Source organism: Crassostrea angulata, chromosome 1 (assembly GCF_025612915.1).
Source record: "Crassostrea angulata isolate pt1a10 chromosome 1, ASM2561291v2, whole genome shotgun sequence".
Classification (NCBI taxonomy): domain Eukaryota; kingdom Metazoa; phylum Mollusca; class Bivalvia; order Ostreida; family Ostreidae; genus Magallana; species Magallana angulata.
Genome location: NC_069111.1, coordinates 25,978,064 through 26,088,645, shown reverse-complemented (window position 1 = coordinate 26,088,645; position 110,582 = coordinate 25,978,064). Strand labels below are relative to the sequence as shown.

The 110,582-nt window shown below is 33.3% G+C and overlaps 9 protein-coding genes and 2 long non-coding RNA genes across 13 annotated transcripts; 5 read left to right on the top strand and 6 right to left on the bottom strand.

Moving 5' to 3' along the window:
* The first annotated feature begins 7,393 nt into the window (after nt 1-7,393).
* Nucleotides 7,394-19,161, top strand: LOC128184395 (von Willebrand factor A domain-containing protein 7-like). 2 transcript variants are annotated; one of them, XM_052853850.1, is made up of 20 exons: nt 7,394-7,871; nt 10,417-10,527; nt 10,934-11,107; nt 11,390-11,453; nt 11,725-11,825; nt 12,075-12,269; nt 12,370-12,573; nt 12,931-13,050; nt 13,150-13,335; nt 13,438-13,550; nt 13,770-13,935; nt 14,039-14,121; nt 14,245-14,401; nt 14,844-15,013; nt 15,494-15,605; nt 15,867-16,068; nt 16,168-16,261; nt 16,836-17,074; nt 17,988-18,336; nt 18,515-19,161. In XM_052853850.1, the coding sequence occupies exons 1-20, from the start codon at nt 7,673-7,675 to the stop codon at nt 18,668-18,670; spliced, it is 3,195 nt and encodes a 1,064-aa protein (XP_052709810.1). In that variant the 5' UTR covers nt 7,394-7,672; the 3' UTR covers nt 18,671-19,161. The 2 variants fall into 2 exon arrangements, with proteins under 2 accessions (XP_052709810.1, XP_052709817.1); XM_052853857.1 differs by having other exon boundaries at nt 13,150-13,278; nt 18,515-19,160.
* Nucleotides 19,162-20,433: 1,272 nt separating this feature from the next.
* LOC128184431 (uncharacterized) lies at nt 20,434-22,697 on the bottom strand. Its single transcript, XR_008243734.1, has 3 exons — nt 21,422-22,697; nt 20,956-21,315; nt 20,434-20,774 (listed from the first exon to the last, which is right to left on the bottom strand). It is a non-coding gene; the product is annotated as an uncharacterized LOC128184431 (long non-coding RNA).
* A 1,439-nt stretch (nt 22,698-24,136) lies between these two features.
* LOC128184411 (von Willebrand factor A domain-containing protein 7-like) lies at nt 24,137-30,477 on the bottom strand. The gene is made up of 14 exons (XM_052853867.1): nt 30,169-30,477; nt 28,860-28,982; nt 28,306-28,479; nt 28,150-28,213; nt 27,879-27,973; nt 27,582-27,770; nt 27,258-27,449; nt 26,592-26,711; nt 26,286-26,444; nt 25,910-26,026; nt 25,637-25,791; nt 24,851-25,514; nt 24,409-24,710; nt 24,137-24,235 (listed from the first exon to the last, which is right to left on the bottom strand). The coding sequence occupies exons 1-12, from the start codon at nt 30,416-30,418 to the stop codon at nt 25,437-25,439; spliced, it is 1,716 nt and encodes a 571-aa protein (XP_052709827.1). The 5' UTR covers nt 30,419-30,477; the 3' UTR covers nt 24,137-24,235; nt 24,409-24,710; nt 24,851-25,436.
* A 525-nt stretch (nt 30,478-31,002) lies between these two features.
* On the top strand, nt 31,003-33,970 carry LOC128184422 (uncharacterized). The gene is made up of 4 exons (XM_052853877.1): nt 31,003-31,142; nt 31,300-31,400; nt 31,542-32,047; nt 33,326-33,970. Exons 2-4 carry the CDS (start codon nt 31,300-31,302, stop codon nt 33,376-33,378), a joined length of 660 nt encoding a protein of 219 aa, XP_052709837.1. The 5' UTR covers nt 31,003-31,142; the 3' UTR covers nt 33,379-33,970.
* A 3,943-nt stretch (nt 33,971-37,913) lies between these two features.
* LOC128168600 (protein eyes shut-like) lies at nt 37,914-44,412 on the bottom strand. The gene is made up of 5 exons (XM_052834773.1): nt 44,253-44,412; nt 42,280-42,461; nt 40,169-40,301; nt 39,916-39,978; nt 37,914-39,654 (listed from the first exon to the last, which is right to left on the bottom strand). Exons 1-5 carry the CDS (start codon nt 44,323-44,325, stop codon nt 38,759-38,761), a joined length of 1,347 nt encoding a protein of 448 aa, XP_052690733.1. The 5' UTR covers nt 44,326-44,412; the 3' UTR covers nt 37,914-38,758.
* A 3,438-nt stretch (nt 44,413-47,850) lies between these two features.
* On the top strand, nt 47,851-53,741 carry LOC128191871 (uncharacterized). Its single transcript, XM_052864217.1, has 3 exons — nt 47,851-48,509; nt 50,790-51,310; nt 51,727-53,741. Exons 1-3 carry the CDS (start codon nt 48,365-48,367, stop codon nt 52,402-52,404), a joined length of 1,344 nt encoding a protein of 447 aa, XP_052720177.1. The 5' UTR covers nt 47,851-48,364; the 3' UTR covers nt 52,405-53,741.
* Nucleotides 53,742-55,614: 1,873 nt separating this feature from the next.
* On the bottom strand, nt 55,615-58,329 carry LOC128183141 (uncharacterized). Its single transcript, XR_008243550.1, has 2 exons — nt 57,599-58,329; nt 55,615-56,907 (listed from the first exon to the last, which is right to left on the bottom strand). It is a non-coding gene; the product is annotated as an uncharacterized LOC128183141 (long non-coding RNA).
* Nucleotides 58,330-69,793: 11,464 nt separating this feature from the next.
* Nucleotides 69,794-73,847, top strand: LOC128183938 (leucine-rich repeat-containing protein 56-like). Its single transcript, XM_052853176.1, is given in 6 exon segments — nt 69,794-70,807; nt 70,994-71,040; nt 71,043-71,132; nt 71,134-71,478; nt 71,719-71,935; nt 72,404-73,847. Coding segments are annotated over 6 exon segments (2,037 nt in total). The 5' UTR covers nt 69,794-69,978; the 3' UTR covers nt 72,913-73,847.
* An 813-nt stretch (nt 73,848-74,660) lies between these two features.
* LOC128183945 (eIF5-mimic protein 2-like) lies at nt 74,661-81,864 on the bottom strand. Its single transcript, XM_052853190.1, has 14 exons — nt 81,762-81,864; nt 81,370-81,437; nt 81,077-81,159; nt 80,428-80,521; nt 80,207-80,313; nt 80,044-80,109; nt 79,319-79,454; nt 77,854-77,963; nt 77,422-77,508; nt 77,206-77,289; nt 76,762-76,827; nt 76,112-76,331; nt 75,866-75,988; nt 74,661-75,251 (listed from the first exon to the last, which is right to left on the bottom strand). Exons 2-14 carry the CDS (start codon nt 81,428-81,430, stop codon nt 75,229-75,231), a joined length of 1,260 nt encoding a protein of 419 aa, XP_052709150.1. The 5' UTR covers nt 81,431-81,437; nt 81,762-81,864; the 3' UTR covers nt 74,661-75,228.
* A 1,469-nt stretch (nt 81,865-83,333) lies between these two features.
* LOC128159854 (perlucin-like protein) lies at nt 83,334-85,062 on the top strand. The gene is made up of 5 exons (XM_052823071.1): nt 83,334-83,456; nt 83,807-83,907; nt 84,023-84,119; nt 84,243-84,459; nt 84,937-85,062. Exons 1-5 carry the CDS (start codon nt 83,417-83,419, stop codon nt 84,968-84,970), a joined length of 489 nt encoding a protein of 162 aa, XP_052679031.1. The 5' UTR covers nt 83,334-83,416; the 3' UTR covers nt 84,971-85,062.
* A 2,762-nt stretch (nt 85,063-87,824) lies between these two features.
* LOC128166542 (uncharacterized) lies at nt 87,825-109,416 on the bottom strand. 2 transcript variants are annotated; one of them, XM_052831784.1, is made up of 26 exons: nt 109,236-109,416; nt 103,622-103,875; nt 102,828-103,009; nt 102,122-102,228; nt 98,949-99,214; nt 98,676-98,837; nt 98,536-98,576; nt 98,274-98,365; nt 97,715-97,862; nt 96,559-96,606; nt 96,291-96,371; nt 95,729-95,992; nt 95,021-95,284; nt 94,591-94,851; nt 93,658-93,915; nt 93,305-93,565; nt 92,650-92,907; nt 92,252-92,509; nt 91,764-92,018; nt 91,296-91,411; nt 91,065-91,132; nt 89,981-90,201; nt 89,766-89,862; nt 89,648-89,664; nt 89,230-89,380; nt 87,825-88,134 (listed from the first exon to the last, which is right to left on the bottom strand). In XM_052831784.1, exons 1-26 carry the CDS (start codon nt 109,359-109,361, stop codon nt 88,062-88,064), a joined length of 4,329 nt encoding a protein of 1,442 aa, XP_052687744.1. In that variant the 5' UTR covers nt 109,362-109,416; the 3' UTR covers nt 87,825-88,061. The 2 variants fall into 2 exon arrangements, with proteins under 2 accessions (XP_052687744.1, XP_052687753.1); XM_052831793.1 differs by lacking the exon at nt 95,729-95,992 and having other exon boundaries at nt 109,236-109,411.
* Between the last annotated feature and the right edge of the window lie 1,166 nt (nt 109,417-110,582).

The window sequence follows — 110,582 nt, the reverse complement described above, 5'->3', positions numbered from 1 at the left end:
ATTGACACGATACAGAAACTTAAAGTAAATGTTCCATATTTAGCGTGTAGGATATTTGGCGAAAAATGATTTTTCAACAAGTTTGCGTGGATTTGAATTGGCATTTTTATGAGTGTGCTCATTCTAATGCATATATGAAAGGAATTTAGCGATATACTTGAATTAGCGGAAGCCTCTTTCCGCCAAAATACTAAAAAAAATACACAGCCAAATGTAATGCGTTTACAGTATAACAAGTGAGAGGTTTATGGAGGCCAAGAGCTGTAGCAGACTTCTCCAACAAAACAAATAGAAGTAAGTGATAGGTCTTGACAACATCATTTGCAGCACCTTCAAGACACAACCACCTAGTGTGGAAAGTTCTGTTAAATGAGTCCAGAAGCACACAACCTAAAATTTCTTTTGATAAATACAGAAGAGATTCATTCCTATCCCCCCCTCCACACACACAGGTGAGGGAGACACTAGAGAGGAAATGTATAAATTTCTACTATCCCAAGTCATATTTTTCAGTTGACATGATACTTAATTTACATACGTGATTTTTTGTGTGCCTTTATTGTTTAGTTCTACTTATCAATAAATTTTAAAAAGTTTAGTTCCTGGAGATTTTTAATCAATTTTTATAAATACGAGTATTATAATAGAGACTCGTTTTGGATAAAAGCATGAACATCATTTTTTAAAATATGCCTTTATATAGAAGCGAATATTTGCTATAAAAAAACAACAAATTAAATATTTTAAAGAATGATGTTATTTGAAACACTATAACACATTGTACATTTATTGCATGACTGTGACATCATATTTCCCGAGGGCAACGTCCGAAAGAAATATAATTTTTTTTGGGGGGGGGGGAGAAATCTTCATATCTCCCGAATATTCGTGCTATAAGTTGTTTATTATACCGACCAACAGGGATAATTTATAATATATCGGGTTTTAACCGTTTTTCAACTATTGTAAAGCAATAACGGGTTATAATGAAAAATATGACGATGAAAGGGAAATATGATTAATTAAGTTTAAGTGGAAATTATTTTATATTTCAGGTTAAGTATTATTTCTTATTAGTTTTAGCGAGCAGTTCCTGTGTTTAGGGAAACAGGGAAATATTTAAAGTTAAATGCCAAAAAAACACCATATTTTTGAAAATAGGGATTTGTTTTTTTGTTTTTGGATGGTTCAAGTTTTTCCGATGCATGGTCAAACAATTGTCTTACATCCATACATAAATAATAATTATCATTATGTTGAATACCAGGTACACAGTCAATGAACACAATGATATTCTGAGGAATGATTCCTTTTAGAAAATGGCAATGGTCTATGTGTAAACACACAGAGAGAGAGAGAGAGAGAGAGAGAGAGAGAGAGAGAGAGAGGGGGGGGGGATGGCGAGTGTTACATGTATAAGTATGTGTCTGATCTTTATTAATAAACTTCAAACGCATTGTCACTCAGAAATTTTACTCTCTTAATTAAGTTTAAGTGGAAATGAATTATTTTATTTTTCAGGTTTAGTATTATTTCTTATGAGTTTTAGTGAGCAGTTCCTGTATTAAGAGAAACAGGGACGAGTTTAATGCCAAAAAAACCCATATACTAGGATTGGTTTTATAGTTTTTCCGATGCATGTTCATACATTTCTACGTGCCCAATACAAACCCTGTTGCTATCATCGGTTTCCACAGATATGATCATGACTCCATTTTGAGTATTTTAAAATTCATCGCATTGTTACAGTAAACAATTATTGTATTGTGTGGAAATGCTGAAAGTGGCTGCTGAATATTGCATAGAAGGAACTAACAAGTCTTCAATGTATGAATGCTCCTGTTGGTACGAGATGTACAAAGTAAACCTCTATTAATTTATTATTAAGAATTTTTAGTTCCAGTTCTCCGTACCTCATGGACAGAATCAACAGGTGGAAGGTTTACTGTTTAGAAATCTGAGCCAGTCCAACCGAGTCTGTTCAATCCGTGCTATATCATCATAGCAAAAGTATTATTGCGATCACTAACGCCACAAATTATGATAAAAACTTTTGTTGGTATTTCAATTTTTTTTAATTTTTTCTACCTCAACACTATAATAATTAAGTCCTATGAAGGCAAGTCACAAGGATTTAAGCAATGCATATATTCTTAAGCGAAGAAATAGATTTAGTGGTAATGAAACCACGACCAGATACCAGGCCGGTAAGCAAGAAAATACTCTGTTAAGGTAAATGTGTATCAGTGAATGAGAGAGTGTTCTATTATCCAGCAAAGTGGTCTAGAGATTAAAGACTTTAATATAAATCAAACTCAACGTTCCAAATTTGCATGAATTAAACTGCGATTTTTTTACACCTAAAATAGCTAGTTTTAGTGAAAGAATTTTTTTAATTTATTCTACTAGAAAGTCGTCACAAATTAATTGTTACAGATTTCCTATACAAAACACTGTGCCAGATGATTATGCCACTGTCAAGGTGGCATTTTTTCACCCGTCTAAGCTGCATATATCGAAAATTCAAATGTGCCATATGATAGACCATGACTTAAAGAGTTAACAACCACCTTTAATTTGTTATCATTGTATCTCACCTGTCAGGTGAGATATTTACATTTCAAATATAAAGTTCTACAGGAAAAGAATTTTTCCTACAGGAAAAACAAAATTCCTATAGGAAATTTGAAATTTCCCATTGGAATACAAAAACTTCCTATAGAGAAAAACAACATGCCTGAATCAAATTTCTACAGGAAATATCATTCTCATACAGGAAATATAATTCCTGTAAGATTTTTAGAAAAAAAATTCTATAGGATTGTCTATATCTCCTGTTGGCGAATCATTTCTCCTATGGGAATTATCATTTTCCTACGCGAAATTAATTTTTAAAGGTAATTATCCCACCTGTCAGGTGAAACACACTAAAAACAAAAGTGGTTATATACTCTCTAAACAATGGTCTATCATTTGGTAAAAATGGATTTTTCCGACACTCCATTTTAAGCGGGTGCAGAAATGCCACCTCCACACTGGCATAATTATCCGGCACAGTGTTACTAGCTTGACTGTTTTTTTTTTAAATCAACATTCAGTGATGTGACTTAAGACGGGTACTCTATAGTAGATCCCCTCACAAATCAGGGTAACTAAGTTCTTATTATAATATGAAGATTACGTCATCGCTCGACATGAAATTAATCTGATATTTGACAAAGTTTACAAATATTGGAAAAACATTTCAATCCATACCCATTTGAGGGTAGAAAACAAACCACAACAGGTAGCAATCCCCCGAGCAGAAACAACAATATTCTTAATGTTAATCAGCACATTTGTTGACGGCAGACAATGGATCGACGCAAGGAAACACCTCGTGTAGGTCTGGCCGAAAGTCAGTTTAATTCCCCACAATGGAATTCTTTGATGTTCAAACGAAGCCCTGTTATGTTCTTGCTCGTTTACGTCGACGTCCTGGAGTAGCTTTTGCAAATGGATTCATTCAAAATTTTCGATTGATATGGCGTGGGTTTTTTATCAAATGTAACCAGATTTCCAACATATCAAGTTCACGGAATATAGATAAAAAAAAAATAAAAAATAAAAATGTGAGGTATGACTATCAATATTTGATTTCTTTCTTTAGATATTCAAAAAACCAACTGCTTTCTTATTGCTCCATGCGGGTTTAAAGATGGTTAGCATTGCAGGCAAAATGCCTAACCCGTGTAAGCCAGATATTAAATGTTTTTTTTTTTCCCTGCAACACTAGCTTCCGTCCTAGTCCAAAGAAAGCACGAAAGAAATAGCGGTATCTTTTACATTTACATTTATCTTTAAAACATTTAATTATCAATCATCCATCAAAAGTTAGTAAACGTTAGTTATTATTTTTGTCAATAACAACGTTAAACAAAAGAAATTGGCCATATATGTGAAGATTACTATGGTAACTACAGCTACTTTAAAATTTGAGGTCAGTCCATGCAGGTCTGTGGAGTTAGAGCTCTCAGTGAAGTTTTAGTTTCGATCGATCAAGAAACAATCCCCACAAAGTCAACAGCAAGAAATATTTATTAAAAGTATCAGAGTTAAAGTTATCATTTAAAAGGCTAAACACGGCATCTAAATGCAGTTTAGAAAGTGTATATTCTTATGCCTACATTGAAGATCATGTTCATTGTGTTGATATAGATCTGTCTTGTCATGAATGTATGAATTACAATCGATTCTCGTATAAAAATAAAGAAACATATTTAGAGGATTTATATATTTAATTATCTAACTACATTTGAGACTACTCACGCGCGAAAAGTTTTACATTACATATATATTTTAGTAGTTTGTTTGAAATTCAGAATTCGCAATATATCGGTAAGAGAATCAAACACTACTTGGATTTATCTTTTAAAGTTTACCAAAAGCTATTGTATAAACTACCCATAATTTAGCCTTAATAACTTAATGCTTACTAATATTAAAAGTAGTTTCAACTTTTTACTACGTGTATAAACATACAGACGTGCCTTCCTCCTGCATCTTTTACAGTCTGGTTTGAGTTCGACCATCGTCTCCTTCCACCGTCTATCTGCCCAGCCTGGATTTTACTACAACATTGTGCTTTTACCTTTGGATCACAGATCCTCGTGCGCATTGTCATGTACATGTAGCAACTCCTAAATCTGCTGTCTCATGGAGTTTCTGAATCATCTGTTTGAGGATCGGATTAATGGTAAAATGTGTGATATTTATTGTATTACACTGTTAATAGCTTTAATTAGAGTACCATTCAGTTGCAAATACGCAAACATGCACATCAATTATATATGGAGTGGCCGTGGAACTTTACACACGCAGGTACATAATTAAAATATGATTGATGTATGCCCACCATAGGCAAACGACTTAGTCACACAGTCATTCATCTGGCAAGTTTAAAACACAGATAACCCGATATAAGTAATCAAATGATGTAACGGCGAATTTTGAACAAAATCCTCTTAAATTTTGCCATTAACTTTAATGTAATAAGAGAATAAGAAATATTATATTTTTTATTAATGCTCATTTTCGGTAACTGATTTTGTCTCTAAGCATTAACTGTACAACAAAGGGTAATGAACAGGTGAAAGATAAAGAAAAAGAAATGCAATATGCATGTACTATTATACATCCCCGCAGTGAGGACGCTTTGATATCTGTGGACTGTGCACTGCTGATAGAGACTTCTGAAGACTGTTCGTAATGCAAGTCAAGTGCGCTCTTACTGGTCCGCTCTTGAGAACGAGGAAAAGTCGACACCGCGAGAAGAATGTTTAAACAACGATGTTTTACATACCCGCAATCTCCCGACATTGGTCCGAAATATTTGACTAAATGCGACACGGGAGGCCTATTTATTTCAAAATTAAGTGGAGTTGAAGGTTTCGTGTGCGGCTCTTGAGATGCCATAATTGAAACTGTCTGTAAGTCATTTATCAGTAAGTGAAAGCGGGCTACATCTCGAGACCTCTTCCTTGCCTTTTTTCGCAGCTTTCAGTGCGAAATATACTTTTGAGAAAGATTTCCAAGTGGCGGTAGCCATAACATTCTATCGGACAGCAATGGAGGTAATAACACTTTCATGTTCGACATCATCAACTCTGAAACGCGACAAATGTACAAGAAACACTTACAAGCTTTGTAAAGCCGAGAAAACTAGGCTCATTTATAAAAGATACCGGGCCATTTGACGATTTGCTCTTATGATGTGTCAGTTGGTCGAAGATGTAAAAAATAGGCTGTGATATCGAGATAGTGTTTGATCTGAGAATGAAAAAAATGAAATGAAGAACATTTGTTTATCCGGTTAATCTCATACTGATAATTCAGGTTGATTAATTCGATGTCAAGAAGATATCAAAATATTTTATTTATTAAATTGGCCGTTAATTAATATTCTTTTGAATTAGGTTTTTTTTAAAGAAAATAATTCAAAGGGTTTTCTTTCCCAATCTATACACATGTTTTAAAACATACAATTACGCAAAGTTATGAATTGTTTTTTGAATCATATTTTAGCAATGAAATAATGTGTATTATTGTGAAACATTTCTTCTACAAAAGATCTTACATATGCTTTTGGGTATTGCAAAAAATGTAATAAATAAATAGGAAAATATTGAATAAATAAAAAATACATAAAAGCCACGGAAACTTTATCAACAAAAATGGACAATTAGTTTTCTGCAGAAATGAATATTCATGTATCAAAATTCTGCCTGACTACCCTATGAATTTCTATCAAACAGTTATACAGAATGATTCAAAACGTACTTGTTGATGGCTTCTTTAATCAAACTCAAGATACCAGCAAGTCAAGAGGATTTTGTCTCGTTTAACGTAAACATTTTACTTTTATGTCTCGTCATATCTGATACAGTTTGAATTAACATGCCTAAAATAAAATAAAAATCAGACGTTAGTTTGGATGTTTTACGTTAGATTATTCTGTGTAAAGACAGTTTTTTTTTCGGAAAACGATATTTTAACACTCTCTGAAATTATAAAAGGAAGATATGAAGGTGCAGACATTTTAAGTGAAGTGACGGACGCTTTGCCACTAAGATATACATTTATCATACAAAGTCAAATGTTAAGCATGATCTTACAAAAGCAAGATTAAGATTTTTTATTTCATTAGTATATTGAAAAGTAGGATGGTCAAACCAAAAAAAAAAAAATCCTGCTTTTGATTCAAAATAAAAAAAGAGAAAATTGAATCTATTTTAATGAAGATATATATTTATATAATCATCATACTAAAAAAACATTTCTAAGAAAACAAAAATGTGTATGCGTTTTAAAAGTATTTAAAACTAATTTTGTTTTTGAAATTCAAAATTATTATATTCTTTTATTGTTTGTATAAATTTCCCCTACTTTGTTTATTTCATCCTTTATATTTGAAGGATTGTATAAAATTTCGTTATCTTCCTGGGATTTTTTTTTTTGAAAAAGTATATAAAATACGTCTTTTGGTACACGTAAATTCTGTGCTTTTTATAAATTGAATGATCAAACGTTTATCGCAATTATTTGTCTGAATGGTTGTTTCAAAAACAAATCAGTGTACAAACATCGCAAGTTTGGTTCCTGAAGTTATCAAAACTTATACGAGTTTATCAGAAACAGAAATTCTCTCACCAAATATTTTACGTTTTATTTGCCTAAACGTTCTTTATCGAAAGTTCGGAATCTGACGTAGGTGTCTCTATCAAGAAATGATAGATGATGATTATCTGATTACGGTCACTTCTGTGTTTGTTTTATTATAAATCTGCATTTGGGACCAGAGAAACCCATTAACATAAGTCACGTGATGTAGATATGGGCGGGCCACTGGAAGGGAACTTTTAGGTGTTGGAGCGGTTTTGGGGAATGAATGATTCGGTTATATATTTGACACCAATGAAAAAAAATTGACTGAAGAAGTCATAGTTTTTTTTATTATGTGAGTGACAGTTCGACCTATTACATAATACTTTTCACAGCAGCTTAAATAGACAAAAAGGGAACAGTCTTCATATAAAGAAAATTTTGAAGCAATTCCGACATTTTTCTCAGACGAGGATTTTGAAAGTTCGATTTTTTTTTTTCAACTGTTACATAAAAAAGAAGATATATCAAAATGAGATTCCACGTAAGAGTTCTACAATGGATAATGATTTTTATCATGGAAACGAATGCTTTTTACCCAAACTCTCTTGTGCCATTTTTGTCCGATGGAGATTATACACACGAAAGTATTACAGAGTTTGGAATATCGCGAGTTATACAGGAACTAAGGAACCAGGCAGGGAGAAGCTTCCCGGTACCTCACAATCGAGGTAAGGCTGCTCCAAGTTGTTTTAAAATAGCTAAAATGTTTCATCGCTGCAATCTAAAAGACTTAAGAATTTGCACATTTCTAAATCAAAACCAAACCGCACAAATATAGATAAACAAATTTGCACTTGAATTTCTGCTTTTTCTGTTAATCCTCAATTACCCAGATTTTTCAATTTGACGACCGAACGATTTCGACAACTCGTGGAAAGCAAGAGCCCAGTGCCGTCTCTCAGGCTAATTTTAACATGTAAACAGAAAGAGTGCATTAAGGTACCGGGATAAATATTCAGAATCGACCTATATTCAGAAAAATAAAAAAAATATACTCAATCCGTATCCCTAATTATAAAATGACAAATTCACTGATATCTATTCAATCTGAAGTTTAAAATTTTCCCTGAATATTTCTTTCGCAACAATATACAGATATTCTCATCCTCTAGATCTAGAACAAAATAGAATGCGTGCTTAAGGACAACAGGCGGTTGTTCCCGTTACCTTCCCAAATAATGTTTTGAAAGAAGCGGGGAATTTTCAAAGTCACTAAATCGATTTTTAAAAAGTTATAAAAAGTTGCCCAATCAAATGAAACAAAATCAAGTCTTTTTTTTTCCTATTTGGTGTTTCAGTTGGGTTTCATCCTGTATAAATGTGCTTATGAATTAGACTTTTCAACAATTTTGTGATTACTAAGTCATATGACAAAAAAAACACCCCAATATATAGGCAAGATATTTGCCACACAAAATTGGTCCTTTTGAAATTTTTTTCTTAAACAGAATTTTTACACTCTTTATGTGAATTAAATTGCGCTCATTTCTGCGTTCAAAAATCTCGAATGTTATCCGAGAACTTTTAAAATCATGAGACGATGGGGCCCTAATAACCAATAAAATCCTCTTCATTTGACGGTAGAACATCATTTAAATCTTTGGTATACAAAGTTTAACTACAAATTCTATTTGACCTGGATTAAATTCATATCAATATTTGTTCAGTATAATGCTGAACGAGGGAGATTTCGCTTCGCTGTCCCGAAATTGATTCATTCGATAGTGCACTAAAGAACTATACAGGAAATGAAAATAAAATTAAACATTTACATATCAAAAGATTTACTTAGTACTTTAATACATGTTTCTGTTCGTTTTAGATATTGAACATTTATAAACGTCTGCTACACAATATAAGAATCAAGACACTGCGTCGCTTATAGGATCGATAACTTTTTCAGAACATTGTTGAGGGGATGCAGTTAACAATACAGCCATTATTTGGGCTGTTGCAATGAAGTAAATTTATCACAGAACGTTAAGCTCTTTCTTAAAACAATATCAATAAACACGAGAGAGAGAGAGAGAGAGAGAGAGAGAGAGAGAGAGAGAGAGAGAGAGAGAGAGAGAGCAGAACAAAGTAGACAGGAAATCAAAACAATGTCGAATAGATTCAATAAAACATACATGGCCAGCACAAACGTTTCAGCAAACATTGCCATTAATAATTGTATAAGAGATGACAATTTTCGGAAGAAATTAATACGTAATACGAGTCAGCTAAGGAACTAAATCGCGTTATCTAGTTCGTTGTTCAGTCGTTGACTGCATAATATCGACGGGATAAACATTCTAACAGTTTCACAAATCATTTTGAATTTATAAAAGACAGCATTCAGCAAGTATCATTGTTATTGCGATGTAAATTGATTCCCCCACGTCGTAAAGAAAGCCCTTTACACTCTCTCCCCCTCAATTAAGTATTACCAAAATTTCAAGTGTGTTATGATATGTATCAGAATTTTAAATGGCTTTACTGTCTGTATCTGTTTTATTAAAAAGGTATAGATAGAACGCACTTCCGTCTCTTTAAGCGTTATCGGACAGAGAATTTGCACAAAACGGTTTCTTGGGATACACGGTAGATCCAAGTGTAATAGAAATAAAAATAGGACTTAAATACACCAAGACCAATTTTGAATGAAAATACCAAAACCAAGGAACGTGCAGTTTTAATTATTACAAAGATATATTTTTAACGCCATTGTGGTATTTCGCGGAACTACCAACTTAAAGATCCCCGGAAATCTTTTAACGAATTGGTTAGTCATAATAGATTTAGATTGTTTATTTTGGTATCGGTATCACATCCCAGTGTGTCTCAAAAAGGTGAATTGTGCAAACCAAGATAAAATTGTAAACTGCATAGCATACACAATTTTGTTAATATGAAATACATTTATATTTGAAGAAAATGATATACTATAAATCAGTATTATGCCTATTTTGTACGTAAGTAATTATACAATCTATTCCCATATCTGCTCTTCCTTCATGAATCTTGCTAACAAGAATTCTTCTCATTCTATTGAAATAACTGGACATGCTTTTCAAAGAATACATCTTTTTCGGTAATTTCTTTTCTTGTTTCATTCAATAAAATAATCTTTTGAAAAATAAGTTAAATAAAAACTTGTAAACGAAAAGTTAACCGACAATTAATATTTATGTTAAACGATAGGTAATCCAGTCATTTTACTTTTGCTTTTAGGATTTGTACCGAAGTTTTCCTTGGATGAAATCATGATGTCGATAAACAATGTCCATAAAAACTATAAGAATGACCCCATGTGGCATTTCAACAATGAACAGATTGTAGAAGGTAAGACTATTTTATCAATTTAATATGAATGAAATATCATTAAATTATATACATTTACAATGTACCGATAGAGAAATAGATAGAGGTTTATCATTTACGAATTTGTTCATGGTTGTTATGTCTATGTAAAATTAATGACATCTTTTTTATCTAAAATTAAAGGGATATGAAATTCTTCAAAAATATTGGATGAAATATGAAAAAAACGATTTATTAACATTTGTACATTTAAATCACTTTAATATAACGTCTCTCATATGACAATTTTTATGCACCTGGCGCTATTTCTTAACCAGATAGCATTTTTGTCTGGTCAAAACAAAATATCTATCTTGAAAATCGTAACCAGAGGATTAAATCAAGATTAAGAAAATAGCATTGAATCATCAATGTTGCTACATTTCAGCCAACGAAAAACTGAAGCACTATCGTCGCATTGTCTTAGATGTATTGCAATCTCCTAACCCAGACTTCTCCGAAGCGAGGAAATATTTTGGGTTTTGCCTGCACCTGTTACAATCTTTCTACAGCAACACGAACTGGGTAGAGCTAAATGGTCAGGCCCTTTACAGAGATTTGGGTAGGTATTATACATACAGGGATTAAGATAACAAACTTGACTGTAGTTTAATGTCTTTCAATATTCATGTAGACGTGTTTTCAGTATTCCCCTAAGCCGTCTGACATTTTCACCACACCTCGTCTTTTCCAATCTCCTTAGGTGAATTAAAAATGAATATTAGATACTTGCATTGAGAAGATTCCTTGTTTTAAAAGGTGTAAAATTAACGCAAGGTTTTCTTTAAATTTTCATTTTTTGTTTAGTAATTAAAATGAATGTTTTAAACCTATCTTTACCTAGGGTTACCCGGAAAACAACTTCTTCCCATTTCTCCAACAGAGAAGAGCACCTGTATAGCATGTAGGTAAGGTTAACCCTTAAAAAGAGGACCTTTCATTGAAGAAGTTTTTCCTCTTGACTATTTCGTAAAAGTCAAAATGAAAATCCTCAAAGATGCCTATCATGTAGATCCACGTCCTTTTATTCTTTGGTCTTTTTCAAGCAAAGTCGTATTCTTTCAAGAGTTAATTCAAATACATTCATGAATATGAGTACACATTGTTCACGCTTGGGTACGGTGTAAAGTACCACCAGTCAGTTCAAGTGTAGATGACGTCATTTTTTCATACCATCAGCACTGAAGAGGACATTGATGGGTGTGCTGACAATTTGATAGATAACGGAGATCTCCTCACCAGTGGCTATCGCTCAGACATAGACAGCAATGATCAAACAGGTAACAAACTTTTGTATTATTAAGTGAATATACTGGCATGATTTTGTGTTAGCAACTCATCAAATATTGTGTTGAATAAACATTGGCGAAATGTAATTGCCAAGTGATTATCGAGTAGTTAGTTTTAAATTTCATTTTAATTTAATTTATTATTTTCTCTCACATAATTTTGGTATAATTCTATAAAAAAGTGATTTTTTCACATCAAAAATACTGTTATTTTATATTTTATTTTATTCACAATATCAGGAAGTCAAATTGCACCTCGTTTCGGAAAATGTGGACACAGTGAAAGCTTATTTCGTACAACACAAAAACTTACCGTGGTCAATGGCGGTATCAACAAAGAGACAACAAACCCCCAGTTGTCGCCACATTTCCGTCTCCACAACTCTGCCGCCTCAGCCGCAATTGACCATACTTCATTCTTTCTTATTGACAAACGTAAGACAAAAGGTGTTTTTAATGTTATTGAATATTTTTACAGTAAGTGTTGTTGCAGATACCGGGCTTTGAATTATACTCATTTGTTTTCCATATGCAGAAAACGGCATTATAAAAGATATAGGACAGCGGAAACTCGAATTACTTCTTGGACTTATAAAAGAGGAAACGTTGGTTTTCATCATAGACACTTCTCCGGGAATGTCGACAGAAGTAGAGGCCTTAGACAAGTTCATACAATCTGTATCGAGATCATCAAGCCCTGCCAGTTACAAGTTTGTGTTGGCGACAGTAGGAAAAGATGGTAACAATCCTGAATAAACAAACATAAGTCTTAACCTTTATATATTGTAGATTAAATGTAACCAATTGATATCAAGTTTTATCAAACTGTCCATAACATAACATTAAATGAAAATGACAATGTGTTTGAAGTTTATTAATAAAGATCAGATACATACTTATAACATTCACCCTCTCTCTCTCTCTCACTCTCTCTCTCTCTTTCTCTCTCTCTCATAATTAATGTTTACATACATAAATACTAAAATACACATTTTACGGAATCCATTTCTCTCTATTGATTTTTTTTCTTGTGAAAAATCTTCTAAACACTTCGTGACTTGTAATAATATATAATCTCTTTTCTGTTTTTCTACAGTTGAAAACATTGATATTAATTACTTTTCAACGGTATTTGAAATGCGGAAAGCAGTATCTAAGATATTGTTTGATACTCAACCATACTGTGATAAGCCGATTCTAGAAGCAATTAACATGGGTAAGTATCAGTCCATAATATGCATTACAATGAAATAAGTTTCGCTGAGAACCGAAACATTTCTACAACTTCACAGTTCAATTTTGTTTCTTTTAACAGTATCCAAAGTTGTACCGAAACTCTCCAATGTATACATATTTACGGATTCTGTACCATCAGCGAGGAACGAAGAAAGTCCCGATTTGGAAGCCAAAAAACTTGTTATGAATTTCTATCTGAAGGAGACATGTAATGTTCCTTTAGTCAAGACTTTTAGACAAAAAATATCTCATAACATTAAGAAAGGTATATGTACATGCAATAATACAGATGTTAAATCCGATTTGTACATTTGTAATGTTGTATTAAACTGATATCTTAAATTTTAAGTATTGTAATGTTTTACAGTGTCTCGTCAACGTCGGAGTGCCTTTTCGGTTCCTATTAGCTTTTCTCAAATCGCCAGCAGCTCAGGGGGTCAGATATACACAGGCATATCATCGCTTAATTTGCTTAATATTGTAAGTCTCTGATTAATGATATGTCAAAACAAATATCATAAGATGCTGAAAATAAAAACTAAAGCTTTTCGTGATACACAATTTTGCCTCACTTGATTAAAAGGGTAATTCTTTGTTCAATTGTTGATACAAAGATCACACATGTAAGGAAAGATAGATACATCGTTCATCTTGCGTCATAACTTTTGAAAAATTAAACATACTGATTTATCCTTTTAGGGTTCCTCTTTGGATCCAGAGGTGACAATAGTGAAGCTTGATTTTCCCGGTGGCTTCGGTGGCTTTAGTACTTTGTCTGTACCGGCTGATTCAACGATTACAAAACTTATCATTAAAATTGATGGAATATCGGCTTTACCTACATCCAGAATAAAAGACCAAAATGGTAAAGAAACGGCAAGTCAGCTTAATGTGTGATAAGTTCGTTGCGTTGTTAACTGTAATATCTTTGAACATTTTTACGATTATTGAACTTTGTGAATTTTCAGGTAACCTTTTGTACGCCGGTGCCAATGGACAAACAAATATTACTGAATCCGATTTCGGGACCGTAACACTCATGGAAATAGTTGTACGCATGCATATATTGATGTTGAACATTGTTACAATATTATTTAATTTTCGTTGGGTTTTTTTTCACATTAATGGTATCGTCTCAATTTTGATATTGAAAGTTAACTTAATGTAATTACAGAATCCTACACCGGGTCTTTATTTCATTGAAAAAATAATAAACACCTACTGGAAAGTGGAAGTACGAGCAGTGAGTGAACTCGACTTTAGCGCTCAACTTATGATGTCGGACGCCAACAGCTATGCCCTGACGGAGATCGAGGGGAGACCAACCGTGGGTATGTACATGTATAAATGTATATGTTTGATCAACTTCTACTATTGCATTGCCAGTCATTTTAAGGAAAAAACGTTTGAAATATATAACTATTAATATGTAATGATATCTCAATTTAAAAAAAAAATGTAAACATCAATCATTTTAATAACAATGTATACCAATTCTTGTATACGGAGTTCGGAATTCCTTATTTGCATCTCATTAATGAATAACAAAGCCAAAAGAAAAAAACCTGGACGTGGAATTATTGTATGGATTTTTTTTAACTTAAGAATTAAAAAAGTTATGTAAACTAAAACTGTCAAAGATTTCTTCAACTAAGTCAACTTACATTTTGTATGTTTGACGACCAATCGTGTCCGTAAAACCACATATGAATTAGACACAGCATTTATGTTTCCTTTTGCTTCAAAATTTCATAAAGACTTACGTTTTATCAGGGGAAAACGTCACTGTTATTGTGACTGTGAGTTTACCCGAAAATGTCACTAGCGTGTCGGACCTGGTGCTCTTGAATAGCAAAGGAACCACATTGACCAACAGTAAATTACAGAAGTACTCTGGACACAAACAGGGGGTGTACTACTGCAACGTCATAATCCCGCCAGAAGTACGTCACTACAAATACTTTAAACTTGTTGTGTACATGTATATCATAACACATGAAATTCCGGCCCAGATTCATGAAAGAAATATTAAAATCGATATATTAAACATCTGAGAAATGCTTAATTACTTACTTAGTTTTTAGTTGCAGATAACAGAAATAGTCTCTCTGACATACATGTATTTTATTTAATTTCTTAATTATAATACGCATTATGACTATCTTAGAGAAATAAATTTGAAAGTTTTAGAAAAATAAAATGCATAAATAATTTGATGATTTTGGATATTAAGTGATCTTGCGTAATTATTCATTTAAGAAATAGAATATGTCAGAAAGAACAACATTATAATTAAGGGTTGAACATCAGTTTTATACTCAGTTTAAGATAAATCATAATTCTTCATTAAATAATTTTATTTTGAGTAGTTTTTCATCAAATGAAAGTACATGTAATACTTACACAGTTTCGATTGCTCTTAGGATTTTCAAATTGCTATTGATGGAGAGGATGGGCAAGCGACACAATTCAGACGACTTCATACTAAACTTATTTCCCCAGTGCTGATAAAACTAGATATCCACCCGTTTCCAAGTGAGTTTTTAATAGATCTGAGTAAGAAAATGTTATCAAAGTAGCTAAAAGAAGAAAACTGTACCCCTCACTATTGAGCAGATCATCTAAAATACTACATTCCCCTCCTTGATTATAATAGAGAAGAAGTACATGATATACGTGTAATAGCATAATTCATTTCTATATCAAAAATCGAAAATTATCTGCCTTTCAAAAGTTACTGTATAACAACGGTTATTGTTTCCTATTATTGTATTTAAACGTAAACCTTTATTGCAGATCCTTTGTACACGGGGAGAAATTTCATAATTCAGTACACAGTCACAAACTTGGGGGCCGGTCTGACTGAAATACTGACAAGCATTAGGGACAGCCAACATTTCGCCGTTAGTCCCTTCAATAAGACACACCAGCTGGCAGCAGGGGCCAACATTACGGACATGTTTGTGCTCCACGGGGGAGCTACCCCAGGGATAACCACGTATGTATCTTATTAAATTGAAGTGAAATAAACAATAAATAAAACACACATCTTATACTCAACTTAGTATATATAGAGCAACTCGGATTGTGATTGTAGATCGGTGACCATCACCGCTGAGCCGCTGACGTCAGGGAATTCAAACTTCCAATACTCTATATTCTCTCTTACAACAGAAGACCCGAGTAACAAGGTGAATGGTTATATATGTTAGTAGTAGTTTAGCATTGTTTTATAGAAAATAAAATTATCATGATGTACGCTTGTTTTCGTTTTGGCATTTTTGTCAGTTCAAGAGGAGGAACATTATTTTTTTTGTAAATGTTTAAAATTTTTTTAGAATAAGGCGTATTGTCGAAAGGATATGTTAATATACAAATCTCTAAATTTTACCAAAAATCGACTCTTTAAATGGTGAGTAGAAATAATGAAAACCCCTTCGCAATGACTTGATAGAAATACATATTTTGTTGTCCTCAAGGTGGTATGGGACACCTATTGATATTAATGTGAATCATACTTTCACCGGTTTAGAATTTTACAATGATTGACCCAAAAATATGTTTAATTTTTTTATGAACGATAGAATTTATGCTTTCATAAATTTACAGCCTCTACCCCACTGTGCTACGCGTTAGGTAACAACTTTGGGAAAGAAAAAAATATAAAACTATACTTGCATTTATTTTTTATTTCGTTAAGAAGTTTGTCACAATATGAAGGCGATCCATTTTACCTTAATTCTTTTATGATTCAATAAATTCTAGACTCCGGATACCACTCCACCGGATTGCAACGTTACGAAGGTCATCGGAAGCTGCAGTGGTGTCACGCAATGTGACTGCAACATGACAGTGGTCACAACGAAACTAGAGATCTTTGACATAGGAGAGGGCATCAAGACGATTTCCTACGGAGGGTCGGGAGGAAACGGTGTCAATTTTACACACAAACCATTCATCGCAGGACTTGAATTAAGCCAAGGAACTGTTATAGCAAAACTAGTGTAAGAAATTATCTTCCGTTATCTGTTTGTTTAAATTTATGTTACAGTACAGCTAGTATCTATAGTATCTATGTTCAACCACGCTCATATCAATATGAGGGGGGGTTCTATTCGTTTATGAGTTTAATACAAGTGCATGCACAAGTACATGTACATGTATCCAAATCAATTTTAGAGCTGATCAATCGTAAAATCATTTCCACCGAACCCGTCATCTAGATAGCAATCAAGATGAACGTTTAGATGAATATGGTGAAAGACCATTATCATCAATGCACTTAATAGTTAAATTTGATGTAACGCACAATGTACTTTTTATTCTGCTCGGTTTTTCATTCATCCAACAAATCATCCACAAGTCCAGGAAATTCCAGTTTTTCAAATGAAGGACCACGTCCTCTTTTAAGGAGAGGAGAGGCTCATATAGAATCAATGCATCCATACAAACCTATTCTAAAGAAAACATTTCATCACGAAAGACCAATCTTGTGTTGAAGCATTTTTTGGCTAGCGTAATTTCAATATTGCCCAGGAGATAGTTTTGGGGCCATTATGAAGGAACAAATTTTAAACAAAAAAACTACATATGAATATAACGGAATAAACATGATATTTGGCAATTTATGTATTGTTACAACCAGATTCCCCCGAACAATATTGCAACTTAAAGATGAGTTAAACATTTAGTTTGACATAGGTATATGTAGAATAATAAAATATCAAAACGTACATTTTGTTCTTTGTGATATGGTGCAAATTTTCAATGTTGTTTTCTCTCCTGAGGTCCAAATATTGTATAAAGAACACGTGTATTTCAAAAGAGATATGTATCATTTTGATACTTATGCTTAAGGAGGCTCTGACAGACTTCTATTTTTTTATGCAATTTTAAATTTGATTTGAATTTATCCAGTGCAGATTGTTGCCGGGCCTCGGAGGACATTACTTTGACTGACTGGACGTCCACAAGTACATGTACTGTCCCGGTGAATCCGTCATGGACCCCTGGACCATGCACAACGACCCCTCCCCCGACCACAACCACTGGTCCAACAACCGACTCCTCGACTTCTGTGACAACAGATTCCTCCACGTCTAATGCAGGAACTACAAGCGTCGGATCTAGTAACGGACAGACAGGCGGTGGAAGCGTGACGTCGACATTATCAGTAACACAGACAGGGTCAAATGCCGCTGCCTCCCAGAGTGGGAGTGTGTATCCAACTTCAGGTTCTTCAGTGGTTACCACGACTGTAACATCGGTATACTTAATATATACAAAATTTTAAAGTTGCATATCAAAATAAATAAAGAGGTTTAATTTTTTAAACCCAAACTTCAAATCATATCGAAATCTATAAATATTTACATTATTAAATCTTCACTGTTTTTTAAGTGTTATTAAAAAATTGATCTTATCTGATGTTAATTTTACTATAGGTTTCGTCCAGTTCCAATTCCAACGGAAGCGAAAATGGTTTGAGCACAACCTGGAAAATCGTCATTGCAACATCCGCCACAGCAATCTCTGTAGCGGCCTTGTTTACGGGAGGGATTCTATTGAGGAAAAAGTTCACCTCCGTGTCACCAAATTGATTTTTACATCCAGTTGAATTTTATTTATTTATTGTTGACATTTTCTCTATTTTGTAATCTGGTTTACGCTTAAATCTCTTGTGTTTTTCTTTATCATATTTCATATTGCCAGCGTTTTTGCTATTGTTCGTTTTATCGGTCAAATGTTTTAATTTAAAAAGGGGATACATGTATCACGAAATTAATCAAGTATATTGTCGCATTTATGGGCGTTGTTTTGTTCAATATCATAATAGTGCAAATATCTTCTTTATGTACATTACAACGCATTGGAAGATCGTTTTCTTGATAAAAAAAATAAGACTATTAAAGTAATAACGTTGATATAGGAAAATAAAAGGACATTGGTAAATTACATGTATTTATGTATTTTCCTCGTTTTTTCTACGATCCTGAAACACTTTTGTCGATTTTTAACTATTTATTATTGTTATATTTGTGCATCTTGAGAAGTTTTATTAAAATTCTTTACCATTATGCGTGATTCTATCCTTGTCTAAAAAGGTTTTGTTCATAAATTAAAAAGGGTAAGTGGTAAATTAAGAACACATTACAACAAATGCATGTTTCTTGATCCAATTACTTAACGAGTGACTTCTATATTAAGCCTTTACTTATTTATGATTAAAAAATTTTTAAAAATCTATTGAATTCCAATAATAGACATTTTATTTGCGATAAAAATATAAGAAAAAATTTAAGTTTTAAGAATGGACATAGAAATATCTATATGTATATTAAAGTGAGAGGAGACAGGTCTATTTATAGATTGTTTCGCTAGCTGTTGATATTATATGCAAAGGTAAAGGAATTTGTTTGGGAAAAGTCTTGTCGCATGAATAAATCACAACAATTAGCGTAAACAGTGATCATGACTGCTTTTAGTCCTGAGAGAAACACAAGAAATCCGGCATGCTTTTATACGATCCCTATTACAATTAATGCACGAATCTTATCATCAAAACTAAGACGAAGACAATACACACACACACACACACACACACACACACATTACATTTATACCAGGTATGTTTCCGAATATTGAGCTCTTTCATGATAAAACAAACACATATAAAAACACAACGATCACCAGATCAAACAACCATAAGTACTAGTATCATTTGTGTCTCTTGTTACCGTTCCTTTCTTTCTATGTGTTTAATCATTTAAACCTAAAAATTGAGATTTTTCGACAAATATAGCTCCCTGCAAATACAAATTTTTCGACAAATATAGCTCCCTCCAAATACAAAAATCTTTGATATGAATTTAGTATACTCATAAAAGAAATTAGTACACCGAATGACACGGTTAACTGTGGCTTCAAACTTCTACATAACAATAAATATGTATTAAAATGAAAATAACTTGGGGATTTTTTTATCCTGGGGATGATAGCATAATCGTTGATGCATAATTACAACGGTTTTCTCAGTGCTTTTGTCGTATAATTTAAGATTATCTGACACGCATGTATGTTTCAATTAACAGAGAAACAAAACCTTGTCGGTGCAATGATTTTTCTTGATTTTTACAATATTTATGGATATTTGTTAAAATAATAGCTTAGAAGCTATCGCTAAAGCTATTACTTGCTAAGTTCAACACTAAATCGTGACACATACTATTGCACTTCCAAGGATGCATTAAAAAATTTTGGTAGTAAGATTTAATTTATAGTACACTTTATTACAGTTGACATCACATTAACTCATTTTTTTTCTATAATTATAACTCTTCTTAGAAAAGGCGACATGGAAAACTTAGAAGTGACATATTTTATTAGAAAATTTCATAACGATTTAAATCTCACAATGCAAATGAATATGACCCAACGTATAACACTTCACAAATGCTAATCAATTCATTATGGAATGAAGCAAATATCATCTGTGATTACAGAATTCATCAAGCTCATAGTAGTTGCGCCGAGAGCCAACTGCTATGTCAAAAATTCACATTGTGTAAAGAACATAGCTCGGAGAATTATTCATAATTGAATTACAATTATTATTGATTTTTTTTTTCACACAATTTTGAATGATATCAAACACTTTTTATTTTTCTCTTTCATTTCCAATTGTTATACTGCGTGCCTGAACATCTGAAAATAATAAATAATTGGTTGTTTCTAATGAGTCTATTTGAAGAATGCAAGCAGTTAATCTATGTATAATGAGTACGGTCCTGTGGTAAAATTAACACTTTAAAGATGTTTTTAAGCATGATCTATCTTTTTAAAAAAATTCAAAGTTTTATCAAAATTCAATCCACCATTCACTTACCCATTTGGCCAAATTGCACAGAAGGCGTTAAATTCAGCCTTGGTAAATACTTGCGATAGCTCTGTTATATTTCCATCTCTGATTTTTTTCTCGACATCCATTCGTATAGCTGCCTCCGGTTCCAGTGGTCTACCAATCATATGTATCATCACTATAATATCCGCAATCCTTTGTTCATTGCTGTCCAGAGCTGGAGTGGAAGTGTTTTCGGCGGACACAGTAGTCTGGGAAGCAGTGCTCACAACAGACATAGTTACTACATAATTGCTCAGGACATACGAAGATAAAAGAAAACTGCAAATTGAAACCGGCATCATTTTGACAATGTGGCTGTCAAAAATCTCAAAATGTCGGGTTAAGCTGGAAATACACATGTACAACATTGTGTTAACTGTAATAGAAATTTTTTTTTTTTGCAATTCTTCGTTTTAATTTACGTTGGTAATAAAGAATAAATAATACATACCTAGTATGTTTCAACACAAGCAAAGTACATGTAACTACATAGGGCAGTCAATTCCTCCTCTATAAACGTCGAGACCTGGAAATCGATGACTTAAGGCGTGTGTATGTTGTGAAATGCAAATGAACTCCGATGATGAATGTCTGTCAACGGTTACCGGTGCACGAAGCGTTACCTTCGCGTATAATTAAATCGTTGTCTTAAACCTGTCCAACAGAAACTTTAAATACCACTGCAGATTATATAATGACCATAAACGTTTATATGGTATAAAAGGACATTCTAAGCAAGGAACGCAAGCAAATAACCAGTGATATTTAGTGTCATTACGTTCGGTCTGCATAAAATCCTTTCGTTTAAACCACTGATATATGTGGTTCTTGCCTTTATTTTGTTATAGATTTAATTGACTACAGTATGCTTGCGTAAATACATAATAATTATATACAGTTCGTATATACTTTTCAATTTATTTTTTAAATAGTTTTTGTTGACTTCTCATGACGCACAATAATATGCAATGAAATGAAACGCAGTGGGGTTTTATTAGTATTACTGTAATAAGATCAAAGGTTAAAAGTTACAGAATTCACAAAATCCTTCAATGTGTTTATATAGTAAAGAAAAATGAGCTCTGTATCTTTCCTATAACTCTTTGACAATCTTTTTTTCTGAAATATGAAACACACAGGTCTAAAATTAGATGTAAACCGTTTGTTTACATAAATTTTTAACTTAAAATCGAATTACATTTCATAAAATAACTTTTTTCCCTACTTCATTCTTATAAATAAATAACGGCAAAAACTCTCTGAGATAATGTAATAAAACAACAATGAATATTGACCTTTCAAAAAATAATGCTGAAAGAAACTGTAGCTTTAATATATATGGCGGAAGAACCCATCTTTGACACTTTTTGTATATAGAAATTGATAGCTTTATTGTCTTATAATGTTCTTTTTTAATTCTAGCCACAGTACTATGTTATTTATCTATGTGTTATATAAACAAGATTGTTTCTATGGTGAACATTACTGTGTTTTTAGGTAATTGTAGTTTACATTGTGGCATTTTATGTCGTTTTTTGTACTTTGTCATTTATTATGATATTAATTCTGACTGACGTTTTTCATACTGTTGGATCATAATTACTCACTTAATTGTCTACGGATTTTCCGTTTTCCCAATTACAACAAAAAGAACACGGCGGGTGTGACCTGTCAGTCACTCCTCAATGGCACATGTTCCTACTGTCATGTTGTAAGTTTTGAATTTACCGGGTGGGTGTAAATACAAAATTTATACAAGTTGTTATGTTGTAAATTTTGTATTTACATCCACCCAGTAAATTCAAAATTTACAACATGACATGCCTCTATTATTGTTAGAGGTCCGTATTTGCTCTGCTCCTGTATTGTCTTTTTCCTTTGGACTTTTGATTTTGAAATTTGTTCGTTATCACCAAATGTCATTCAATCAATGACTATTTTTATTCCTTAACCGATGTCTTGAGTTGTATCGTGTCAAACTGAGCACCACCATATCACTTATCCATAAAATGAAAATTGTGATTCGTGTGGTTCTGAACAAAATTTGAAGAATGGACCCAGATAATTTAAGACCATTCAATTATCCAAGTGATAGATATATAGCTACGACTGAAAGAAAGGGGACCACATTGTCATTGGAAAATCTATACTGGGGATGTTTTTCAGAGGAGGGAAAGTTGAGCTTGGTTGATTTTTCTTTAAGGGAGAAATCTATGTCACGCTAACCATTACTGGGAAAGGGGTATGCCCATGTAGGAGACTCCATGGGGCGGTGAGTATGCTTTAGCATTAGACAACTTTTATGATTAGATATCTACGTGTTATTAATTGGGCAGCTGTAGGAAGCATATAGAATTTATTTATACTACATGTATCTGAGTTCCATGCAATACCGGTAGAAAGCATTGAAATAACCCAGGGTCGTAGCTACGTTACATCAATTTTAAAAAGTTCTTTTATATTTGCACTATATATATATATATATATATATATATATATATATATATATATATATATATATATATATATATATATATATATATATATATATATATATATATATATATGTATATATGTATGTATGTATGTTGTCAACCAGCTTAATTCGTTGGAACAATTCAATTAGCGAATGGCGTTTCGTGGTTTATACACAGTATGCTTGCAAATCAATATAAAGAAAACATTTATTTTATCATTAAGTATATGACAAATACAATCATCATAGCCGAGAAAAGTGAGACCGTAAATCATAAGACTAGTACTAGAATTGCAGTTCGAAAGTGCATATTTCTCTGCTTTTGTAATGTTACATAGCATTATCTTATTGACGGGGTTTTCGTCTTACATATTTTTGCTAACACATTAATGTAGAATATGCAGTCATTTTTAATCACTGGCATTATGGTCAATGCCAGAAAGGGCGAAATGTTTTGGTGGAGATGTCATAATTATTTTTTTTTTCATTATTTTAATGACACTCTCCAAACTTATACGATTATACCAAAGGTTAAAAATTCATTAGGATAAAATTATGCAATGCCATCTGTCGCTGTAGTCATTTTTCAGCCCATGGCAATAGTGCTTAAATGTCACATATATTTTGTCAATAAGTGTCTCCCTCCCCCTTGCGCTAAAATTACGGGATTTTTTTTTAAATTTTCTCAAATAAATTTTCTCCAATTTATTTTACAAGTCAGTCAAAAGTAAAACAAACAGTGTTGTTTATTTCCGTCCATCCCAATGACTATACTGTGTGCCTGTACATCTGAAATAAATGATAAACGACTGTGTCTAATCATCGAAGTGGGAAAAATGTAAACAGTTGTATGAAAATAGTCAAATGTAATAAAATACCCTTATATTACCATTGTTTAAAGAAAAGTTAAATACAGTCTTCTGCGAAAAGCTAAATTTTGATTCAATCATAACATGACTTACCCTCCTGGGTAGAATGAGCAGAAGCGATCGTATTCTGCCTTCGTAAATACTTGTGAAAGATCCGTCGCGTTGCTCTCCCTGACCTTCTTGTCGACATCTATACGTATATCAGCGATTTTACTTTCTGGTTGCCCAATGCTCAAAATGGCGACTATGGCCTCAATGAGCTTCGTTCTGTTTTCATCTGGAGCTTTAGTAGTAGTGCTTACCACAGGCAACGGTGCTACACTTGCAGATTTGCACAGGAAGTATGATGATATAAGAAAAATATAAACCGAGCCCGACATCGTCATGACACGAATCTAATAAAAAAACCAAATAACGCAGTAGCCAAAAAAAAATTTGTTAAGATCTGATAATTTTGTCCCAATAATTTAACAAACTGTGATAGAGATGGCATTTGCATTTCCCTCTTATAAGCTTTTTCAAAGATTATACATACCTAGTGTGATTTTGTTCCCTGTAACAATAATTACTTGTACAAATCGGCAGTGCAAATCTCCCCTTGAAACGACGAGGCTAGGAATCGATGACTAAAGGTGTATATGTGTGTGTGTTGTTAAATGCAAATTATCTCTGATGATGAATGTCTTTCACCATCTACTGGTGCACGAAGTTTTACGAATGTGAATAATTCTTGACTTGAAACGACCTCACAGAAAAAATCAATTTAAAAGTTATGTAACGACGACGAGTTTTTAATCATAGAATGTATGCAACTTTGTACACACTATATGTATACATTAAATAAAGAACAAGTAAATAATCGCATCATTTGTTTAAAAGTTCTGTCAAGATATGTCAAAGAATAGTATTACTTGTTGCAGATGATACTATGCTATATTTATAATTTATATAATGTTTATGATATTTATGCGCATACAAACAAAGATATAGGTTTTTTATTGCAAATGTATTTCATAAAACAGATAATATAAGGTTTGAAGTAATTAAGCACAGCATTGTTAAATGCCTTTAAGTTACATGTCACGTAAAATTTTAATACATTTACTGCAAACTCATCTTCCTCAGATTTCTTGTGTTTTCACGCGAAATGTTTTCCCATCCTTGTCAAAGCCCTCCACAAAAATAACAAAATTCTCGACCTGTAAACCACAAGTGGAATATATTGTTGAGATATATCCTGGAGTTGTTTACATTGATGAATATTTCAGAGATAAATTCTTCATGAATTCTATGCAAAAACTAATAAAAAAAAAGTACTTACATCTGGGAATTTGTCTATTAAAGTCAAATAAATTCCAGGTATTCGACTTCGATTAAGTTTTCTGAGCGCTTTCTTGAAATTCGCAATTTCGATCAAATGTAATCCTAATACAGTTGCTGGATCGCTTATTCTTACTGACAATACGACCCTCTGTCCTAAAATATATTTTAAAAACTTTTTATGATAACTGTAAAGAATGATACTATGTTTACAAGTAAATTGTTAAGGAAATAATATGAAGATACACTCGTAAATGTTGAGGTAACTTGTAACCTGTAGGTGGATGAGAGGTTCGGATCCAGTTTGTCCCTTTTTGAACCAGGAACTGATGGTAAATGTGGAACGGTTTAGCTTTCGTATGTTTTGTCTGAGATAGAATTGACCAATTACCTGTAACAAAAAACAATTACATGTGAATCATATTTTTTCTAATGTTTTGATGTTTTAAAATTGTATGACATATATTAATGTTGATAAAATAATTATGAATATTATAATTTTGTGTTGTTTGAAATGCGGTTATCCAATACAAACCTATGCTCGGAACATTCACAAAAATTATCGTTTAATTTGGTTTTTTTTTCGTAAGTGAATTTACCTTTATTTACAATGTGGATGATACGGACTGCTTCTTTTGACAAATATTTACCTATCGATCGTTTTTGTTTACATTGGCCTGTTAACAGGAGGGAAATTGTAAGGTCTTTCTCACTCTGCATCGCTTGAATATATCGTATTGTGACGTCGTTTCTAGGTACTGCATCGCTGAACACATAAATTTTTGAACCATACTCCGCCACTGTGGCAGCTAATAACAAATAAAAAAAAATTACAATAAATATATATATTTAGAGAATTTAACATTTTTGATCTTCGGAAACAAATGCTAAGATTATGTAGAAAAATTGCATTCTGTAAAATGCGTTCAGATTCTACAGAATTTGTTATAGTATACCTGCTTCGGTTCCCGATATAGAGAAAGTGCATGAACGGTTGCTGGCTATGTTGATGGATCCAAATGCAGTCAAAATATCATTGCCATTTGTTTTAGTTATTACAGTCGGACTTGTTTGACCTTGGATTGTATGAAGCAAAAATTTAAACACACAATTAGACAGCTTTTACAATTAACCTTATATGCAAATATAAATAAATATGAAAAATAAAAGTAAATTCTTGCCGTGTAATTCTAATAGTTTGATTTTATTTATTCATACCGCGTACAGGTCAATAAGGCACCTGGTACACTCGGCACGCGTGAAAAAAAGTTAATTTGGCACTTGGTAAATCAGGCACCTAGTGAGTTTGTTACCCGCATCTCGGTTTACCTGTTGCCGGGTTGACTATAGTATTCTTTATACTGAGCAGTTCTAAACATTGCCATACGACATTTTCCGTATCTTTGGAGGATTTTATTGTAAATATCATACGTTCGATATATTTACAATTAGGTATCAAAATAATTGTGTATTGTTTAGAGGGAATGGTTTAATTAAAATAACTGCAATCAAAAACAGACAATAATTTTTTTTCACCCGAGGAGTGTCCAGAGATAAATACGATTAAAATGTGTCGTTGATTACCATACATACTAGTGAATAAATAAAACCCAACACTTTACCATCATTAGTATAAACAAGTATATAGTTATATGGGTTGCTTCCTGCGGATATCAGTTTCTGAATTTCCTGCCTGATGGCATCTCTTTCAGTTGAAACACTGGTATCAATGACGAAACACAATGATACTCCGGCATGAAGTTGGAGCAAACTTTCAAATTTACCATCTCCAAATACTGTTCTCAGACTATTGGCTTATAAAAATAAAAAGTGAAAATTTCATTTTGAAGATTCTATGAAATATAATTTCCAGATCTTTTATCTTAAAAAATCTTTATTCAAACCCATTTTTAAAAAAAAAGAGCAAGCGATATTGAAAAAATTACTTTGCCCAGCAAAAAAAAATGTTGTGTGCTTAATTGCCAAATCAGCAACTGCTCCGTGTTCTTGGAATAACGGGGAATAATCAGCAGTTACTGTCTCTTTGTTGATTCCTCCAACCGCCGCAGATGTTGTGGCGCTGGTGTCAAATTTCCCGCCATGACTACATTTTCCCTGTGTATCAGTTGTCGGCTCTAAAGGAATCATGTAAATTAGTGCTATAAATAAATTACTGAGAATTTTAATTAAAAATCTTTACAATTTCAGTTACTTGATGGTTTAAATCTTTATAATTTAGTTACTTGATGGTTTAACAATGTCTTGTCCACTTCTGTATCCACTTGTTATCTTGGTAGTGGATAACAGTGGAGGATCAAATAAGCAGGGAAGAGTCTGTCTGTAAGATATAATGATATATGCAAAGATATAATGATATATGCAAAGATTTGATTCCTTTTATTGTTCAGACCAGGCTTACTTGAATTGTGCATACAGAATAGAAAAGAAGTCACGATACTTGTCTCGGTGCTACACCCCCCAAAATATTTAACATACATCTACAAGCATACAAACCCGCAATTTTTACATGTATCTTCACTGGGACCTGACACTTGACGCAAAGTTTTCCCAGGAATTCCTGGTAAAAATGAATACACGACAAGAAAATTAAGATAACTTCATCTTCACGTTCTTTACAAGAGAGAAAAAATGAATCATAAAATACGTTACCCAAATCACTGTAATAACTTGAAGGATTAATTTTGTTCCAATTCGTGTTGCTATAAAAGTCTTGCAGAACATGCAAATATTGACCAATCACGTGGCGAGCAGTTGCATAGTTTGGTTGAGAGACGTTCAAAGCATCAAATGCCTCCGACCGCAGCCTCAGCAAAATGTCGTTTCCTAAACATTTACGTCTATATCATACTTCACTTTTTATATCATTGTAATAGCAATTATATAAAACAGTCTAACCTAGTCTTTCATCCAATCAGCAGTCGTTTAATATTGTTATTTTCTATGTTCAAAGTGACGTCAAATTTTCAATCGACAGCTTAGAGAAATGAAATCAAAAGAGAATATATATTTGATCACTTTGGATCGGTCATCTTTTAAGTGCGTTGATTTATAAAATAAGTTGGGTCATAGTGATTACAAATTTAAGTGATTGAGAAGGGTTGGTCTGTACGATCCATCTGTCCTCTATTAAGATTTTACTTTTCATGACCATATTCTTTTGATAACAGGAGACAAGTAGGCCTGTAGACGCACAATGAGTGTACCTTGGGTGATTTGTTCTCCGTTGAAGTGCCAGGCGGCTTTAGCAGAATTCTCATGCTCCACCCTTGTGTTGTAGTTCACGATGTCGTCAATGGCAGACTGCAATTTTGTCTCTGGGACATACGCTAAAGGAAACAGTTACATGTATGTTTTAATTATACTAAAGGAAAGTCCACTAAACGAAACGGCTATGTTCTATCTATTCCAAAGAAGCATCCGCTAAACGAAACAGCTACATGTGTCTTTTACAATTTTTAATTGTCAACTATTCCATACATGTAATTAGTCATGGACTCATTGACAATTAAAAATTGTTAATAAGTAGAAGACAAAAGGGTGTTTCAATTACAGCAAAGGAACTTCCACTAATCGAAACAGCTACATTTATGTTTTAATTACTAGTATACCAAATAAACATCCGCTAAACAAAACAGTTATGTTTTAACTATACCAAAGGAACGTCTGCTTGTTCTGATTTTACGAACTGAACATTCGCGGAACAAAACAGCTAGATTTTAATTTTACAAGAAGAACGTTCGCGAAACAAAACTTTTATGTTGAACTTTCTCAGCATGTGTGCATGATATAAATTGGGCAGAGTGTTTAAATAAATTTTTCAAAACAAATCAGTGAAATTCATTGGGCATGTCCATATAATAAAGCTGTTCACAATTAAAATTAACCAGAAAAACATTCAGAAAATTCTAAATAAGGTATATACACTAAAATTAGCATGGAACCAGGGCTGGATAAGCATAAATGGCATGAATTATGAAATGATTAAATCTTATTAGCTTCTTAATTATCAAATGCTATACAATGAATAACTCTCATAATTTTTAACTAAGATATAAATAATTTTTATTAGCCATTTGCATTGGGCATTATATTTCTTTTACACTTTGAAAGCAAATGAGTTACACAGTTTGGTTAAATACAGGCAATAAAGATGAATTAACACATACGTCAATACGTCAAAGAAAGTACTGGTAGACGTTGCGCACGATACTTGTGTTACTTAACGTTACGCTTCTAACGTTGAGTATTGTATCATTATGAGTAGTATTAGATTTCATTGAAAATAACATGGTTGTGGCTTTTGTATCAATGGTATATATAATATATAATGGTATATATAATGTATAATGGTACCAGTATACACCCTCATAATTTTTTGAAGGCACTTTACGTCAAACAAATCTTGATAAAAGAATGATGATTTTTCTACATTTTAAGCGGCTTAAATGACCTCATTGCACTAACATCTACGCATAACATTGATGATAAATTTCAATCCATTCTTTTACTTACATCCATAATAAGCGTCAAATAGTTTCCTTGCGGTTATATTGGATATCCCCGTCAGCGATCCAGCAGTGGGGGGTGTGGATTTACCGGGGGCGGGTTTGCTCTCAAAATACTCAGCCACCGCTAATAAGATACCTTGTTCTGTTAGGTCCTGATGGGTGAAGTCTTTGTCAGTGATATAAGGTGTAAATGCGTTTGGTATGAACGCACTCACGCCGTACAGCAAAAGCGTACTGATGGTCCAGACGAGCATTTTCAAGTTAACAGCGATGTTAGGAATGGATTTACAGGAGGTCGGTTTGAGAAGGTAATGCACCGGGTTCGTGTGTAAAATGCCGAAAGATTGGCACAACCTGTTGACCGTTAAACAAATAAATCTCCATTTCTAATCACTTAACGTCATTGCAAAATCGAATCTACCCTTGGTTTGCACTTTGTAGATAAGGATGTAGATAGAGTGATAGAATTATCAAAGTAAAAGGTTTTTTATGGTGGAAATACAAAAGCAATTTTGAACACATTATAAATTCAGTAAAAGTCACAATGTACATTGTGGACGGGATTAGTCGTTTAAAAAAGAATAAGAATATTGGTGACAGAAAAACAAGTATAGTTAGTTTATTATATGCAAATCACTGAAAAAAAATTCCAATGGGTTAATTTTCAGGCATTTGGATCTTAAAGTATGAAGTTTACATTTGCTAAAAATCGTTTTTCACGACGTAGGTGCAAGTAAAAAATTCCAATTTGATTGATTATAAAATCTATACCTATTCCTTTTGATGCCTTTCACTTGAAGTTTTAAAAGCAAAGTAAAGTTAAAAGTTAAATAAATTGTCGTTGCTTACGATACAAACAAACACTTAGAGCCGATAAGAATTATCAGTGCGGACTGTTAGACGGGGTGTCTGGTTTGGCGTGGCAGGATTTATGAAGAACAGGACATTTTATGATGACAACATCCTGAAATATACAAGGTAGACTTTTCATCTTTAGATACTTTTTCATACTAATGTGAATCTGAAAAAAAATCATTTTAATCAAAATGTTGATGTAAAAAAATTTAAACAAGCAAATATCATGTACAAATTAAGCGTGCAAATTCTTGTTTATAATTTTTTTTTATGTGAACAGATGTTGGAGATTTGGGAGTTTGTATTAATTTTGGTTGGCGCTGAAGCATTCGTCGGTATTGTCGCCGGAATATTCTTTTGGAGGAAACACGTCGACAAAAAGTATAATATTATGATCATTTAAATGGTTCGAAATTTATTTTTGTTATATAAGTATTTAGGAATAAGCGTCTTTTGCAATATTTAATAGATCATATCAAATAATAAAATACCTCCCCAAGTAAATATAATATTTTCATTTAGGACAGAAAATGGATCTCAGAAAGATCTCTTGGAAAATCTTCCAGAAGAAATAAATCTGGATGATTTGTACGAAGCAGAGGAAATTGAAGTTGGTGTACCTGCGCAAAGTCATCTCAATTTTAATGGCGTTGTGGAACTAAAAACGTTCCGAAGACTAAGCAGTGTGTCTGATTTTCGAGAGAATTCGTCTATAGAGTCCACAACGCGTAGAACCAGCATCCTGAGCAACGTTGCGCTTCCCGACGTCGATCCTTGCCCAGCACCGATGATTCTCGCCTCCAATAACGACACTTATTACGCAGACGACAGATCTTTGACCGACATTCGTCCTCCATCGTATCACACTCGAATGTCTTACACACACTCCATGACTGGTAACGAGCTTACACCGGTAAACACACCGAGCCCTTCCAGATTTAGGAAAGCTCTGGACATCAACCAGAACTCAACAAGAGGGCTATCGAGACCAAAAATGGGAGATCCGACGCCATTTTCATTTTTCTCAGGTTAGTGTACACTGCAAATAAGCCGTAACTGAAAAGAACAGTTGATAATATAATGTATTTAAAAAAAAAACAATGGCTTTTTTTGCATTGAGCTAAAATGGGAAACAACAAAGCTTAAGAATAATATTTACTTGTAAGTATTCATTAAAAATCTCACCATATGTATATGCTAAGAACACTATTTATTCTAGGATGTGATATGATTTTGATACATAATATAATACATCAGATGCCATACCTTACATTAACTCGATGCCAGTTTCTGAAATCTAAGTGAATGATAGTTCAGTTGTATACACATACTAGTTTTCATATTTCAGAGTTTAATAAAGTTAGACAAAATTAATTTAGGATGCTTTACATGTCTTGTTCAAATGATATGTATATGAAAACACATATGAAAATATAAATATTTTATGATAATTTTCCTTTAACCGGGTCCTTGTTTTAGACGATGCCATTAAGTAGCAGCTGGTTCTAAATCAGGATTCCCAATATGGAAATGCCTTCCTTTAAAATACAAAATTAACATTAAAAAATCCTACAAGAATGTTCGTTATAAGACATAAAAATATATAAATATGTTTTATTTGAAATTTATATGAATTGTACGGCATAATAAGCACAGCCAGAAGCACACACTTTCAGATTGACGGGAAAACGCAATGCTCTGGGTTCAGTAAGTTCACGTGTTCAGACAACCATTGTATATATCTTTTTCTTTGTTTTCAAAGAATATTTAACAATTTTTGTTTCTTTTTTTTACTTTTTGATGTTATTCAACAATTCTTGCATTTGATCTGCCCTTTGTAATAAAAGAAATAGTATACATGAACAAGATGTCTCATACTATAATCTACCAATTTTTCTTTGAACAAGTTTGATTGTATAGATAAAATTTATCTAGAACAAATAATACGTGTGAATGATGTAAAGCTTTCTCAACAAATTTCTTTTACAAACGTTCATACGTTTTTGACAAATTGAGCGTTAGATAAAAATACACAATAAAGAATATGTTTCAAATGACGCCCCTTTTATAATTGACAACGTAAATTTCTCACTACAGCAGCACGTGTCTTGGTCGAAAATTCAGATGTAGGTGATAACTGCGTAGGTTACATACAACCTTAAGAAATCGTAACAAAAAATTTTAATATGGACTTCTTAGTACAATTAGTGTTAGCTATAAAGAAGGTAATTATAATAGCTTTGCAAGATTAGTGTCACTTTTAACTCACCATGTTAAAAACTAACAAAATTGATTTTACTTTCCAGAAAATACAATTGCATCAACTCAAAGCGGTGAATCAGTCCAAGCGAAGTGGTAGAAGAAAAAGGAATCGACAGGAAAAATAATCTTATTATTATGAATTTTAAGAACCTTTAAGAATTTAACAAGATATAACAAGTATGGCTTAAAAATGTGATCGTTTCACTTGTAAAACTTTTGTTTCATTATAAATGTATATTCATATCGATTCTAATCATAGACAGATGTTGAGTATAAAATAAGATATCTGTCTTGTAGTGATCTAGAGGTTTAGGACGAAAGGTCAATGTTAAAGAGATTTGTTTTGTTTTTTTGGTCGATAAAAATAAGTACAGAATGAAGAAATTTTGGGAAGTGTATTAGACTTCTTAATTCAGTTTGTGAATTTCAAGCACAATTAATTGGCGTTATTTTTTAGAGTCTGTAACAAAAGTTGATTTTTTTTTATTCAATTCATTTGCATTGTACATGAAATCAAGCACACAATTTAGTAATTAAGTTAGCTTTAAAACAGATTGGAAACCAAATCTAAAACCGCAGGTTCTCAAGAATTATTGCACTTGCAAGAATTACCATGGTTGATACTTTATACTGTAAACTATTTCATGAACTGTTAATACGTAATTTCAAAATAAATTATAATTTTTTTTTATTATAATCGATTTCCTTAGTTTAAAAATGATTTATTACTTTGGCAGATTGAAGGTTAATATGTATGGATTAGCACCGACTCTATTAATTACACAAGTCATAAATCGACAAAAGTTGTCTTTAGATAATGCAATAATGCCGACAACAATATTAGGAAAAGATTAAATTAAACGCTTGAGGTGATATTATCTGAAGCAAATGCTTAACGGGAGCAAAATACTTGACGATGTCACATACACATGGGTTCACATTAAATAGAAGAAAAAGTAACACCGACTCTATTAATTACACAAGTCATAAATCGACAAAAGTTGTCTTTAGATAATGCAATAATGCCGACAACAATATTAGGAAAAGATTAAATTAAACGCTTGAGGTGATATTATCTGAAGCAAATGCTTAACGGGAGCAAAATACTTGACGATGTCACATACACATGGGTTCACATTAAATAGAAGAAAAAGTAACGGTTAAGATTTGATTGTAATATTTTCAATTCGCTAAATACTCCATGTTCCTTTCATCATGTCATGGTTAAAAACAAATTTAACTGTATTTATACGCAGACCGATCGAATGCAATTAAACAAACAAAAAGTATTGACGAAGTGATGTCTGCCAAAAGTATTCTCTTATATACATGAATAAGTCATCATCTGTAAGTGTATAAAAAAATAAAACATTGGTAAATTTACAGGGATACAACTTAAGAGTTTTATGTAATATTGTTTATAAAAAAAAAACACGAAAAAATACGTCACAACCAGAACACCTTACGCGTTTTACTCGTGTGATAAAAAAGTTCAATTGTGGTGCATTTAGAAAAAGCAAAAGATTGAAAAAAAAACTTATTTCTGGTGAAAAACCCCGAATATATTTTCTGGTTGATATATGACGAGACGCTACATGTCGTCTGATAGAACAAACAGTATCTTTGTTCGTTGAAAAAGGAAATATCATGACATTCGCTGTGTTAAAATACTAGAACAGTGATTGAACAAGATTTTGATAGGATGGCAGTAAAAAAGAATGCATATCTTATTTATTGATCCTGATGGAAACAAAGAAATTAAACACTTGTCTTGAAGACATGCATAAATAGGCATTGTTTTAAATGATGCCAAATACCAACATGATAATTACGCATTCACCGCGTACAAAACATTTGTCATCGCTCTTTGTTTACTTCTATCTGTTTTTGAAAATATTTTTGAAAGTGTACTTTTGTAGGAAACATCTACCTTAAACTTAAACTTAGTCTTATGATTTTAAGAATTACTTGATCTTTTTAATATAACATAATTCCAAAAACATTTAAAATCTTCATATCAAATAGCCGTAAAACCTCCTTTCGGCGTTTATAATTTATCTTTAAGTTACCTTACATTATCGGGAAGCGTTTAGATAATGTTTCACAAAAATAAGAAGTAGCAGAAATAAGAATCGTTTTTTCGTTTCAAGAAGAGCATTTAAAATCAAGATGAAGCAATGCATCAGTCAAAGCGATGTGGGAGGACAGAGAATTGATAAGGATGTCGATTTTGATCATTGACAGATGTTTGGTTCAATATTGAGGTTTAATAATGTTATCATTTCTACAGTTATCCAAAGGTTTAGGGTTGATTTTCCATTGTTCAGCAGATTTTTTCTGTATTTTGATAGATACAAACTTAGTACTTATTACAGAGAGAAACAGAGAGAAGAAATAAAGAAACGGGAAGTTTGCCTGCCTTCCCAGATCAATTAGTGGTTTTAAAATTGACGCCATTTTTCATTCCCGTTTTATTGCATTAAATTCAAAATCATATCCATGACGCTTTGTACGTAAAATTATGCGTTACATTAGGTAGATTTTGTGAGTTATAACAATAAATCGTAATCAGAGGGTTAAGCAACAGGGCATTAGTACAATTAAATAATTGTTAATTGACTGTGCTTTAGACTTAATAATCACTGATAATAATATCGATGCTCTCTCTCTCTTTCTCTCTCTCTCTCTCTCTGTTAATTAATGAATACTATATATAGAAGCCGCTTTCCCAGCTTCACACTAAATTAGTAAGCGGGCAGTCAGAGGACACATTGGTATTGATTAGCACTGAATCTATTAATGAGACGGGTCATATATCGACATTTTTTTAAGACTGATCGCTCTTTAGTCGCCTTAAGATAATGATGTCGACAACATATTGGAGCATGGGGATTCCTTTTATAATGTATAAAGATACGCTGTTTAAAAAAGCGAATGTTTAACGGGAACAAACTCATACATTGCCAAGTACATGTATTTTTAAGTGATTCGTGGTTTAGATTTATTTATTTTTTTGTCATTTAGGGTTGAATGCTAAACTAAAAAGAATATTTTTAAATCGATAAAGTATCTTTTCTCAAATATTTCTAAAATTCAGCTCTTTTGGTTTAAAATGATTGCCTAAATTTTTTTTTCTATAAGACACATCTTTTTTGAATGTTTTATCCATAGATTTGAAAAAATATGAACACAAAATTTTTCTTTAAATTTTTTTTTTTTTTAATTCAAACTTTCATGTACAAGTTATTTACATCTTCTTAAATACTTAGTTTACAGTGCATACACATCACATATTCACTTCATTTGGGATTTAGAATATAAGTATAATATAAACACAGTCACATAAAAAAGCACATGTACAGACAGGTGTATACACCGACAGACAGACATATATGCACAAACAATCTTGAAATCTTGCTTTTATCACCCATGAAAGTTTGAGTATTTTTAGTTATGAGGAGGGGGGGGGGGTGAAAGAGGGTGGAGAAAGAGAGGGGAACACTAAATATCAAAAACTCATACATATGCAAGAGGATACATAAAATTAGACATATTTTTTTGTCATTATTTGCTTACAATTTCTTGCAGCTATTATAAACACATTTTATAACAAATCGCAAATAGTTTGCCAATACTTTTCATACTCAGCAAATTTACAATTCTTCAACAACAGTAGTTTCTCAATATGTATTCTATCAGTGACTGTTTGTTTTAACATGAGCGTCGAGAGGTTTGGGACATTCTTATACTTACTGGCAAAAATAAATTGTTTTACTGTAAGAATCAATATGTTTTGAAGTCAATACATATTTCTGTTTTTGAATTTACCAAAAAGTATATATTTTTTTTTATCAAATGTCATTAAAAAATTAAACTTGCTTCTTAACCATTCTTCAAAGTAGAGCCATATTTCTTTGACATGAAAACAGTCCACAAATAAATGTTCTATAGTTTCTATATCTTGATTACAGAAAGAGCAGACTGGCGAATCAGTTATATTGAGTTTGAAAAGGTACTCATTTGTTGGCAAAATTCTGTGTAAAATCTGGAATTGCAACCATTGAAATTTGGATTCTTTCGAGGTTTTAAATGGGAGTTTAAAAAATAGTATTCCCTTCTATTTCTGTATAAGCAAATCCACTTTCTGTCCACTTCTTTACTGAACGAATTGATTCTTTTTTGTTATCGATGAGTACATAATACATATCCTTACATTCTTTAAATTTTCATTTAAAAAAATTGAAACGTCTCATTGACTTCACAAGAAATGTTTTATAAGGCATTTAATAGATTAATGTGTTGTATCTATAAACATAGATTCTTAAAATCTACAGTGCCTCTCTGGAAACCAAACCAGATAATTTCCATCAAAAATGCAAATATTCGTATAAATTCTTAAAAGGCAATATGCTTTTTGACCAACAAAATCTTGTTTTACAAGCGATACTTTAACGATCATTAAAAATAAAATGGTGGTGTATCGGAAATAGTTCTCTCGATTCGTTTTGTTTCGTTTTCTTTCTCTCTCTCTCTCGATTTATCTCTCTTGTCACAGTAATCATGTTGTATCAATGGACCCATTGGTTTACAATGTCTATACATTTCGGTGTAAAAGAAAACAAGATGAAGATAGTTAATTAATTACATGTAATATCAATACATCTTTTAATTTCTTTAGAGAGGGTCTCTTTCAGATCAAAGCACTGAATAAAGATATTTCTTACAATGTTATTTCGAGTAAAAAAGGTATCGGTATGGAAAAATCAACACTTCAACAAAATTCTAAACAATTTTTGCAGTTAGTATCGCTGATACTTAGAAGCATTTTATTAATTCAAATATGTACCCATAACACATATGTATGAATTTGATTATGAAAATAAATTAAGATACCAAACTGAACCAAAGTGTATATATGTACAAGTAAAAGGATGTGGTGTTTGTCCAGAAGACATATCGCTTGCCAACGAGATTACACGACTCTTGATGCCGACTTCTCAGTCCTTGTTAACATGTAATTTACTTAAAGGAGAAAAACAGTCAAACACAAAAATACCTAATATAGTGTTGATTATTGGATTGTAACAAACGCAAACTTTAGTGCATAGAGAACTAACAAAGAAGGGTCTTTTTGCTACAGATATACATGTACCTTCATAATGACTTTAACGAAAATTGAAAATGCATATGAATTGCTATATTTTTATTACAGCGTGTACATGTAAATCAAACAAAACAGATAACACAGCATTACGAACATTAAACTGAGGAAGAACACAAAACACAAACATCAACAACAAAACATCCTTACAGGTATTACGGAAATTTCGAAACAGAACATAAAAATCATTTTTTTTAAAAACACCCAAAAAAAAAACAAAATAAACAAAATGACTTCAAAATATTGAAGATGGGTATTTTTTATTAGCTATGTATTTTCCTGAGATTACTAAAAGATTACACACTGCGATCCTTGATCAGCAAATCGGCGTTGCAATGGGTTGACAGGTGTCTTGAACGCAACAAATGTCGAAAGGTTTAACCAGAATTGGTTCAAGACATGGATCGTTCATCGTTTTGCTTGTCGGGGGACACAGACATTCGTAGCCAGTACCGCGGGTAACACAAATAGACGGGGCGTTACATATACCAGGCTGAGCGCAAGGGTCAACCATTGTAGTTGTCTGAGTAGAACCTGATGACTGAGTTTGTGTTGTTACAGAACTTCCGGTTAATGTTGATGCCGTTGTCGACAACGAAATGTGTGTAGCTTTTGAGTTTTGTGTTGTAGAAACTGGCGAAGTTTTTGAGCCTGGTTGTGTAGTAGTTACTGTGGAAGTAGAGGCGCTGGGTGACGTTGATGAACTGGTCGTTGTCTTGGATGCTGTGGAAAGTGGTGTGGTATTAGTCGTTGATTTCATTGATGCTGTGGTAGTTGTCGTAGATTTCGCCGGTGGTGTGGTAGAAATTGTCGAAATTGGTTTACTCGAGCCTGGTGACGATCTGGTTGACGTTTTTGAGGTACTCGAAGGGGAAGATTTGGAGGAAACAGTAGTTATGAGGCTTGGGTCAACTATGCTATTACATAAGTCACCGTAGAAACCAGGATCACAAAGGCATTTAAAGTTCTTTCCATCGGGGACACAATTGCCTCTTGCACATGGATTCGTATCACAGACTGTTAGCTCTATTGTGCAGTTTGGACCAGTATGAGGCAAAGAACAAATACAGGTGTGGGAGAGAACGTTATTTATGCATGTTCCATTGTTTTTACAAGGTGAAGTAGCACAGTGATCCGTGACGTCACATAGTTTTCCTGAAAATCCAGCGGGGCATGCGCAGTAAAAATCTTTGCCTAGTTCGACACATTTTCCTAAAATTCAATAAAATGTAACCATAAATAATTAAAAAATTAATTGAGCATAAAAGTTTTTTTGAAGTACCTACATTTTTATATTTGTTTATGAGATACCTTTTGAAAATTATTTCATTTCATTATGTTTTGTATTTCTTTAGAGACAATCTCACACAGTGTGAATATATTTCCACAGCATAAAATGACAATAACAAGACTAACAGTTTATTACGAATTTTTTCTTTGCTTTGATCACAAAACGTATTTGGGTATTGTTACCTCCATGTTCACAAGGATGAAGCGAGCAAGGGTGACCCCCTGTACCACAGCTGCTGCACTTAACTGAAGTTTAATTATGAAAAACAAAATTATTATTAAAATCACCCACTTGCAGTGGTGCCTCTGATCTGACAAACAAGCATGTGAATCATTGAATAATGTATTAAATCTGAACTTACTGATTGAGAATTAATATTAATTACTGTTTGGATATTAATGATTATTTTTTGCTGTTATTGGTTTCGTTAAGTACTTTCTAATTGCCTCATCCGGGATTCGAGAGCTGTCACCGTGTCGGTTAGGTTTTTCATTTTATCGTCCATCGTCGATGTAAGATTATGTAATGTTTCCATTATGTGCTGGCTGCTGCTGTTGGGTGCTGTACTCTGTGAAATGACATTTCCAGATATTTGTTTGCAATAAATAATACACCTTCAAAGACTTAAAAAAGATAATTGCATTGAAAATAGATCTCAGCATCTGGAGAAAGCTTTCGTTTTCCCTTGATATTACTAACCAAAATACCTTTAATGTGGTTGACCTAAACGACTTCTCTAATGTTGAAGGAATGTTACGTGAGTTTATATGTAACTGAAGATTTATTTCTCCTTGTCTCAAATATATTCTGATATTTAATTATATATTATCTTTTAAATCTGATTCAACTCCTTATTTAATTCTGAACATGCAAATATTGATGAGATTGGTCTTGTATAAAATAAGAAAGAAGGCCTTTTTCTGATTTGATATCTATAACATTTATATTAAGATGAGTATTTTGTGATTTCTGTATGTAAAGCTGTGTTGTATTAGTTGGCTAAAAGGAACAAACATCGATATTTGATTATACAGTAGCATTAAATTATTCACACATCATTAAATATAAAGTAACAGCTATAAAAAATTCTTACATTGTATTTTATTGTTACTTGTATCCATTTTAAAAAGAACTTATTTCATATTATAGAGTTAAATACTACAGAACGTTAATAGGTTTCAGATTGTTTGAATTTATATAATATTAACTTGAACTCTATGATTGGATATAGAACATGGAACATTAAGGACAATAATATGTAAGTTATTTTTAGGTTTAAAGTGGTTTCCTTATGTTATCAGTAAACACATCTCCGGCCATGTGATTAACCTCATTTTTAACCATGCCATATTTATTTGACAGTATATCTTTACTTTGATTGTGTAACTCGGTGAACAAAATGTTATAAATTATATCACAGTATTTATCTTACACATGTTTCTTGAATGTCACAGTTATCTTTCAGAAGTATAGTTTTAGGAAACTGTTCATACATGTAACTGGTTGGATAAACAATCATTTAACACAAAAAACGATTGCATTATACTTTTAAAGTAGTATTTGTAATTCTCTGCAATGTGTTTTTCTTATTCAAGAGAAATTTTATATCACGAATTTTCTTTAAAGCTTTTGCATTTAAAAAATGAACATAGAATAATCGTATTATCGTATTAAAATGTGGACGACCGTAAAAACTTTGAATGGTTTTGACCATAAAAAAATAGGTTAATGAATCAAAAGATGCAATACCTAGCCATAATTGGGTACTTTTTACATAAATGTATCTAATACTTTCTCTTTAAAATGCAGTGAAAAAATCTAAAGGGTTTTCGTTTCCTGTGTGTATTAAATGAATTTGAAACGGAGGTGTAACGAATTTACTTAGAATTAATAACAATTTCCTTTTCCTGATGCAACTACAAAATTCAACTTTAAATCGTGCAGCAAAACATTTTATCTATTATCTATCTACGTTCTCTCTCTCTCTCTCTCTCTCTCTCTCTCTCTCTCTCTCTCGTTTAATCAATTCATTAAGTTACACTTTAGAGGCAGACAATCATTACACTTGTTACTGATTGATCTCCTGCTGTTTAATGATAAACACCACATTTACGATAATTGAATAATGCTGATTAAACGAAATAAAGGATTACCCTACATATTAGACTGAAGGCTTACAGAACCCTTCGAACGACCTTGACATATCATCAAAACATTTGTAGAAAACCTACATTGTGTAGACAAAAAGATATCTAGTTTTCGAAAGCTTTTTTTTTATTAGTAATTAAACAAATACGATTTCTTTGAAAAAAAAAATTAAAAGTGCAAATCAAGAATTTGGTCTGACGAATATATTTACATATTTTTAAACTTATATATATATATATATATATATATATATATATATATATATATATATATATATATATATATATATATATCTTTTGATAAAACTTCTGTTTTCAGTTTGTTGTGCTCTCTCTCTCTCTCTCTCTCTCTCTCTCTCTCTCTCTCTCTCTCTAACAGTTGATATATATGACAGTTACCTTTACAGTAAGGTTGTGTTTGATGTCATCAATCAGCTGACGGTTATCATAGATACTTTTGGTCTCGGTGTGGATTGTATGCCACAGTCTAGAGATTTCAACCTCGCTGTTGGACACTCGCTGTGTATCGGACTTTAACACATCCACTGTGGCTTTCATCTGACAGAAATCTGTCTCAAAAGCTACAAAGAGGCACATTATGAAATAATACACATATTATTTTTTTTCGAGTTTTAATACAAGATATGAGTTTCGAAACCCAAGATATTGTAATTATTATTATTATATTTTGGCAATGATAGCAAATATGCATATACGTGATAAAGGATCGCGCGTTTTAATTTCATCTTAAAGGGACCTTGACACGATTTAAGATCAAAATTTTGGTTTTTCTTTAAGTTTTAAATGGTTTAGTTTATGAATGATTGACAAAAGTTTGAATTTAGAAGTCAAGTTACAAACGAGATTCAGAGGTAAGAATTCATTGTTATGTAAACAAAGCTCGGGTCCTATATTTGTTTACAAATAATGGAAAGTAAGGCAATTCTTTGACAAGCTGGCTAATTGCAAAAAAGATCAAGTGATTCAATGTGTTCTTGAATAATACTGTCAACGAAAGAAAGCAACATTAGATTGAAACTTACACCAATAAAACACATTTAAAAACAAAAACAGGACTCGAGCTTTGTTTACAAAACAATGAATTATGAACTCTGTGCCCTGCTTGTTACTCGATATTTTACGTACAAATTTTGAAGAAGCATTAAAAATACAAACATTACCATTCTAGATATTAAAATGGGAAAATAAAGTTTGAAAATTTTTTTTATCCTTAAAATCAGGATAAAAAAATTATATATGTATAACATATAGCTGTCTTTACTTTAGTAAAAAAAAACTTACAGTCGCGAAACTCTCTATAAGGGTCGTGTGTCAAGTGTATAGAACTTATCATAAATCACTCATTTTGGAGATAAGTATAAGTATCGGAAAAGTTTTACAGTCATGACCTTACGAAACATTAAGACGACATAAATAAAGGCGGCATGTTTGTCGAAGGTGGCTCTAAAATACATATGGTGACTTTTTATCAAAGGAAGAAATAACTATAGGTGACCTTAACCCAATTTGACTTTTCTATTTAATGGCTTGATCAGTTCTTAAACAAATTGTTATTTTACCAGTCAATAGATTGGAAATTATGCCTATTTTGTGATACCAAAAGGTTTTTCATTTTAATGATTGCTCATATATATTGTTATATCATGACAAAAATTTTAGAGGATAATTTACTGAAAAAAAATGATTCATTATTATAAAATGTTCCGATAGGATGTCATGAAGTTTTAAAGCAACTAATTATCCTAAATTAAATTGATGTTGTTTTTCAAAATATATAATGCATGGAAAACCAAATGAACAATTGATTTAATTTAAAAGCAAAGTAAAGAAATGTCAATTGAAAAATCTCGTACGTACGTGAATTAAAACATTTACTTGCTTCATATGCATTTAAGCCAGACAAAAGATAATATAAAAATGATGTCTTTAAACTTGCATGGAGCATTGAACTTTTGTGCTGTCCGATTATGATTAACCGACTTATGCATCACTAATTGCTCCTAATTATTGTAGTTTAAAATCTCATGATGTTTCTTTATTACATGATTTTTCAGTTTTATAAATATAGTATGATGCTCGTCATATTTCTAGTTGCGTCGAAGTAATGTTCAAAACTTTTCTGAATCTAATTTATTTCGTCTGAAAAAATACCATATGAACAATTGACCTAACTATTTGTCATAAATAAAATGCAGGACCTTTTCTGAAAAAAAAAACCCCAAAACAATTATAACTTTTGTCTGCAGCCTTGTAGGGGGTAAAAAGTGTTTGTTTTGCGTTACATTTTATCATGTCACTAGCCGATTTGAAGTATTTCTAGACATCCTCCAGACCAACTGTCGTCTACTTACTATCAGAGTGGATCTGGCAAGACTGGGCTGCAACAGTCCCCAGGACACACAACAAAACAACCAGCGACGCCATTGTGTAGAGTTCTCAACTGGTGAGGGGGAGGGGGGGTGCTTTCTGGGTCACTCATCGACTGCTTATCACCACCAGGTAGGTTTCTGAAATGCGTGAGGTGAGTGCTGTTAAGTATAACAACAAGGCCTTGGTCGACTGTAGGCGTTCGTGTCATCAACGTTTTAAGGCTTACAGCTATCTTAAATATTGAAGTTTATATGTTTGATAAAAAAAGGCAGTTAGAACAATACAACAATATAATAAATTAACAATAATTAATCCATTTTACAAGATGTAAGAACATATTAATTCAATTCTAATTGTTTTCTATGTCTTTTGTCAAAAATAAAAATAATTCTATTTTGATGAAACAGATCCTGACAAAGGTCAGGTTTTTTTTTATATAAGTAGTTTGATATCATGTATTTGCAGCATGTTTGTATATATGAGTTATTCTACTGCAAAATATTTCATTTCATTTGTATTAAATTTTAAAAAAACGATGCTGAATTTGTCATTAGAAGAAGTTTTTTTTTGCCTGTGTTTACAAGCATGGAAAAAGTGTCGCGTGACATCGTATCCCATCATAAAGATAGTCTGGTGAGGATCTGGAGAAGCGGACACATATACTGATAAGTTGTTATCTAAATAAGATCATACTCAGGCCTTTGTGGTTAGTTAGATCAAATGATATAAAACAATGTAATGTTGATTGATTTATTTAGTATTAATTAGATATGAATCTAGATTCATTTCCAGTAGATACAGATGAATATGTGCACCAGGAACTACCAAGACTTCTAGTGAAGTTAAGTGCGCAGATCAACTGGTAATGAAACTGTGTTACATCCGCACAAATCATACAAAGTAAGGAATTGGTATATGCAATTAATCAAGCTTTTGAAATGACAATGCCAATTTTTATATTGATTATTGGGTTAAAAAAACAATATGTAAACAAGTAAGAACAATAACCTTCAGGGAATATTTTGTTTCAGTGTAGTGCCTCTTTGTAACAGCTTATACATGGATCGATGTACTTTTTCAAATCTAGTCGATGACTTTCTGATTTCCAGTAATCTGCTGCACAGTCAACTCCCTGTCAGCTTTGAGGCCTATCTTGTTTCATTACAAATTCTAACTCAAAACACCTTTTGTGTCTGCTCCATAGTGACGTCATGCCACCTACCGCTGTGCGTGTTCGACTTCTAATTTGCAATTTCTTCTTTGATGGATTAATTTATAATTGCTTCATTACTCCTCCACAATAAAATGAGATCTTTTGGTAATTAAAAAAGAAGAAGGGGGTTGTAACGAAGAATGTAATGTTTCGATACGATTTACGCAAATTTGATAAATATCTATAAAGTTTCCAAACCAATTATGCTACTTTACAAAATCTCTGTAGTAAGAAAATATAGGTTAGCTGCACTAAGATTGTAAACCCTTGATGTTGTGATAAAATGGCAAGGTCATTATACAAAGAGCTGTTATAACAAGTACATATGTCTTTAAACATGCATTTCTCATTTTTTGCACTTTCTCCGTTTACTAAGAATAATAGTTTTGTCTGATTTCGGGCGTAGAACATTACAAAGACCAGACGGAAAATTGATTTCTATGATCAACAATGATATCACGCCACACTGAGAATCGTCCAAGTTTTTTTTCGCACAGAGGTACAACCACAGTATATGATAATTCTATTTTCCAATTATCTTTCTCAAAGATTATGAAGGTAAAAATTAAAAGAATCGATAAACACAGCAGCTTTTTACTTTTTTATGTCTCAATTCGCAGACAGATAACACGGATTATCGTATTATCTCTTTTATCAAGGTTGCACGAAACAGCCCTACTGAGTATAAGAAGTAATATAAATTTCCCGATACCACATCAAACAATGACCGAGAAAATGGGCAATGCGTATCTTAGAAAACGTAGTAATGTCGTCATTATGCATAAAAAGTACAACAGGTATGGTTATCATATATGAAACTTAAATCCCTATAAGAAGTGTTTAAGTTTGTTTTAATACAAGAAGGGGGGAGGTAATTACAATTAAATGCGTTTTTTTGTAACCAACAAGTAAAAACAAAACTAATTCTAAGTCGGAATTGAGTGCATCTAAGTATAAAAACTTTTTAAATGAATTCTCTGATACCATGGCTATTTCAAAATGTATATGAATTATGTTTTAGTTTTGAATATGTTTTGTGTTTTTATTTTCAAATATAAAGCAACTATCGTTTCTCTTACTTATTGAGCATTCTTAATTATATAAATCATAGAAAAATTGCTTACATCTTTTGACACGAACAAACGTAATTGATAAGGAATTGCATAACCATATGATATTCCAGTTTTTTTTAACAAATTGTGTGTCAAAAAAAAAACCCATTAAATGGGTGTAATATAATAGAAGATACGATGAACACCCCTTTCCTATAATGCAATAATTCTCAGACTATGGTGCTTTGCCACTGGCACTGGCCTGAATTTCGTTGTGACAACGTTCAATAAAACTACAGTAAGACAAGACAAAAGATAAGACCTAGACAATATAACAAATCCATCTGTTTAAGTATCAGAACATGTCTCCTGATAATCAACTGTATTAGGTTGGCAGTTTACGCTTGAAACGTTCAAATACATTAAACATAGATCGAGATTTTTATATTGAAAGGATTTTTTTGACGCAAATTGAATTTCCAAAGATCAAGATACGTCTTAGAAATGATATTTTTCTTTGTTTTTAGAATTCTTAAAAACACAATAAAATGAAGTTTAAGATTCACTCTGTATGTCTTAACAAGTGCAGATCTAGATTAGGTTTCTTGAGTTATTGCAAACTGAGATTTTTTATTGTAAATGTAACAGCATAATTATATTCATCGCCATAAAACTTTATATTGCAAAGGGGGGGGGGGGGATGGGGGTTAACATAGTATAGTTTTACAAGTGATCAGTAAATTTATAATATATAAGTAAGGGGGTTTCATCGAGTTCATTTAAAGTAACTAATATTTTTTAAATTAAATTTAATATGTAAATAAAATTATCAGTTGATATGGAGATATATTTTTTATTTCCCCTCGTTGTTTTGTAGAAATGTTTATTCGGTAATATATCAAAAACAAAGTTGTTTATCTTACCTATACATTGCTGTGTTTAGTGAAAACAGTTTGTGCATTGTTCATTATTAATGGTTCCATTGTATTACATTGATTTGCCGAAAACGTTTTACAACCTATAGACATGAAAAGGTGATTTGTCAAATTAAGAAAACAAATACATGTAATTCCGATAATTTAGTTTTTTTTAATCTTACCTTATTTGAATAACCTTTCTAATAAGTGTCTTATACTCAGTATTTGTGAAATTTAAGCTTCAATAATCGAGTATACTAAGTATTTTACCGCACCAATGAATTTGTTACAAAACTAAATCAAAGGAAAAATAACCTAAATTGAAACAATTTTAGAATACATAATGTACTAGTAGATCTTGAAATTTAAAAAAAAAACAAATCTCTACAATAGCACATATTTCAGCTTGTCTGTAAATATGTGCCGTTATCAAAGCAAGTTTATTTACAATCCTAAAATTTACCTAGGACTTATATAATTAACATTCTCAAAATCTATCATTGTACTATTCGGAACATTGTTGACTTTCCGGAAATATATTTTGTTTACGGTTGATAACCCGTGTTTACGTGGTCACTTCCTTTTCTATTTTGATCAGCTTCAGTGAGGTCGGTTAAAGTTGATGAAGATAATTTTTTTGAATTATTATTTGTTAGTTTGTTTAATATTATAATTATACACAGACAAGTTGTTGATATTAACTTTACAGTCATCATTGTGTTATTATATTTCGCCGATGACTATTTGTTTTAGAGATATTTACGGATTTAATATCTGGTAGGATATGCCATGCGGCCATCGTATGGTTTGTTAAAATCACGTAAAAAATTATAATTAGTTGGAATGCTCAATTAAATTTGTCTCTTGAACAGTTTTATTTTAATTTTGAGCCCCATTTGCAAAGATTAAGAATGCCTAAACGAAAACCAAGTCAGCCGCAGGGCGACGTGCACGTGGAAGTCGAGCCGCGCACCAACCATGGAAAACGGAAGAAGGACCGGGCCACCATGGATGTACCACAGACCTCGAATCTTGTTCCGGTGGAGCATGCTGAAGGTACTAATGTGTTGGATAGCGTTAGCATAGAAACGGTGGGTGTAACACCAACACCGATAAACTCCATTCAATTTTCTTTGGGGCACAATGTGAGCGAATCATTACGAATGAAAATTGTTGAAGGGAAATATGTAGATCTGGCCTTGTTGTTGAAAAATTCAAACATTGAAGATACAGTTAGTGAAAGAGTTCTTGTTGTTGGAAATGATGGTCAAATGGTCAGTAAATCAAGGTCTGCAGTAAAAATAACCTCCATTGAAAAATGGACGGATGCATTCTTGATCTATGTTAGTGTATTTACATCTGTTCATGTAAGCAAATTTCAAGACATGCTGAAATATATGCATGATGTTAGGACAGGGGCTGATAGGTCGGCAGGTTGGAAGTTGTATGATGAACAGTTCCGGTTAAAAATTGCAATGGATCCTGCTAAGTCTTGGGCTTCAGTCGACTCTGAGTTATGGGTTATGTACATGGTAGGTGGGCAGCAAAATTCCTCAGCATCAGGGGCCTACAATGGGAATAAGTGTTACAATTTTAATTTCCAGGGATTCTGCTTTAAAAAGCAATGTGTGTATGACCACAGTTGTATTAAATGTGGGCAGGGTCACTGCATGATTAACTGTCCTATGTCCATACATGTGTCAAATAGGCAGTCCTTTTTCAGCCCAAGACAAGCATCAAGGCCAGGACATCAGCAAGGCTTTAGACCACAGGGAGCCAATTTCACAAGACCCTCTAGATTTTCAACCCCCAGGTTTATGGGACCTAGGTCGCACCCCAATTAATGTCTCGCATATGTCTATTTATCTAGACAAGTATCCTATTAGACAGGTTGCAAATGAAATTTTTCAAGGTTTTACATATGGTTTTATGCTTAATTATCAAGGTCCTAGAATTGGTGTTTTTTCAAATAATTTATTATCAGCTGACCAACTCCAAGCTCAATTAGAAGACAAAATATGCAAAGAAATTAGAGAAGGAAGAGTAATGGGTCCTTTTTCACATCCCCCAATGCCAAATATTCATATTTCCCCTATAGGCTTAGTACCCAAATCCAGTGGTGGCTGGAGAATGATAACTCATTTGTCATACCCTCCATCACAGGGAATTAATTTTTTTATTGATCCAAGTACATGCTCAGTCAAATATACTGCTTTTGATACAGTTGTTGATATGATAGCCATGTTAGGGCCCTCAGCTGAGTTAGGTAAGGTGGATATCAAAAATGCTTTTCGTTTGTAACCAATACATCCAGGGGACTTTGATTTGCTAGGATTTAAGTTAAAGAATCAATTTTACTTTGACAAGTGTTTACCAATGGGCTGCTCAATATCATGTGCTATATTTGAAAAGTTTTCAACTTTTTTGCAGTGGGTTGTTAAAGAAAAGGCAGGTTTATCCACATTAGAACATTATTTAGATGATTTCATATTTGCTGGAAGAAAACAAACTGGAGAATGTCGGACTTTGATGGAAATCTTTAAGCAAACATGTGATGAATTTGGTATTCCACTGGCAGATGATAAAACACAGGGTCCAGTGACTTCTCTTATTTTTCTTGGTTTAGAAATTGATACTGTCCAAAGGTGTATTAGAATTCCTACATCAAAGATTCTAGAATTAAAAGGTTTATTAAAAATTTTGATTGATAGAAAGAAGGTCAAAAGGAAGGAACTAGAATCATTAGTTGGTAAATTAAACTTCTTCAGTAAAGCTGTTAGGGGAAGCAGAGCATTTAATAGGAGATTCTATGATGCCTTAATTGGAGTAGCTAACCCAAATTTTAAGATAAGGATATCTAAGGCAGTTAGGGAGGACATGCTCATGTGGCTTGGTTTTTTGGATAACTTTAATGGGGTAACTTTCTTTCCACAGCAGGAATGGGTCAATTCGAGAGTGTTACAGCTGTATACTGACAGTGCGGGATCTATTGGTCTCGGCTGTGGTTGTTTCTTTCAAAATAGTTGGATGTATTTTGAATGGCCACTTGATTGGGAGAATGAAGCAGTGATGAGAGATATTACTTTCCTTGAGTTGGTTCCCATTGTATTATCAGTAATGACATGGGCTAGGCACTTCAGTTCTAAGAAAATTCAGTTTTATACTGATAACATTGCTTTAGTAAGCATTATTAATACACAGTCTTCAAGGTCCAAGAGAATCATGTCCCTACTCAGGGAGTTGGTCTTGATGTTGATGCAATTTAATATTACATTTAAAGCTAAACATATTCCTGGCATAGATAATTCTGTATCAGATGCTATTTCTCGCAAACAGTGGGAAAGGTTTCATCGATTGGCACCACTAGCAAAGAAGGATCCGGAGAAGATCCCTTTAGAGTTTCGGAGGCTAATCTTGCAGGTGAAGCATCTAGATTGTTAAGGGCAGCCATTTCGCCTAATACAACATCTGCATATAGCACAGGGTTGAATGCATTTGAACATTTTCGAATTAAAGCTAATATTTCAAATATTTGGCCACCTCCTCAAGACCATATTGTGAATTTTATAGCTCATCTGTCATTAAATGGCTATGCTGAATCCACAGCAAGAAATTACATTGCAGCCATTGGGTATCAATGCAAAATCAATGGTTATCTTAACACAACCAATAGTTTCATAGTTTCAAAGTTACTTGATGGGCTTAGGAGATTGAAGGGAAAAGCAGATAGTAGGCTTCCAATTACAGAGGAAATTCTTGGTAGAATTGTTGGGGCATTGTGCAATATTTGTTCTAATACTTATGAATCTAAATTATTCACTGCAGCATATACCCTGGTTTTCTTTGCCTTCCTTAGAGTAGGAGAAATAGTATTGAGTAAGGGCAATGATTCTCATTCAATACTTGGTATTAATGATGTAAGATTGGATAACAACCAGCTTACCATTACAATAAAGTCTTCCAAAACAGATCAATTAGGGAAGGGGACAACAATAGTGCTCAACTCCTATGACTCCTGCATCTGCCCAGTGAAGTGTATGTTAAGTTTTTTACAGATTCGACCAAAGTTGTCAGGTCCTTTGTTCTGTCATTATGGGGGAAAACCTTTGACAAGATATCAGTTTGCTGCAGTTTTAGATAAGGCAATCGCTGCTATTGGTTTAGATAAAAACTTTTACAAATCTCACTCATTTAGAATAGGTGCAGCTACTACTGCTTTTCAGCGAGGGTTGTCTGATGAGGAAATCAAAATTGCAGGAAGGTGGAAATCTAGTGTTTTTCAAACATACATACGGTCACCACTCACACAATTTTCACCTCTTTGTTAATTTTCTTTAACATTTCAGAGCTTAATCTTACAAGTGTTTGGATAGTTGGTTCTTCAATCATAAAGCATGCAGCCATTGAAGCAAGAGTAAGACCTGGGGGAACAAGCCTTGGACTGAAAAGCATGGGGATTGAGTTATGGTGGCAGGGGTATGGGGGTTTAAAATTTGTAGATGTGGCCAAGAAGTTGAGGTACCTAGCTACATTGCAGGATTCTCCTCAATTTATTGTTATGCATTGTGGGGGCAATGATTTGGGCCAAATTCCATTGTCTAAATTGTTGTACAGGGTCAAGTGGGACATCAGACTTATGGCATCAGTTTTCCCTGACTGTCAGCTTGTCTGGTCCTTCATATTGCCGCGAATAACATGGAGGTACTCCCAGAGGCCTAGGTGTATGGAGCAAGCTAGAAATAGGGTAAATAGGTTAGCTGCGAAGGAGGTTTTAGCTTGTGGAGGGAGAATAATTAGACACCCCCAGTTTATTGGCAAACCCCAAAACCTCTACAGTTCAGATGGTGTGCATTTGTCTAAGCTAGGAAACTACCTCTTTCTGAACAATATTCAGGGGGCATTAGAATATTTTGTTAGGGACGGAAGTAGCAGACACTTCCCAGTTTCATAAACTCTGAAGTCAACTTGGGTCAAGACATGAAGGGGAGAATATGAATATCTAGGTTTAGTTATGGCTACAGTGGTATAGAATTGAAGGTTCCTACCCCACTATGTGGCGGTGGGCTGCCTGAATATTGTGTAATCATATTTACACATTCATTCAGGAAGCCCCAGTGGCGAAATCGTCACCTTCAATTCCCAAGTTTGGACTATGATGGTTTACATTGAATGTTGTTTTGTTGAAAAGTTGTTGTTGGTTTGTATAACATAGACTCTGAATTCTTTTAAAAATATCAATTTATTAAAACATTAAGTTAATATAAAGATTTAATAGCTATCAGGTAAATATATAGTTTATTGTTGTCATTGTGTTGGTAGCATGATTGCGGTTTTACCCAGCATGCTACTTGCCCGTCAGGGACAACACATGGAAATGTTGTAGTTGGGGGCGAGCCAGTTGTTCGGCAGTCCCACTGTTGTATATATGTTGCAATATTATATGAGAACCACTGTAGCCAATTTACGCCATTACTTAATAAAAATTTAGTCTATTCTTACTGGTATTGTATTTTATGTTATTTAGCACTTTCAGTAGTCTTTTGATAATAGCACATATTTCAGCTTGTCTGTAAATATGTGCCGTTATCAAAGCAAGTTTATTTACAATCCTAAAATTTACCTAGGACTTATATAATTAACATTCTCAAAATCTATCATTGTACTATTCGGAACATTGTTGACTTTCCGGAAATATATTTTGTTTACGGTTGATAACCCGTGTTTACGTGGTCACTTCCTTTTCTATTTTGATCAGCTTCAGTGAGGTCGGTTAAAGTTGATGAAGATAATTTTTTATTCCCGCCCAAACCCTACCCCTTTTGTTAATATCTTTTTGGCAAAAGTTCTGCTGGGTTTGTTTTTTGTTCATTTCAGGCTACCAGACTATCGGCACAGTGGTTAAGAATTCGTCATCCGGCTTGGTTTGTAGAAAGAGTTGCGAAATCGTCACCTTCAATTCCCAAGTTTGGACTATGATGGTTTACATTGAATGTTGTTTTGTTGAAAAGTTGTTGTTGGTTTGTATAACATAGACTCTGAATTCTTTTAAAAATATCAATTTATTAAAACATTAAGTTAATATAAAGATTTAATAGCTATCAGGTAAATATATAGTTTATTGTTGTCATTGTGTTGGTAGCATGATTGCGGTTTTACCCAGCATGCTACTTGCCCGTCAGGGACAACACATGGAAATGTTGTAGTTGGGGGCGAGCCAGTTGTTCGGCAGTCCCACTGTTGTATATATGTTGCAATATTATATGAGAACCACTGTAGCCAATTTACGCCATTACTTAATAAAAATTTAGTCTATTCTTACTGGTATTGTATTTTATGTTATTTAGCACTTTCAGTAGTCTTTTGATAATGCACAGTCATTTATCTTTATGCCAAAATGTCCATGTATACTGTTTATCCACGCGCTGACCTAGAAGAATATTGGTGTATGCCTATTGTAGTTGTTTTAAAGAAGGCAATGTTGTTATAATTTCTATATAAAGTGATATATTGGGTGAAGCAGGATCATATTATTTATAAACATGACAGTATCCTTGGCCGAACTAACTATGACGTCACGTTGTCTAACACATGTGGGTTTGACATGGCTTTGGTTTTTTTTGTTTTTTTTTCTTCACCTAATTATTGATAATTTTGATTAATTTTGAGCTTGGTGTCATATTTACATATTAAGAACATACATGTAGATGAAAAAATGTTCAGTCATTTACGTAATAAAAATGCCAAAAGCGGACACACCTCACCTTCCCATACTTATGAAAATGTTTTACAGATGATTTGTTTTTGAAGTATTTTGAAATGATTTCTGTAAAATATTTGTTTGCTCTCTATATTTTCTTATTTTTTTTGAAAAATGTAATTTTTTATGTTTTTGTTTCCATATCGTCGTGCACTTAACGCAAAGATTTTAATCGAAAGATATTTAAATTACTTTCTTGCAAAGCATCGCTTATTATTAAGGAAAAAGAAAACATATTTTCTTAACATTGTGAGGTAATGAAATACTATCGGGTGTGATCAAATATTGTAAACACCAATGTTGTGCTTTTGCTTGTTCGGTTTTCAAAGGGACTCTAACTATCAAAAAAGAACGTTGGTATTTAAATATCTTTTATTTAAAATCTTTGCGTTTATTGCACAACGAATTGGAAACAAAAGGGTAAAAAAAAATGAAACGCTTATCAACTCAAAAAAAGAAAAACGAAGGAAGCAAAAAATTTTTAGGAGCAATAAATTCAAATTACTTCAAAAACATATTAATTGTTAAACAATTTTTAATAAGTATGGATGGTTAAATTGTGCCTGCTTATGACATTTTTATAACGCAAAGACTCAAAGCTTTCTTATCTACATGTATGCCCTACATATGTACAAATAACTCAAAGCACAAAACTCGTCAGAATTATCAATAATTAGGAGAATATGTTTAACTTACAACGTTCTCTGTCTGATAGTTTGGAGATAGTCATCCCCATTAAAAACCGAACCAGCCAAACAAATCTTATTATTAAAAAGATGTGTTGTAAATATTAAATGGAAACGCAACTTATAACTTTGGCTCTATTTACTCTGAACTTAAAGACCTCAAGTCAATACTCTTAATTTCTTTAATGGTATCATTACGTTAAACCACTTGGAGGGCGTCAATCTTAAATATGACTTTAATATGAACGGTCGGAAGCACCCTGCTAACGATAAAGGGAGAGGATGCAGAGCACTTAACTTCACTTTTTGAATGATATTCTATTACTCCTGTGCCTGGTATTGCTTTAAAAGTGACAATTAGACAGCCAATAGCTTTGCCGTGAGATGTTTCTTGCATGCAAAGTTCCTTGTTCAAATAGTTTATATGCATTGATCGTCACGCCCTGTGTGCTTCCTTATAACGCATCCGATCCTTCATACAGTGTATCCTTGTTCATTTGGTTCGATTTTAATTCGTTATAACGTCAGCGGATGGCGTGCAAATATGATTTACACTATTGAATCGAAAATTAACTAAATAGATCGCGTGTTTGAAGACAACATTTATCCAGACCCTTGATTTATCGCCGAGAGTTATTAAATGTCCCTTTTTGAACTCATTTTTTAAAGTTCTTTTCACGCTTAAGTGGGCATTCTAAAGAAAGGATAAAAACAAAACAATGATGCAATTAATTTATTTAATTTTACTTAATTTTCCTTATTTAAGAACAACAGATACTTTGAAACTTTGATTTCTAACAATGTCCCAAAAAGCAAATTATAATACTGAAACATACTTTATCGTTATTAACAAACATTTACAAAAAGTGCCTCATGAAAAGTTTATCACATTTGATACTTCTTTTATTTTTTGATTTTTTTTTTTCAATTTGATACAGAACATTCTATAATTTACATATACATAAAGTTGTTAAACTTTGATGCAGCATTTCCAATCAGTAAAAAGAAATGCATGGGATTTTTTTTCTCTTCTGTTTAGCTTAAATTATATAAAACACTAGCAACACATAAACTTTTACCTAAGAAAAATATAATAAAGCATAACATTATAACATATCGAAACTCATGAAAGACTGTACAGGGAAAACAATATTAAACATGTTTACTCTAGGTAAAACGAATTTACCTGAGGAGTTTTCTTTCTCAACATTAATACAACACATTTTATACCATATAAACAACAATATCATAAATAAAAGTACTATGTATATTATATACAAATCAGAGATTCAACGCCAAGGTTTTATTGCAAAGGTTCGCAAAGTGCCTTGGAAAGTCCAAACCATTGCGAACTTACTGTCTAAAGCATGCTGCCTTTAAGGTCAATCTTATACCTTATTACTAAAGGTATAGCACACTTTTGCCTCTTTAGCCATATCTTAGCCCATGATTTCCAAAAAACTTTCCTCTAGAATAAAACATTCTTAACATTTTTTGGATTTCGGGTCTCCTGTATATTGATCTCTGAATACGACCTCTGGAATGAGTGTCAGCTTTCATTTGTTTTAAAAATGAATTGTGGAAAATTCTGTGTTGAATAGGAACGAGGCTTTTTACGGAGCGAACTGAACGTCCGTAGCGGAGATTCATGTTGTCGTATCCGTACGTAGAGTAGAAGGCGCGTAGAATGGCTTGAAGACGAGGATTGGAATAGTCTGGATATGCGCGCTTCTGTCTGTTAGAAAACTCAGATGATTTGATCTCGGTTTGATGAATAAGCGTCATCAGCCATTGTGGGGGATTTCTGGGTAGTGGCAAAATTGGGTAGCTTAAATCTTCATCAGAATTCAACAAGTTTTCGTAATTCATGAGAAACTGTCCAGGAACTTCGACGTCTACCACGTCAGCGGATATTCCATTTTCTTCTCCAGTGTTTGCAGACGACAGTGGTAGAGCGAAGATTCTGCTTGTCACTCCAAGGAGGCATAAAAAGTAAATAAACTCAACCATTCTGGAAAGAAATAAATGAAAGATAAAATTTAAAAAATCGTTGTAGTCGAAAAATTACATGGTTTAAAATAAAAGCAACAACAACTAACCGTAAAGTTACTATAAGTGGCTATAAAGCATCATGTCAAATATGTCAGAGAAATAGTTGCCTACCTACATCGCTCAACGAGCAATTAAAGACTAAGTGTATGATGCGGTTTTCACACGATTTTCTAGTATTTATAAGTTAATTAGGGGAGGAGAAAGCGCTTTTAAGTTCCGGTCATTACATTGAAATTGTATCTTAGATTGTTGTCTGTACCACAATTTGTGTGGAAACCGCCGATAATTCATTGAATTACATTTCCCTTCTTCAAAAGGACTGTCTTCAAAACAAAACACTTTATTACATCCCTCTTTGCTCGTGATAAACTATTGTTTGGAGTACTTGAACAAACAGATTTCTCGTATCTTTACATTACTCGTATAAGTCTTTAACGTTTTACTTTTACGTTATGTTTATTTTATTTCTGTTGTGCGTCAAAATATTAAAATAATTCATTAAAAGCAGATTTTTCAAAAATATTTTTCCCTTAATTTTATTGCATTCTTTTCATGGAATAAATTTTCACCTATTTTTCACTTCTATTGAAAAATTAAAAAAACTTAATAAATAAATAATATTCGAAATGATGGGAGAAAAAACAACATACCTTAAGATATATAATTACAATGCTGAAGATAGATATAAAATCCTAGGAGGTGCTAACACTACGGCTGCTGATATTGCGGTGTTTCCTCGTTGAAGTCTACGGGAGCTCTGGTCCGGACATCACATGCGGGGTACATTTATAACCGGTTGGCTAGGGGTTGTACAAACATCTCGACGGGAGGCAGACATACCGCAGTTATCGCTAGTACTTAGATAACGGACACTAGGGGAAGATTCTTTAAAGATATCTACAGATTAAGTCGATTTTTGACACTATACACTCCGGCAATTCCAGTTATTCTGCTCTCGAGTACGGCGAAAACTTACGCGGAACTTAGTAGCTAATATGAAAATCCAACTTCCTTTACCATCAGGTGAAATGTCTCGAAGTTGGCTTAGTTAGGTACACAAAAAAGTTTTAAACAGCTTTGTTGGCTTCCGTTGTCAACTGGTGTAAATCAAAAGTAATGAAATCTACCGTAGGGCCGCCAGCTTATATATACTACAATGATATGATCCCTGCTGATCCGGATCGCGCTCGGTTTTTATAAGAGATAGCCGCATTATGTAAACACTACATGCGCTATATAACTGTATGCATAGGTACATAAATTTCTCAAATGAAGATGATTGCATCAAAATCTTTCGTCTGCTGTGATTAATTTAATAAACGTCAAAGTTGACTCTGCGTTTTTTGCTTCTCTAGTTTCCGCATCCTCCAGGTTTTTATTGCCTGCCGTGATGCAAATCAAGAAAATTTGTCATCACTCTGCAAGAAAAAAAAAATTCAATCTGTCTCTCATCTTTAAAGAAATGGGGTTCGGAGTGAAAGTGACGCCTTTTTACAAGTTCAACTGTTAAAAACAGGAGATCGTCTATTCCAAGGGCGCTGCTTTTCTGTCTCGAGTTTCTTATTGAATCTAAGTGTTGATTTCTGTTTCTGGGAGTAGGTCTGGACATTTTGCAGATGCGCTTTGCAATAAAATATTATCGTTATACATTGTATATATAGCAGTCTTTCCTGTGATTTTTGTTTAACAGAAATTACTTTTAATTCACACCCTAAACAAACCAAAGGAAGTTCATCGATTCACTTTCTTTCATTCATACACTCACCCATTCAGTTTCTTAAATTAACTGTTGTAAATATTGAATCATAAAATTGTTTAGGAAATATAACTATTGCCATACAAATTCATTTCGTTTTCTTGCGCCAATAATTACAATGGGAAAATAAAATAAATGCTTAAGGTATGAAACATACAAAAATATTTCTACGTTAATGGGCATAATTACAAAGCTAAGACAATACAATATGACTCGAAAGGGATATAAACAATTTCTGTAAAAATACGGAACTTAGACATTGTCGATAAGAAAATATATTTAAAAGTGATATGATTAGATTCGATTTAAAGTACGCATGAAATGTTTCCATATTTTGTGGCATTAAATAAAACCATATTGTGTTTACAATGGAAAAATTCAACAAGATATTGCAAAAAAATATAAATGTATATCTGGTTCATCGTCATCCAAGATAAAAAATAAATTAACATTTATTTCTAATCAGCGAAATTTTTTTAACCTTAAAGTTATATAATCTTGTAGATTGTAATCAGCAAAACGCGGTAAATGTGTCTTTTCCATCTACAACATGTTTGTTCTGTCATTTCTCCAAGATTTCAATACCTTAATTTAATGTTCTCAATATGCAATTTGAAAAGAGGGATCAGATGTGCTGCGTTGTGCTCAGATTTCTTACACAGTGTATACTTTCCTACAGGCAACGTACATGTATGTGCGTTTGTTATGCAGTGTACTCAAATCTCTATCTAGTTATCCTTGGATTTGATGATAAATTTTCTCAGAGTTCTAGATTTTGCTGACAGAGCAATTTCTCCTCTCTCTTTAAATGTGGAACTTCACAGTCTTATTTAGTACCCGATGTCAAAAACAAAATTGACTTGTCCCGGATATTTCAGGCTTTGTCCAGTAATTGAGTCCCCCTTTTTGGCGGGGGTCGTTTGGAGGGTACACTGAGGGCATATTGTTTACGAGTCCGAGACTGGAGATTATTTCAAGGTCTCGGTGGGGGATATTTTGGACAACGGAAGAAATGACCATGAGCTGGGACTCGTGACTAAAGTCAATACAGCTTTGCCCCCTGTCAAAAAATGACGAGCTGTTTTTACATAGCTACCCCCTATTTCTCTCTGATAGAAAGAAAAATCACCCCTATCTTAAACAATTGGTACATGTAGTTGTCTCCTGCGTACACTTAAAAGGTCAAGGCCGTCAAAAAACGAAATTCCCCCTTAATCTCCATGCATTGCTCGCATTCCTGGATGGACAATTGAGCGTAATATCCGTGTATCAAACTTTAATCCCCACTTCATATCTCCCCTACCTGCGATAAGGTACTTACGAGAAAGCCAATATCGTGTCCATATCGGTGGTCAAAGCGAGAAACTGTAGGGGTCGCCTACCGGCAATATGTATATCCGTATTGGGGGGGGGGGGTAATAAATTCCATTTCAATTTTCAAAGTAAGGTCTAAATAGATATGCTATATATATATTGTTATCAAATTTTAATTAATTAATCTTTTCAAAAATATATTCGTTTCATCAAAGATACAGTTTAGTTGCATTTATTTTCAGTTTTGAATAAAGGTCCTTTTTAATTTATCAGAACATTAGGCCAAACTACCATGTCTATACAAAATGTAAAAAAAAAAAAATCTTTGAAAAAAGTTTTGAAAAATTTTGCCATTGAAAAAAAATCAAATGGCTATGACAAAGTATACTTTAAAAAATTATAATTTATATTTTCAAATTTCGTTAAGTCGATTTTTATTTTAACGTACATGAACATATTGTGCAAGACTAGATTTAAAACATCAGATCGGATGGATCTGTGGGGTTTTTTTTTTCGATAATGACGTCATCTCCAGTGTTTTATCGATTTTAAGCTCATTTTTTCGTATTTATAAGGAATGTTCTTCCGGGAATTATATGATATGCATAATATTTTATAAGTTTGCCTTATTGGAAGTTGGATTGATTTTAAATTAACTCCTCCGTGCTTTCAGTCACTGCAAATGAATAGCGATGCTCACATTTGAGCAATGAATTCACAATGTTATCTAATACGAACGAAAAGTAAGCTTGTTAATTTTAACTTAAAAGCGTTTAAAATTAAAAAAAAAAACGTCAGGAGTAATAACACACGTATCAGGTACTGAAGTTTACAGAGAGGCTTACTTGTGGGTAGTGCATGGATTCCCGAAAGGGAGGAAGGGGTGGGCGAGACATTTATTGAATAAGGCCAATATATCTATGTTGATGACAATATTTATAAAATTATCGATCTACTGTGTTAAATAATAATCCTTCATAAATCATCTCCCACAGAAGTTTCACTACCTTAATTAAAATCTAATCTAAGCTCGGATTGACTGAAAGAATCAAAATATTTTGGGGGGTGGGGGTGGGGGTGGTGGATGATTTTTGTTTAAGATATTCGAAGTGCGATAATTTGGTCCGAAATAAAATGCATTTTGAGAGTGTTGTTCTTGTGCGTATTTTTTTTTCCAATTGCACTGCTACACTATTGTCTGTACTGTCTTCATTGCAAAAGTAAATGTTCTGTAAAAAGCTTCTTGAAAGAGAATGTCCATAACCTTTCCCACTTTGATTTACGATTTGGCTGCTGTATTGCCGATATGTACCTAGTAAGATAGAGACATTTCATTTCATGATAATGTGACAAAGCTCTGTATTGGATTTCATCAAATAACTCAATATGCTCAATTACTGTCTCATAAAAAGGAAGTATTGATTGGGAATAATCAGCAACACAGATGATCAATACTGATTCCGGTATATCTGAAAACATCCCGCCATTTAGTAAAACTTGAACGAAAATGCGTTTCCGTTGTTTTTACTAAGTTTGGAAATGAAAGTGTCTAGAAAACAAATAAAAGGGCTTATTTGGTCATTCCAAGTAAAAATTTACGAGAATTGATGACGAACGGAGGGGTAAATAACATATTGAATTGAGGAGAACACAACGATGTCCATTGATTTTTGCAAAAACGTTAATTCTAATATTGGAGAGTTTTCTTTGAATCTGGCCAGCTTTATGGCAGCAGTTAATCGTACTAGAACACGTTTGCTCCTAAATGCCGTTGAAGTTATTAAAGTATTTACTTTCCCTCCTACAAATTGTGCCTGTTTCAGATGAAATCCAAGTCGTCATTTCACTTCAATGTGTCAAAACGCTTCAACCACATACGGAAACCAGTGTGTTTTTCAAAGCAATTTCCATAATGTGCGCTTTTGCACATTCAAAGTTAATACCTATACTTAAGTATCATTATGAACAATTGCAACTGATTATATTCTAGAGAGATTAATTTAACTTATGTCATCCTGTTGTAAAGGCATACCATTCATGCATGTAAAGATGATTCGACTTTTCCTTAACACGAAAAACAAAATCAAAGGTCAGTGCTGATAGCGATATGTTGAGGAAATTAAAAATTTTTGTTTACTTCTCAAGGTTCTATTACCTTGGGAGAACCAATCTCGGGGTGAAGGACCTCTGTTGTAGCCCCCCACAGTGTTGCCCTGTCAGTCTAACCGTGATCAATCGAGGTCTCAAAGCCGGGGATGGTCTCATCTCATTAACCTGTCACGTGATCAATATGTGCATAACAACCCTGTTATCTTCAAATTAATGCTCTGCAAAGTAGATTTATCATTTAATTTGAAACAGCATCAAAACTGTTGGATTTAATGTGCAGCTTTAAGTAGCAAATTATTTCTTAATTCTGTTCACTGCACGATGATATTCATTCACCGACATCATTTTGGGTTTCAGAATGATCAATGAGTAAATTAAAACAATAAACAGTAACAAATTAAATAGCGAACAGCAGTTTTAAAGTTTGTAAAATGAATTCGTAATCTTCCATGTTTTTAAAAAAGGGCTCATTGTGTATGATATCAGATATGGTTATATTCAAATTCTGGAATTAAAACCATATTAAATAATTGATGTTGAATCAACATTTATTTTTACATATTTTCTAAGACATTACATGCAAGATATATAACAGAAGGTACGATAGAATTAATTTCAGAAGGTTTTACCTCGTGTACGAATGAAACAATTGAATTGTTTTCAGAAAAAAAAAATTTAATGTATTTTTTTTTATGAACCAGGACACCAGTTTAACAGTATTTGATTTAAGAAATGAAGATGGTTCCTGAGGATCCATCACATAAATCACAAGACAATGGAAAAATCGTAAATAACTGCTTGGTTTTGTTTTAAATATTTCATCTTTATGCAGATAATCTTCTCATAATTCCAGTTCTCTGAGTGGGGACTGTCTGTCCATCTTCCTTCAATCCGTCATTTTATACTTTATATTTTTTCATTTGCTTTCGATCTCTTTTCATTTCCTTTATCCTCTCAGATAAAAGTAATAAATCTTCTCACTGATTAGGAGAAAGTGGGTAGATGTCTTTGTGATTCTTGCTTGGAAATTTTTTTCTTTGTCTTGTTTTCTTGATTGGAATAGCCTTGAAAAACAAGTCACCGGAAGTACCAGTTCTAGTACATATACACTGTACATAACAATGTGGTTTTATAGATTTATGCTTTCGACGTATACTTTAATTGAATATATGTTATTTAACCTTTTGCATTTCCTATATTTTTCTACTCCAAGGTCAGTGGTTTTGAGAAAGACACACATCGGAGTATTGTACATTTTCTACTTGTTGAGTTTATTGATTGTTATTAAAAAACAAAGATGTGAGAGAAAACTGCAATATTATACACGTGCTATTCATGGGTTGGAACCGGTGGTTGACAGTTCGCCCATGCTTAATACTTGTATTTTATTTTTTTTTTTTTTTTTTTTGGGGGGCGGGGGTTGGGAGCGTTCGTGGGTTATTTTTTAATTTATTTATTAGTATATTTATTTATTTATCTATTTATATCTATTTATTTATTTGTTTATTTGCATTTTACTGTCGGTAAAATTTTAAATTCAGATTTAAATGAACTTGATACGTTTCAGTCGTTCGATGAAAGTGTTCACCCTTTCACTGCAGTACAAAAACAATACCAAGGTTCAAATTGGATCAGACCAAAAAACGACGTTATGTGAATAACCTTTTCAAAATAAATACATGCATGTCTCTTCTTTCATCATTTAACCGTTTAATATTTATGTATCTAGCTAGCTGTCTTGTTCGCCTTCAGACATAATAGGTCTCATTTATATAACAATCATATTTAATATCTTTCCGCTAATTGTATTTCATCTGACACATTTAACTCGTAATGCCACCTATGCCTCATTTATTCTTGTACATTTTTGTTAAGGTGTCGTTTTTTATTCTTTATAGCTTTTTAAATATATATTATTTTATGTGATTTTTTTTTCGAGATGTAACATTTGGAAAAAGCGATCGCTCAAACGAGAAAACAGGCCTATAGAAACTTTTTATAACATAAAGCGTGTTTATTACCGGGACGCAGCTTTATGCGCATTAGAATCTGGATCAACTCTTTCAAATATATAGTGGTAGAACTCGGGTTATCAATGACACAATGTCTTTTTCTCCCACTGAATGGATTGAATTTTATTCTATATTTATACGGGTAATCATAAAGCATTATTATTTACAATTATGTTCAATTATTAAGGGCGTACATATAATTTTCGTTAATATTCAAAGTTAAAGAAGAATTTCATTTTAAAATAAAAATCCTGGCTATACTACAGTGTTGTCCTCTAGCCAATAAGGATGTTTTTTTTTAAGTTTATTTCATCAATTTTTATAGGTTGAAACTCATTTTCATTCATTCAGGAGAAAAATGATGGGTATTTGTAAACCAACACATCGGAAGTCTTGTTACTATAAATGGGCCCCGACACTTGACGTCAAGGACCTTTCGAGTGTTTGGCGGCCTCCGTATCAGATAGAGGCTTGACTAGGGACCTCCTCAACGCATGCCGCGCCAACTCAAATTCAACCAATCAGCACACTTTTGAAATACGCTAAACGAAGCCGCCTTCCGCCTGTCCAAACTTTTAGGTGCGGAGTTCTTCACTAAATGGAAAACAAGTATAGCATTGCCAATCATAATTACCATACAAACGGCATTTCAACTTGTATTATTTGTCAGAATGTTTATGATTCTAATCATTGATAACTATAAACGCTGTGTATTGATTAAAAGTATGTTTATAACGAAAGGCATGAATACTTCAAACGAAATATATCGAAGGAAAGATATATATACATTTACACAATTAGTGATACAGATCAACAATCCACATTTCATTTATATGCTAAAAATGCATAGGTATTTATATTGCTGCTACAATACGTAGTTTACATCTTTTATCTTCTCGAGATATATATGCATTCAAAAAAGTTATTTAAGATGGACAAAATAAAAAATAATTAACCTTGGAACGACTCTGTTCTTAGAATATAAAGTTCGAATTGCATGAGTATTCTGTATAAGCACATTAACTTTTGACAAAATTTTGTCTTGATGTTTTCTGCTCGAAAAAAAAGAATAGCATAGAATTAGTACTTTTGCTCAAGGTCAATTCTCATGATCAATGCAAAGAATCCCTGCACCTCTTTGTTTCTGTATGGCCATTCCTGTATCTTTTTAAGAGATATTGATATTAAAAATTCAAATACAAAGCATCATAAATTTTATAAGGAATAAGGAATCATTTTTTTAGTATAATGAGGTGATAATTTCGGTCGGGGCGTGATCAAATCTATCATAAAGCCCTTTGGGCTTTATTGGATTTGATCACGCCCCGACCGAAATTATCAAGCCCTTTGGGCTTTATTGGATTTGATCACGCCCCGACCGAAATTATCACCTCATAATATTCAAAGAATGATTCCTTATTACGTATCTTTATATAATTTTAAGCCATCATATGATTAAATATCTAAATATAAATAAACAAACCCCGCTGGCGCCTCAATTTGGCGTTATTTGTATTATGGGTTATTTAGTACAAAATCGATACGTAGTGTTATCACAGGCAAAGACACTGGAAAATGTAAATATATATTCATAACGTCAGACTTTGTATGAAATACGCAATCATATTGTCTTCAGCTGGCTATGTGAAGGTGCATTTGTATGTTTCATGGCATATTATTGTAAAACAATATAACTTAATCTTATCTTCTAGAACAATTCTAAATTATTTGCCAATTCTATCGACTGGGCAGGGAGAAAATCATTCCCGAATGAAATTCCTAGCTATTTCAGTTTGATATTGAATCAATGTTGCAATCAATCCGTCAATATATCAATCAGTGTCAGATAAAACAAACACTTACATGATCAAGATGCATGTATCAAACTCTAACGCCATCTTTGTCTGATAATGAGAGCGGAATAAGTGTAATCGTTGCCTGTAATCAAACATTTGTGTAAACATTACATAAATTCTAGAACTGGGTGAAACCCATGGACTGTCAAAATGTTTATAACCCTGGTCGAACAAACATTCTGAGCAGTATGATTCAGAGGCGGTTATTCTATATACATATGTCTTCACCACTTGTAATATAAAGTAAATATATACTAATAGATTCTTCAATTAATATATATATGATTGACAGATTTTTGGTATGTAAAGGACAATTCTTATTCGATCGAGGCACGAAAGTTTATTTTTCTCTAAAAGTAAAACAAACATGGATAAACGGCCTATTTTGTTTAGTCCTCTACAGCGTCTATTGTTAATTTACTGTGCATTTAATTTGTGGTTTCATTGCGTCATCCGCTTTCCTTCTGTTGCCCCCTATTTGGTCTTCTATTGCGTCTTTTCTTTATCCTTCTCCTGCGTTTTCTGGAGGGGGGGGGTCTTCAGAGTCTTTTTGTTTAGTGCATCCTCCGTATGCTTTAATGTGCCCTTTGTTGTGGTTTTATTGCATCCTCTGTGATATTATTGATTTCACTGTTTTTCATTTAACTGTGCTTTCTGTCCTTTGTCCAGTATTTGTCTTTCAAGTGCATCCATTGTTTATCCTTCTACTGCGAATTATGTTTTTAAGATTTTTTTATTCTGCTTCTTGAACTTCATTAAAACTGTAATCCCTTTTACAACTTCGGCTTTTGCCTTCAAATCAACAGTGAAGAATGTTAATACTTTTACAATGTTTATCAGCAATCTGTTGATGAGCCTAATAGCTCACGCGGAAAATTCCCTGTGATAACAAAAACAAATGGTTAAGACTGATATACAATAGCTCATTAAACCTTTTGTGTAACTACCTTGTGTTCCTGCACTGTCCGTGGGATACCATTACAAAACTGTGTGTTCTGGAATCATGTCTCATGCTTCTTGCTTCCACATGAACTGTCTGCAGCTCTTTAAAATCGAAAGCGTAAAACATAAAATCAAAATTACTCATAAAATCCTCTTATTTTGTAGAAATACATTAATACAAAAGAGGAACTATAGTTAATATAATACTGTTATGTCAGATTCTTTGAAAAAAATCAGTTATTGTATTCAGAGTAAATAACTGCCACAACAACGACAACAACAACCCAGCGAAACCTGGGTCTGTTGTACCTCTCATAAGCTTCATTACTGCACAGGTCTCTCTCTTCGTGCTTGTGTCCGGGGTATATTTTGGAGGTTTTTTGGTCCAGCATCGCTATAATATGAAAGTCTGCTTGTTTATTTTCCGTCATCAATTGTTTATTTCGAATAAGACATTTCCAAGCACACTCTTTGATATTATTTTTTAAAAACAAGCCGTCATTGAAAATGTAATCATCTAAAATGGTGCATAAATATGAAAAACACTATAAGTGACTATATACGTTTACCTGAACATTTGAACTTAAAAACCTCATACAAGGTCATTCTATATTTTTTTTAACAAGAGCTCTATGGGTAAAAAAAAAAAGAAGAGGGTCCAAGATAAAACAAAAAAAAAAAAGATCCATAGATTTTAAAATTCTGGTTAAAGGTCGCTCTTCGTTATTTAACCACACACGGAACACTCGTTTCTTTTAACATGTGTCATACTGAGTCAAGAATGATATAATACCTTCCGGAGAAGTTCCGTTATGATCTGCTTTATCCTTGGTCTTGGTTCCACACCACTACAATCTTTTTCCACAAGGATATACTGTTTGTGAAGCTGGAACCAAATAGGGTCAAGTTCAGAGAAAAAAAAATGAACAAATAATATCTGACGGAGAAACGGACACAAGACAAAACGTACATAAAAAACAAAATAAACAATATTCAATGAATCAATGGGTTTTTTTTTTTCTTCTTCTTCTGAGATAAGTAATTTATTTTACTAAATAATTGTCAAGTGTATCACTAAGTATTTTTAAACGAAAAAAAAAGATAATAACTTTACATTTTTTTTCAAACGTCTTGAGTTAATGAAATAACAATCTATTCATGTTTCCTGTGGAATATTTTTTTAATTTCATGATAGCGTCATGATGTATATTCCGTTGCTGAATCAATTTAAAGAAAATCCACATGTAATCATTTTTTGAAGATTTTGATATCTTTTCAATAATCTGAAAAACATACATGGGTAGTATAAAAAAGAGAGAAATTGTATATGCATATTTCAGGGACGGATCCAGGTTTTGATGTTAGAGGGGGTGCCAGTTGTAGGCAGGGGGTCTGGGGTTCTAGAGACTTTCTAAGGTAAAAATAAAGTCTTCAAAGTAAGACGGATATTTCTTTTCGTGTTTATACTTTAAAAGTAATACAATTAAAAATTTAAAAGTTTGTATATTTAAGACCTGAAGTGATCACATCTAAAGCCTCTGCCATGCAGATGTATAAAAAAAACCCATTTTCCTTTCACTTTTTTCTTATGGGTGGCTGTAAAAAATCAGTTTAAAAAAATCAAGGTCAATGGGAAGATGAAAATGAAGTAAAAATAACCAAGCCAGCTTTATTCATCTTCACTAGCCATGGGTTTTCGGTCCACTCTGCTCCCCATTAACCCTAGGTCACGGGAAGCGTGACTAAAATACATGTAGGTTTTCTGGTATATTACACCACTGAATTCATGGATTTTCTAATCATACTGTACAGTTGAAATCAGTTAAATGTTAAGTAATTACAAGAGTTTTCAAGAAGTTGATTATAAATACTTACAAATTGTTCATTTTTTCGCCAGAATGAGTATGATTTAACTTTATTTTGACAGTTTAGGGGGGACGCAGGGTACCCACCCTTAAAATCCGACACTGTATTGTATCTAATAATGGTCTTTTCCAGAATTGACAGACATAACTTTTTTTAAAAAAATTGAATAGATTACATAATCTAAGTTGAAGTTTTATCAAAATTTGTCTGTAAATAAAAGATACGGAACATGAAAAGAGAGATAACTTTTCATTGTTGAAACATCATTGTCATTCAGTCAAAAGCTTCCCTTATTGACAAACACAAAATTATTCTTTTATTTATTCATTTTTTCATCCAAACAATTACAGGCCCCCATCCCCTCCAATTTACTAGTATTGCATGTGTAGCCCCCTTCACCATGATCCCCCTTTCAAATTCACAGCTGACTTCTTCAGTGATCTACTGAAAGAAAATTACTAATTTTTAATGAACAAAGCGTTCCATTTATAGTGGCCTGTATTGTCCTAAATTATAGCATTTTAAAATAGTTTCATAATTTGATTTTGAAATGATTTCAGAAAAAATGCACTTTATATCAAGGCAGAAAACATGCAATGAATGCGTTAATTATAGGAGAAATAATATTTTATATTCATGTATGCGGGGGCCGGTTCGTCTTTCAAATTACAAGGGGTTTCTGTATACAGTTATTTAAAGAATGTTGGTTTTCAATGAAGTACGTAGTGAAAAGGAAAAAAATGACATACTTTTGGCACCTGAGTGCAGGGTGCTTATTTCTTTCCATAATAAGCCCCTGTGGTTATCATAAAAAAAAAACTTCTCATAAATAAATAGTTCGTATTTTTTCAATAACATTTGTAATACCTTTACTAAATTCTCTTGGGTTTTGCATATTTTACATTTTGTGAAAATGTTCTCTCATAAACCTTTCTCAGTGATTCCGGAACATAACGGACTTGGTTTATAATTTAGTTAGAAGAAATACCAACATGGCGACTTTGCGTCCGTCACAACGGATATAGACTGCGTGACTTTTCCTGTGAATTTTACGTATTACCAATCTAATTTTGTCTACATTATTGTGCCTGATGAGCATTCGAATGGTAAGGAATCGAACTGTAAGTTAACTTCGAATGGAGTTGGCTTAATAACGCCTGTGTCTATATCTTTAAATGGCAGTTGTACAGGACAGTCTTTACCATAGACTTCAAATGATGAGCTCTGCATTAGAAAGTCGTCCTACGAGTGCCCTTGCCAGAGGTGTGCAAATTACGGAATTTAAGGAAACAAGGGTAAACCCTGAACCAGTAGTTTTAGAGGATAGTGATCTCTTACTAGAACAATATCTTTCGCCAGGTAAACTAAGACTTCTGACTGGGGTTGATAATTTAGATGATATTTATCGCCTGGAATTAAAAGTCGACACAAAAGAAACAAGCTTGGGAAATTTTGGTTCCCTGCTACCAAACTTAACACAACTGAAACTATCAAATAGTAACATCCCATGCATTCGCGACTTAGGTTCTAGTTTAAGAAATGTTACCGTTTTATGGATGTCACGTTGTGGCTTATACGAATTGGATGGAATATCATCTATGCTAAGTCTAAAAGAACTATACTTGTCATACAATGAAATCTGTGATATAAGTGCTCTAAGCATGCTGGACTCGCTACAAATTTTAGACTTAGAAGGAAACAACATCGATGATACCCAACAGATTCATTATCTTGCTATGTGTTCAAACCTCTCCAGTCTGACATTGGAAGGGAATCCTGTGTGTGTATTACCTACACCAGACAGTAGTGAAACAGAGGACTATGACTACAGGTGGACTGTCAAAAACATCATAGCTTATCTTAAGATATTAGATGAAGAAGCACTTAATTTAGAACCATCACCCTCAAAGAAAAAGAATGTATTTGATGATGACTGGGCCTATTTGGAGGAATTGCAGAGAGATGTAGGAATAGGCGGCTCAACAGAAAGTCTTAATTCACTAGGTAAAGAAATGAAAATAGTCTTTTTGAGTAAATGAATGTCAGAAAATACCATCAAAGTTTTATCTAACAACAATTTCATTAATAACAAATTAAACACATTATTAATTGCTTATATGTTAATAAACTATAACCTGCCAAGTTATGTCACGTCCCTCACCACAGCATTTTTTCCATTAATGATTTCAGACAGTCCTACAGAGACTGTAGGCAGACCAGGCACTGCGTCCCTGCGCCCTACAACAGGGTACCGCCCAGGCTCTGCCCTCAGACCCTCCTCAGGGTTCAGACCCCTCACAGCATCCAGGAGACCTGCTACTACTTCTGGAGGAAACGTCAGACCTTTAACTGCAGAGAAAGCTAGCAGGGAGGAAAGTTCAGAGGATAAAAATATTACAGAGGATGCCTCGAGTGAACTTACCATGGGAACTGTTGTTTGTGGAAATCCATCCAAAGCCCTCTTCTCGCGGCGAAAAATCAATCCAGGCAGTCAAAATACAAATGAATCCACTGGACTAAAGCTGTTTCCTCAATTTCTACACAAACCTGAGCACACATATGATCCTGTCCCAGATGATGACAAGGAGAGAGCAGACATAGTGGCGGAACTAAAGGAGTGGAAACAACATCATGAAAAGATGATGGAGAAGATCAAAGCGGAGAAAGCTCCCCAGGTATGATGTTTGGATAAGTTTAAGTTTAGTTATTGTATGGTAATTTGATTCTTTCTGATCATCTTACAATAATATTTTTGATTAATTCATTTGTCACATTCCTTACAGTTTTTCAACCTAAAAAATATTTATCAATAAGAAAGTTTTGTTTGTTTTTTCGTTAAAAAATGAAAAGGTCACACCTCTTTTAATGGGGTGCTAATTTATAGAGAAGTTACTCTCATACTTTAATTGTTACAGGTGTTGGTGATTGATCATGACGATGCGATCAGCATATCTGGTGATGAGGAAGTGACAGATGAAGAGGATGATGATGATGATTTACCCTCGGGTTTAACTTCTCTGGATAACAGTGACAGGCCACTCAGAGAGAACCAGTCCGGCAGTAATGGCCGACCTGTCAGTGCTGATAGGCCAAGCAGCAAGGAACGAAGTGTCAGCTCTAGTCCTCTACTGGGTACGACGTTTTTTATGGAGTCCACATCAATTTGGTTATATTTCATATCATAGTTCAGTGGTTAAAGTATCGGGCTTGTGAACTAAAGATCATGATCGAGTTCGAATCTGCTTGGGGCTTAATCTAGCTAATATTTACTGAAATAGATTTTTGAAAATTACAATTTTTTAACATTAATTAATTTTTCGCATCATGCCATCTATCATAAAAAAATAATTTTCTGATAATTTGAGAAATTATTTCAAGATGTTTATACATGTATGAAGTGGATAGCTATTGAAGTCATTCCATAATTTAAAATCATTACCTTGTTCCTCTTGTTATAAAAAAAACCCAAAACTGCGTATGTTTTTTAAATCTTTGTAATCTTCAGTTGAAATTGTTTAAAAAGAATAATTAAAAGTACATCTACAGTTATTTTGAATTCAAGACAGATAATTGTTTTGCATTTTTCTTATTTTATTACAGATCTCCCACCACCACCAACCCCACCCAAAGTGTTGGGCAATGTTCGTGAACCTCCATCTGGTGAACTCCAGGAGGGAATCATTGAGGCCCTGAAGATAGAGGGTCTGACAGCAGACAGCAAGAAGAAAGAGGAACCAGAGGAGCCCCAGGAAACACCAGAGAGCCTCCAGCTGAAGACCCGTCTGGAGAACCACGCCCTCAATCCTCACCGTCCCTGTCCCCCCATCAAGCCCCTTGGGAGGTTTACCACGCAAGGGCCAGTCATGCCCCGTGCTCCCCCTCCCTCAGCAGTGGCCAGAAACATGCTGAGCAAAAGCATGGCTGTCCCGGCAAGAAGGACCAGTCCAAACAGTCAAGATTCCGGCACTGCGGTGATCGCTGCGTCTGCGTCCGCTGATCGCCCAGTTCTCCAGAACCGTCCCTTCACGGCACGGGCCGTGCTATCTCAAGTCCGCAGGCAGCTGCCACAGGTTCCAACTCTACCCTCAAAACCAAGCTTTCCCAAATGAGAACTTGTTATTTATTTTTGGCAAAAAAATATATCTGGTTCTTCTGGTTTCTTCCTGGCTTAAATTGTCTTTCATTTTATTTGCTAGCTGATGCATTTACATGTATAAATTCATATTTTGGCCAATTTATTAATAATGGATTGATAAATCTGTCTTGGACTAACAAGTACATACACATGTTTATTACTACATGTATTCTGATGCGAGGTAATGTGCCTTCAATTTGCTTGCATGAGAATCAACTAAATTGTTTCATGAAATAAATCTACATATACAGTCATAAATTTTTTTTTAAAGTATGAGAATTTTGATTTACTTTGTGAGGGACAGTGTGTGCTAGTTGTGACTGTATAGCTACATTGTATAATGCATTTCAGTACAATGAATTCTAGTAATGATGATAAAAGTGTGCTAAGTACTGAAAGTTTTCATGTTTTTACATATCAGTATTTTAATTTATTTCTTTGTACAAGTACAATGATACATGCCATTTGTAGTGATACCTACAAAATGTAACATTGTTTTGATGATCGCTGAGAATCATATTGATTTTGGAAACAAAAAAGTTTTCTTGTAATGATTGAACTCTTCTATTGCTAATTTTACGGATGCACTGATGTTGAAAAATTTTCATAGCTGATTAAAGATTCAAATCATTGTGTTGGTTATAAAATCTGAATATTAAAAAAGCAAACTAGCAATTATTTATTGGCTTTATGAAGATTATTTTAGTGGATTGTATAATCACATCTTGGTATGTTAGATGGTTGCGAGATATTCAGAACACTGATGAGATATTTTCTGAAATCTAGATGTGGCTGTGTGTTGTCATTCATATTGTACGTTTATTGAGTTGACTAGGCCTTTTGTTTTGTTTTTTCACTCTGCAAATGTAGATTGTCCTTTTCCACAATAAATATTTCTGATTACAACAATATGTCTCTTTTCTAAATATGTACATCTTTATGCAGAATGGCTCAATTTAGTAAAAAAGGTTTCAAGATTGGAAAAGAAAACATTACGGAACAGTGTGGATCGCCAAGGGCAGTAACTGATAACCACGCCATCAAGATGTAAACAATTGCTCATCTTAACTACAATAGCTGTAACTCTGCTTTATCGAATCAAATTTAAAATATAGTGGAGATCTTTCTATTTTCTTTCAATATATGCCAGTATTTTTGTTTAACATTGAGCCCCTTTTGTTGTTTTTGATAAGAATTTGAAAAATTTTTTAATTTTAATTCTTTGGAGATCATTATCATGAAAAAATGTTGGTACTTTTCTGTAGCCTTTTCAGCCAAGTTCTTTTGGTTTTTGAAAACTATTTTTTAAATAATTTCACAAAGTTTGAGTCCTTCACAACAACGAAAAATGAGTATCTTCAAGATGTTTTTACACATTTCCGTGAAAAACCCTTGCAGTCTATTCCTGACTTCTATTTGAATGTTTTTATGAAGATGAGGAAATAATATAATACTGTCCAAGAATTCTTCAAATTTTAAAACACTATACTGATTTTCCAATTACTGTAAAAATGATGAGATGGCTGTTATCATATAATGCAAACATCCAACATCTGTGGTTCCTTATACAGTGAAAACCAGTATAAGTAAGTGTACAGTGACATATACATGTAAATGTACATAATTTCATCCCTTTTAGGTTCTTCTGGGTCACTACTTGTATCCACACTATCCACACAATCCCAACATTTAACAGTTTAACAGAGATCAAAAGAAATACTATTTACAAGAGACCTGTATTTATTTATCAATACATATACAAACAAAATACATCTTTTGATTTGCTTCAAAAGCATTTACACATCAATTTCATGTTATTTATCAATTCACTTTCAAAAGAAAGTATTATTGCTACATCAACATTGATTTTGTACAAAAACAGTACAACTATGAAACATGACAAATTACAGATGATATTCTGAAGTATAAAGTTGGAAAAAAAGAACATATATAAAAGCTAACATCAAAAAATCTGTATCAATATTTGATTCTAGTTGTATTTATTCATGTACAATCCAATGTATGCTAGAAAGTAATTAAGAAGTCTACACTTGCCACCTTTCACCCACAATATATGTACAACATCAAACAATTTAGAGTTCTTATTCATTACATTGATAGATCTTTCCTGTAAAAAATGTCATGAACTATGGTGATAAAGGGCTATAGAGGTTTCACACAGATCATTCAGAATGGAGAAGCACCTGTCTATGAAGGAACAAAGGAGAGCCTGCATAGACTGAGGATGCAAGGCAGAGTAAATCTTTAGTATCCCTGAATAATAGGTGGGTTAGTCTTCATCTTCTTCAGACTCTAAAAAAAAATAAAACATTTTGTCAGGACTAAAGTTAACAACTATTATACAAATAACGTTTGGTATTTCATTGTAAATTATAAAGCAATTTATTATAGTCAAATTTACTAATTGTCTATAACCTGCAAAACCTTTACTTCTCATCTATTGACAAACTGACTAATTAACTTTTAATACAGAGGGTTCCACTTTATCTGATAGCAGTTAAACTGATATTTCGGTTATTCTGATTTTATATTCAAACACCAAATAATTTCTTATATATTACTTACTATTTTTTCCGATAATATGATAGACAAAATAGCATCTTTGGTTAATTGGATAGGATTGGGACTGTGTGATACATAAAATATCACACTGTTTTGATCTCTACCCTGGTATTAGCCAGAGCAGTTAGTTATGGTCCATTTCCAAAGAGCGAGGGCTGATAACAGGGACGAGATCAAAAGAATAGTGTGATGTTGTTTATATCATATATCTCAAGCCAAAGATTTTTTTTTTCAAATCAATTCAAATTCCAAAGAAACAATTAATTTACGATTATTTTTTGGGATCGTACACAAAAAAAGTATGATTTGCATTTTAGTTGGCATCTGAAATACAAACTGCTAACCTTCTGAGGCATTTTCCAGCCATTCCACAAATTTCTTCATCTGTTCCAAGAAGACACTCTTTCCTTTGGAAGAGTGTGCATCTTTATACCATTTCAAGATTACTTCTTCTCGTATTACTTCAGCTATGGACAAATGAAATCATACAGTCACAAAGTTCTCAACACATCAGGCACAATACAGAGTAATCCTCTGACTGTGCAAATGAAACAATCAGAGGAGATGTCGAAGACAATGAAATTGCTTACTCTTATACAACATGACCACAATCTTCTGAAAGGACTTCATAAAGTTCATGTTGTCGTAGCAATATTCCTGTATCTTGACCAGTAGTGACAGTTCTGCCATGGCCGACTTGGCTACGGCGGCCAACAGTGGGCTGTATGTCCTCAGATGCTTCAATGCCTGCTCTGCCACTAATTCTTCTTTTTTATTCCACTCTACTGATGCCATAATGGTACTCCATACCTAGAAATCAACGTTATCATATGTTAATGTATCAATACCAAACATACTGTAGAAGCAGAAATATTTGTTGAGGATTTAATTTCGTTATTTTCGTTGGTAGTATAAATCAACGAAATTTAATTAATGACGAATTTTTAACCCAAGTATTAATGTTTAACAAAGAGATTACGATGTAACGAAATTAAATGACAATGAAATCTTATTTCGCTTAAAAACAACGAAATTTTGACTCAACGAAAATATGTGCTTCTACAGTACTTCAAATTTACAAAGAAACTTAAAACTTTGACCACATCCATTTGAAATCTACAGATCTGCATGTAACAATGTTGCCTCATAGTTCTGTCACCCATTGGTTGTTTTGACTTACCATTGGTTGTTTTGACTTACCATTGGTTGTTTTGACTTACCATTGGTTGTTTTGACTTACCAACATGGTTACTTCTTGTTCTTTGAGATTATGCTTCTGCATGTGTTCAAGAATGTAAGCCACCATCTAAAAATCAACGGAAATCAGAATTAACATTTTTACATGTACGGATGTTCCACACCTATCAAAGAGAACAAGAATTGTTCTCTTTTTAGCAATAGGCCATGCTTTAATATAATGGTGCGGCTAACCATTTGCTTAGAACAGGATATCTGTCTACACACATACCGGGTAGATATATCATCATTGACTTTAAGTGAATGTACATGACCAGCAAATAAGCACGAATGTACTGCTTATCATACACATGCACATAAATCTCTTTTTCAAAGATTTACTTAAATGCAAATGTCATCTGATACAAAATTCTCAGAAGTTTGTGTTTCAAAACATTTGAAATGCTATTTCACATTTTGGATCAAAATATTGATATAACTTATCTACCTCTTTAGGAGGCTCTTCATCTTTCATCATTTCTGTGACATGCTTCTTGAGTTCAACCTTTACTTGATAATTTCTCTGGGTTTCCTGACCAAAAAGAAACCAAAAACAATGTTTAATACATCAGGAGGTAGCATATGTAAAAAAAAAAAAAAAAAAAATCAACGACATGAATTTTATTGCAACAATAACAACCTGAAGACATTCTTCATAGATTACCTGAAAATCAGCAATGGGACCGAGGCCAACTTTTTTGAAGTGCGCCACAAATGTCTCCTGATCTCTCTTGTTGACTGGGAACAATTCCTGCAATCAAGTGAAGTAAAATAGAAACCCAATGAAAAATGGATTAAATGCTTTCCAAAACACAGAGTTCACAAAGATATCGTTGCCATTTGTTTCACAACTCAAGTTTAAAATGAGGGATAAATAACTGCCTATGCTTTAAAAAGATGAATTGAACATAACATGTGGCTTTGAGGATATGAAATGATTTTACCATGCCCTGAAATTCTATATTGCAACACACTATCACCCCAAGATGCACCAAGTTAGCCATAAAATGAGAACTAGAAAGAGCTCATAAAAATTCCATATTTTGATACTGCTTGTCACATGTATGAGTTATCTTAAACAGCAGGTAATACTTACTGGAAGTCTACTTTCCAGTGAAGCTTTCTTGAGAGCGGTTATGATGCTGCTCATATCCTTCTCTGCCAGCCAAGTCTTAAACATCACGTCGGCAAAATCCAGTGAAACTCCTGTAGGTCAATGCATGAGTCAATTTTAGACAAATGAAACAACTATCCAATGCAACACTTTGCAGGAGAATATAATATCTTTCTGCATGGCTTATTTTTAAGAAAAATAAAAACAGTAACTGAAAATTAATGTACAATACTTTACTTAATTAAGTAGCTGTAAGTTTTTCTCGATTATGCATTCAAGGTAATGATCCATTCATCAAAATACAAATTCTGATGTTATTGATTGAATTGAAGCACAAACTTAATGCATTAAAGTGTACTTGCTAGATAGAAATAAATAACAGATCAAATGAAAACTTTGAACAAGAAACAAATTGACACCAGAGCAAATAGAACAGCTGCAAACCAAAGGCATCTGCTCTTTTTTCATAAGAAATATATCTAAATTACGTGGATAAAATGAAAAATATTGAAGCGTTATATGGCAAATCCCCACATATACATCAATAAACACAGTGCTGTCTGCACTAAAATACACTATGTACACATGTATATGTCCTTTATACGTGTACCAAAAAATCAGAGGGTCCCTTACTCAGAATGAACTATTGAAACTATTTCTTTACAAAAGTGTTCAACAAACAACTACAAGCTTTCTTGTATCATGAGCAGCTCCTGTGAACACTGAAAGAGCATCATATTACATCATAAGATTTTTTTGTATCTCAACAAATGAACAGTGCATTTGCTGTACACTTAACACCAATAAAAGGTCAGAAAAAAGGAACTCTAATGAAGAACCAAATAAACTTTTTTTCCGATACATGTATGTATGACGGAAAAAGGAATAGCCTCTAGTGAACCACCTATTTATTTCTTTGGTTTGTTGAGCCGAATATTAAATATAATTTTGGAAAGCAATAGCAAAGGAGATATTCATTGAAAATTTGAGTAAATCAATTATATGATAAAAATATAGCAAAGGTGTTAAAAAGATGGTTCTAAATACAAACATGATTATTCCATACTCAATATGTAATGCAAATCAAACAACTTTTCTCTTTTGATGTAAAATTCTATTCTATTTGAAAATATGTTTGAAACTGCATCAGAAACATCAATAAGGTCACACCAAAATAAATTTGTTGTTCGTCAGACATTTGATGAAAAAAGTCCCAAATATCTACTTAAATAAATAACAAGGGACTGAAACACATTGATAAGTCATTGATTTTATTTTTTTAAGAAGAGTGGGGCATCTTTATCAACTTCATAAACAATCCAAACTTAAAAAAAAAAACAACTGAGTATTTAATATATTACAGAGTCAGGATCATTTGCTTGAAAATGGTTTTATTTATGTTTCTATAATATCATGCAGAACAGCAATTTGCTTATAAAAAACATACCATCTTTAACCAAGTGCTCTTCAAATATGCTGGAGAGAACTTTGGCTGAGCAAAAACCATTTCCCAAGAATATACCAGTGATGATTGCCAATTTGCGTTTCTCATCATCCTTAAATCCTTTCATAAAATACAGGATCTACAAAAGAATTTGTTGGGAATTTAAAATTTTTTGCATAGAAAAATTACCTTGGAAACCTATACAGAGTTTCAATAGCTAATGAATTTTTTTCCGATTATACGAAATTAGAATATTTTCAAAATTATTATGTACTCAAGTTTTATAAAGTTGTGATCCCCTGTCATTATAAAATGTTAATTTATGCACACACAAAATATAATGGACGTCAATATCTAGTCGTGAAGCTGAACATAACTCATTTGGATTAAGAGCAATAATGAATTCACTGGACATAAAACAAACATAAAGTTTAATAATTTATCAAAATCAATTAAACCAATTACTTTTTTTTTTAATCTTACAACAATTTGGTTTTCAATTAACTCTTAAATTTCTTTCATAAAATTAGAGGTATGTGATAAATATGAGTGAGCGCTTTGGTAATTTGGACTCTATACATATTATGATATCTGAGGTAGAAATAGAAATGTGGTGTATTACTATTTACTTGTTGTATTCAGCTTTAAATGATCTTACAGTAAATGAATCACACCATGTATGGTGTTAATGGTTTATGAAATTCCCTACTAGTACTTGACAAACTCACTTTCTTTAAGGCATCCTCAAAAGATCTTTCCAGGTACTTGTAGCGTCTCAGTAGTTTATTAAAAACCTGAAAATGTGAACGAAGATTATCAAAATAAAGTATGAAAAAATTAAAAAGGTAACTTATTCTAAATTTACTATCTATTCAAATTTGATTGACTTGCCTCATAAAACTCTCTCAATCTGCTTTCATCAGTTCCAAACACACAAACATTTGTTCTAAAGAGCTTTTCTGGATCAGTCGAGTCCTCAACAATGGATCCACCAGGGGCTATAATTCAAATACCCTTGATTAGTCATTTCTAACCTGAAGCGATTGGTGACAGGTTGTAAGATTAAACTCTGTTCTTTCTTTTTCGTTAGATCTATAATTTTGTACATGTACCTAGCTGTCCTCCAGCAAATAAGATGTCAAATAAAACATCAGCGTAACGACGGAAGTCAAGCTTGCCTCCCTGCAAGTCCAGATATTTTGCAACCTATAATGCAGAAAAGTTAAAAAGTATGTTATAATCCACTTGTCAAAGGGATAGTAAGATTCATGGAAGTCCAATATGCTTGAATTAAGGAAGACAATTTGGGTTTTCTTGTGTAAAAACTACCATAGAAAATCTAGAAATTTTTTAGGGCATATAATATTTAGTTATTGTTTCATGTCAATTCTTAATTATAATGTACTCCTACAAAGCTTCATATCACCATTTTCTTAAAAGGTATAAATACACAGTATTTTACTAGAATGCGCAAATGCATTGAAATGCCTTGAAAACTAGTCAGCCACCTTAAAGTCAGTATAATGTCTTAATTTCTTTTACTGGATAGTGTATTATCTATTCTTTATTTTGATACATGATACAATACTTATTCTCACCAGTGCATTTATTGTTACCTCATTTTATCAACACACAAAATTTTATAAGGAAAATGACATAACAATGCACTGTCAAGAAATGGTACATGGCAATTGGTCGTAAGCCAGTAGTGCCTTTGATCACTATAGATACAAATCTGCATTTGAGACCTTGATTGCTTACCAGATCTAAATCATTTCCTGTCTCTGTCAGTCCTTGTATAATTGCATCACGGAAAGATGAAGGATCGTATTTCTCCTTTTCATCTAAAATTTTTAAAAATGAATGCAATCAGGAATCAGTAGAATGTGTCTATACTATAAGATCACTTGCATGAACATATCCATTGATATATCATTGAGAACTTTGTTTTGAGAAATAAACATTTATTATAGCAAGCACTACATTCATATTTCTTCTTTAGATTTGAACAAAATTATTATTAAAAAACTATTTGATGACCACAGTGGACTTACCCCTTTTCCTAGTTTTCAGACGGTGGCCTGATAGAGAGGGTTTTTCTACCTTCTGACTCATAAAAAATCTGAAATTACATGAATCATAAATATATTTCAAAGTTAGAACTGATTCATAAAATAGAAAGATTTTCAGAGACATTCTTCGTTTTATCAATATTTTCATATATATTAAAACCAATGGACAATAAAAACATCACCATAGAATGAATCTACAACAAAATTTTCGGAAAGAAGCCATTGCTTTTGACTCCACGTGACCATTTCAATCTAATCGTCCAGTAACACAGTTTATCACGAATGAGTCTCTCAATTTAAACTAAAACGTTGTATTTGAATCATTGTTAACCACATAAATGTGTGATTCCTACAAATAAACATCTTTTACGCACCTTGAAGCTTCCTTCTTGTCCGTTCGCCTCGGATAAAGAATGATCCAAAAATAGAAAGAGAATGCTTGTGCGCTGAAATCTCGTCAGGTGCTATGAGAACGAGATTTGTAGCCTTCGGAAGGCATCGGAAGCTATCCATCTTCGAAAATCAAAGAACTGAAAGTAATGATGGACATTAATATGTTTTACGGTGCGACCGTTGGGGCGAGCACAGCGTGTGATCAAACAATGAATTATAATAAATCAATAAAAATAAAATTAACAACGTAAAATTTGAATGCAAAAAAAATAAAACATATCTATTTTTCAGTAAATTTTCATTATTCATAGTTTATAAGATTTGCTATAATTTATTTATTTATAAGTAGAACAGTAGTTTAATCTCAGATACAATGTTGTTGAATAATAAAGATTTTAATGTATAAATATTCATTGCACTGTATCTCCTCTTTTAAAGTGATTGTAACGTCAGTTCATTCCACTTTTTTTGCAGTAGACATTTTTTCTTGAACCTACATATATAAAACTTGACTCATCATAGAGCCCCCCCCCCTCCCATGTTAAAAAAATTAATATTTCATTTTTTTTTTCAATTTACACATAGAAAAAAAACTTAACATGGATTTGCCCCCTCCACTTTTAAAAACAAATAATTTTAATTTTTTTTTTTAAATTTACACTTAAAAATATTTGCTTATCATATTAAAAGAACACCCCCCCCCCCCCCCCCGCGCATGTAATAAATGGAAGTGAAAATAAAGAAACCATTGAACTGCTAAAGAACTGAAGGATTAGATGTTTTGTTGTTAAAAATGTTACGGGACCAACCTTACTTTGAGAACTAACGTTACATATAAGTAAACTGAGATATTGAAGTATATTGTATTCATGAAAAATATGAATAGGTTTTAAACATTTTTGAAACCAAAAAATGAAAAATAAGATTAATATAAAGAAAATATATTGGCCAACTATTGAACACCGGCAAAATCTCTGATCATGAATAAACATTTTACATTCAAAATGGAAACTATGGTGGTGTCTGCAAATTTTTCATATCATTTATGCAGTTTTCTGGTTTAAAAAAGTTTGGTATGTACTGGTGAAGGGCTGTATAAGAATGAAAACCTCATTAACAAGTAAACTATGTGCAATTTGTGGCGTTTGAAAAATGACTTTATTACTAAAATATTGAAACCTGAAGGTTTTGGTTTTATAAATGGAGAAGAGAGCACCATTGGACGAACAATTACAGATTGATGTCTGTGACTACTTGTTTTATATATTACCTCATTTTAAATCATTTCAGGCAAGGTCTATCACTGCATTCTTTCTTTGTTGTGCGTTATAACCAAGAATGTTTAGACCAAGATTACAATATGACAGAACAGAATATAAAATATATAATGTGTGAGTGTGCGTTGACATATACATGTATAAGAGATATATGTACTATTGGTAAATTTATTTTTAAGATACTTATGTTTATTCTAATTGACCATTCGATACCTTGCCAATAAGTAGTCACACTAGTATACAAGTACATCGTAGGTATTTATTTATTGTAGTGACGTAGTCGCTTATCTTAGATTAGCCTACATATATACCTATATACACATAGATGTCATGATTATTATTTGGTTCAATTTTCTGACATGTTTCGGATCTACCTATTATCTATATTCTCATTAACAGGTAAAATATCGAGCTGTTTGTTTGAAAAAACAAAGCAGACTTTTTTCTATATATGAGTATTAATATGATGCTACATAATTGTAAATTAAAATCGTGGGTTAAAATTATGTTTTAAAAATTCACAAATTTATTGTTTATTAATTCATCTGCATGGTGTATGCATACCAAAATTGGCATCAGTGTCAATTTTTAAAATGCCAATAATTCTTCCGTGTTTCATTTATTTTGATTTTTGTTCATCATTCTTTAATAACAATCAACTTTGAATTGTCATTCATTCTAACACCTGCTCTTCAAATATGATTTTCATTCTATGTATTTTTTATTTTTATTTTTTGGTTTAAACTCAGGGGTGCTTGCTCAGTCAACCTGTCCCCACGGCTGGTTAAAGAATGACAATTCCTGCTACCTTTTTGTAACGCATGTTGACAATGACTGGACAGAATCAGAGGTACAATGTACTATAAGTATGCCATGTCCTGACGACAAACATACCGGTATTATATCTGTAATTTTTCGGGACTCCAAGAAAGTATATGCAACTCACTCAGAAAAAATCGTTTCAGTATTTCTGTCACATGATTGGATCCAAACTGGTAGAGATTGAGACAGAAAAGGAAAACAACTTTCTGAAAAACCACGCTCGATCCGAACATCAGCACGGTACAGCATTGAAACTTTTTGAACGTTTCGTCTTCTAATCTTTAAAAAAAGAATTAAAGGTTTTTACACTGTTACAGTAGCCCAGAGTTAGTCCATATTGAGTTTAATGAACGTCTATTAAAGCAAAATCCGGTTTTTGGATCGGGGGCACGGACGCTGTGGTCGAGGGGGAGTGGATATGGATCACATCACAGGCCAAATTTTCTTACGATGACTGGGCGGACGATTTCCCTGACGATTACGAAGGTAACGAGGACTGTGCACACTTGTGGTCCGGTGTGAACTACTCTTGGAACGATTCCCATTGTGACGAGAGAATGAACTTCATCTGTGAAAAACCGTAAGAATTCATAGCTAAACGTTAAATTACTTAATTGAAGCAAACATCAATGTTAAAAGTTCAATGGGATATGAACTTGATTTATCACGTGATCAAATCAAATGATTAAATCATTCACTTTTACAAAGACGTTTAATGAAAACGTATTCACCTTTTGGAAGATTAAATGATTCGAACATTTCTTCAACAAAGCAAATGGTTGATGTACGCTTATTTCTATTTTTTTTTTCGTGTTTTATGTACTGTATACAGGGTTATTTTCGCTCTGTGTTATTTTCACCCTTCTTCACTAGCAAACGGTTTTGCACCGTCTTGAATTCGCCCAAACACAGGTTAACGTTTGTTTCAAGAGAAATAATATAAGATCTTGGAATTCGTCCAGTCTTTAATTCGCCCGCTTACAACGAGGGCGAAACGGGCGAAAATAAAATGGGGGCGGTTATTTCCCTGTATACAGTATTGCTGTATTCTTTTCAGGTTGGATGAAATGCTCATCATCGGGAGAAAATAGGTCCATGGTCTACCCATAGGTTATCGTGAAGGTTCCAAGATTTATGCATATATACATGTACATTTATTGATAATAAAACCAACGTGTATAAATCATCTTACATGCAAGTAAATTTTATCATTTGATGCTAGAAGCAACTCACACATAGCAGGTATACTTAGTACATACACATAGAAGAATGATTACATTTGTTTTCGACATTAGATCTGTTTCAGGGATTTTTTCAAAAGATGCATTTGCTTACCACAATGGACGTACAGACCATATATTAATACAGCAAATGCAACTAACAATTTCATATTGGTTTTCGTATTGTTAATAGCTAGCTACTTATATAGGATTATAATATAATATTATAATACATCCATTGAGGACAATGTATCATTTTGATCTTTTATTTACATTTAACTTTAAATAAATTCAAAGTTAATCTATGAATGATCTTATGGGGAATTGGGCAGGACATTTTAGAAGGCTTGCACTCGTCTGTGATTTTGCTTAACAAGTCATTGTTTAAGACTGCAATTCTTCCCTTCCCAAATCAATGTGATGCAGAGGAAGTTCAAGAATTGGCCAAGCAGAATGGCGCTTGCGATTTTTCATCAAAGTGTGTTAACATATGCGACATGATATGAAACATGATCTGCAACTCCACACTCCGAGTTCTATGGAATAATTTCATCAGTCTACCATTGGATATGTTTTGAGTAGACTCAAAAGAGGTCCTAAATCCAGAATAACCATGCATGCAAATGCTATAACGAGTGCATACCGGTATTTGAGGTATTAGACACGTATTGCTCTCCATAAAGATATAGAAACATGAAAAACCATGTTTTTTCTGACAAAGCTGTTGTTTGTTCGTTCTTCGTATTTTGGTAGTGAGGCATCATATATAAAAATAAATGAATGCTTTCTCTTTTCTGTATTTCGTTTCTTTCTCCAGGATGTAAACGTTCTAAGCAGCTAAACTGAAAATATCATTGATTCAACACTAGACTATACCTGCATGCCACAAATTAATCAAAGTACTGAGAGTACTGAAAGACGAGGTCTTGAAAGTGTGTTTGATTTTCTCGAATATGTTTCCAAAAATTATGAGTTTATTAATAAACAAAGTTAATATTTGTATACTAATAACAAACACAGGCACCTGACGTTAGAAATATTCCTTTTTACAATAAGATTCTAAGTACTCTAACAATAAAAAGGTTTGTCACGGTCGCCATTTTGAATTTTTAGACCGACTAATCTGACACGATTTTCTTGCAGCGATTCATGCAAAATTAATAGGTAAAAATAAATCTGTTCGCCACTTACTACTTTTTTGTGTAAACTCGTGCATCAGCTACACGAATTACGATAAAACCGTTCCGTTCATTTAAAATCATACTCCGAAAATCAGAGACATAAATAACAGAGATTTGCAACTCCGCCATTAGCGTGTAAATGTTACGGGACCAACCTTACTTTGAGAACTACAAGTGCAACAGCAATCATGTATAAGTCATTAAATTTGAACCTGATAGTGAACATGAACCTGTTGATATGTTTAAGCATGATTTATTTATGAAACACAAAAAGTTTAACTCTTTATTTAGCTTTAAAATTACTTTTTTAAAACTTATTGAAATTTCACAAAGTAATGGTAATGGTAATGCATTACTTTACTCATGTAATGGTAATGTAATGCATTACTTCAAGAAAATTAAGTAATGGTAATGGTAATTTAATGCCCTAATTCATGAAGAAATGATAATGTAATGCATTACATGTACTTAACAATGTACATGTAATTCACCCCAAGTATATTTAATATGCAAGACATCCTTCCTAATTTTAACTTCGGCTTGCACATGAAGTTCGGTAGTATTCAGGTGAAAGATTGTCAAAATAAAATTCACAACTTTTAAAAAATGGTACATTGTGTTTGGGAACATTACATTCGATTCAACCTTCGACCTCTTCTATTGATTAATGAGCTCGAACACCAACTGAATCGTCAACGGCGTTGTGCATTCAATTACGTAACTCATTCCACATTTGAACCCAAGCAGGAATATTTTGATCATTAAAACTATTTGTTTATTTTCTAAATAGAATTTAGTTTATACACAGAGGACTTAAAAGTTAATGCGTGTTTTTATAATATATATTTACTGATATGCATGAAAACTTTCTGCACTATTTTCTTACGCGTAGACTCAATTCATGTGTTCTACGCGTGCCTTCCGGTTTGAGACTTCGGCTAACAGTAAACAAATAGACGGGGTCACGTGACCCCGTCTAGAAATGCTTTGCTCAATTATTTTATTATCATATTCAACTCCATATGTATCAAGATTTTTTAGTTGCTTCGTAAGATACTCGTTAAAAAGACTCTTAAAAGACTTTGTTTCAACAAACCAAAACTTTCAAAAGGATTATATTCCCTTTATCACTTTTTTAAAAAAATGAAAGTTCATTTACGATCAAGTTTTTAGAATTTGAAAGTTCTCATAATCATGACCATTACAAAAACTTTAAACTTTTGAAAACTCTGTATTCAAAAGGCAAAAAAAAAATTCTGCAATTGGCGACATTATTTTAATATGGTTAGACATCACCATGCTTCATATGGATTTATTTTCTTAATATACTAGTCATGCTAGTAGGCCTGTAGATTTCCCGTTGTGCTTATCTCCAGATTTCTTTCAGTAATGAAACTGAACTGAATTCACAATTGTATTCAATTTTCTGATTTCGGATTTTTTTTTCTGGAAAGGGTTTACAGGATTACCATGATTTCAAATCAGTTCTAGCAAGATTCGATATTGGGATGCACATACATGTACATGTATATAGTACCGGTAAATGAGTATTCATATGTTGTTTATTTGCATATTTGTTTCATATTCCAACAATTCAAAACTTCAATGCATATTAACGTGACATATAATTCCATGTTTACGATGTTTACGATGTCTTTGAAGCCAGAAGATTTAATAAAAAAAAAACGTTAAAGTATCCAGATATTGTTCGTTATGTTATAACAGCTGTTTAACAATAACTCAGTGATATGCTGTTCACGGCCATTTCCCCTTTCGTCACATTACTGCCAGTATTTATAAGGCTTGTACATTACTTGCGGTGGGAAAGTTATTGTTTCCACTGGCTTTTCAAACCTAAAAGAAATAGATAGATAAAAAAAATACAAATATTTAAATCTACGAAATAAAGGCAAGTTTATCTGGCTAATGCCTAATGAATGCGATGCTATTGATATTTTTGCAAACTACATTTATAATTGTTTTCAACTGAGACTGTAATAGATTCATCTTGTATATAAATGTAAGCTCTCATTTAGAGTCACCCTTCTCTCTCTGTGTGTGTGTGTGTGTGTTTTGTAATTTTCTTCTTCTTTTATTTTGTTACTGCTACATAGTTCATTGCACATTACAACTTAGATAAGAGCCTTGACGTTAAATAATTCCTGGGAATCATCTAGGTTATGCTAATATATTGATTGCAGATGTGAATGTTATTATTTAGGGTAATGTAGAATAAACTAGAATTTATAAATTCAAAGTAAGGTGACGATGTACTGATAAAACGGGGGGGGGGGGGGGGGGGGTCTGAGCCGTATGTGTCATGAATAAAGCTAGTGGTGGTGATGCTTTTTGATATCTCCGAAGGCAAAACGTTGAAATTATTCATTAGCACGATTTAAATTTCACATTTTCTAACAATATGAAAAGGTGTTTTTCAGTGGAAAATTTTACATTTTCTAACAATATGAAATGGTGTTTTTCAGTGGAGAAAATAACCTTAAATGAGTATTCAAACTTGGCTCTTCGTTCTCATCTAAAGATATAGCAGTCAAATGAATTTCTTGTCAAACTTTTCTCTACAATTTTAAAATAGATCACTTAAAATCAAACTTTTAAAAGAATTATCATGATTAAGATATTTATTCTGTTTTTTCCACTCCATGCAAACAACGAGTGTAAAATCCGAAGGCAGCCATGAAAATTCAATAATCCTTAATACTACTAATATTTTTTTCATATCTACATGTATAATATTCAAGCATGCACATGCATAAGGGAGGTAGGGGTCCAAATTCTTCCTCCTCCCCCGCCTGCCGCTTTTTTCTTTTTCATTTTTTTTTTTTGGGGGGGGGAGGGTCGTCTAGAAATTCAAGAGATACATGTACGTGTAAGTCCCTCCCTTCCACTTTGAAATATGTTTATGCTTGTTTATCTTCAATAAATTTTAACCTTTTCTTTTCATCGTTTTCAATCTGCTGTCTTTTTTTGTGTTGCTCTGCTTTCTTCCGGAGATAAAACAGAACGACTATGATTGTAGTCAGCAGCAGAACGACCAGCCCCGACACTCCGAGCCCGATGCTTAAAATCATACCGTTGTTATCTGGTGAGAAAAATTAGAAACATCTTATATAGAAGATAATTTAGCCATAATAGCTATTGGGTTAAGTGAAATAAATGCCTCTAAAAACTTCTTAGAAATACTTCTTTGAAGTTTGAATAATTAGCAAGCGGGGTATCTATTAAACGAGCACAATACTTTTGAATTTTTGACGAATATTAATAAATAATCGTTTATTTGATTCATCCTTTCATTTTCTAGCTCGATTCCAACACTCATACTTGACTCTTTTTAAATATGATAACAAACCTGGTTTTGCGTTGGTTCTACAAAATAAAAAAAATCATTTAATATTTATACACCATTTGATATGATAAATAAGATACATGTATTTTCAATTTAATACAAGATTCACTGGTGTACTTACACACACATGCCTGTTGCCTCGTCACAGTACTCTCTAAGACCACATTTGACATACAGTTGAGATATTTCACAAGTACTGGAGTCTTTACTAAATGTTACTGGAATGTTTAAAAACAATTTTCATTCATACAAACAGTAACTAGATCATTATTACCGACGCAGTACTTATAACGACTAAAAAAACGAAATTTGCCAGACACGGTTTAAAGAATTTACCGTTTGATGCTCGTTTATCCAACAAGAGAGTGACATTGGCGAACGATGCTGTTGATCCTCCAATGTTTATGGTCGACCCCCCGGTAGAAAGCGTTGACAGGGTTTTGGACAGAGCAGCTGCACCTGTGGACATATTGTTCCCACCCAGGACAACGTCATGGTCTACTATTACCTGACTTCCGGTCGAGGTGGTACTTCTTTTCTGTCTGGTTGGCTTCGAACTATTTAATTAAAACGATAAATTAAATTTGAACTTTCATACTATCCACAGTGTTTCATTCATTATAATTCGCTATATACTCCTGTATGTACCAAATTTCGTTGATTTTGTTGTTGAGAGGATTAAAACATTGCATGTTCATTGAAGAAAGAATCAATCCAACAATTTGTATTGACAGAGTCAACGTCCCCCAGCTTACGAATCCGTAAAACTGTGATCTTTCTTAAGGCAGGGTGGTCGTGGCCGTTTTTAACTACCTTATGAAGGGAAAAATTCAAGACGGTTCAAGAAGTGTTGAAGGACGAAAATTACACGGGGCGAAATCAACCCTGTATACAATATATTGATCCCATTAAGAGGAGTTTTATCTAAAGATATAAGAAAATATTCAATTTTTAAAGCTAAAATATAAGGAATTTTATGTCTTAAATAAAAGTTTACAGCCTTAGAAATAATTTTTTGGAATTTAAGGATGATCTAGTGGCTAATTTGGTGACCACCTCGCCTAATTAAATCCACGAAAATTGATGTCAACATACATAAACGATCGAAGTCATAGTATGTGTTAGTGTGACTGTCTCTGTATACAGACTGTGATATAGGTACTGGTACCAGTATTCGTTTATAAATACGTCACATTATTTTATGACGCTGATAAAAAAGCATTGTGAACTACTTTTATGGTCGTCGGTTTTGCACCGACAGTTTTTGGGGCAAGATTTCTTCTACCACTGTTATTTACACAAGCGTTTTATTAAAAGATCCACGTTGTATTTCAAAAATGACTATTTTAAAGTCCGCCAATATTAAACATTGTACAAAAAACTTCCAATTTTGCATTTTTTTAAAGGGAAATGTACTCACAAAACGTTGATGTCTCTGATGTGGACCGCCTTAAAATTGTCGACTTTTTGTTGATAGAAATTTTCCAACTGAAAATAGAAAATTAATACTACATTTGTAGCTGACGTGTACATATATCAGTTGTATTTTGAAATTAAACAAGCTAAGGAAATCAAAAAATTAATATTGATGGATTGTAATTATGATTTAATGAGTTAAAAAGATACAAATAAATCAGATGACGTCACTTACTCCGGTCTGACTCTCTGTTTCTAGCTTGGTGTATTCTGGAGACGTTTTGTTTGTAAAATTCGTTACTTTCACATTCGAAAGAGTCAGTATCACTTCAAATACCAATTCCAGTGCAGCTGAAATGTGGAATCGTTTATACACACATCCAGTCTTGTTACAATGTTTAGAAAGAAAAATAACTTTTTTACATGTCAATATTCGACCAACACTAAGATCTGTAATCGTAGCCGTTGCGCAACATCATACATTAGGAGGCCTCAATATGGTAATTCTTGAAAATTTTATATTATCTCTAATATGTTCCTGGATTCAAACGGCCATTAAGATAAGCCATTCATGATTGCTTATGTTTGATTGTGTAAACGGATAAGATGTTGCTGATAAGTTAACAAATCTGTGTGAGGTTTTGCTTTTGCAACTCTTTTGATTTGTAATTGTTGTAAATAAAGAGATATTAATCAGATATACTATTGTTCCAGCGATGAACAGCCTCCGCTTTGTTGCCGGACCCGTCCACCATTTTAACTGTTAAGGAGTACTCTCCATGTCTCAGCTCTGTTCCCACCCACTTGTTATTACACGATACGTCTGTAGCCTTCACTGGAGAATGAACGGTACAAAGTGACGTCACTGCTTCATCCGTCGTCCAGGACAACATGATGCTTCCATTAGTTTGGGATGGAGTTGAACCTACCCACTGAAGTGATGGCGGTGTAACATCCTCTGTAATCAGAATTAATAAAATAAGTTGTAAACAAAAATAATGAACAGCAGAGATGTTTTATTTCCATATCGAACACGATACATGTACCAGTAAAACAGTACTGTATACTGAGTAACGGGAGATACCGATAGTTGCAATTTTAGAATTTGATTCTGATTATGTAAATTTGGAGTATTTAACTTGCACATTAAATTGCATATGTTTATTTCAAACCCAGCATTGGGGACCGTACCGTTAATCCACGTATGACTGGAAGGACCCCCGATATTTCCAGAAGTGTCGATCACCATAATTGAAAGAGTAAAGGATCCTGGAGGGAGGTTCAATCCCACCCAGCTGCGATCGCAAGACACGTTCCTGTAGAAGTTAGAGGGTCCTCTGATTTCACAACTGCCGTTCACGGGTTCAGACACGCCCCATTGTATTGTCGCGTTACTGTACGTTCTACTGGGGGTCTTGGTAAAGGTCATTTTTGGTCTGATTGTGTCCACTAAAAGAGGTTTGCATAATTATTCTTGATTGTATACCCTTGTAAATTAATAACTTATTTTCATTTAGGACGAAATTTGATCTATTAGACAGGTACTGTCCTTAACAAAAGTTACTTTGAGCTATATAAATAGCATTCACCGTTTCTCCATTTATGAACATATGGCCCCGCAGAGTTGTTACCAAGATCCAGCAAGCGAATACTGAGTTCGTAAACCCCTCCTTGAAGACTGCTCCCAGACCATGAACCAGAATCACAAGAAAACACCGAAGTCGTGAATGGAGTGGTGAGCGTACAGTTGGCCGATGCCGGTTCATTGACAGACCATGTGATCGTTGCATCATTTATTGTTAATGCTCCGTTCCGTGTAAAGGTCAGTACTGGAGGCGTAATATCCTCTGTAACAGAAGTACACGGGAATAAAGGAGGCCATCAAATATTTCTTTTCCAAAGAAATTAATTAAAAGCAATGCAGGTATAAGGCGCCGTCTCATATACATTATATACTAGTATCATACCCTGTCTAAACCGGTTTTTAACATTTTGACTGTTGTCTTCGAAGAAGTAGTTAAAGATAAATTCATTTATTTATCAGAATTTTTTTATAGACATTTAAAGTTAAATATAAAGTGTCTGTGATTTTTTTTTGCACAAAAATAATGATTGTAAATCCCAATGTTTTAGGTTCATTGTTTACGAAAGTTTGTTGCAAGTACCTGTTGGCTAATGTAATCTACTGAGGACTACTCGGATAATAGTATTTTTGGGATTTACGTTCACTAGTAGTCAACTTACTGTTGTACCAGGTATACGAGAAAGATGGTGCAGAGTTCCTTGATTTATCACGAGCATTTATTTCGATTGTTACATTTCCTTCAGGCAAAAAAGTTCCACTCCAACTTTTGTCACAGACGGCAAACTCGGTCCCTAATGACGTTTTGATCAGACACGTTGATGTTGCGTCCTCATTGAAAGTCCACGTAAGAGAGGCATTATCATATGACTTGTCACAATATGGAGTGCTCGTCAGTTTCAACTCCGGAGGTTTTACATCTCCTTCACGATAAAGTTAAAAAAAAATCCAAAATGTCGACGTGAAAAAAAAGACTTTAAAAACAAATAGAAAAAGGGGCGAATTGGATACTTACGATTGTACCATTTATGTTGGAATGGACCTGCCATGTTTAAAGACCTGTCATAAACGGTGACGTTAAGGATAAAATTCCCTTCCGGTAAATAGTCCTCGCTCCAGGCTTTGTCGCATACTACTGACCTATAAAAAGAGGAAGGGCCCTGGACTTCACACACTCCATCAGCTTCCTCGTTAGTCACCCAGGTAATGTTAGCCTTGCTCAGAGATCTCCTTGGTTTCCTTCTGAATGTCAGAATCGGGGGCGTGACGTCAACTACACAGAAAGGAGTTTGATCTCTATCAACAGTAGCTTCTTCTTTTTAAGGAATAAGGAATCATTCTTTGATAGACCAAAAACTTATTAAATTGTAGCTTCGCTTAAAAAAAAGAACCCAATATTTTCTACATTAAAAAAAATATGTACATCAAGGTTAGATTAAGTTTTCGTTAAAAAAATCCTATTTAAAATTTTACTTTTATGAATAAAAAATAATGCTTAAAAGAAACTTAGATACAGGGTAGAGTCTGACGTTTATCGTAGGATGTTTAGTTTTCCTACCAAAATTTAGAATTTTACTGAAGTTTTGTTCAAAGCTAATGGGAATTTACATTCAACTAGCCTTTATTCTTATTACGGTAAGAAATGCTTAATATACATGTATGTAATGTGTACATTTATTTTTTTATATGGTAAAACTATTTTCCTTGGTATATCTTTTTAATGATGGTAAATCCTGAGATACACGAATAAACTCTCCTATCAAATGACATTGATAAATGAGTTGATAAACAATATTATTATGATATACATGTAGATGTGAATGTGAACAAAAAATCAGTAAATCGTCTTTTTTGTATGAGTATAGAAAATAATGCCATTCCAGAAGAATGAAATATTTTACTATGCTTTAAAACAAAGAAAATGAATTTTTATTGATAAGACATTTACTGTTCGTCCAAGTGTGGCGAAATGCTCCCCCGATATTACCAGCTGCGTCAACCAAAACGATGCTGATTTGGTAAGTACCACGTGGTAAATCAATAGCTTCCCATTGGTCATTGCAAGTTTCATTTACTACGGTGCCGTTCGGAAACGTCACAGTACATTTAGATGATGCAACAGGCTCACTAAGGGTCCAAGTGATAGAGGCGTTGCTTTTAGTCAGGGAAGGGTTGGTCACAAATGTGAGACTTGGCGGCGTTACGTCAGCTATAAACCAAATGTAGCTTTTGCACGGAAAACATTTTAAAAAATTGTATGTATTAGATAACACATATGGTTAAAATAAAGAGTGAAGATTTGTTGCACTAAGTCGTATCAACACAAAATATTAAATCAAATTAAATGATGGCATTATATGCCAATATACAGTACGTACTAACGACCCACTGATGGTCAAACGGTCCAGCTTTGTTCCCGTTCAAGTCTTCTATTTCAATACTAATGGAATAATTTCCTGCGACTAAGTTGTTTTGAGTAAAGGAGCCTCGACAGTTCACTATGGATGAAGATGAAGGTGTTGTCAAATTACAGCGCTCCACGGAGAGTGGTTCACTCACCGTCCAAGTCATAGAGAAGGTCTCGTTGTCGTTGACCTGTGTTGGGTTTGATGTAAAGCTGAGGGTAGGTGGAGTACTATCAACTGTGGAATTGTACAAAAGAATACTAGTACACATGTTACAGGAAAGCATTCAGTATACCAGGCGGCAGATTTAAAACTATTACCTTAAATATTATTAAGACTGTCACGTGATTGTAGCATTTAATAGAGCAAGAAGATTTGATGTCGGTAATATTTTCTTTAGAAATATGACAATAATTAAAATCCTTTTTTTCATTCTAAAAAGATGAATTGAAAAAATATTGTAGATAAAAGATTATGAAGAAGAAAAAAACATAAAACAAATACTATTACTATAAATATGGGAGCGAGATAACTGATGAAATTTTGTAAATAATTCGAGAACTGTTACCAAATCAACTGGTATGGTTAAAGGGGATCAGGATTACGCAATGTATCATTAATAGCCAATGAATTTGTTTATTTAACAAACAGAAAAATGCCTGCGATAAGAAAAATACGTACTAACGACCCACTGGTGGTCAAACGGTCCAGCTTTGTTCCCGTTCAAATCTTCTATTTCAATACTAATGGAATAATTTCCTGCGACCAAGTTGTTTTGAGTAAAGGTACCGCGACAGTTCACTATGGATGAAGATGAAGGTGTTGTCAAATTACAGCGCTCCACGGAGAGTGGTTCACTCACCGTCCAAGTCACAGAGAAGGAATCGTTGTCGTTGACCTGTGTTGGGTTTGATGTAAAGCTGAGGGTAGGTGGAGTACGATCAACTGTGGAAATTTATTTATGCATATCTGGTAAGTTGAAGACGAACAAACGCTGTAAAATTATAGAAATTGATACCTTTTACAGGTATTTGTGCTAAACAACACAAATTCATTTCTTGAATTTGACAACTTGTACAAACCTGATCGTCATTTTTATCATTCTAGACATTACTTTTTTTTAATACCTTGTAAGGACTGAAATCATATACGTTCGTTTGATTTGTTTCTGAAAGTCTCATTCAGCTGTTAATCGTATGAAGGGTGTGTGGCTACACCTGCAGAGATCATTGGTTTCTCATACCTACGGTGAAGTTCCAGTAAAAAGGCTGGGTAATTCCAGGCCAGTCTGCCAGACAACTCAGGGGAGGAGCGGCAACTGACCCTGATTATATAATAAACAACAACGAAATGCTTTAATATGTGTAAGTACAATATATTTAGGACAAAAATTAAGCATTATTGGGACACAAATAAAGCATTAATTCACGTAAATAAGTATGTGAGATATAAAATAATTTCATTCATTTTATATGAAATGGTAGTGAATTGAATGCTTGCAAAGGATTTACCTGCTTCTAGTAAAATATAATATTGTCCAACACCTAATATGTCAGACCCTGAAAACAAGAAATACAGATTACTGGAAAATCGCCTGCTCAAATAACAACATAACCCCAATAAAGGGAGACAATTTTTTCCTTTTCTTTTCATATTAGAGTTCAATAGTAGATATTAACATTCGGGATGAACTTTAACCCTTTATCATGGTCCCAGTTTAAACCCCGATCCCCTTTTCCGTTAAATGATATATACATATATTTACAATTTTAGTGTCTTTGCCTGTGATAACACTACGTATCGATTTTGTACCATATAAATTCATATGACGTTTATTTGGGCGCAAGCGGCGTTTGCTTATTTGTATATTCGAATATTTAATCGTACAATGGCTGAAAATTATATCGATATAAGTAATAAGAAATCATTCTTTGAATATTATAAGTTGTGTGTAAAGAGGGGATAATTTCTGTCCGGGCTTTATTAAATCTATCGTAAAGACCTTCGGGCTTTATTGGGTTTGATCACAACCCGACCGAAATTATCATCTTATCATCTCATATAAATACTCAAAGAATGATTCCTTATTCCCCAGGCACGTAGCATCAGGGGGCCGGGGGGGGGGGGGCTGCCCCCCTCCCCCACTTTTTTGGGAGTATGTAAAATAAATGATATGAAAATAAGGAAATGAGGAGAGAAATTGAAGTTATATACTACGCCAACACCCCCTCCCCCAACTTGCCAACATTTTTTGGATGAGTCTGCCCCCCTCCCCCACTTTTTTGGGAGTATGTAAAAAAAATGATATAAAAATAAGGAAATGAGGAGAGAAATTGAAGTTATATACTACGCCAACACCCCCTCCCCCAACTTGCCAACATTTTTTGGATGAGTCTGCCCCCCCCCCCCCCCCACTTTCAAAAACGATGCTACGTGCCTGTTCCCAAAGTATATAAACACATGGTATGAATAATCCCGATAAGTTTTTTATACTTTATACTTGTCATATTGGTTTTACATGTACATGTAAAGAGATATGATACATACATTTAAGAGAACTTAAAAAAAAAATATCATTGATTAATATTTAAAGATGTACTTCCTCCATTGATGCGTTTATCCATTGATGAAATTTTTGTTGAACTCGGAGATGAAATGAAAACTTACCCGATGATCCGCCCCACGTGACAGTAACAGTGCGATCGACAGCAGTCGAAAATATTGCTATGTTTGGATCCGTTATATTGAATCTGTTTGCTTCAGTTCCATTTGAATGATAAATTATCATGAATTTATCTGTCGTTGGTCGCATAATCTGTTCAATAGGGGAATAGTGAATTAGGAATATATATGGTATGAACGTCAATATTTTGTCATACGACTAGTCGACTACGTGTATTTTGTTATATATATCTAATTTGGGGGGGGGGGCTACTTATATAAATAGTATCATTTCTTGGGGCTTTTTTATTGTTTATTTTTCATATTTCTTTGATATTGTCACTTATTAATTCAATAATCTGAATTTTCAATGCAACTCGCTTAGCATACACTTAGATAATACATGTATCCCAATGACTTTTAAATACTGTCACTTAAAGAAAGCGAACAAAAGACCCTTTGAAAGGTGTTTTAATTTTTGTCAAGGTTCGCAAGAACATATGTAAATTGATTTGATGACTTAAGAATCCCTTGATGATAATAAAGAAAGTAAATGCATATTCACCTTTCTATCAAAACACATTTTAAATGTAATATTGGGCCCCATGATGACGTCACTAGATGGCGTCAGACAATTTTGTTTAATGGATGGTGGCGCTAAAAGAAAAAAAACGCCTTTTTTGTTTAATATTTGTTTAAAAAGTAGTATAGATACCTTTTGAATTTATTAAAAGATATTTCTTTTTTTTTAATCACAATATAGAAATATTTTGAATTTAGTAAAAGATGTTTCTTTTTTTATTCATCACATTAAATGTTTGACTTACTTCCTTTCATCAGATCAATACAAATCATACTTGAGGAGAGTCTGAAATGACACGAAATAACCAAAAAAATAAAACTAGATAAGCCAAGGTCTTGCATATTTTTTTGCAACTACGATCGAGGAACATTATATAAGACATACTTGCTGTTGATTTCTGCATTAAAACACACAAGATGATATCCGGCTTGATTTGACGTGGGTGACCACGTGACTGATATAGACCATTCCCTACCGGAACTCCCATAGGGGGCTAAGCTGGTCTTTGTAATTCCAGTAGGACCCATAAGGAATATCTTTGTTACTCTTTGATAAAGAATTATACCACAATAACACATTCTTGAAAGGCAATGATATTCAAAAATGATATATACAAAACACTGAAAATCCGAATAATTAGTCATTATAACATCTTACGAATGGGCAGCATTTTTTGTTCTTGCCACGATTGTTTTAGTAAAGGTTGATGTTACGACGTGACAGCTGGCTTCCGGTGGGGTGGGGTCCACAAAGGACGGTGCATCGTCACACGACAAGGAGTCGTAGAACACAATGATCAGGAACTGTACTGGCACCGAGCTCAGAACGGCGGTGGGAGCCGTGACAGCGAAGTCCTCGATCTGCACACTCACCCCATAGGTTCCTGTCCCCGACGTTGAATTATAATTAAATACGCACGTATCCTACAATTTAAAAAAATACTTAAAGTCGAATATTTTCACTTGATAACCTTAAAAAAGGAGATATTCTTTTTCAATGATCTTCTCAATGACGACGGTAATTTTCTTTCACTCGAAAACTTTCAAGACAAATTCAATATTCATACTAATTTTTTAACCTATAATGGGTTAATATCAGCCATCCCAAAACATTGGAAAGAATTGATAAAGAATGTCCGAGAGAAGAAATGATAGCAATATTGAAAAATTAAAAAAGGCGCAAAAGGTATCAAAACATTTTTACCCTATATTTTTATCATCTGTCGCCGAAAACCCTGTAAATTTAAAACACAAATGGGAAGAGAGAATGTCTATAGAAATTGTAGAAAACGAATGGGAACAATATTTTACGATTCCTCATAATGTCACAATGAACACAAAATTGATAAGTTTCCAATTCCAAATTTTAAATAAAATTATGTGCACAAACTCTCGTTTATTTATATTTTAATAAAATATTAGATGCTGAAATGTGTTCATTTTGCCATGAAATTAAGGAGTCAATAAGTCATCTTTTTAAATGTTGTCTGCATGCATGAAACATTTGGATTACAATACAGGAAAAACTAAAGAACTTGTGCAGTATTGATGTATGTTTTAATGAACAAACAGTAATCTTTGGATGTAACCATGCCAATTCTGTATTATACAGAGCACTTAATCTATTGATATTGTTAGCAAAAAGATTTATTTATATTAACAGATGTCAGTAAATTTTACCCTCTACAAAATCACTATTTGAATACATTTAATGTTTTAGATATGTTGACATATACTCTTCCCATTCATTGAACATACGAAAAGAAAATGAGGTCAAGGATATTTGGCGAATCATCTAAAAAATATTAGTTACTTGAGTTTCCAATTTCATTCATCTTTATATGTTATGATTGTACATGCATAGTTTGTAAATAAATCATAAAAAAACCCTTCATTTTTTATAACATAGAAAGGTTTTTGATGATTCATGTTATGTACCTGTAATAGTACATGTATTTTTAAAAAAGGCATGCTTAGATGATGATTATTCATAAATTCTTTCAATACCACGCATTCTGGCATAGAATTATAAAATTCATATAAATAAAAGGCGCATGGCATGCAACACTATACGTTAACTTTTCATTACCGTAAAATAAAACTTTTAATAATAAATCCTTTATAATGATATCTGAATTATTAAATTGTAATACTTGAATTGAAATAAGATATATACTATATGTATTTTCAAGTAGGATGTCCATGTCACTGTCATTATATCCAAGTCTAGACTCGTTGTAACCCCCCCCCCCCCTCCCCCCTCCCCCCCCCCCAAACACACACACTCGAAATCCCATCCATTTAACTGCGTTTAAGCTACTTTTCCTATGTTTTTTTTTTTTTAATCTGACGTTTGTGGCAACGCACTTTGAAAATATTACGCACTTTCCAAAAAATATTCGGAAGTGCGCTAAAGGGACGAAATCAACGCACTTTGAAAAAATTTTCAAAGTGCGTTAAATTTTGGATCAAGTCAAGTGAACGCTCTTTAAAAAAATTCTAAGCGCGTTCAGACTGTACATCAACATTTTTTATCATTTAGACAATTTACTTACTTTGTAAAAATAATGTAGGCTATAAATCACAAAATATGAACTTTTTTCTTAATTCATTTCGTATTTTTTCAGATGAAGAGTTGATATTTAATGTAAACACTTTTTAATATGGTCTAGCATCACTGGGAACGGAAATTGGACAACTAAAAATACAACCTAATATCCAATTAATTAATATTCACATTGATCCCTTGAAGAGTGCACCATCACCTTTCCTTCGTAAACATCATATCAATTTCATAAACTTAAATAAACAGATTATAGTCATATAAATTGATCATTTTTCCCATCTCTTGAAGTAATAAAGATTTTTAAAAAACTGTTGTTCTTCATGTTTAAATCGTTAAACTAAATGACTTTATCGACAAGCCTTTTCATTGTAAAATTGCTATTCAGAAAAGCTTAAAAACTCGAGTTCTCTTGTCAATGTAGCGTTGAGCTAAACTACATGTAGGTTAAAACAATTATCTATCATATTTGAGGGTCTTAACAGTTTCGACTGGACCCTGCACAGTACATGTATGTTTTTAGAGTGTGTTAATATCGAACATACCAACGCATTTTCAACAAACAAACAAAATTCAAAGTGAGATGACTTGGTCTAAAAAAAAAAGCGCTTGAAAAATTTTACAAAGTGCGTATTTCTTCAAAGTGTAAAGACGTTATTAGATTAGTTTGCTACAATTCCGCGATCGAGACAGCATTTATATTTTAACATTATGGTAATGCTCAAATACATTGTTTTGAGTTTAGACAGAAATGCAAATATTAATGTCATATATATATATATGATTTCAGCCAAATCATTGTGATATCGATTAAGCTTGCATCATTTCGGAGATCGTCTAAAGGCGTATGCCTCGCCCCTACCCTCCATCCCGGCCACCCCACACCCCTCACCAAAAAAGGAGGCGTGGGGGTGACATTATTGCGGCTTGCATCCATGTCGACCTGTAGAAGTTGGAATACAGGAAAATTACAGGCTATATGCCAAACGGCCTCAATGGTGAGGGGTGTGGGGTGGCCGGGGTGGGGCTTGGGGGCGGGACACACGCCTTCAAAGGATCTCCGATATGATATAAGCTTAACCACAATGATTTGGCTGAAATCATAAATATAAGACATTAATATTTGCATTTTTGTCTAACCATTTTTATGATATCATATTACATCATAGTAGTGACGTCAAGCTACACACACACACACACACACACACACACACACACACACACACACACACACACACACACACACACACACACACACACACACACACCGTGTCTATGGTACTGCCTGCAAGTCCGTCACAGAGTTTCCCGCACTCGTTGGTGCTGTTGGAGGTCGGGAACCGACAACGCACGATGTCCCCGTCTGCGTCAATCACTGATGAAGACAATTCAGAATATATATGCAATACTGAGCGTGCAAAAAATATATGCACGAAAATCTTACACAAAGTGCTAACTGCCAAATCCTTGTCTCGTGTGAAATATAAATTATGTTTGCTGTCTTCTGTGAACATACCAAATGAATGAATTCTACGTGCTAATTCCCGATTAAAATACATGTACTTAAGTGTCATATGTCATGTAACAGTTTATCAATGTATCATTATATCATATATGTAGATCAATACAAAGTTATCAATTTACAGCTTTAAAAAATAAAAAAATAAATAAATAATAAAAGAGCCTCTACTTAGAAATTAGCGGCAGCATATGTTCAAATGATCAAGGGTACAAAAGGAAAAGTTTGGTCTGTTATTCCTTTTGATTTCAATAAAGGCTTCAATGAAGTATTCAACATTTTTCATTTTATCTCCGTCTTAACTTAATGTTAGTATTAGTTTTTGATTAAGTTGGTGTTAAGATTTAATAGCAATGCCACATGATAAACATTTTCCGAACAAGGCAATTAACTGAATAACAGTCAAATATTTCTTTTACTTTTTCCTAGGTCTGCAATCCAATGCATACTAGTACCTGGTATTCTCAATGAATGTTGACAGCCAGCGAGAAGACGAACAACGGGTGTCATAGTGACGACCGGAGAGGAGTTGATGACCCCTGTGTCACTTCGAGGTTGTAGGTCAGCGGTCAAAGTCATTCTCATTGAACCACTTGAAGCGCCATTACTCAAACTTTGCCAGCAACAGCCCTCCAGCCTAAAGCAAATAAAAAAACGTTGGAGGGTAGTATAATTTTTTATTTCAAAAAAATGAACGGGTTTTTTTTTTTTCAAGCAAAGGTCTTCTATATTCTTCCCAACCAATTATTTTAGAATAATCAAGAGTTCTCAAGGTTTTTGTTTGTTTGTTTTTTTTCTTTTTAGTAATGTATCAAATGAAATACTACAATGGTCCATTGATTAAAACTTACAGTAAATTGATTAATTTTGTATTAAAATCAGACAAATATTCCTGAATTATGTATCCTAAATCTTTTAAAAAAAAAAAAACCACATTTTTAAACATAATGTTAACTGTTTGTTTTTGTCCTGATTAAATTTAGTTCTACAAAACTCTTGTATAGAGTTATTGAATAAAGAACATTTACCATTCATTTTGTAAAATTAGGTGATCAAAAACAATTTTTTTAACGAAACTTTGATATTGTGTTCTGTGATAGAAAAAAAACTGTCTTTCTTGCTTACATCGCTTCGAATCCGTTATTTCCATCTCCTTTCAGTGGATAGTAATGGTAGGAATTTGCCACTACAAATGTGTTGCATGGCTGTAACTTTATCTAATATATTAAATATTCTACAAGTCACCTACCTGAAAGTGTACTGAATTCCAGGGGTAGGAACAGTGAATAAGAACGACCCCTCTCCCAGGGACCAATCCTCTCCTGCGCTGAACGCAATGCATTTACCGCGCATGGTGCTGATACTGCTGGTCGAGTTGCAGCCCTCTCTGCAGTACAAATTGGCTGATAGAGCTATGAGCCCTCCGTTCGCTATTTTTGTGTCGTCACAATATGACGAGCTGCTGTAGGACCGTCTCCAAGCCATCTGGTGGGAGATCTCAATCTAACACAAGAAAGACGACTCCTTACCTGACTCACTCATGCAGTAAAAACTCTCTCATACTGTGGAATCATTTAAATTTGTGGGGGCCAATTTTCGTGGACTGTGACTATTTTGTTCATTCGCGGGGATGTTAATTCGTGGATGCGTCGGTTACTGTTTCATTAACAAAGATAACTCTTTATAAATTTGTTTTCGTTGAGGATTGAAATTCGGTGGGGAGGGCTACCCTCGAATACCACGAAAATTGAGCCACCACGAATTTTAATGATTCCACAGGAAGTTAAAAAATAATTTATATTGAAGCATTTCTGTTTCCACAAACATCATCAACCTTTTTTTATCAGTTTAATTGAGTAGAGCCAACCTTTCAAATATAAGGGTCAATCAGATAATTGTATATTAAGTTATATGACAGTTTATTTTAAACATTCTTTTGTATCCCTTTTCACGCACGGAGTTACAAATCTTTTGACCTTAAAAAAGCATCACCCGAACAAAAAGCCCATGGGCCACATTGCTCACCTGAACAACAGTTCCTTGCATCATTCTTTTTCTGTTTTTGTTAACATTTTCCCTACACTATTTCTGTGTTGAGCTTTTCATCCCATCTTAGTGCCTCAGTTTAATGCCATTAAGTCCAAAGGTCACGTTTTTTAACAATTTAGAATTTCATTATTTGAGGATACTTGCATTTCACAAACTGTAGCATTGTAGTTCTCGAGAAGAAGATTTTAGAACATTTACCCTATATATTTCTATATTAAACTTTGAACCCCTCTTGGGGCCCCAGTATTAGTTCGGCCAGTCCGGGGTCACGATTTTAACAATTTAAATTCCTCACTCTATATGTAAGCTTGGATGTAAATGAAGACATATTTGGTGCAGTAGTTCTTAAGAAGAAGATTTTAAAGACATACCCCTTTTTCACAGTTTCGTAATTATCTCTCTTTTAAAAAGAGTTTTACTCTTTATCCTAATAATTTAAGATAGTTTCCCCCCTAAGAATGCTTGTACCGAATTTGGTTAAATTAGGCCCAGGAGTTCTAGAGAAGTAAAAAATGTGAAAAGTTTACAGACAGGCAGACGGACGGACAGATGGACAGACGTTGCAGGTGATCAGAAAAGCTCACTTAAACCTTCGCCTTAAAGGGTATTCTGTAATATTCAGTTGTACAGTTTTTGAAACAACAACTCTAGCTGTGCAAATACCAAAATTCGGAAGTAACGCTGTCAACTATTTTATTTACATTATATGGTTTGATACTTATTGAAAAATGAAGAAGAAGACAGAGGTTTAGTTCTCGTGTGTCTGTGATTTGGTTATTGCTATTGCTACATGTATGTGGCACCGTTTTCATGGTAATAGAAGGTAGACCTGATGACAATTTCAAGCTTAGAACAAATTGTAAACAATTACAGTAATATTAGATGTATCTAGCCAAATAAAAATTATTATGCCCCCCCCCCCAAAAAAAAATGCGTACGACACAAAATATTACTATAGTCAGGTACTCTTCAACCAAGTGTTGTGAGAAATATAGTTGCAGGTCTGTAGCTCCCGGTCTGAAAAAAATTTAGAAGGACGACCTTGGAGCTACAGTGACTCCCATAGTTAAAAAAAACTGTAATGTACGGCGCACAAAGAATTGCACTGGTTTTGGACTGATTAATCTTATTTTGAGGCGGTATGGGATATCTGTCGATATTAATGTGAATTAAAGTAGTTGCCCCGCATTTTAAAATATTCGATCTGTCGATCTACATAAGAACGAATTTCCATAAATACACGTGTATTTTCACTTTGTTTCAAAAAGAGTAAAATGGTCAGTTCGTATATATATTTTTTTATCTTTGATGATGTGAAAAATGTATGTTTCCAGAACAACTCTCTTTTAAACAACACACTTGTTGTGGAAACTTTTCACAAAAAATGTGTTGTTAAAATGAGAGTTAGTAAAATGATTTTGGCTTCTTGAAGCATTTATTTACAGTGCTTATATTGCCTAATTTTAAGTAACTTAGCGCATCTGCTAACATACATATGAAAGAAAATGACGGTACCAAAGTATACAGTACAGCTCATAAGAAGAGATTTCGACTGAATAAAAAATAATGTCGTAACATACGATATGTTTCGGTGTAATGTATTAAGGCATACAACAACCACACATGCTGCTTATAAAATCACGGCTCCATTCATGCAAAGGCAGGCACGTAGCATCGTTTTTGAAAGTGGGGGGGCCAGACTCATCCAAAAAATCTTGACAAGCAAAAAAAAAAAAAAAAAAAAAAAAAGGGAAATTTAAACTTTTCCAAAAATCTTCAAAAATCCTAATCCGTGGGGGGGGGGGGGGGGCTTGTTTTCATATCAATTTTTTACATACACCCGAAAAAGTGGGGGGCCAACTCCATGATAATTCAATTTTTTATATGTAAATTTAAAAAATTTGTTGCTGCAAGAAAAAGTGGGGGGCCAGCCCCCCCCCCCCCCCCTGGCCCCCCCTGATGCTACGTGCCTGAAAGGATAAAGCATTGCGTCCTCTGAATTGCAATATCTTACATGAAGACGGATGTCAGGGACTATATATGTGCTGTTGAAACTGATTTTATATCAATACCGTACTGTTGGAAAAATCATTGCTTATATTGTCCACTCCTACACGTGGATCTCCAGTCAGAGCCCATCAATCCTCTTAGTCCAATCTAACCTGAATGACAGAAGTCTTTGCTTAGGGACTATTCATATTTTTAGCGGTCAACTCTACCAAGCGCCAAAAGACTGGGTTCAGAATGCACATCATCTGGGCAACTTTTCGAACCCCCTGATTTTTATACACTAATGGGAAGCGCCAATGGCCCAATGGTCTCACCAAGCAGACATTCTTTAAATGAAAAATGACCCTTTTAAAAGAGAACACTTAATCAAATAGTAGTATTTGTTGAGTATCTTGATCTAAACTAGTCTCAGTGGACCCCATAGGCGTCGGAACGGGCGGGGGGGGGGGGGCTTAAACCCCTTACCCACTTTTTTGCAACGTAACCAAAGTAACCATAACCCTACCCCCTTTTTTTTGGCTTGTTAATATTTCTAATAAGTCTAGCCCCCCCCCCCCCCCCCGCCACTGGCCCTACAGTTGTATCTGATCAATATCGAAACAGAGAAACAACCCAGAGTTTAAAACTTAACAGGCATTCAGGTGTTCTGAGTTTTAGCATATAGCTAGTTTTTAGAACCACCGAATAGTGAAGTACCATCTTATTATGAGGAAGTATCAGTATGTAATTTTAAAAGAACTATCATCATATAAAGACAAAGTATCAACATATAATGTAGAAGTATCAACATATAATGAAGAAGTATCAACATATAATGAAGAAGTATCATCATGTAATGTTGAAGTATCAGCATGTTTTGTTGAAGTATCAGCATGTAATGTTGAAGTATCATCATTTAATGAAGATCATTCACATAAGGCAGTTGATGCGTTCCATAGTAACACGTGTCTATTGTTTTCGTTTTCTTTATGGTTTCTTTTCTCTGATACTTAAACACTGTATAATATGTAACCAGTTATATAATTTGTATATTAAATTACAGCGCTAGCGTGTTTGATCGGTATACGTGTTTAGAGTGAGTGGTTACACCCCTGCGAATGTTATTGTCATTTAAATTTTAGACCACGTGGTTTTATTTGACCCTTTCAGTTTCGCAGTAAAAATTGTGCCTCGTGTTTATAGTCTAGTTCATAGAATCTAGGTACTATAGTAGTCAATTATTAAATCTAGAGGTTAATTGATTTGAAACTTTATCTTCATTAATTGGTGGATAAAATGTATTCTAGAAATAAATGTAAAAATACAAAAAATAGTTTTTGTCTGCTGTTGCAACAATTAACATGCTAAGTAGAGATTCCCCTGAGGATTAGTTTTCGATCCGCGCCTGACCTAGTAATAGCATCAATAGTGAAACAGACAATACTATTTTATGCAGAATGTTCCTTGAAAATGACTCGATATACTAAGTTTTAATGCAAAACAAACATCCATTATTTTTTTTAAAACATGGTATTGCACACCACAAGCATCAAACATGGATATGATTTTATCAAGCCACGCAATGTTTATATTTTCAACCACTCAACACGTGGTTGAACACGAACGATAACTCTGTTCTGAATATTATCGTTTAATATAAAAACCGCTAAATGGTGAAATAAGACAAACATATTAAGAGAGTTTCATGTTTTAACAAAAACCAAAGTAGGATACGTTATGAAAAACGACCAGTACTTACGTATTTTGAGAATATTATCCGAACACTTATACTTCCGCTTGAAATTTCACAGGAACTGAACAAACCAAGGTGAAGTCTCGTGAACTTTCATTCGAGCTTCTCTGGATTTATTACATACTTAGCAACGATAAAGAAAACATTCCGAACACATTCGCAGGGGTGGGTTATGTATGAGAGTTTAATATCTGTAACGTGGACAATGACAAGACTAGACAATAGGTTAACTTGACCAACTCTGCACGCACTCTTCCCCGCCAAAATCTTATACCGGACTGTCACTCTCCGTCTAGCCCTTGAACGGATCAGAACTGTATAGCAATAAATTTAAGCATTAGGATTGTTTGTCCCGGTAAGAATTATGTAATAAATTAAAGTTCATTCTAAATTGTAATATTACTGTTTCATTTCGTTTTCTAATGTGAATGTTTGTCTGTGTCTAATTGTCGTGTCATTTGGGTCTATTCTGTGTTATTCGTATAATTACAAAATTTCAGGTTTATTCTGTATTAATAAATATTTAAAAACGACCCAAGCTTGGCTTATTACGACCACTGGCTACATATAATAGCACTCTTATACCATGTGCCATTCAAATTACAAAAGTAGAAATATTTTAAATACAATACAATACTTAGTCAATTTGTGAATGCTGCACCAATATATGGAAGGGGTTGCTAACAGTGCCATTGAGCCGCTTAACAATGAATGATGTCAGGACGCTGGGCGAAGCTTGGTCCCCGGATAAAAGTCAGCACAAAATGGGTATTCAAACTATAAATAAACTACGCAATTAGGAAAGGAATTGTCTAACAGATTTACTACAGAATCGGCAGTGGGTTTTACCAATTAACCGAGTGGTGCCTCAGCGCGCTGGCCGCACACCGCAGGAGAACGACTACCGTTGGTCTAGAATTCAGCACTGGGTCGGGGCTAAATTGAAGCTCTTTTGAGTTAACTAAATGCGTTATGCATTATATAAGACAACGCACAGTTCATAAATACTAGCTTCCGTAAAAAAATCATTAATATGTGATATATATTTTTTTTTTTTTACAAATTAAGTTACCTGTGACGGGTTGGACGTCGGTTTCCATGATATGGAACCACCTCTGAAATGAGAACAGTTGGCAAAGGACAGCAGCAGCCACATTAACGACAGGGATAAAGACAGCGGTACTCCCATGTTCAACATATCTCCATCACATCACAGCAAAGAAATATATATAAAAAAAAAAAGTCTCTGATCCTGGCACAATCTCCAACAGGGGAGACTCACATACTCTGATGAATTAATACTATAAGGGGGTCAACGACATGTTTAAAAAGGCCATTACTATAACACATATAATATGCGATTTGAATTAATGGATGATATTGCATTTTAAGACGATTTCTTTTTTCAACGGTTTGTTATGTCTAGATTTTCCCGTGTTTATACAAAATAGCAAGCTTAAGCGCCGCGAGCTTTTCGTGGGGATTAGAGTAAATTGACCACTAATTTGAGAGATCTGGCCGGGATACATTCAGTCAGTGACATGGTCGGATGGACATTTCTTTCTAATGAAAAATAAAACATAACAGGCATTATAATCCATGTAAACTGTTTTTTTATAATCCCAAACAATATCAAGTTGTTTATTCGTTTTACCATTAAATATAATTTGCGAAAATTGCGGTGTACAAAATGTTGTGCAATTAAAGTTCAAATGAATCTTTTATCTAGTTTTTTTTTGTCTTAGCAGATTTCAACTGTGCAGTTTTGAATAATATGAACTCGAAATGAAAAATAATCCTCAATTTTGTTCTGGGACAACGTCAATGGAACGTTTTTGTAATTTCTGTATTTGTTTAAGAAATAAGGAATCATTTTTGAGTATTATGAGATTGTAATACTAGTATTTTGCATTTTTAACTATATATATACTATATACTAACTATATATTGATGATGTTATGCTCTTCCATAAAGGTGCTCCTTTGTACTGGTCTTTCTCGGTTGAAAAAATCAGACGAAAAGGAGGAATATTGCTGAATCCAAATTTCACAAGATGTGTATTTTCTAAAATTGAGAATTCGTGCAAATTACATACAATTTTTTAAACTGAATTTTATGTGTACGAATATCATAGATTTGAACAGCTCATGCATATTATCGGAAAGCAACTGAGCTGTATAGGCCGAGCATATTGCAAGATATTTATATTCCTATAAGTTTATGTCCAATATACATTGAATTTCATTTAATTAGATACTTATTCAGTTTAGATATTGTATTCATCGTAGTTTGTAATTTGTTTTACCAGACTATGTATTATTATGCCTTTTCTATATCTTGTATTTTTTACCGAATAACGAGAACTACTAGTATTGCATTTTTGTAGACATTAAAAAATCCCGTATTCAAATAATGACGT

What these genes read in the sequence shown, in the direction of transcription:
- LOC128184395 (XM_052853850.1), top strand. Translation starts at nt 7,673, where the DNA reads ATGAGATTCCACGTAAGAGTTCTACAATGGATAATGATTTTTATCATG. An exon ending in CAGAATAAAAGACCAAAATG is followed by an intron (nt 13,936 to 14,038) that starts GTAAAGAAACGG and finishes GTGAATTTTCAG; the next exon opens with GTAACCTTTTGTACGCCGGT. An exon ending in ACGTCATAATCCCGCCAGAA is followed by an intron (nt 15,014 to 15,493) that starts GTACGTCACTAC and finishes GATTGCTCTTAG; the next exon opens with GATTTTCAAATTGCTATTGA.
- LOC128184411 (XM_052853867.1), bottom strand. Translation starts at nt 30,418, where the DNA reads ATGCTCGTCTGGACCATCAGTACGCTTTTGCTGTACGGCGTGAGTGCG. An exon ending in GATACATGTAAAAATTGCGG is followed by an intron (nt 27,974 to 28,149) that starts GTTTGTATGCTT and finishes TATATCTTACAG; the next exon opens with ACAGACTCTTCCCTGCTTAT. An exon ending in TAAACAAAAACGATCGATAG is followed by an intron (nt 26,027 to 26,285) that starts GTAAATATTTGT and finishes TTTTTGTTACAG; the next exon opens with GTAATTGGTCAATTCTATCT.
- LOC128184422 (XM_052853877.1), top strand. Translation starts at nt 31,300, where the DNA reads ATGTTGGAGATTTGGGAGTTTGTATTAATTTTGGTTGGCGCTGAAGCA. An exon ending in AGGAAACACGTCGACAAAAA is followed by an intron (nt 31,401 to 31,541) that starts GTATAATATTAT and finishes ATTTTCATTTAG; the next exon opens with GACAGAAAATGGATCTCAGA. An exon ending in GCCATTTTCATTTTTCTCAG is followed by an intron (nt 32,048 to 33,325) that starts GTTAGTGTACAC and finishes TTTACTTTCCAG; the next exon opens with AAAATACAATTGCATCAACT.
- LOC128168600 (XM_052834773.1), bottom strand. Translation starts at nt 44,325, where the DNA reads ATGGCGTCGCTGGTTGTTTTGTTGTGTGTCCTGGGGACTGTTGCAGCC. An exon ending in TTGCCAGATCCACTCTGATA is followed by an intron (nt 42,462 to 44,252) that starts GTAAGTAGACGA and finishes GCCTCTTTGTAG; the next exon opens with CTTTTGAGACAGATTTCTGT. An exon ending in AACACAACCTTACTGTAAAG is followed by an intron (nt 40,302 to 42,279) that starts GTAACTGTCATA and finishes GTCATTTCACAG; the next exon opens with AGTACAGCACCCAACAGCAG.
- LOC128191871 (XM_052864217.1), top strand. Translation starts at nt 48,365, where the DNA reads ATGCCTAAACGAAAACCAAGTCAGCCGCAGGGCGACGTGCACGTGGAA. An exon ending in TCCGGTGGAGCATGCTGAAG is followed by an intron (nt 48,510 to 50,789) that starts GTACTAATGTGT and finishes TCTCGCAAACAG; the next exon opens with TGGGAAAGGTTTCATCGATT. An exon ending in TTTTCTTTGCCTTCCTTAGA is followed by an intron (nt 51,311 to 51,726) that starts GTAGGAGAAATA and finishes GTGGAAATCTAG; the next exon opens with TGTTTTTCAAACATACATAC.
- LOC128183945 (XM_052853190.1), bottom strand. Translation starts at nt 81,430, where the DNA reads ATGAGTCAGAAGGTAGAAAAACCCTCTCTATCAGGCCACCGTCTGAAA. An exon ending in GATTGAGAGAGTTTTATGAG is followed by an intron (nt 80,110 to 80,206) that starts GCAAGTCAATCA and finishes TCACATTTTCAG; the next exon opens with GTTTTTAATAAACTACTGAG. An exon ending in GTCCCATTGCTGATTTTCAG is followed by an intron (nt 77,290 to 77,421) that starts GTAATCTATGAA and finishes CTTTTTGGTCAG; the next exon opens with GAAACCCAGAGAAATTATCA.
- LOC128159854 (XM_052823071.1), top strand. Translation starts at nt 83,417, where the DNA reads ATGTTTCGGATCTACCTATTATCTATATTCTCATTAACAG. An exon ending in ATGACTGGACAGAATCAGAG is followed by an intron (nt 83,908 to 84,022) that starts GTACAATGTACT and finishes AAATCGTTTCAG; the next exon opens with TATTTCTGTCACATGATTGG. An exon ending in AACTTCATCTGTGAAAAACC is followed by an intron (nt 84,460 to 84,936) that starts GTAAGAATTCAT and finishes TATTCTTTTCAG; the next exon opens with GTTGGATGAAATGCTCATCA.
- LOC128166542 (XM_052831784.1), bottom strand. Translation starts at nt 109,361, where the DNA reads ATGTTGAACATGGGAGTACCGCTGTCTTTATCCCTGTCGTTAATGTGG. An exon ending in AAATGTGTTTTGATAGAAAG is followed by an intron (nt 97,863 to 98,273) that starts GTGAATATGCAT and finishes CCTATTGAACAG; the next exon opens with ATTATGCGACCAACGACAGA. An exon ending in TCGCCACACTTGGACGAACA is followed by an intron (nt 93,916 to 94,590) that starts GTAAATGTCTTA and finishes CTTTCTGTGTAG; the next exon opens with TTGACGTCACGCCCCCGATT.